We start from the raw sequence: 144,179 nt of genomic DNA, 5'->3' as shown, positions 1-144,179 counted from the left end.
CTTTCATTATTTGAGGCACTAACGATGCCATGATGTCAGTTGAGTGCATTAATTATACCCCTATATATCCATAAAAAATATGCTTATTAACGTACATTTTCTTGATGAGGAATGGTTTTTAAAACTTGACAAAACAAGTCTAGCTCCTATCCTATGTTATATTTTCAAGTGGTAGTCTTATCCATAGAAATGGAAGCTGACGAATACAAATCAATTTGATACAGTCAGTATAATTAATTATATCAGTATGCTTACCGTCCAACTACCATGAGTTCTGCCTCGCTTGCTCTTGGTCGCAGACGTCGCCAAATATCAATGGTGAAAATGGTACTACTACTGTTGAATATCGACGTCAGTGAGCTCATCAATGCGGAGAGCATTACTGCTAACATTAGGCCGCGTAAACCTGTATAAACCACACACATATACCAACCATTCAGTATTTGTATTTTATTTTATTTATTAGACACAGCAGCCAAATTTGTCCGATCTTTGGATCGACCGTCGATGCTGCTTCGATGCCTGTTATTAATGAACTAACGACTAATTAATCAGATTTAATGGTAGAAGTTTATTGGTCAATATATTACATACCAATATTGAATGTTACCATAATTAACAACAGTCAATTAATTGATATTCATTATAAGGATTGACCAAACATCGCCGGTAGATCTAACGAATGTGCCTCGGATTTCTCTTTTTCTTAAATCGATGATACAAAATAATTATTTTAACAAGAGGCGAGTATCGCGTTCTTTGTCTTAGTTTTTGTTGTTCAAATCTTAACCCCTGAGAACTACTGCCTATTTTACAACGATTCTAACTGGCCAATTACCATGATTACGTGATATATTAACCTGAGTGACCAATTAAAATACAGCTTCTAAAAAGCTCAATCCTCAAAAACAAAACAAAACAGTGCATCTAGCCGGATTCGAACCAACGACCTTCGTAATACGAGCACGCCGCTCTATAGCCAACTGAGCCACAGAGACACGCAATAAATATGCAGTGCTGACGGCTTCAAATAGGATCGCGGTGAATGTCAGTCGAACGTAATACCTTGTTTGTCCACTTTGAAGTACTAAGCACATTTGGTAAGTTTTTAGCAGTCGCCATCGGACAAGTATAAAATGTAGGGCCCTACTACGCACATTTTGCGTAAGCGTATCGTGCGTCGCGTATTAAGATCCTCATGCATTCGTGTGCGCCTAGCAGTCGTTAATTCCTTTTGACATTATGGCGCGCCGAAACTGCGTAATTTACTGCGTACTTTGCGGCTCAGTTGGCTGGAGGGTTGTTTATTTGTTTTAACTTTACTTACCCAATGGCATGATTTCTAAAACAAGTTTAGGAAATGCTACGTTAGAGCAGCCCACAGGACTTCCACACACTTCTTTGCAAGACTCTTGAGTAGCACAGGCGACTTCGTCAGGGAATAACACACGACTAATCATTCCAGGAAATACCATCATGAACATGGGTAAAATCTTGAGCACTCCTGCGAAAACAGTTGCTCCTTTGGCATGTGCCATAGACTTAGCTGCTAATGCCCTTTGAACTATGACCTGTGAAAATCAATAATGTTTTTCTCTCTCAATCTGATCCTCTCTTCAACTTCACTATGTTGTGCACATTTTTATAATTATAAGAACATTAATAGGGTTTGTTATTAACTCCTCAACAAAAGTTTGTAAAGAATTTTCAAGAATATATAACACCTTAAAATCTAAAATGTTATTTTAAAATCTTTCAGATTGGCATTTTTTCTTTTCATCAGTCTTTTTGGACAGTATCTCAGATGATTTGTGACATGTTCATGTCGTGTTGCATATCAATGGATAACTACCTTATTCCCCTTTACAATGACACCACATTTAAAACAATCACCCTTTTCACGCCTGAGTACACATCTTGTGAAAGTAGATTGTAGTGGGGTCTCAAACAGAATGTGCAAAATTGACCATTATTCTATGCAGCAAGCTGCAATCCCATATCGTCAAAATCTGGGACATAAAGCAATCCTCCAAGATGACAACGCTCGCCCCACATAGCCTGGATAGTCAATGACTACATACAGAATATGGGAGTAGAGAGAATGGAATGACCTGCCATCAGTCCAGACCTCAACTCGATTGATCACTTGTGGGACCAGCTTGGTCATGTTGTGCGAACCAGAGTAGCCAATACAACCACATTGGATGACCTGCGACGAATCCTGGTTGAAGAATGGAATGCCATTCCACAGCAACGTGTGACCAGGCTGGTGAGCAGCATGAGGAGGAAATGCCTGGCTGTTGTGGTTTGTCCACCCACTACTGAGGTTAGTGACTAATGTTGTTTGAGCACCGAAATAATGGTCAATTTGGCACATTCTGTTTACGACCCACTACATTCACAAGACGAGTACTCAGCCGTGATTGTTTCAAATGTGGTGTCATTGTAAAAGGGAATTAAGTATAGCTAGCTATCCATCGATATGCAACACGATATATTGAATATGTCACAAATAATCTGAGATATTGACGCTTGACAAAAACAACTTCCCAAACTTTTGTTGAGGAGTTTAATAACAATGAACATAATAATAATGAACATGGACGAAAAAGATATTTCAAGTTACCTGGTCTGTGCACCAGTACCACGTGGCAGAAATAGTAATACCAAACACCATCCCTGGCCAAGGTAGGTCAGAGGTCACGGGGTCACGGAAGATATGGAATGCGTCAGAACGTGGATATCCACATGTTGTGTTGGGGTCATTCAAAGTAGTGTTAGGGATAGCCTGGAAGTACTTGATGTGGAGCTCGTCCATAGGAATGCGGATGAAGCTGAGCACCATGAGTACAAAAGCGCCGATTATCATTATTAATGTTTGGAGGGCGTCTGTGTAAATTACGGCTGCCAAACCACCTATAAGAAAATAAACAAAAACACTACATTGGTCTATATTCCAGAAAAACATACCAACCCCGTAGAAGATAATCTTTCAGACGACAAGACAGAATCTTATACCAATTGTGTACCCTTTGTATAATCTGACATTTAAACAGTTTCTTACAACCTTTTCTAAGCTTTTGTGAATAACGTTTTGTTTGCTGATGGGTACTGACATGCGTGACCCTCGCCGATGAAAATGACAGCCAAAGCCCCATCGGGCAATGTAAGATGGTACAATTTCTTAATGGAATTATGGGTTGTTGTTGTTGTAAGTTGTGTCGTCGTCGTCGTTGATGTTGTTGTTGAAATTCTTGATGTTATTTTTGTTGTTGCTATTGTTGTTGTTCAGTTTTTCCTTACCAGCAATAGTATAGATGGCAGTGATCACAAGCAGCCCTACAATGGCAACGTATAGGTTCCAACCTAAAGCTTGTTGAATGAACAGCGCTCCGGCAAACATGTCCACCTATGATACGAAATATAAAATGAGACATCAAATTAAATTTATCATAACTCAAAATCATTTCACGCGTTGCAGTTTTATAAGTGTATGATATATGTACAAGTTTAATTGAAGGTAGTATTTTACCACTGTCTTTATTTCTTCAAGATCGAACCCTCATTTATATTTTAGTAAGTACGTATCGATGAAGTGAAGGACTTTATCTTTTACTTGATTCAAATCGTGCACCGGCGCGGTACATAGTTCGTTTGCTGAACGCTGTGTTGCAATATATTCGTATAGTCATATATAATTGTCTTTTAAAGAAAATGGGCAAAGATCGGTGAAGTGTGATTCGAACCGTCGGCATCTGGATTGCGAGTCTAGTACTTCACCGTCTAAACTATTCAGCTATGATGGTCGTCATCAATATCTTTGCTTGTGAACTTTCCTGCCGTATAGGCTATCCGGAGATCATACCCATATTTGTGTAAAATATATAATGTCAAATGTATATCACTATAGTCAGTTAACTCTGAAGTACAAAGTACCGACGCGGACGCAAACATTGTGCCGACTTTGAAGGTACGCATGCCTGCAGCAGAGACGCAGCAATGCGCACTGTTTACGCGCTGTATACGCGCGCATAGACACTTTGTACTTCAGAGTGGACAAACTGTAATACTTACAGATATTTTAGTTAAAACTGATAGAATAAGAGCAAGACACGCCAAGTAAACACGGACTCTCTGACCACCAAATCTCTTACGCATATACTCCGGCATCGTATAAACCTGCAATCAAATAATTGATGAAGTAAGATATTTTGTGGAGCACCGTACGTACGATGGAAAAACGACTTTATATGCATTGTTGCATTATTACAATTGCATGCGATAACTGCAATTAGAGAATAAAGGTATTGTTTTTAGCCTTTGGAGTGCATAATCGTCTCATATAACACGGGCGACACCATTATTTTAAGTAAAACAACGAGGCGAAGCCCGGGGGCGAAGCCGAGTTGTTTTACGCCAAAATAATGATGTCGCCCGTGTTATATGAGACGATAGATGCACGACAGCGGCTAAAAAATACCTTTATTCTCATTCTTAAACACTTCAATTCAAATAAAAAATACCATACAGATTTTAATCAAATTAAATCTACATTTTGCAAGGAATTACCTAGGGCTTAAAATCGATCAGTCTCGTTGTTGCCTCCGATTGGTCCAAATAGCGAGTACGCGTATCGCGTTGATGCACACGCGCTAAGCTGGGTTAGAACCAATAAGATTGCGGGAACGTTCTCAAGTGTTTAAGAATGATCAATTCGTAAACACTTGAGAAGGTTCCTGCAATCCCATTGGTTCTTACCCGTGTGATATGACACGATATCACACGGGTCAGCGAGTGTACATCAACGCGATACGCGTGCTCGCTTTTTGAACCAATCGGGAGGCGCATAGCAACAACGGGACTGATCGATTTTAAGCCCTAGGTAGTTCCTTGTAAAATGTAGAATTTAATTTGATTACAATTGGTAATACTTATGATATTTCTATTTGAATTGAAGTGTTTAAGAATGAGAATAAAGGTATTGTTTTTAACCGCTGTCGTGCATCTATCGTCTCATATAACACGGGCGACATCATTATTTTTGGCGTAAAACAACTCGGCTTCGCCTCGTTGTTTTACTTAAAATAATGATGTCGCCCGTGTTATATGAGACGATAGATGCACTCCAGTGGCTAAAACCAATACCTTTATTCTCTAATTATTAAAATAGAGACAAAAGATTGAAATTAAGACTGATATTTTGGAATGTTGCATGATTTTGAATAGTCTTGTGCCAAGTCTGTGAATTTAGTGGCAGTTTATTATTGTAAGAAAACTTGCAAAATAAGGTTATTGACCCTTGGGCTTTTTTCCACAAACGGATTGGATATTTTGTCTTCTATTCTCAGTTATAATTCAAACTAAATTAAGGATTTGCATTGTGCTGCACGTTGTATCTGGCAAACCAAGATAATTGCTTTCTTAATTCGAAAAATATAGTCTTTATTATTCTGGAATTGGGAGTGTAATCTAACAAATATAATGGGCTATTCCAGTTAAAATCCACACACGTCACACCCCCTATAGAAGACAGGGAGTTGGAATTTCAAATGGGATTACTTGAATGGATGACTCCATTTGAAATTCACACTCCCTATGTGCAAGATTAAGGTTATGTCCTCCATAGGGGTGTGTGAATATTAAATAGAATGACCCAGACTTACCCCAGAGGCAATGTATACCGGTAGAAACACCCATCCTAACAGAGGAAGCACAAACTGGGCCTGCAATGCAAAACAACAATTATTTGTTTATAAATATCACAAGAAAAGGTTTGCTGATTAAATGGCAAAAATATTAAACCCAGCAAACATAAAACGTTTAAATGTCGGATTATATATTGTATTAAATGTTTAATAACATTCAGAAAATATGTTTAGGCTAAACACTTGATGCGAAGCATTCTTAATATAATGCAGTGTTGACAAAACATGCTGTAAAATGTTTGCCAACAAATATTTTGAATCAACATTTTGACGACATTTTTTAAATGTTCTTGTAGTTCGATACATGGGATCCGTGGGGCCATCCGCATAATTTGACATAATATTTGAAAACTGTGGAATAAAAATAAACTTTTTGCCCCCTATACGATATGGGATAATTTGGGGATCCTTTTGAGGGTCACGGTCTCAGAATATTGCTTGGCAGCGGACAGCAGATTCGAGTTCAGAATATACCCAACTTAACCAAAATAAGCCACCCATGTTGAAAATCTTCCTAAAGCCATTGTTCATATATTTTGACTTACATTGAATTCAAACGAGCCTACAGCGATTCCAGAAGCAGCCCCAGTCCCGGCCAACCCGATGAAATGACCACTACCAATGTTACTGGCGAATAAGGAAGCTCCCACAGGCCACCACAACAGGTTCTTACCAGCGAGGAAATAACCTTTTAATGTTGCTCTGCTAGATTGGAAGGATGCCTGCAAAAGGAGGAGACAAAACAATAGAAAATTCAACTTTTTGTTACGGACTACGAAATAAAATAAAACGAGTAGGCCTATAGGCTATTATGTGTACATCCACTAAATCAAAAGGATGCACTTGTCGCCTGCTACATGTGTCTCTTTTCACATAAAAGCTAGGAATAAATACCAAGCTATCTCAAGTGGAGGTCACTTCAAATTATCCCCAAGTCACATGGTTTAGGAATGTTCTCTGTATTCCTAATCATTCCATGTGATTTGGGAATAATTTGAAGTGACCTCCACTTGAGATGAGTCTGGTATTTAATCCTGGCTATTATGTAAAAAGAGACACATGTAGCAACCGACAAGTGCATCGTTTTGATATGGATGTACACATATAGTGTTTCTACAATCTGTTTTTTGGCCCTAATAATGATAAAAGGGTGGATCTTATAATTACTTCACCGGGTTACTTCAACAACATTTTACTCCCTTTTGCCAAAGCCTTCCTCAACATTTTTTCAATGACCATCACCTGGCAAAAGGATGTACTTAATTGTAAAGGCAACAAGAGTGATAAGCCCAGTGCCGGCACCATGATTTATTTTTTCGGGGGCATGGGGGGGGGGTAACATTTGGGGCACATATCATAAACACAACCAACATTATGATTATTTAAAGCCATACATTTTGTGTGTACAACATTTGTAGGCTACAATATGCTGCTTACTGACGCCTTATTTACCACATAACTCTCAAAACCCTTAGACATCACAATATTGTATGTGCTTGCATATGGCAGTTTTTATTTGTTTACATAATATTATATTGAATCATTCTCATCGTTGATTGGTCAATCCCCTAACACACCCATCTTTCAATGTATTTAACAAGCAAATAAATATAACAAAAGAGAACTTAGAGAATTAAGGTCTATATACAAATAGTAAATGACGTAATAACAACCATAAAGTACATAAATATAAAATTGTATTTGACAAAAAGGTCACAAATATAGACCAACCAGTCAGCCACCTGGACAACCGATTCTTTAGAAATGCTTAGTCGCGCTAAAAGTCGATCGATACATGTTAAAATCAGCACAATTCAGAGATACACCTTTTGCTATGAAATTAATTTTCTCGGTCAAATATAAAGCAAAAATTTTTTTCTACAGTAATGTCAGTTAAAAACTTGGTGCTTGGATATACATTTTTTTTAAATCCCGGTGTTAAAATTAAGCATCAAATTGTGTCTTTTAGTGTGATATTTTTGATTTTTATAGGCCTTGAGTTCGCCCGCGAGCTTTTTACGGAATTCATGTTTTAGCGTCTCAAACTAATATAGTTTGCTAAAGAAAGATATTTCCCACCTCTGTAAGGCACATCGTGTGGGTGTATGTTATAGTTTTGTCAGAATTTCCGTTTTTATTTTACCCTTTTTCCCTTCATGCTCCGAAAATGTCAAACTCAGTACTTTTATCTCGAGAGCAACCAGCAGAAATAGTCGATATTTCTTTTGTTGTTATCCAGGTCAATTTTCCATTGAAAGTAAATATTGCCCGACCAGCGATTTGGTAGCCCAAATCCCCAATTGGGTGTTCTGGTTAAACATGATCAGTAGGAGCGCTATAGGCCTGGGAATTTCTTTGCTATATTGAAGTTCTGGCAACACTGTAGCCATGCCGGTATTCCTATTAAACCCAGGGATATCGATCCACAATGCTAGTATTAGCCTTAGATTTCACGCGTTGATTTTGAAAATTTTTCAGCCGACAGTAAAAAATGGTGAAATCAAAACGGAAATTCTGACAAAACTATGATATATCGCTCACGGTGATGTGCGTTAGAAAGTTGGGAAAAATCCTTCATTAGCGAACTATATTACTTAGAGAAGCTAATAGGTTGATCCAAAAAAAGGCTCGCGGGCAGATTTTAAGCCTATAAAAATCGAAAATCTTACACTAAATGACTAAATTTCACGCCTAAGTTTAACACTAGGATTTGAAAAAAAATAGAGTATCAAGCACTACAAATTTTCCTGACATTTACTGAAAAAATGAAAATGATTGCTTTTCATTTGGCCGAGAAAATTAATTTTACATTGAAAAGGTGTAACTCAAAATTAAGCTCATTTCAACATCAAATTCGATCGTTTGTATTGCCTCATTAAATGACTGAGTGAGCCTTGCATAACAAAAGAATCGGTTGTCCAGGTTGCTGAGTGCAACTCTCCTGCATAGGCCAACGTCCACCGAGTTACTATTTATATAAACTCGATAGACCAACGAAAATATCAAACTTATGCTTGTATAAATTTGATGAAGGAGTTTTGAGTAAAAGTTGATTACATAGCTCTCTAAGTAGGCCCTAATTTAGACCGGCTAAATCTAAAAAAGCGGTGAATAAGCGTTATTTTGAGTCGAAATGACCACAGAAATGACCCCATAGACATGATAGAGTTATATATACAGTTATTGACACCAGGGTTCTTGCTGTGTACCGTACCCCCAGATACCCCTCCACTATAGCCTATGCCACACCCTCTCCCATGACGATATCCATCCTAAGTTTAAATTCGCATCATGTATACATAGGGATATATACCGGTAGCATGCAGTAATGAAAATAATTATAGTTTAAGGGGTACTACACCCTGTGGTAAATTTAGTGACTATTTTTGCATTTTCTCAAAAATAATAACACACTGGTAATAAAGTTACGTATATTATTGGGGCATGGAATCCAATTACTACACTGAAATTTCAGTGACTCAAGACAAGCGGTTCAGTATATATGATAGGAAATGAGGTACATCCTAGCGGTACCTTGTTTCTTATCATAAATAACAAACCGCTTATCTTGGGTCACTGAAATTCCAATGTAGTAATTGCATTCCTTGCCCCTATAATATACATAACTTTTGTTACCAATGTGTTATTAGTTTTGAGAAAATGCAAAAATAGACACAAATTTATCAAGGGGTGTAGTACCCCCTTAATGACAATGTTAGTATTACAGTAAGTTTTCCAAAACCTGGTTACACTATAATAAAATTAATGTATCATGCATGCCGCTGCAGGAGCTTCAGCCAAAACACACAATTTTAGGCCGCAAATGACCCCGGATGTTTGACCTCGAGTGTCTCAGTGGTGTACTTTTTGCTTAGAACGTAACCCCGAAAACTGGTTTATATATATTGTTAACAGATTAGGTCTTTAAGTTGAATATAATCGTTATTATTGATTGCTTTATTCCCAGACTATTTTAGGTGTCAGCTTTATCAATGGTTGCAAAAGAATGTCGATAATTTTTAGAAGGATTTCACGCCATGTTTTGGGAATAGAAGCAGTGGCATTTGGATCGATAAAAACTTGTATTATGAAACTCTTTTCTGGCAGATACAGAATCTACCCGAGAACGGATTTCTCGTCTTCTTTATTTTAATGAACAAGTACAAACATAGCATTGTGAAGTAACACATTAAACTCTGGAAAAAAATGAAAGGTTTACTGTTAAAAAAAACAAGAAAAGAACAGAAAAACATATGCCTATAAGAAACACTGATGTATCACATGTCACAGAAGGGGCGGGAAAGGTGTTATGCAAATTAGAATTATGCGACATGTGTTATGCAACTAATTAACCTGGGCTAATTAATCTCATATAATTTCAATTAACAGTGATACGTCTGTGGAACAGCTTGCGTCAATGGGTTCTAATTAATAAAGATTTAATTAGCATAAATTAAATGCACTCCTACGTCTCTGATGTCGCAGAATACTATCAAAATTACTAGTACTCTATCTGTTTTAAATTCAGTTACACCTCGTGCCTCGTGCATATTTTCTAAGATTAGGCCTTTGTTCACTGGTAAAACAGACACGTTGTATTTTGTTTTCAAATAAAAATGCTAAATAATCCTACTTATTATACAATACATCCAAAGGTCGATGGAAATTAATTAGCTGTCATTGGAGCTGGAATAGATAGCCTATTTTATCAAATTTAAAACTTACAAAACAGAGCATTTCATTGATAAGATACTTTGTACCTTGAAATTAGGCAAATTGAGAGCTTTAGATGTTCGTGCTTCACCTTCACTCTCAAACTCATGATGAATCTCAATAATGCTGCAATTGTTGAAAGTGATTTAAGCTATAGACAACCAGTAAGCCAAAAGGGTTAAATAAAGTTTATTAATATGTTTGGAATCGCAAGAGAGCTGCGCATCCTTGTATCATGTATTCATGATAACATATAACAATGCATTTTCATTATTATTTATCACGTTTTTTCCCATTTGTGTGGGTACAACTTATTAACACAAGGACAATATTTTAAAGCAATTTTTAAAATCCTAGAACATGTTTCCGATATACCATGTATACTGATACCATCTATATTTGAAATCACTGTGGGCATGGTAGGCCTACACCACTTTTTACAAAAATGTTTGAGTTCAAGCAGTAAACTATGTACGACGGAGGCACGATATGCGGGACTAAATTCCTATCCCTACATTTGCCCCATGCACGATTTGCCCTCGGTCTGTACTAGTTCTCTTCAATATATTAGGCTAATGTTAACATAATAGTACTTTTTATTCACTTGTACAAATTTACACGACTGTCTGTATGCATGGCATGCATTTCTGTTGATATTATGAAATGACGTCGTAACACGGAAATACAACGCCCAAGACAAGCCCCCTTGAACCAACCAATCAGATGACGTGATTAATGTCAACATTTAGAGCAATAGTAGTATTGTCATTCAGTGTTTGTAAGTCTACTTGGATAGTAATATACCTGACAACGCCCACGACAAGCCTCTTAAATATACGGATTCCGGAAGAGAACAGAGGGAGTAAAACATCAACACAATCATAAGGCCCTTCGCACTTGATTATTAGTTTCCTGTTTACCGCCCGCGTCCAAAATTGAAAATCTCAAAATAATTAATTATTTTATTTTTATTTCTAATTTTCTCCTTTAAAATAACTTTCAACTACTTCTACTTGCCATTTTCTGACTTTAATAATATCGACAATAATGATGAATGAACAAAGAGAACAACTCCACCTTCACTTATTTATAAAATCAAATATTGTTGTGAAATAATTAAATGCCCGCTCTAGTCAAAACGAGTCAATAGTTGCTTGGAATAGTTCAAACTAAATAAAGAAAATAAAAAATAATTAATAATTAATAATTAAAAGTCACCCCGTCCCTCTTTCAAAATCTTCAACAGGAAACTATATAATCAAGTGCGAAGGGCCTAATACATGAATATTTTATGTCTTTTTACTATACCTGTTTATAGTTCAATATTTTTATTTATGTGTAGGGTGATCAGTGGCGGCACCATATGCCTAATAGGTTAGGTGGTATTTAGGGTTAGCATGGTTAGGGCAAGGTATGATTAGTTGGTTTCGGACAAATGACTAATAATTAACGGGCTAATGTTTGACAATGTTTCGCATATGTATGTAAATCATAACAAACAATAGTTGACTAAACATACAGAGCTTGCAAGAAATCTTAAGGAACAAAAGTGAAAATGTAAACATTATGGAGTGCGTGTTACCGATGGTGAATTATTCATACAGCCTAATTTTAAAATGATAGGCCCCTAATTTATCTATCCTATCACATAATCGTGAAAAAAAATTAGTCCGAAAACCCACTAATAGACCTTGCCCTAACCCTAAATTCCACCCTAACCTATTTTGGTATAAAAGCCCCGATGCTAGTTGCAACCCTAAACATCATAACCGTTTAACTCTGACCGTAACTCTGGCATAACACTATCCCTAACATAACTCTAACCATAAATTATAATCTTAACTGACTTGGATCCTTTTTGGACTAATGACCTTTCGAACTTAAAGGGCTGTTCGATGTTCCCAACGAATCAATGTGCCAACAAATTAAATGTCAAAATATATTCCTATATAGCAATTATATTTAAAAAAATCTCTTTCCAGATGTAGATTTGTGTGACATAAAATTTAACTAAATTATATACCTGTGTAAAAGTGTGTATGCTCCGTCGTATGCTTAAATTTGTAATATGTTAACGTGGTTTCATTTATACAAGAAGACCTGCTAAAAAGAAACTTGGTGACCCGTAAAGTATAATAATAAAGAATTATATAATAAAAGGATACTGAACAAATTGACATTATTCAGCATTATTCAGTTAAAAGTTCCATTTAGTGATAATTGTATAGTGTCTGTTCAGTTCACATAGTTCACTCTTCGTTGGTTACCAGGTTGGTACTAAAATGATAGCATGATTTAGGCAAAAAAGGACATGGTTATATTTGCCCTTTTCCGATCGACCCGAAAAATCGTGAATCTATGGCCACGTGTTTTTTGTTTTTTGGAGGCTCTTTTTCTGGGTTTTTTTTAAATTTAATTCAAATTTTCCTATTTCTGTATTAAATTTGCAAAATGTTTTTCCCTGTTTTGTAATTCGTATACTGCAGAAGTTTGATATAATTAGTCCAAGAACGAGACTGACAAATCGTAGCAGGCAAGGTAATTCCTTTCTCTGATATTCGCTTTTCCTGCAATGTTTACAAAAATGCAGAAACCAGATAGGCCTAATGAGCTATTTCAGTTGAAATCCACACCCCTGTGGAAGATTGGGAAATTGGTCTGAGTTAATCATTTTGAAACCCATACTCCCCTGTATTATGATGGCTTTATCTATATCTTCTACAACTGGAGAATATTTGAAATGGACGTTATACCCAATTGTCTATTCTATTTGAAACTCATACTCCCTCTGTGGAAGGCTTTAGCTAGATCTTCCATAGGGGTAGAGTGGATTTCACATTTAATTTATAACCTGCAGTAGCTTATTATTTATTATTGACAGTACACACAAACAATTTTTACATAACGCTATGATAGAAAAGAACCTCATAATAATTAAGTACAATTTACCTCAGATTATTTACCAAATTAGTTAGAATTTTAATCAAATTAATTACATAGTTCTGGGCTAAATGTACTTAATTTAAGAGATAAATGTTATCATGCTTATTTGTACTGTGCGTAGCGGTAGCTAGCCTATACCACTACCACTGTCTGCATTTGTTGGCCTGTAAAAGTGGTATGATTATTTGAAGCAGAATGCATGGAATTAAAGTGCTGCAACTGCATAATGTTAGTAGAAAAATCCCCTGCACTATATACATTACAAAACAATATTTTCTGGTGCATGCATAAACAAACTTTCAAAATGATACAAAATATCACTGCATGATCGTGACACCAATGCCCCTTGTAGCTTTATTATTTAAAGAAGAAGTGTAAATCATAATAGATCCCAATAAAATACATAATTATTATTGTAAGCACAGCAGGAGGGCAAAAAAGGTGTGTAAACTATGGTCAAATGCGATGCCAATATATCAAAAAGCTTAAACTGTGAAAGTTCTCTCCAAACAATATGGAAAAAAATATGTGGGAAAAGAAAAAAGCTGAAAAACAGACCCATGAATTAGGCTCGGCAAGATGATAGGGCGTTGATTTGTTGTAAAACTTAATGCACGTTAGAATTCAGAAAGATGCGCGAAGCGCAAACCTTACGGCGTGGGGTGGTTGCACGACATCTAAATTTAGAGTAGTGCAAACAATCATGACATGACATTGCATTTGATTCCATTATATTTTCCGCATTGAAAATGGTGATCTGTAGTTATCTGTCTGATTCTGACCCATTTTTATCATGTTTAATTCACCCATTCTGACCTTTAAAATAATTTTATCACCAAACGAAGAGTCATAAATCATTACATGTATACCTACGAAAATATATTTGAAAGAGAAGCAGGGAAATTGAACGATACGTAGGCCTATATGGTATCACCAGGTGGGTGACAAGGCACCTATAATTAAATATGATTATCAGAAGTCGTGGGGGAAAATAATTATTTATATGGCAAATTATACTCCGATTCAGGATTGTTGAATACGCATTGCCGATTTGCCTATACCACATACCATGGGAGCGATCGTTTGTTTTATGATCTATGATTTTACCCAACAAATTTCTCTCTTTCCAATCACTTCAATTGGATGTATATACTTTGTATTATAGATTTAAAGTCCTATACAGACAGAGGCACTTTACTAAGAGAAACAGTTTATATAATTATTCACTCTTTTTACGTGTTGGCTTTGAGAGTAAACCCATTGAAACACATGGTAAGTGATCATTGCATGTTTACGGTTGATTGCACACAACATATCTAAAATAATTACTTACCCAAAGTCCCACGGCAATAACGAATCCAAAATATACGACAATCACCACTATATCCCATGCATTCAACGAAGCCATGTTTGAAGATGTTACTATGTAGGCCAACTTGAACTCATCCAATCACAAAATGCTCCTCTTTTAGATGTGCTGTATATGAGACACTAAGCTCCACCAAAGATCCAAAAAGCTCCAGATAGTCAAAAGCGGAAAGCGGTATTAAACTTGATAAATTCGACACCAATTCACTACGCATGCATGCACTATCGTGTCTTGTATAACTGTTAACAGTTAGCATTGATCTGTTGTAGTATTGATCATTAATCGATAATATGAACGAGCCTCCGTCACAGCCTTCGCCAAGCCCCTAAATAAATCGCCATGCATGCATAAATAAGTGGTTATTACGTAACGATGTAGTCAATTGGCAATAGTATTAGTAAAAGGCGGGATTGAAACAGATTTGCATACGTAAACAAGTGGAATTCTGTCCAAATATCATCGATATACCATGGAATGAATGAATCTTTTCAATCTTCGTTCATATTGAGGTGAAGGCCATGCACAGGAAATGCATGAACAAACACTAAAAATAACTAAAGCATGCACCCCCTTAGTGCATGGTACTTGGGTTTTTTTTTCATGAACATGAAAAATTGTACAAAAACACTTTTAGTTTTATATGGTTTTTTGGAATTTCAACCATTTCTTAAGGGATCTAGAATGAGCGTTTATTGCGTTTCGACAGTATTTTTGTGGGACATGAGAGCACCTCAGACCTATCGAATTGCATTCTGAATACGAAGCATGTCTTTCTGATATCAAATTATTTTCATTTTTTGAAAATCACAATATAATACAAATTTTATGACAAATTATAAAAATTTGATATTTTTCAGATTTTTGATATATAACAGTCCTCGAAGTAAATTATATAAATCTAATGATATATTCTTAAAGTGTATGTAGCAGGGAGGAAAAGCCGACGGTCAATTGAAAATTTTGACCTTTCATATTGAAGATATGGATTTTTTTCCCAAAAAGACCTATTTTTTTTGTGTGTTTGGGGAAAAATCCATATCTTCAATACGAAAGGTCAAAATTTTCAATTGATCGTCGGCTTTTCATCCCACCTACATACACTTTAAGTATAAATCATCAGATTTATAAAGTTTACTTCAAGTACTGTTAAATATCAAAATATCAATTTTAATGATTTGCCATAAAATGTGTATTAAATTGCGAATTTCAAAAATGAAAATTATTTGATATCAGAATGACATTCTTCGTATTCAGAATGCAATTCGATATGTCTGATGTGCTCTGATGTCCCAAAATAAATACTGTCCAAACGTTCATACCCCAGCCCTTAATGCCTAAATAAATTTGTGGTCAATACAGCTGCACAATTGGAAACCTACTGGTATCCCTCCTGTCCATAGAGCCATTCAACTTTGACATGTTTGACGCACTATTATCATTAAACTTTATACGCACGCAGCGAAATTTCATATTTGCTTGGTTTAGGTTCATAGTTTTAAGAGCTTTTAAATTTCTCTCTACAACTCCTAATAGATATATATTTCATTATAAAAAACTACAGGAAATGCTTTCAACATTCCATATATGTTCACACAAAAATACCAAACTGGCAAATTTTTGTCATGGATTGAGATAAAAGAGTCACAAAAACTACAATATTTTAAAACTGGTGCGATGCCATGATCAGGAAATTGCATACGATGGGAAACATTGCTTAATATTCTCCTAGGCCTATTAAAAAATCAAGATTTTTTGTTGGTATAAGACAAAAACCTGCCGAGATGAAAAGGGTATTTTGAAAAACGGAAGAATACCAGCTAAAAGCTGAATTTATACGTAATTCCATCGCCGAGCGATTGCGATGCACCGCTTTTGGAAAGCGAAGGACAAACGCCGAATTTTGAGATGCAAAACTTGAATGGCAATTTCTATGCAGTATGTTCAGGATTCATATCGCTGATTCGAGAATCTAACATGCCATGCAGTAAGCATGTAAGACCAAAGACTGGAACTGCATAAGTGACATGCAACTACATATATAGCCAATATTTTAGTAAGCAAAATATGTTTTTATTCAGGTATCAACAACTTACACATCACCTTTGTAATCATGATAATATAGGGCTGTGTATATCATTTCTGTAAAACAATTCATACCCACTTCAAAAATATTATAATCTATTTCCAGATCTCTGGAAGCATAGAGTACGTACCTGCTCCGGGTGCCAAGTGGGTAAGTGCAATAGCTGCCATGTGTAGCTGCTCTATGTATGAGTACAATAATAATGTATGTAATTTGCCAAATGTTCACAAGGCAGCTATTGCACTTACCCACTTCTGGTACTGAGCAGTCGATAATATAGTCCCTGTTTCTAAAATAAATGGATTGTCCCAAAACATAATAAGATACCCATCATGCACCAGCATAAGTACAAAAAATAGAATAGATAGAGGTAATAATCAGAAAGACCACAAAATTTCAACCCATAAATGATAAAATTGCTAAATAGTTCGCAATTGCAGTTGTCACTTCATTGCAAATAAATTCAAACAAAAAAAGTCTATTATTATCAACGTTCCGGTAATAAAATATTATTATACAAATAATGCCCTGCATGATTACTTGTTTTCGCCGATTAATAATTATAGGGGCTGTGCAATGATTATGAGCCACGAGGAGGTGTAAAATTTCCAAACGGCGTGACGTAAATGGCTTCCCCCCTCACTTCGCCTGCCAATGATACCGCTCCCTTTTCGGAAAAATATTTGACCCTCTGCATATGCCAAATTTTCGTGTTTCCAATTTCCAAACCTAAAGTGGTCTAGATAGCATTGTGATCATGACGGCGTAGCGAGCAGAAAAAAAATGCGTATTTATTTAAACGTTTCTGTAGGCCGGACTACTGTTTTCCTAAGCCTTTTTAGAGCGTGTTATTTAAAATAGGCCCGTAATAATCGCCAACCCCCTCCCAACCTTCGACCTGTCAATTAGCGGCGCCCCCCCCCCCCTTTTTTTTTTTTTTTTGACTTGGCCTAAATATTCTTGCCCCTATTTTACATCCCCCGGCTATGATGATCATTGCACAGCCCCTTTTATATACATAGACTATATGTATAACTTAAAGTAAAGTTATACCGTAAAACCTCGTTTATAAGCATATATAGTGTGTTTTTGATGAAAGCTATATCAAAACGAGTTAGCCGTAAATATGCCAATAGAATATATTGGTCTTACAATGGAAATTGTTTGTATATGTTGTATTGGTAATTAATGTACTAAAATTCCATAATATTATACTGTTGTCGATGGATGGCGGCTGGATTAATTTAGCTTTCATCAAAAACACTCTATATGCTTGTAGACGAGGTTTTACGGTATCACACATAGGCAAAGTTCTAATCAGTTTCTGATCAGATTGTAATGAATAGCGACCTTATGGCGGGTACGTAAATAGGATAGTGGTGCCGTTTCAAATTTAGCTTTGAAATGAAATTTAGACACAGAAAAAGTAATAAAACATTAAAATCATAAACTAATAAAAATCCCTTTAAAAAGGAATGCGTCTGGTCCAAAGAGAAGATTGGGTGCGTTGTGGGCATGGAAACAGACTTGAAGAATCAGGAATCAAATACTAGTATAATATGTACTCTCATGGCGTTTTATTATTCGACATATAAAAATAATTGTAGTTAGTGGTAATTAAATATAAAAATGATAAGAAAGTTTTGATATCTTGACAATTATAGTGGTATTAGAGATATAAGATGCACTTGAGTTATGTCTGAACAATTATAAAAAAAAGACTTAAGTGAATGTGCAAATTGTATTTGTCTAACTGATTGTATACTGTTTGAATAGTTTAGTAGGCCTAAACTGTTTGAATAGTAATATAGCAGCGACAGGTGTTTTCTCTAATTTGATAGATACTTTTGACACCATTGACCCCATATGACCTTTGACCAAGGATGACCTCTGATTGATGACCTCTGACCTTGGATGACAATTAATTAATTCATTAATTAATTAAATTAATTAATTAATTAATTAATTAATTAATTAATTCATTCATTAATTAAATTCATTAATTAATTAATTAATTAATTAATTAATTAATTAATTCATTAATTAATTAATTAATTAATTAATTAATTAATTTTTTTTTAATTTATCAGTTTTCAGTTAAAACTGAAAACTCTTTCTGTCACCATTTATTAAGTTATTAAGGGTTAACATATTTTTAAACCAATCCCTGTCACAAAATATGGCCAAAAAATTGTTGTGTACTTGAGGGCAACACAACAAGATATTTTTTTGGCCTAGTTTCATATCGCCAGTCTATTAAATGGTGGGATGGAGAAAGTTCACTGACATCGACCTAGGCCAGGTACGCATGCTGCCCGTCTCTGTCTCAGACACTGTATGTATATCTTCAGCTGAGTTATAACAGATAACTTCTAGAATGTGTCACTGGAACTCACTGGGGATTTAGTTCAGACACTATATCAGCGTCAGGTCCCGTGGGACCAGACGCGAAAACTAAACTTTTTTTTTAAAGGGCCGACCCTGATTTTAGCCAATTTTGGATAGGTCGATGGAGGGCAAACAACCATATTTTTTTTTGGCCTTATACCGGGGGAGGGGTGTAAGGGAATGTACCGTGCAAAATATCTCCAGCTGACTTTCTGTACCTTTGGTGTTTTTGCAACCAACTGCTACTCTTAGGAATATCTTCAAATTAATTATTTTAGAAAAAAACCGCCTTTGGAGTTAAAACCAAACTATTCAAGCGCTGAATGAACTCTGATTTTGATAATTTCAGGACCGACATGAGAAATGTATCTGCGCGATTCTTAGTACTTGATGGAATATAATAGTGAATAATCATATTCGAGGGTCGATCACTATGTAATGAAGATTGACTTGTAACCCCGTGGCATTTCTATAATCACATTTACATGTACCTTTCTGTTCCAAACAACACATGTAAAAATTATATCACACACTTGATTACGTAACAGCATTAGCATAAAATCAATGGTCTACAGTCACTGGCTATATCATGATGCAGTCATGTCTACAGTAGAATTCACCTCGACCTTTGCAGGACTTAACCCCATTAAAAGCTATTAAACCAAGATAACACTCATTGAAACAGCTCAACTGATTAAATCGGATCTTCTCTGGTTGTGCACAAGTGTCTGTTTTCATGTGCGATATCGCAATAAAGCTGGTATTATAGCTTCAGTTGGGTAACCGATTATAAAGGAAACGAAAGGAAACAATGGTATGTGTACCTTTGTTCACGAAATGAGACAATGGCGTGCGTTTTGTAAACCAGCATTCTTGAAAATGAGCAACATAATGATTGTTGACTTAACACGGTTTGGAAATAATTTCTTCATATTTTTGGTGTTATTTGTTGTTTACATATCCTTCCTAAATCACAAAAGTACGACCCTCTCCAAACACCTAAATTAGCTAAAAATTTAGGACATGTTACAAAACTATATTGTCTAGAATTTTAGAAGAGTACTTTTAATATTGGCCGGTTATTTTTCACACAGCGACGTTAACTAGGCAATGTACTATTACCTATAACATTAACTAAAACACCAAAGTACGAATATTTCCAAACATCTAAATTAGCTAAAAATTTAGGACATGTTAAAAACTATATTTTCTAGAACTTTAGAAGAGTACTTTTTGTATTGGCCGGATATTTTTCACACAGAGACGTTAACTAGTCATATCCCCATACTTTTAACGTAGGGCTATTTGTTGAGGTCACGCGTCAATGGGAAAGAGTACTGTGTATTGTGCATAGGAAAACGGACAGTAACTGCAGTATGTGAGCAGTTTTTGTTACGGGAAATAAGAGGCTGAAATGAGGTAGGCATTGAACATTTTAGATTTTCTAGGGAATTAAAGTATGGAGGGTGCTGCCTTTTGTAGTAGAACACAAACTTCCAGTTCATAAAACCATCTTTGTCGGGCTGAAGCATAAGAAGCATACTTGTATATTTCTGACAAGTATTTTAATAATAAAAGAATTTAAAATCTTTTATTATTTGACATTTGATCCCTTATTCAATGTACCATTTTTGTAGAGAACCCTTGTAAAATTGAAGAGATACCTTGTAACCCCTGTGAAGAGGAATCTATTCATTTTGATAAGCTTGTTTTAAGAGTGTATAGTTTATTGATTTTATGCATTCTGTTACGTAATCAAGTATATGATATAATTTACACATGTGGTTTGGAAGACAAAGGTATAGACGAATCCAATTTCACGCATACTTCAGTGGCAGCCATAGCTGGGTCCCCGCTGAGTATATCTCACCTGAAATGTGAAATGATGCGTCCTTGACGGGAATTTTAATCTGCATTCCATCACCCGTGTTACACGTAGACAAAAGAATGATGAAAATTTACAACACAATACAATAATAACATCGATTTTTAAGCGGCTTTAATCGGTGCGCCGGGGACCCAATAATGGCCGAAATTCCAACCAAATAATCAATATGGGGTCAAAGGTTAACTTTCATTACATACTGACCGACCCTTGTACTACACATATCAGGTATTGTATTAAATGGGTACAAAAATATATCTTTATTGGTATTATAAACTGCTAACAATAAGTATCGTTTCGAAGAAAACGAACACTCATTAGGGCCATAGATCACTGCATGGATAAAGAAATCTGTTCATGCGCATTTTGATACCTTTCTTGGAACGGACAATGTGACTTAATTCATTCAATTTGAAGTTAATTTTCAAAAACTACAAACTTTCAAAAACTACACCAGTGAACACATTTCAAATTGAGCGCTGAAAGTGCTTTGCAAACAAATAGCTCAAGTTGCCAATTTAATATCTTACCATCTATCAGGTAAATGTCCATATCTCGCGGAAATCATATCAAAATGACTCCCATACATAGAGCTTAGCCTATTCAAGAAATGGTCTATTTGTTTATGTTACGATACTTTTTGTGAGCAGTTTATAACCCGAAGTATTTGGATACAACATGCAATACGTAGGCTCCGTCATGTAGGCTGAAACCTTAAACTTTATGCCAATTCATCTTTTCAGTAAATCTCATAATCCTTTGCGTTTGGACCCCTGATGTTGTGACGTCGCGCCTGATTGCGCACATTCGCTAATATACTGCGCCCTTCACAGCATTGAAATGCGCACCAATGATATGTACATATTGTACACATCGGTGAGCACGTGACGTCAGATGACGACATCAGCGGACCAAACGCAAAGGCTTATGAAAATGTGAATCCTTCTTGACAACTTTTATAGTTCACGAAGGATTGCATGTCTGACTCTGAGATGACCATGCAGTTTGCCTATTTGCCGGAACAGTATGTGGACCAAATGGGGTCATTCACATGAGACTTTGTTTAGTCCTGCTTTCCAGGAAGTGACAATCGTCTGAGGTGATTAGTTGTCAAATGTTGACAGTGTGTAGGTATCATATAGGATTATTTCTTATCAGACTGTGGCTGAGTGAGTTCCCAGCAAACACAAAACGATTAAAACATATTACATTTTGGGTTTTAGTTTTGGTATTAATGTTCTATTAACATTAAATTTCGGGTTTTCAAGGTCATGGAAACGTTTTAAAATGTTTTATATGAAAACACACTGCGACAACATTTTAAACATGTTGTTAAAATGTTATTGTAAAATTATTTTGGAAACAGTTTTAGTCAATAGTTTGTCAACACTATGACTATATGAATAACATTATATGTTAGAATATTTTGCAGTTAAGTTTTCAAGAAATGTTTTTGAATGTTATGAAAACGTTTTATACCATTTATATACAGTTGATCATCATTCAAACGTTTTCTGGTAACATTTTCTAACCTTTTGCGAATAATGTCAAACATATTTTGTGTTTGCTGTATTACCGACTTTATCAACAAAAACGTTGATGAAATATATTATTGTTAGTATTCAATTTTTAGATTTGAATTTTGAATATATCATATTGACCCTTTGCAAGGTCACCTCAAAACGAGGTTCTACCCTCAAAACGAGGTTCTATACCCGGGGGTGTGTGTGTACACCTTTCAAACACATAATTTATTTCTTGCGCATGCGTTTGTCATGTTTGTAGGGAGAACCTCGTTTTGGTAGCAATATTGAGGATCCACGCAAATGGTCAACAGGTACACATGGTACAGGAAGCAATATGTTTTGAGATACAGTTATGTTTTCACTAACTTTATTGCTACAAGATTAAACAATATATATAAAGAAGAAAATAATCGCTGAGAAAAGATATTATAGGCCTATATAATTCAAACATTTGACATCAACTCAAAATATAGTTCTGCGTAAAAATCATATCAACATCATCAAGGTTTATCATATATCTTGTACATATGCAAGAGTACAAGTGAACAGAAGTTAGTGACCCGATCACGCAAAGTGAGGAAAATTGGCTATTCCACTTGATATCCATACACCCCATATGGAAGACATGATCGTATTAATCTCTCACACAGGTAGTATATAGATTTCAAATGGAGTCAACCCTTTAGGTAACCCCATTTGAAATTCACACTCCCTGTGTGGGAGATTAAGGTATTGTCTAAATTTGGGTGTATGGATTTTAACTGGAATAGTCTATTGCTCTCAGTTTGCTTGATCCGCATGTCGTTTTTATCTACGAGATTAACCAAGAAATATAGAGAAGTATACAAAGCTTAATGCAGCATTTCAACTCATCACAACTTAGCTGAGGTAACTCATGTTTACGTTTGTGAAGGTTGTCATTCATCCAGGTATAATCAAAAATAAAATTAGATTAAACATTGTTAAATTAAGACTGTTCAACTGGACTCATGGTTTTTTGAGAGGCAACAGTTTCACACCTTATCCATAGGTGCATCTTCAGGCCGTCTGTTGGTCTGTCGGCAATTGGTCACTGACTACTGGCGAGATGGTGTTGCCAGAGGTTGTAGCTTTAGAGCCAAACTTCTTCGGAATGTTCTTAATAACGGAATTGTAGGCCCCCGCCAAGTTGTGACGCAGGCCGCCTCCCCTGTTGAGTGAAGGCTGTTGAGTGGGGGCCTACCATTCCGTTATTAAGAACATTCCGAAGAAGTTTGGCTCTGGCAACACCATCTCGCCAGTAGTCAGTGACCAATTGCCGACAGACCAACAGACGGCCTGAAGATGCACCTATGGATAAGGTGTGAAACTGTTGCCTCTCAAAAAACCATGAGTCCAGTTGAACAGTCTTAATTTAATCTAATTTTATAACTCATGTTTAGTTGATCAACTCAATTTATAGCTGCATGATAAGTGAGTTAAGTAACTCAATTTCTTGTTGAGCAGAGTGGATGAACTCAATTAATAGTGAGTTGATCAACTCAATCTATATAGTTGAGTTGATCAACTCTGTTATAAATTGAGTTGAGCTCAACACAGTTGATCGAGTTGATTGACTCAATTTATAGTTGAGTTGATAAATTCAATCTAATCTACAGGATATAGTTGAGTTAATCAGCTCAGTATATAATTGAGTTGAGTCGAGTATCTATCTAAGAATAATCAGTTTTTATAGTGTATACCTTAAGTAATTATACTGCAAAACTAATGTAAAATTTATATTTTAGGGAAACCCATGGAAGAAACAAATATATCTTTAACATTTTAACTTAAATCAATATGGTTGTGAGTAACAAAATGAGCGTCGCTCTAATAATGTGTACTTTTTGCAACTTACATCATTCTTTTATAAAAGTATATATGGTACAAAAATAATCACGGCAATGTATTTTCCCGTTTATGAGTTAATTATACAGAAACTCAAAGTATAGTGGTATTGTCACATTCGTTTTCACATAGATGAATACAGTATATTGATACGTCAGTTTGTAAAATTCATTATTCAATCAAATTCATTAAAACCGTGACTACGATTATTCTTTTACCTATTTTACCCAATCTGAAAACAGGGATATATACGGTCAAAAAGTTTTAAATAATGTCCATGCATGTGTAAATTGATTCATCGTCAACTATTAAGTCCCCTTTATTGGGGGGGGGGGGGCGCCTGTTACTTAGTCCGAATGGTCATTATAGTCTAGTAAGGGTAAAAAGGGTGTTAGTGCATTTAAGGGTCAGGATTAGGTTTAGAGTTATGGTTATGATTAGGGCCAGTGTTCGCCTTAGGTTTAATAGGTTAGGGTGAGGTCTTAGGTTGTAGATTAGGGTTATACCAACCCTTAGGGTTAGGGTAAAGATTAGGGTTCATAACGGCCCTTATTTTTCTTTTTTGTTTCGGACTAATGACCATTCGAGTAACGAGCTGTACCACAATTACTTGAACTTGGGAAACAGCGATTTATGTTTTATTTGATTTTTTTGTATTGTATTCGCCTGTTTAGTGTTTGGTGAATGGCAAAACAAACACTCAGAAATAATAATTATTGAAGAGATTAAAATCAAAGAGAACCGATCCAGCTTATTTTGTCATGCGCCCGGTAAACTTCTTAACCCACCCTCGAAGAATTATGGACACTTTTGGGCTTCATAACTGCTAAATTGTTGGTCTAAATAATATAAAAGTATACATTTTTAGAATGGCAAAGACGTGATGGTTTCATCTGCGATGTCAAATTTGCCAAAAATGCTCATTTTGGGAGAAAATTAAAAAAACACGTTTCTTGCCCAAATTATTTCGGTCGACGTAACAAAAAAAATTCTTGGGGCAATGTTTTTTATTGATTTTTTAAAACTAGATAAATATATCTATAGGAACCGTTTTTTTTTTTGTTTTTTTTTTACCAACTTTCAGAAATTGGTACCAAAAATGGTTAAAAGGTACTTAATTTTCAACAAAAAAATAGCGTTCTGAGTCAGTTCTCTTGGGATATAATCTCCTTAATAATTTTAATATAGATATATAAAACTATCTCCAAATCTCAACAATGAGAGTTGCATTGGTTGGCTTGTTGCAGAGACTTGTTGCAGAGGCTGTAACCTTGGTTACGGTAAATTATTGAGATATTTAGATCTTATGTTTATTTATGTTTTTCATGGTTGCACCTTTCTTTCCAGACTTAACTTAACACATTACAGGGTAAACACATGAGAGTTTTCACTCCAGTGACGTAGATTTCTTTTTGACAGGGGGTGCTGGTGTAATGAATGAAGCGTATTTTGCCCACACTCTAAGAAATAAAGGTTTTAAAAAGGTTCTAAAGTTATCCTCTCAGGAGAACTCTTAGAGGTTCTCTAGCGAACCAAGAATGGTTCCAAAACCATCGAAAATGACCCCAAAATGTGATACAGAACCGTTTCGGTTGTTTAGAGAACCTGTAAGGGTTCTCCAAAATTCAAACTTTTTTAGGTTCAAGGGGGAAGGTTCTCCTGAGAGGACAAAAAAGGTTCTATCTAGAACCTTTATTTCTCACCTATTATCTCACGACAGAATAACTTTCTTGGCAAAAATACGCACAAAAATATTCCCAGTTCGAGGCTAATATGGTGAAATATATACGCTAATTGAGTCAAAAACACACGCATTTGCGTCAGAGGATGATTTAAGCACTTCCCAGCACTCCGCTGGGGTCAACTTGCGGTTAGCAGCTGTGTGAGTGAACATGACACCACTGCCCGGGACCACTGCATAAACGTGTATGGTTAAATTTGAATTTGGACCGATATATTTACAATAAAAACACATTCAAAATGTCGGTCGATTTCACATTTTATGTTATCTACAGAAGGTGTGAATTATCCTTCATGCATACATCACTTTAGATCTGAAATCGACTAAGTAATAATGACACACGGGCAATTATTCTAAAACAACATCTTTTGCACAGACTTCAATGGGATTTGAGAAGTTAAGTGGCAGTTGAAACTCGCGTGATAACACTTTTACAGTGCATGATGGGGCTTCCTTAAATCATCCTCTGCATTTGCGTAATGTTGGGGGATGATTGCATGGACCAGCCCCCTGTCAAATATCCCCGATCTACGCATATATATCTCGCTCTGAACCTTTAGATATACACATTGATATCACTCGAATAAAACATCATAGGCCTACCATCAGTCAAATTCACACATTGCGTAGTTAATTTAAGTAATTATTTCATTAAAAACACCTCTAAAATATTTAAACCGTGTCTCTAAAATCTGAATCGTAGACCTATATGTTAAATTATTCAAGTGTTATAAACGTGATAGTGTTTAAGAAAAAGATTTTTGTTTTTTCTCTAAATTAGTAAGAATATGCTCTCTGAGTATTCAATATATCAAACTAAAGCGATATTTTCTCATTTGATTTTCCCGCCCAAATGTGTCAGCATGTTAACGATACATTAACCAAAGAAAGCCCAAAAGAATATACTAACACACATGACAATAACTGCCGATACGTTAAGAATAATCATCTGTGGCTTCGTCTCTTTAATGTCAGTAACCTTCTTCAAATATTCTTCTTTTTCTTCTTGCGTCATTTCCGGTGCATCTGATTTGCCCGTCCCGCAGAACCAGTCGAAGACCTTTCGTCCATAGGAAACTTTCACTTCTGAAAAACCAACAATATTATTAATCCTTTAAAATCTACAAAAATCGAATGTGAATGACAATTTTAATGTTGATAGTTATAAGACCCTCTCTGGGACTTTCATGATGTAGTCATGTCTACAGTAGAATTCACCGCGACCTTTGCAGGACTTAAATCCCATTAAAAGATATTAAACCAAGATAACACTCATTGAAAACAGCTCAACTGATTAAATCAGATCTTCTCTGGTTGTGCACATGTGTCTGTTGTATATGTGCGGTATCGCAATGAGCTGGTACTATAGCTTCAGTTGGGTAACCGATTATAAAGGAAACGCAAGGAAACAATGGTATGTGGACCTTTGTTCACGAAATGAGACAATGGTCTGCTTTTTGTTAACCAGCATTCTTGAAAATGAGCAACATAAAGATTGTTGACTTAACACGGTTTGGAAATAATTTCTTCATATTTTTTGGTGTTATCTGTCGTTTTACATATCCTTCCTAAAACACCAAAGTACGAATATTTCCAAACATCTAAATTAGCTAAAACTTTAGGACATGTTACAAAACTATATTTTCTAGAATTTTAGAAGAGTACTTTTAATATTGGCCGGTTATTTTTCACACAGCGACGTTAACTAGGCAATGTACGTACTATTACCTATAACATACACTAAAACACCAAAGTACGCATATTTCCAAACATCTAAATTAGCTAAAAATTTAGGACATGTTACAAAACTATATTTTCTAGAATTTTAGAAGAGTACTTTTAATATTGGCCGGTTATTTTTCACACAGCGACGTTAACTAGGCAATGTACTATTACCTATAACATACACTAAAACACCAAAGTACGCATATTTCCAAACATCTAAATTAGCTAAAAATTTAGGACATGTTACAAAACTATATTTTCTAGAATTTTTGTAATATTGGCCGGTTATTTTTCACACAGCGAAGTTAACTAGGTAAATCCCCATACTTCTAACGTACGCTATTTGTAGAGGTCACGCGTCAATGTTAAGAGCACTGTGTATTGTGTATAGGAAAACGGGCAGTAACTGCAGTATGTTCCTATTTGTTTGGAATCTGTTCCAGTCCATCCGACATACATTGTTCATTATAAGCGTGGCTTGGTATCGGGTGAGATATACGAATTACCTCTATTGAGAAACTCATACATGGTGATGCCAATTCTCTTTTCGAAGAAATTCTATAATGTTTTCTGTAAAGTAACTGAACACAATTGTAGGATTTCCGCCCTTTATAAGGAACATTTTCGGAGAGGAAGAGAATTCTCACCTAAGGCAAGCCCAAGGCTTCGATCGAACTCTCGCCGAAGGTATTCTACCGGTCGGCAGCTCAACGCCTTAACCGCTCAGCCATCTCGCCCGCTGATTCCCAAACGTAAAACACGACTTGTAATAAATACCAAAGACCTATATTTCACTTGCGCAAGTGCACTGATACATGATATATCTTGCTAGTCGGTAATTATCCAATGAAAAACAAGAAACTACTTTGAACATGTTTTAATTTTTACCCAGAGCAGCCAGCGCACATAAACGTTGGAAAAAATCGTCCGCTCTTCCAGTGTGCCTCTGTGGATCAATTGGCAGCACGGTTGTTTGATGGGATCATTTATTAGTTTTCCAAACAAAACATCATGTATCAACCAAATTTTAGGCTTAAACAGCTAAATATGATATCCTGCTAATGTATACAGATGCTTTTGAGTCATTCTCAACTTTAATTTCCCCTCTTTTACAAAAATTATTCACTTTTATAGCATTTTTATAGCTTTTTCGGATATAAAATGTATCTATTAATGACAAAATTGGTGGCGCTATTTAGTTACTGGAAATTACTCTTTCAAGCTTTTATTGCAAATAATTCCTTTTAATGTTTGATAAAATATGTTTATAAAATTTCCTTGTTGCTTGTTTCACCTATTCCAACTGTTTTAAGGTTATTAATTATTTTAAACTGTCTGACTGTTGTGATTTGGTAGTTCACAGCATCTTACGAATGGTAGTGAGCTTTGGCAAAATTGCATTGCTCAATTCATAGCGAGCGTGTAGAAGAATTATAATATCACAGATATAATTTTATAGGTGCTGCGGTTCTTGAGTTACGTTGTGAAGAGGGCTGAAACAACAACACCTTTGTAAAACGTACATAACTAATTAACAACAATAAATTAAGCGAGTTTGCAGAGTATACGATTTGAATACGAATGAACTTTTGCAAAACATCAAGGTGATAATTTTCAATAATATATTGATCTAGATAATGAAAATCGATTTTTAGGTTGCTTCGACCAACAATACCTCGTCTACCCTTAATGGCAGTATTTATCACCTACCCCTTGGAAATAAAGAAATATGATTTAGGATAATAGCGCCATCTATAGTTTGCATTTAGTCAATAATGAAGCCGATTCTATTATACATCAAACAACCGTGGCAGAGCGTCGTACTAGTAAATATGAAGGTCGCCGGTTTGAATCCGGCCAGACGCACTGGTTTTTTTTCAACGTTTATGTGAACTGAGTATATAATTTTCAAGAAACTACTTTATTGCTTGGATGATGAACATTAAGCATACACACCTTCAGTGTCTCCTCCTTGTTCAGCCTTCTTAGGTCCGTTGACTTCTGTCATTTCCATCTCTGACACAGAAATATCTTCGCGTTCTTTAGTACTATGACGTGTCATAAAGGTGAGGCGGTACAACTGTATGCAAATTATCAAATAAGGTGTTAATACTTATTATTGATTTACAGAATCTCTCATGCGGGGGTCCCACAAGGGTCTGTGCTGGGTCCTCTCTTGTTTTATCTTTTTTGTTTTAGATCTTCCAAATTCTGTTCAGTCTCCTCTTCCACATATGCATATTATCATGTGGTTATCCAGGAGGAATGTTGCTGGTTGACAGGTCTCATCATATGTCATTCTTAATGTGCCTATTGATGTAGTCCAGAGTTATAAATACCTTGATGTTAATTTCTTCTAATATGAAATGGGGTGGTCATGCATGTCAAGTATGGAGCTTCAAGACTCTTTGGTTTTATTAGGCGTCTGGTCCGTTGTAATGATCCAGATATTCTCGTCAGATTATTTTCCACCTTGTGTAGACCTATATATATTGGAATAGGGAATACCAGGGTGGCCCTTACCAAACTGGTCGTTTAAATTGAGTAGGGCTGAAGAGGATTAAGCTTAAAATTGCTAAGAGATCTAAAAGCTATCTTTTGATTGGTTACCCAGATGATTATATCATATCGTTATGAACACGGCAGAGTGCCGAATACGCAAAATTGCCGTTCTGAGTAAACGGAGTTTGAAAATCTTGGTACCATTCCATTGATCATTATAAGAATTGAGAACATTCTTGGGCACTCATTTGAAATGTATATTATAGAAGTGAATGTACACGAATTATTGGCAATACTTGCATGTTCTGAAATAATCGATATATCCCTCAAAACGCGTTTTAACAGCTATACGGCTTTATGCTGTATCCAAAATGTCTCTACCACTGAGCGGAGAGAGGTCGAATACGCATTCAACTACGTGTAAACCATAGTCACGTATTCTTGATTTGGGGCTTTTGTGTAGAAATTACTGGTTGTTCTAAGGCTACGTAAACTTAAGTTGCTATATAAGTTATAAATAGTCATCCCTCTAATATTTAGCAAAAACTCGAGGATTTTAAAGCAAAAATAACAATATTGGCCTATATTTTGCGTATGATTTTCCGGGATTTTCCAATTTCACGGGCGCGACATCATGTAGGGAATGTTTGTACTTATTTTTTTTTATATCACTGGATAGAAGATACCTACAGCTATACGTTGGTATCAAATATATTAGTATAGGACATGTAATATAGAAAATTCGGGGTTTCCCGCTATATAATACTATAGGTCAACATGATTTGTACAGCTAAGTATATACGATTCGTCTCTCTGCCGAATTCATTTATCGCACTTAGGCGCGATTCGTCCAAATCAAAATTTCAATAACTATGTCGGTGAGTAAGATTTACCACTAATTTTTGGTGCAAATAAAAGATAATCTGAAACATAATAATAAGCATACAAAACCTCGATTTGCTCAAAATTCGCGATTCGTCACTCTGCCGAATTCATAACGAATTATAATTGACCAAGCACTGCATGGCTCTTTAACAAGCAAATAATCAAACTTACATGTTTCTTATTAATAGGTTCGGTTAGAAGACTGACAGCGATGACGACGAGTAGCGCAATTGCAAACAACATGATACCGAAGTACAGGTAGTGCATACTGAGGACTTTCTTGATGCCTTCTGATCGTGTGTCTTCTTCACCACAGAGAGGGTTGGGGAATGCGAAGTCTAAGATCATGCGGATCATACCAACTACAAGACCAGCCATTAGTCCAGCGAAGGCACCCTGATATTGTAGAAGAAATGATAAGTAATGTTCATCATGATGAGATTATATTTTACAAGATAAAAAGTTATGGATGTAGGAAATGTAACAATAGGAAACATTATGTATATTACAACGCATGTAAATCCAATTATAAGAACAGTATACGTGGTGTACCTCAAGGGTAGATTTTAGGCCCATTATTAGTCGTACTGTGCGGCAATGTCATCATGAATACTAAGGCCTACATCTGTAAAAAATAACAGTGAAATTTACAGTAAAATACTGTAAAAAAGGCTAATTATTTACAGTATTTGGCTGTAATTTATAAAAACAGGCAAATACTGTATTTTTTAGTTTAAATTATCTAGGCCTATCAAAGTTGAAATTAAAATTGGAGTTATAATTCAACGTTTAAGCAATATCAATATCATCACTACACTGTAAGAATGGTCACTTATACGATTAAGTACTAAATATCACGTGACTAAATTTTACAGTAAAAGTGTGAGCAGCCAATCTGCCAACCAAAACCTGTAAAATTTACAGTATCCTGTAAAAAAGATGAATTTTACAGGTTTCAACTGTATTTTCTATGGGAAGGGTGGACTTTTGAAGTCAGTCAGCATTTTTTATCCTAAACACATTCTCAAGCTCCAAAATAACTCGCCAAATATACCTATTTTACAGCATTTTGAGTGTGTTCATTTTTACAGGATACTGTAAATTTTACAGGGTTTTGTTGGCAGATTGGCTGCACACACTTTTACTGTAAAATTTACAAGATTTTTTTTACAGTGTGTACATCTGTGAGAGCAACAACAAAACTCAGGCCTACTATACTAGCTGGGAGGTGCAATGAAGTTGAATGTACAATTATGTGGCCCCGTGCATGCATCTGATATTCCACACAGACACTAAACTGAGAAAAATCAATTTTAAGTTTTTACTCAGTGCGAGAAAAATAATACTGGTGCCGTCTCACAAATAAAAAGCTTGGTTATCCAGGCTGTTGGGTTTAGCAAAAGATAGATATAGTGTTACTCTACATGTCCATGATTATAACTCAAAAATTGTGAAATTGTCGGATAATTATCAGGTTCATTGCATGGGGCCACAGAATTGTACATGTAGGCTACATGGATTTATCACATTGAATGATGCCCGGTGATTTAACAAACTTCCAACCCCCTCCCCTTAGAATTTTTATCCTTCATAAAAAAAACGCCCGTGTTTACGCCCAAAAGACCTAAGCTAATCGTAGATGCCTTTGCTCGATTTTAGTGATGACATTTTTACCCCAGTACTTTACCCCGGGGTAGTACAGGCCATCAATGATGACCATATAGAGGTTTCTACAGTAAAATCATGATTTTCATTTCGCTCTTGAAAAATTATTACAAGAGCTACTGACATTTGACTTGTTAGTTAGGTTGGTGAAAATCGCGTGTTCGTAGAATTTTTAGCCGAAAATCAAATTTGCCTAATATACTTTTGTATAGTCGAAACATTATGGCGTCATAGCGACATTATGTGGGGACTGTTTGTACTTATTTATGTATCACTGGATAGAGGAGACCCATAGCTATACAATGGTATACCAAATATGACGTTTATAAGTGAACATTAGGGGAAATATCACCAGTGGCGTAGCCAGGGGAGGCCCTCCCCAATGAGAAAACTTGCCCCCCCGACATGCTGGCATCCCTGATATGTCAGGTTTTGAGCCCTTTTGTTTGTTATTTTATAGTCCATTTTTGGCCATTTCCGTCAAAGTTTTCCCCTTAAAAGTTGTCTTGCCCCCCCCCACCCTTTGCCCACCCTCTGAAAAAAAAACTGGCTACGCCACTGACACCCCTCTTCCTCTCTTCGTAGTCCGTGCTACAAAATATGGCTCAGTACTTCTAAGGTTAATCAATGTTATGTCACCGAAAGGAATAATAATAATAATTGAAGAAAACTATATATAACACATCACAAAGCACTGCTATTCATTCTCATTTTATTCTTGTTGTTAATAGTGAATTATTTCATGCCTTGTGGCACATTCAGTTCAAGTTCACTGTCACAGATCATCCGATCTTGTTGGTAATAAAATTATCACGAATCGAATGCATGATAATACACACCCATTGTCGATATACCATGCACTCGATTCATTAGGGATTCTTTGACAAAATGGGCTCCGAAAACAAAAAAACATTATTTGAATAAATGTACAGCGCCAACTTGTTAGATTTAGGCCTACAGTCTGCAGGGCCGGATTTACCTTTTTGGGGCCCTGGGCCAGGCCAAAATTCGGAGGTACCAAACTCACCGTGAGGAAACAATGTGCACTGAAGTGGCCAAGTTCTGGTGTACAAATAGGGGACCTATACTATAAGATTGGTTTTTTTGTTAGGACGCATGCAAAAAATTTCAGACAATTTTAGCCCCAAATGAAGGTGAATTTTGCTATGCAAAGGGCAAATGCGCGCAAAGCGCGAAAAATTTTGCAATTTTAGCATATTGTGGTCCAAAACATCGTGTTTTCAGGCTAAAAAGAAACATGCATAGCCACATTGGGGGCCCTGGGCCCGGGCCCATCTGGCCCAATTGGTAAATCCGGCCCTGACAGTCTGTCATGTTTGTGGCGAGTGAAGACTGACACATGTTCACATTTTGAGATCGTGCACCCTGAGACACGGACGTGGGGTTCTGATTGGCTGATTCAATCGTCTGACAATCATTTATTTTTTGATGTGTTCTCAAAATTAGGCAAGTGGATGTTTAAGGGTTTTGCTACAAAGCTCTTCATACCTGTGAATTTGAATTCTTCTTCTACACGCTCGCTATGAATTGATCATTACAATTTTTGCCCAAGCACCATTCGCAAGATGCTGTGAACTACCAAATCGCAACGCAAGATTTACGTGACATATGGGTGTCTATAATTATAATAAACTAATAATAATGCATTTTGTATAGTAGTGAACCTGAACATGATGAATTGGGCATCATTCGTGAACCAACCAAACTTTGTAAAACAATAATGCAGATTCTGAAGTATTTATAAGATCATGTGATTGTATGCACCGACATCCAGAGTTTGGTAAGTCTACATTAGTACCAGAATTGTAGCGTGCATAGTTGGGATCACTGTGCTGATCATTACAAATTTGAACAGCATATCTTGAAGGTTTGAGGTGTGTTCACGAGAGTATGGGTATATAGGTGGTGTGTCCGTGTGTGGTAGGTGGATGGGGGTGATGTGAACATATCTGTAATTGGATGCAAAGCGGTGCATAATAGACAGGCTTATAAGATCGCAGACTGCGACATGTCAAATATCGCCAAAGATGCCAAAAGGTACACCCCCGGGGGGCAATTCAATATGAAATGGATATAGGTGTAGGGCTGGCACTTTCGCACTAAGGGGCATTCAGTGAGAGCAAAATTTAAAAAATATGGGGTCATTGGGTGAGAGCATGATTTTTGGCATTCGGTGAGAGCAAAATGTAAAAAATAGGGGGTCATTGGGTGAGAACATGACCTTTTTTTAAATGGAATCTTTGGGTGAGAGCCGAAACAGCGCCACAAAAACCTCGAAAATCGAATTTCTAGCTCTAAATGGCTTCAAATTTCTTTGTTTTTTCAAAATAAGTAACAAAATCAGTGATAAATGAAAGTTGCTGTTCAAATTGAACTTGTAAGGGTCTTTGGGTGACAGATCAAATGGAAAAATAGGGGTCTTTGGGTGACAGAGCATGTGTTCGTAAAAAAATATGGGGTCTTTGGGTGACAGCGATGCTGAAAAAGGGGTCTTAACAGCCCTACATACGCGTCACCTCCAAAGTTGGAGCCCCGGGGTACACCCCTATCAACGTTTTGATTCGGGATATGAAATGCATGTGTTCGACGAATCTTTAGCCCCCCCCCCCCCTAACATCACTTTAAATCATAAAATAAAGCCAGTCCTTCGAGTCTTCAGTGCTCTGCGTGCTGAACATAGCCTTCATTAATGTCCTAGTTCCGTGAGATATTTTCTCATAATATCAAGCGGTATCTCTAGAACCACCTCAAGAACCATCATGACAATCGTCTGCAGTCACCCGCGTGTAGAGTGTAATATAATTGGCACAAGTTCATTACTTTTCAATAAACGTTTCACCTTTTCCCAACTTATCCTATATTATTTCTACATCATGCCATGTATTTGAGAACTTTTGAATAAACCATGCATGAGTAGCCGCATTATTCCTGCTTGTTTGACACCATTATGCGTTCACAATTCAATAACGGTTTGTTTCATAGTTTTCATGTATTTCTATGCCAACCGTACGACCCACGCGGGGCACACGTGTCTGTGCCAACGTCCTTTGCATTTAATTTGACAGTCAAAGTCAGACTTTTTGTTCACGGAGTGAACATTTCCCCCACTTGAACCCATATCTCATATAAACAGTTTATCCCTTACATATACTTGAATAGTCTTGAATAGCTATTATAGCGGGAATGAAATAGCTCTTTTCGTTATTTGACCTCATTTTATGGCTCAAAATTAAAAGGGGTAAAATGTGACGAAACTACAAGCTTACAGGGCCATTCATGTTCAAAATAGACGGTTAGCAGATTGAAAAACAGTATACAGTGGGACATTTTCCCCAACGGTTGAGAATAATGCATGTAATTTTGCTCTGACACCACATAACACTTTTTAGAATTGTTTGTGAAGATTTCATGATTACCGGTATTCCTAATGGCGACACCAAATATGGCTATCGCATCCGACTACCCCTCACTGGCAATAATACTTTTTTTTTTTTTTTTTTTTTTTTCTTTTTTTTTTACGTATGCCACCTACCATGCCTACCGGGGTTTTTACAATAGGTCCCTCGATGGTGGGGTATGACTGTTGGCATTTTCAAGAAGCTGAAGAATATAATTATGGTGTATGGGTTTATACAACAGGAATATACTAGCAGCCCATTTCCTACCTTTTCATTGGTTCTTGGCCAAGCCACAGCCAGAATGAATACAGCACATATCGGCGGCGATAGATAACTGGTAATAGATTGAATATAGTCAAACAGACGACCTCCCTGTGCTGCTTGAATAATAGGAATCCACAATATACTGATGCCAACCATTACCATAATGAAAATTCTAAAAATGAAAATATTAAATCAAGAGGGTAATATTTTTATCTTTGGGTTCGTGGAGTCTCCATCATGACAAAATAATAATGTTCTTATTAATATTAATTCTCAGTGCACTTTACAATGTTGAGGTTAAATTATGTCAATTTGATACTACCGTAAACACTCGAGTATAAGCCTAACCCAAATAAGGAAATGGTTATATGATTTTGAATATAGGGAAGATATGGTATCCAATTGGGTACGATAATGTTTAAATTGGAGACCTAGCAAACGAAAAGGGTTCGACGTCAAGGTAAACCATGTCCAAAGTGTACATCATATATTCTGAGCAGTTTCAACTTATTTGTGACATACATACAATAGGCTATCATTTACTGAAAACACCAAAGGTCTAGCATACTTGGTTCTAAAGTTATGAAGTTTTTTGATATCTATTTTCTTATGTATTTTGTTGTTTTTACTTCATATATTTTTACCTTTATCTCAGTTTCAAATTTGCCGCCTTTGGCCCCAATGGACCAGATCATGTCACATTTTGAGTTCGTTGGTTTGCTGGGTCTCGAATTAACAATTTAAAAAATGATCGTTAAAAAAGGTGCACTAATATCTTTATAGTATAGCGTATTAATGGTAAATTTAGGTTGTGAAAGATATTCCGAAGTTATTGTAACACGACATTGATCAACCCATTCAAATAACTAAGCCCTGAGGTAAAAGCATGCATGTACCTTCTATTTTCATCACTATTTACATCCTTTTGCCCAAATGGTTGAGGCTAACGTTTCAAGTTGATTCACACAGAATAGGCTGTATCTTACAAAGAGATTAAGTCTTTTCGCTGTAAGTTTTGAGATATTTTCTCAAAATATCATGAGCAATCTTAAGAACCACTGAACCAATACTAGGCTTGTTTGTACTCATTTTAATGCATTTTTCATGCTGATCCCAAATATGGTCATGAAAATTTACATTTCTGAAATTTTTGAATTTTGAATTTTTTTAAAAACTTTTCGTCTGCATTTGTGGATGGCACATACATTGGAAAAACGAATTATCTTCCTCATAACATCATAAAAGATACATCCTTCTATCAAGTGAGGGTCATTGAAAAGGCTTGACCAAAGGCAAAAGAAAGTAACATGTTAGTTAAGTAAATACAAGATACACCCTTTTAGGTAGTTTTGTCCGTTACCTGCCAACTATCATGAGTTCTCCCTCAGTCGCGAATGGCCTGATACGTCTCCAAATATCGATGGTGAATATAGTACTACTGCTGTTGAATATGGACGTTAAAGAGCTCATCAAAGCTGACATCATTACAGCCAGCATCAACCCACGAAGCCCTGTGGAACAGATAAAAAAGAGAAATCATTTTCATGGACCAACGGAGATCTTTTAGGCACCACGTAGGCCTACAGTTTGATCCCATGGCGCTATCGGTACGCCGATAGGTATACCGATAACTCTTTCTATCGTATCCTTGCACATTTGCATAGTGATGTGTTTTGTTTTTAATTTAAATAAAGAACAACAGCACTATAATTATGTAAATATTATTATTATGCTTAATTCAATTTATTACATTATCACGTTTCCTATCGAGGTACCTATAATGCTATATGACAAATAGAATGTAACCAGGAGGAGCTAGCTCGAGGGGGGTGGGGTGGGGCAAGCTGTCCCCAGACATGTTCCAGGGAGAAAATGGGAACGGCAAAGAGTAAATTGACTACAAATGGGATCAAAATTGACAAATGGGGACGCAAATTTGGCTTTGCCCCCTCACACAACAATGGCTACGCCACTTAGCTTTCTTCAACATTGTCAGTGACCCTCACATGGTAAACGGATGTAACTTGAAAAGACAGTAAGAGAACGATACTTTCTTTTGTCAATGGTTGTACCATACAGTTAACCAATTGCAAAAGACCGTAACTTTGCTTTAATCGATTTATGTTATGGCCTTTTCCCACATGAGTCAAATAGGACAGCTCACCATGGTAAACGAAAGTAATCGTGACAAAAGAAAATACGACTTTTTACTATACAGACCACAAAGTAATTAAGGTACCAGTTACGTTCTCCCCTGTATCCTAAACAAAGTATGTCAAAATTAAAACAAGCAGGTACCACCGTACCTGCTGTACTCTTTCGCTATGAATGAAGACCTCGTTTGTTGAAATTAGTTGAGAATTAAAGAAACGTTGATCTAAAACCTATTGAATGAAAGAAATCAAAAATTGAACTTCAGTAGAAAGCAACGCGCCAATTTTAACATGTTTAATGTGCTAATTCAATGGAAAACACAACACTAGTTTTCTTCTTGTTCGAGAAAGCTTTGTGTACAAATCAATTAGTCCTTGCAATGGAGCAAACTGCAACTTTTGAATTTGCATCTTCCTTGGGTTTTTGGATCATCGTGGTTTTATTTCTTGAACGATTTAAACGAATGAGGTCTTAAATCCGAGATCAAAGCTGCAGCTATTTCCTGGTTGTTGTAATTATGACATTATCTGTATTAGTGTAGGATATGCAGAGGTAAAGGGGTACTCAGTACAAATGACAATACGGGGACGTGCCGCAAACATGGGTAGCATTTTCAGCCTTCTGGTATATCAATGACCCCTTTTTCAAAGCCTATTTTGGTATATGAATGGGTCCTTTTTTCAAAAATTTCTCAATTTTTTCGGAAAACAGCCCAATTTTCCCTTAATCTAGCCAAAATTTTCAAAATTTTTCAAAAATTTTGGGAAAATTTGTAAAAACTAAGACAATTTTGGGTAAATTCGGCCAAAAATTTTGACTTTTGGTATATCAATGGGTCCAAATTTCTTGAAAATTTGGTATATTTATGGGTCTACTTCCAAAATCTCAGCGGCACGTCCCTACCAAAACCAAACTTGAGTACCCCCGGGGTACTTTACTTATTTTGTTGTCTAGTATATTAGGGCCGACAAACCAACCTATAGGCATGACCTCCAACACCAGCTTCGGGAAAGCCACGTTAGAACATCCAACAGCACTGGAGCATACCTCCATGCAGGTTTCCTTTGTCGCACACGCCACATCATCGGGGAATAACACTCGACTTATCATCCCAGGCAATACAATGATAAACATCGGTAAAGTTTTGAGAATACTGGCGAAGACACACCCTCCTTTGGCGTGAGCTATTGACTTGGCTGCTAGAGCTCTTTGGACGATTACCTGTTTCATAATTAAAGAAAATCATGAGTTTAAGGTGGGATATCTTGGTATCATGTTACATTCTAAGTCTTGTCAACATTGGCGCCTATTATCTTATTGAAAACAGGACATTACTCGACTCAAATATCTGACTTGAGCATTTTGTTTAAGCCCGGTCACATCACGACGCAAGCGTGATAAAAGTTGTTTTCTGTAAAGTCTCGGATATGTGTTAGACCAATAACCTATAAAAATAACCGTGTCTCTTCTCCGGGTGACCATTTAAACATAAACAAACTTGAGACATTATTAATGAATTAAACATCAACACTTCCCTATTTTTCGCTCACCCGCAACGCTTTCAATAGCTCGAATAGCATCTTCAGTAGATGGTGAAACTTGTGACAGTTTCTTAAAGTGGGCCAAAGACAGAACCTTGTGGAACACCACGCTTACTTTTAAGTATCACGTTAATCAAATTTGTCATTTTAGAATCAAATTTTTAGTTTCCTTCCTATCAATGGGATGACCACGTCATACCCACATGTATACTTTGTCCTCATCATACTAGCCTGAGGCAGTATTTGAGTGTATGTTTGCTGCGCACAATAACTTCGGGTTTCTAAGACGTGTCTTTTGTCATCAATTGGGAGACATGTCTGACTGGAAGACGTGCCTTTGTGTCTTAGATCATGTTTTTATTGGTTCTATTTTCTTTTATATCTATTGTTCAAGACACGTCTATTGCCAAGACATATCTTACATATGACGCCAAGACACCATTTTTACAGTGTATATAATTATTTCAAAACCGACACATTTGTGCTATTTCCTCCGTCAGGGAGATTCCTAGCGGCTATTCTATCAGACTCAGTATAGCGTGACAGATCAACACTTTACTCGCCGTACTAATAATCAGCCTCTTTCGAAAGAAACATTTATGTACATTTTGTCACTTTTGAAATGCTCTCTTTTTTTTTATTAAAGTTGGTATGACTAGGGAAAATAAACTCGCATTGTGCCGAATGAGGTACCAAAATATGCAGAACAAAAATATCCATCTATTGATTTTTTTTTCATTTGGTAAATTAATATTAGTATCTTTAAAATACTGCTTTTGTTTTAAGTGTTCGGATACTTTTTGTGCACAGTAGCCTATAAAATTTATAATGTAATCCTGTATAGTCGTGTAATGAATAGACCTGTATGTACAATCATGTACATATACTTCCTGGGAATTGGGAATTAAGAGGTAAACTCCATGAGGTACAGTTAAGCATTAGATCTCAAGTTATGTATCTATGTCATTTATGTCAAGAATTTTTCGAGACTCCCTTTCCGTATACTTCATCATGTTCATACGATATGGAATAACAGCGTGTTTTTGACATGAGATGATGTTCCCTGGGCTGTGGAGGACAGGACGAACAGCTTCCTAATTTGATTATTAATGTGATATTTCCTACATGAATAAACACCCTGAGCACTACCTGCCGATCTAACATTGCCTTTGATTGGCCACTTACATGATGTCTTCATTTTAATCACCAATCAGAATGGACTTTTGCAAATAATCCACCCTATTATTATTATTTTATTTTTTTTGCGTGGTGAAATTATTCTAACAATGTTGCTGATTGGTCCAATTGATAATGATAACTTCTTTTTGACCAATAGGAAGGTACTTCTCATGGGTTGACGTACCTGATCTGTACACCAATACCAAATAGATGATATTGTTATCCCAAACACCATGCCTGGCCACGGTAGATCTGATTCGGTAGGATGTCTAAAGATATGGAATGCATCGTTACGCGGGTAACCACAGGTCAGGTTTGGATCCATCAAAGTCGTGTTAGGAATAGCTTGGAAATACTTCACCTCCAAGTCAGCGTAAGGAACTCTGATAAAACCTGTGATGGAAAATAAGACACCACAACCAGTTAGGTCCTATAGCTGTACATCGGTGTCCCGATATGTACCGATGGCAATGTAGGCCCTACCCAATTAAATCTGATAGTAAGGGGGCACGCAGGATCACTCAAAAGTTGATTTTCCATGCCATTTTTTTTTCAGTCCGCCATAACAACTTGCTAACAAGTTGTTATGGCGGACCGAAAAAAAAATGGCATGGAAAATCAATTTTGGCGCTTTTCTCAAAATTGCTTATTTTTGAATAATCTGCCGTGCTAGTTGGATTCCTTGCATCATTTCAGGTAGCTAACGAGGTAGAATTCCACGATCTGAGAGTAAAAAGGAGAGCACACAAATAGGCCAAATCATTGATTTGAGAGTCTCTCAGATGCGCTAAAACGTCGATCTGAGAGTCTCTCAAATGGGCTAAATCATCGATTTGAGAGTCTCTCAAATGGGCTAAATCATCGATATGAGAGTATCGCAGATTCAATGGGTTATTGATTTTAGAGGAGGAAGTACACGAACGGATCGTTGCTCCCGGATATGGCCCCATCAATGGTCTGTATTAAAGCATATCGCGACTATATAAAACATTCAATTCAACTAAATAATTAGGTGCAAAGTTTTCAGAACATTTTTCAGTTCAACTTTAAAATGTGTTCTCAAGTTGTTCAATAAGACTTCTGTTGTAGTCGTTTAAAATTTCGCACGTGTGATTTGACCAAGCTTTCCTTGTGTTTACGATAGGCTTTATCATAAAAATGATACCCGCCCCGATGATACCACGTAAAATAAAAAAAAATGAAATACTGATATCATTGACGGCGTGCCGCATTTATTAAAAAATAATGATATTTTTAAAGCTATTATATAGCATAAATATTATTGCATCTAATTTCAAACATTGAATCATGTGTTGGAAGCATTGTATAGGCATATAATAGCGTGCAAAAAACAAACAAACAAAAAACAAAACAAAACGATGCACGGCTTCAAGTTCAGATCATCAATAATTGTATCACTATTTTTTCATAGACTTCCGTTGCAGTCGTTTTGGAATTCATGTGGTTTTTCGGTCTTTCGTCATTCCACTCTTGATGAAAATAGACCTCGAAATATTTGAATTCTGAATTTGAGAAATTTAAGAAAGGAGTTTATACAAACAAAATAATGCATCAGATCGTGCCTCTGTCCTTAATACCGAGTTGCCTAATTTGTTCATAGACTTCCGTTGCAGTCGTTTTGGAATTCGCATGTAGTTTGCAGACCGAATCAAGTTGGTATACTGGTCACTTTTGAGAAAACAAAATGGACATGATGGACGAGCAAACAATCTTTGTCAAATGAGCTAGATATTTTTCTCTTTGCACTAAATTGAATAGACACAAAGAATATCGGATCTCTTTATTTGTTTCTGTATTCGTTTCTTTCTTTTTCAGAATGTCATATTCATATTCATATTCAATTTATTTCCATCAAAAATCACAAACATAATAATAACACCAACGACTTAAGGATAAAAACAAGATGGAGGAGGTGCAATGACTAAAAGCAAAAGCCTGAGAAAATGTTGCACCACCTGACAATTAAATTAAAACACTCATTGCAATGACAAATTGCAAATATTTTAGTCCATATTGTTATGAATTAAAGTTTTAACTTCAACACTACACTATTTTTCGCTCACCTATAGCTCATGACACTAGCGTCTTCAGCAGATGGTGATGCTGTGATGATATATCTTGATATCAACTGAGATATCATCACATCACCATCTGCTGAAGACGCTATAGTCGGACTAGTGAAAACGTTCCCGTGGCGAAAATAAGTGTAGTGTTGAAGTTAAAACTTTAATTCATTTTATCTACCACTAGGCCTACGTATGATTCAGTACCAAAATAAATATAGGCCTACATCTGGCGCAACGCTTGTAGGCCTAGTTGCCTTTACTGTCATGTTACCGTATATGTTTTTCAAAGGACAAAGCAAAAAAAAAGAAGCAAATCGACTTGGACCTTTCCGACAATTACCATGATAATTAAGTCAGTATAATTATGCATGTCCATTAATGGCGTAGATGAGGTTCATGCAGTCTAGGTAAAGTCAGAGTCTCCCACGTCAGGTTCTATGCTTCATGTCCATGATCCGGGATTGGAGCATTATGCGCACCCCTAAAGACCCCCTGTTTTTGGTGTGTTTTTGTGTGTGTGTTTTTTGTTTTTGGCCCGTTTACCCCACCGTATGAGACCTCATATTACTAGTGCCCTCCCCGACACTATTTTTTAGGCAAATGCTCCTAATACATGAGATTCATGCAGTCTAGACCATATTTTCACAACCAGTGTCATTCCTCATGCATATTTTTTGCACCCAATACCCTACTGTTACAACACTCTGCTCCAAAAGACCCAATATTTAGCACCTGACCCTACTGAACCCATTTTAGGATCTTCCGTCGAAAGACGTATAGGCCTACCCTTACATCTGCCCCGAAAGACTCGATTTGTTGCCCCCCGAAAATCGAATAGCCTTATTTTTGGTAATTTGTGTTTGTTCGATATTATCCAATGGATAGTAAAACTTTTGCAAAGCAGGATACACAATAAAAGAGCAAAAAACGCACATGTCACTAAAAAGACCAATATGCAGCATGCAGCATGTCAAGATAGGCATATAATCCCCGGGGGTAACATTTTCTTCGGAAGAGGGGGTCCAAATTTACAAAAAGTCGGCGTCAATAAAATTGCCCCCCCTATTTTTGCAACAAAACTCATATAACGACCCTTCCCCCAACTCTCTGTATATAATTGGGACCCCACCCCCTTCCGAAGAAAATGATGATAGCCCCCTTATGTGTCACAGGTGATCTGCGCATTAGTCAGACATCTTGGTCGTTTGACCATGGTCATAGGGTGAACTGAAACAAATTGACTCTGAACTACTCATTATATTCAGCTGAACATTGGAGTGGGAGAATCTCAGACTATTTTTCTAACATAGCTCCATAGACCTCCAGTCCTTTATATGCATGCGCTATGCATTATGCATATGATGCGCAATAATGAAGTCCCAAAGTTTCTTATTTGCCCACCAAAGACCATTTTGGTGTAAAGTCTTCACTGACTGCATTTTTTCTCTAAATTCCTACTATCGGAAAGGCCTACTATTTGCTGGATTTACCCTCCCCCCCCAAAAAAAAAAATCTTTTACAAATAAGACCAAACATTTCATAGAGGGATTTTCAACTAAGCATTCCCCCACAAGACCCCTATTTTCGCGCCTAGAGGACTTTCCATCATGGTTCATAGCCACTACCACCACTCTAATGACCATTCTGTAATGAACAGGGAGCAATCCTGCTTCGAGTATCTCCAACAGATTAATGATGCTTCTAAATATGATAAATCAAATGATTGAAAACATTTTGTGCAACTCGTTCTTTTCCTGTCCACACGCATAACCTTCTATATCTAGGTATATCAAACACCCAGATTTGGAAGCATAGTATAAAGAAAGTGGATCGGTTTTATGTGCATGGTCAGGCTGTATAGACCCGGGGGGGCACTCCAACTTTGGAGGTGACGCGTATGTAGGGCTGTTAAGACCCCCTTTTTCAGCATCGCTGTCACCCAAAGACCCCATATTTTTTACGAACACATATGCTCTGTCACCCGAAGAGCCCCTATTTTTCCATTTGATCTGTCACCCACAGACCCTTACAAGTTCAATTTGAACAGCACCTTTCATTTTTCACTAATTTTGTTACTTATTTTGAAAAAACAATGAAATTTGAAGCCATTTAGAACTAGAAATTCGATTTTCGAGGTTTTTGTGGCGCTGTTTCGGCTCTCACCCAAAGATTCCATTTAAAAAAAAGGTCATGTTCTCACCCAATGACCCCATATTTTTTACATTTTGCTCTCACCGAATGCCAAAAATCATGCTCTCACCCAATGACCCCATATTTTTTACATTTTGCTCTCACCGAATGCCCCTTAGTGCGAAAGTGCCAGCCCTACACCTATATCCATTTCATATTGAAGTGCCCCCCGGGGCTGTAGACAGTAATAGCATCCATTTCTCTGATAAAGTAAGATGACTTTCTTTTTCAAATTAAAACATAAAATATATTTCTTTCTCTCTTTCATTTTGTCTTTCAGTGACTTTCTTTTAATTTTATTCCACATTTTTTAACAAAACATTACTTTGTCTTTTTAGCGTGTTTTTTTCCCTTTTTTTCTAAACACTATCCCTCAATATACTCAAACATGTTCAGCATTCAAACATGTTTAAAAATTGATTGCAATAATGTGTTTAGCGATATATAGGCCTATATACATTTCATTTTAAACTTCATATAACTCGTTATTTTTCCTGCTCACGCGCGCACATCTAAGGTCTTCCATATCTGGGTATATCAAATACCCAGATTTGGAAGCATAGAAGTGGATCGTGTTTTTTTTTATCTTTGCAATCAAATTTGTGCCCATTTGTTTGCACTACATTATGTAACTTGACTATAATGCTTTCAAAATCAAAAAGAAAAAATTGAAATATCTCATTTACTTTTTAATTATGAATTTTAATTAATTCCGGCAAAATGCCATGTTTGAGCATTTCCGAAACTACAACTTTGGTTAATTACAATGATTTTTTTCAAACATAGTGACCCCAAAACAGTTCCTTTTGGTTATAATAGTTAAAGAACATTCGAGGCTAGTATTATACATCAACAATTATTTTCCTAAAATTTTATATTCATTTTAAGTACAGATTTCCGGAAATCCCCCGGATTTCCCAAACGGGAAATATATGATATCACCAGAAGGGAAGGTGGTATGAAGATCAAACAACCACCAAAATGTGTATTTTTGCCCACACTATAATGTCATGCCAATAACTTAATTTCAGCCAACGGTGGATGTAAGGGCTTTTGCAACAGAGCTCTTCGTTTAATGAATTAACTATAGTATTTGGCAATATATGGCCAACCCTGAGTTATAATTATTATCATATATTTCCTATCTCTATTGAAATGTTTATTTTGCCAATTTTTATATAGAGTGTATGCAATAAACCAGCCGGAACGGTATAACAATTGAGATGGCAGCCATGTTGGAGGACAGTTCTAAAATAGCTTAAGATGACAGAGGGACAGGTCTCTAGATCGATTCCACATCCATTCATACCTATCACCTATCATGCGATTTGCCCCGTGGCACCTTATGGAGGACAGAATTTTATTTAAATGAGGATGACTCTGTCATGAGTGACGTCGTATTGCATACCCTCTATTAAACTAAATTATATATACATCACTTTCATTATTCATTATCACTTTCAAAATGCAAGTTGATTTAAAGAAATGCATCATGCCATCATGGTACTAGTTTTGTGATAATTATTATATGGTGTGGGCAAAATAATTTACTGGGTGGGCACTTTTGGGCAATGGGCAAGTTGAATTTACTGGGTGGGCAAAATAATTTACTGGGTGGGCAAATGCAAAAGCCCACACAGTTAACATATTATTTACCTCCTTGGTTTAATTTAAACTTCATAATAAATAACTTATTTTTCCTATTCACGCGTGCTCATAGGTCTTCCATATCTGGGTATATCAAATACTCAGATTTGGAAGCATAGAAGTGAGTCGGTTTTATGCGTGTGCATGGTCAGGCTGTAGACTGTAATAATAGCATCCATTTATTAGATAATTTAAAAAGATCTTTGTAAAGGGGATGACTTTCTTTTCAAATTGAAAATAAAATATATTTCTTTCTTATTTGTTTTCTCTCTTTCAGTGACTTTCTTTTAATATTGTAATATTTTTATTTATAGTGAAATAATGTTTTGACTTTTATTGTGTAAACTCTTGTCACAAACACATCTCACAGATTAAGGAAATATAAATTTAATTAAATCTGTTTTGGATGAGTGGCATTTTTTTAATGTGTTGAAATTATTTGATATGAAATTATGAAAATCTGTTAAAAACACGAACAAATTAACTATACGGTATTTCTAAAATATAAAGTATTGCCATACTTTCTTCTTTTGCCCGAATTCCTTCTTTTATAAAGTAAAACCGTCCACACTTTTAGTTTTCTTCAGCCCATTTAGGGACTTTTTAAATCTAAATTTACACATTATTTCAGGCATTTTTTCCACAAACTACCTGGTTTAATTTTAAGCTTCATAATAAATACTCGTTATTTTTCCTATTCACGCGCGCACATACCGGTAGGTCTTCCATATCTAGGTATATCAAATACCCAGATTTGGAAGCATAGAAAGTGGGTCGGTTTTTGCCGTGTGCCTAGTATCCATTTCATAGATAATTATTAAAGATCTTTGTAAAGAGGATGACTTTCTGCGTCAAAATTAAAAATAAAATATATTTCTTTCTTATTTGTTTTCTCTCTTTCAGTGACTTTTTAATATTGTAATATTTTTATTTGGTATTATAGTGAAATAATGTTTTGACTTTTACTGTGTAAACTCTTGTCACAAACACATCTCATAGATTAAGGAAATATACATTTAATTAAATCTGTTTTGGATGAGTGGCATTTTTTTAAATGTGTTGAAATTATTTGATATGAAATTATGAAAATCTGTCAGAAACACGAACAAATTAACTATACGGTATTTCTAAAATATAAATTATTGCCATACTAGTAATTTAAATGTAAGTATTTCCCAGTAATTTCAAATATCAGAGATGCCACCTTTTCTTCTTTTGCCCGAATTCCTTCTTTTATAAAGTCAAACTTTCCACACTTTTAGGTATCTTCAGCCCATTTGGGGACTTTTTAAATCTAAATTTACACATTATTTCAGACATTTTTTCCACAAACTCCCTGGTTAATTTTAAGCTTCATATAAATAACTCGTTATTTTTCCTATTCACGCGCGCACATAGGTATATCAAATACCCAGATTTGGAAGCATAGAAAGTGGGTCGGTTTTTGCCGTGTGCCTAGTATCCATTTCATAGATAATTATTAAAGATCTTTGTAAAGGGATGACTTTCTGCATCAAAATTAAAAATAAAATATATTTCTTTCTTATTTTGTTTTCTCTCTTTCAGTGACTTTCTTTCAATCTAATTCCACAAACCATTGCTTTGTCTATTTTAGCTTGCATTGTGGATGTTTTTGTATAATAGGCCAATATATCAAACAGCTTTGAACTGATTTTCTGTTTTTTCTTCCTTTCTTTTCATATAAAATCGGGCTAATTATCTGTTTGAAGGCAGAAAGAATAGGAAAACCATGTTTGTTTCTTTCTTCATTCATTCGAAGGGCTATAAAAATTATCCCTCATACTCAAACATGTTCCACATTTAAACATGTTTACAAAGTGATGACAATAGTGCGATATATAGGGGCATTGATTTCGTTTTTAACTATAGCTTTTAGCCTTTTATACATGCACATCATATTTCTATACTTCTAGCAAACACCACACCTACAATGTAAATCCAAACGTTTAGGGTTTAAACACTTATTTAAACACCCCAGATATGTAGGTGTAACACCTTTTAAACACAAATGTGTTTATTTCCTCCGGGGTGTGTTTACAACCTACACACTCTGCGCAATGGATAAACATATTTAGTGTTGCAGGATTAAACATGTTTGATATAATAAACACCATACTCAGACACAAATAGACACTAAACCAAACATTCTGTTTAAGTGGTCAACACTTTGTTTATTGATATAAACACACATTGCATTTATTAATTAAACACATGCAAGTGTTTATCAGGCTGTAACAATTTTTAAACACAGCAAGGTATTTACTTTACCAATACTAAACACAATGTTTAAAATACAGTTGAAATTAAACACATGTACAAAGTACATACATTGGTATATACTCTAAACACTTCAATAACTTCAATTTAGCTATTTCAGTGTCAACAACATTCATTGTAAAAAAATGTTAAGGACTTAAACACTTATTTGAACACATTATTTCTTTCTATATGACTTATTAAACATTTTAATACATAAATATGTTTATTGATGGATGACATTTAAACACGAATGTTTAGCAATTTACACATTGTTTACCTTCTAAACATGTTACAGAGTGATAAATGATTATTGCTAAACAGTTTTTATAATGTTTTGGCAAGTCTACCTCTCAGAAATACCATAATTGCCAAAACTTCTTAATTATTCATACAAGCTATAGTAAATATATAAACATCTCAAAAAAGTAACTAACCCCCCTTTAAATAATGGCCTATATGAATAATTTTCTCAAAAATGGGCAACTGTATTACAAATCTGTAAAATGCATTTATTTCTGCGCATTTTGACACCTCATGTAGCAGTTATCTAAATATTGATGTCACAGCGTACATTTAAATCAATGTAACCCAAGATATGATTGAAAGTTGCAGTAAATTCTATTGATTTGTATTCAGTATAATGGAAGGAAATCTGTGTAATGATATCTGAGTGTTTTTGCATTGTTGTAAGTGCAATTTTCAAATCTGGACCTCACTACATTAAATTGACTGGTGTTTTGTTTTCTGGGCTATCGTATCAAATGAGGTGTCAAAATGCGCAGAAATAAATTCTGCTTCCAACATATTTTACAGATTTGTAATACAATAGCCCGCTTTTGAATAATGGCCATTATTTAAGGGGGGGTAGTTACTTTCTTTGAGATGTTTACAATTGTTAATGTAAATGGAGAAGTAATCCAAAAAATACTAGGGGGGGGGGGTAAAAACATTGATTTTGAGACCATAAAAAAATCAGGCTTTTTATAGTTTATATACCAGTATAGTATATTATTTTCAGAAACACTGGAAACTCAACATTTGTTTTGGTACACTTTTTGAAATGTAGACAATATATCTTGCATGAACAGTTAAGTTACAAAAAAAACACCACCCAGTATTTCTTAAGGTTAACACAGCCTAAATCAGTACATGTATGTGTGCCCAACTTCAAAGATTACAACACACAATGTTTTGACATTTTAAAGTCCAAATAATTATTTAATTATTCCCTTATCCTGGACAGTTGTAATGTTTCTTTTCGCATCTTCCTGGTTCATCTATAGTGTTTTTATCATATGCCCTAAACATATATTTGAACCATGCATGTTATTCCTGGTTTATTCTCAGCGTATTCCAGCTTTAAAGACATTAATATTAAAGCCATGTGTGATTTGCTCTATAGCAACGCCCTCAATTTTTTTGAATTTCTACCTTTTGCACCATTGTAATGGCAAAATCATGCACTTATTTTATATAATTTGAAAGTGAACTGTTAGTGGAGTATGACTATTTTTTATTTTGTTTTATTTTACAAATTCAGCTAAAATACATCAAAAAGCAAAGTAATTATACAATTTTACATAAGGAAACAAAAATTAAATAGACCCAATGGGCTAGCCTGGAAGAGTCAGAAGCATCAAGACACTGTCACCAAGAGGTGTGACTCCTCCAACCCATTGGGGCAATTACATAAGATATATGTGACCCATCACATCGAAACAGACCACCTTGCGACAGAAATGAAAATGGAGATTTAAACACTAGGATAAACTGCTGCTTTTTAGCTTGAAAATGACACCTTCCTTGTTGAAATCAGATACAGTAAAAATGTTTTATGAGGCAAAACAAGCTATGAATTCTTTTTATTTTCTTTATATTTTTCCATCTTCTTTCATTGTTATCTGCCAATGAAGCTAGCCAAGTGGTCTGTTTCGATGTAATGGGTCACATATACTATTGCACTATTTAAACACAATATGTGTACATCCGCATCACAGGATGCATCCGTCAGCCACCACACATGCCCCCCATTCCAGTCAGGAACAAACACTAGACCCATGTTGTGCGGAGGCCACTCCAAACCATCCCCAAGCCACATGGCCTAGGAATACAGAGAACATTCCCAAACCAGGTGGCCTGGGGACTAACCAAAGAGAACTGCACCTGGGACGAGGTGGCATCTACCCCAGCCAACACATGAGAAGAGACACATGCAACAGCTGACAAGCGCACCCTCCCGATATGGATGTACACATGACTGCTCAGTGACCTCTACCTGTCAGACATGTGAAAATTTACAACCCTCCCCCTAGCACACACGAACACCAACACACCCTGTAACACAAATATTGGTGTATACAGAGTATTGGATATTCACACACCTCATTTAGCAGTTTTGTATCTAATCAGGTATAATTCTAGTTGATATATTCAACCTTTTAAAAATGAAAAATGTCTGGGCAATACAGTGCTAACCCACATTCACACAGAAATGTACTGACATATTTGAGTAGATTCAAAATAACACAACATTCAGGTTGTTCATGTATACATCAGCCAAATAAGATATGCAAGTTGAAACCAGACGATGGTGGCCGACAGTCATTTAATGCAGCAACAGCCAATAGCATAAACAATATGACGGCAACACTGCCTGAACGTTGGACGCCCGTGCCGAGGTGCGTTTTTAGCTCTATTGGCCCTGTTACAGAAAAAAATGCACAAAATATATTTTCCAGTGCAATGTATACATTTTCACATGAAAATAAATAATTTTGGATTCAAAATGAATGAAAAAATTACCATTGCCACTTCTTACAACTTCAGCTTTATTTATGAAGCTGATTTTCATCTGGAAAGGTATATTCAACAAAACAGGACTGTGTTCAAGTATATATATATGTAGCTCTTAATATGAAAAGAATTTGATTTTTTGGTTCATTTTAACTTTTTTATAATTTACTTATTTTACCATTTTTTACCGGTAATTTAACGCCATTTTTTAATTTACCAGTAAATTAACAACACTGCTTACAATGAGATTCACTGTCAAACCTCAATAGATTTAGACTGATAAAATAGTGCTTGATAACATACATACACTTTTGGAATTATTTGAGACATTTTTGTGATTACGTGTTAAACCAATGATGACGTCAAAATTCAGTCAACAAATGCACACAAGGCTATTCAAGTTCAATGTTGATTTTTTCAGAGGGTTATCACTCCCCTGTCCCCAGCAGTACACAACAGGTTGCAGGTACTTCTCGTACTTAGTAGACCTCTTGCCTACATACAGCTCAGGTGTAAGAAGTGTTTGGACAAGCCCTAATACTTGAGAGTAAATTTGCAGGTACTCAAATTGAAACACATAATACAAGATATCAAATTGATAATTTAAATATAGTCAACTGGACTTACTATTTTTTGTCTAGATTTCCAGTTAACTAGATTTAAATTATCAATTTGATATTTACAAGGCATTTTTACATTTACAAGGCAATCAGTTGGAGAGAGGCACCTGCAGAGCTATCCGTACACTGTATGTTCACACCATCTCCTACAATGTAGTTGGTTTCGTTGAATATTACAAGATGAGGCAGCTCGCCACTCTTCAATGCAGCGTTGATATTTGACACATTCTGTCATAAAAACACAAAAGGAATCATTTTAATTCATTTGTAGCCTAAATATTTTGCAAAACCAGGTTATATGAATTAAATAAATCTCTTTTATTATCTTGCAACATTATATTTTAAATACATTGACTTTTAAGACTTCAGAGCAAATGATATTAACTTGTATAGTGGAAGGATAGAGTGGGCAAAGAAAAGGGAAAGCAGAGAAGAGGGAAGAGTAGAGTAGGACACCTGATTCACAGTTTGGTCCATGTCTAAGTGATCACTTTCTGATTTGACACGTGCATAGATAGTTTTTGTTTTGTTTGTTTTATTTCTTCTTTTGCCTGGATTACTCATTCAGTGGATGTTTTAAGGTATCCTCTGTCCTTCCATGAGGCCCATGGGTCACATTGAAATAGTAACACTTTATTGGAGAATTTTATAGTAACACTTTTGTGAAGAAATATTGCATAGCAAATAACTAGCTAAAAAAACCCTCAATATGGTGTTCATTTTAGGGATTTTGCCCATTGTATACTATTGTTTATATATAAAAAAAATCTTGGACAAGCAGTAGTTAGCATCTTGTGTGATTGTCAGAAGTTTGGGGTGCTCTGCGTGGATTCAACTTGTAAGATGCGACGCATACATGCGCATTTATTGTGCATATTTTACAGTGTATTTTGTGTGTATCACACAAAATTGCATTTAACTGTACATGCACTGTTTGAGATGTTCCCAAGTGTACTAACCTCTTTGATGATGATAATAGACTTTGTCTTGTCTCCCTTTCCCCAATCCAATGTAATGCGGAATGCTTCTCCATAGCTTGTATGGCACTGATCATCTGTCAATTTAAAAAAAAAGAAATTTAGAATGTTTGCCTTTACCCTAAGTCTGCTTAAATTTATAGATATGAATACAATCATCAACCAATTCAAGACGTGGGTGCAAATGCTCAATTTTGTTGCTAAATTGAGTTAGGCATGGTTTTATATAGACTATATGGCATGCATCTCTACGGCCCTAGATTAGTTACCGGTACATGAAAACACAACAAATCAACAGTAAATATATGTCTAAATTGATATCCAAAAAGTTCCCACGTTTTACTTGGCACATTTAGCAGTTATTTAGGGTTAAATTGAAAGAATTTGAAAGGGCCATAGATCAAAAACTATAGGTCACAGCCATTCACCATCATTAACTTTTTTGTTCAGAATAACTAGGTTGATATAATGACATATTTTTTAAATCAATAAAATATATATTTATTTTTTTAACAAGTATACTTTACAAGTGACTAATAATAATATTATTATTATTATTATTATTTATTTTTTTAAATGGAAAAAAATCACAAAAAAACACATTTTTAACCCCAAATAACTCCTAAATGTGCCAAGTAAAACGTGGGAACTTTTTGGATATTAATTCAGACATATATTTACTCTTGATTTTTTTTATGTTTTCAAGTAGTGCCCAAGAGGGGACTACGGAAGTGAAAGATAAATGCTCATACCTCATAATCTAATAAGGTTGGTGAGCTATAATACACGCATTGTGAATTGGCCCTTATAGAATGAAATAGCAATTTTCTTTGTTTTACCTCATTTATTTGACTCGAAACTTAAAGGGGACAATGTGATTAGTGAAAACTAACATTTAAATATGAATCTAATAAGCTTTATGCAAATCAAACATTGTTGCTTTAACTTCACCCACATGCAGACTTTAACAGCCCTTTTTTTTTTTTTTTCTGAATGAATAATTAATTCATCATAAATGTGACTTGTTTTCTGGTATTTTTAATGACAAAGCCAGCTCAAGCAGTACTTGTGTCCTTCAGTTTGTTCGTTCGTTCGTACATTCGCACTTGCACTGGAAGGTAACCCTTTAGCGTTTGTGCAGGGTCTCCCTAAAATGTCTTGTGCATTTGGAATTTACACACATTACCGGTACCTAGTGAATTAAATCCAAATATTTGTGGATTAATTGAAAAATTAACATAACATCATGTTTAGTTCTGTATTACTTATTGACTGTGTAAAAGGTTTTTTCCAAAATATTGTACAATTACGAAAATATGGCTTTAAGGGCAGAGTAATGGAAGAGAATATATGCCCCTTTTCCAACTTCATTATTTCCAAAGTTTAAGTCCAAAGTATATAAAACTTTTTGGAATGGAAACAAGTTGGGGACTACATAGGCTGCATATTTACTGAGAAAATAAAAAAGATGAACCCTAAAATGTTGCGCGCATGTAACATCTCCACCTATTTACTGGCCCTACTTGAAACACATGGTACATGCAAAATTACAATTTTAACTTTTCAGCAAATTTAATTCAGAAATAGATCAGCTGAGAAACAATGAAAAGGTCAACTAAAAAGCCTGCATGCTGGAAGCCACTAAAAAACTGAATATGACAAAATGTATTTTAGAAATAATTAACATGTATTAAATGTACACATTTTAAAAAGTGTTTATTACATTATCAGTTCAGAATATTTCAGATTATAAATTTGATGTCTGTTCTGATAATATTATGTATACATGTAAGTTTGATGCCTACATTATACAGTAGAACTGTAATTTTAGAGGCATACCGCATTTGTGATTTGTCTTGATTTTTAATGGGGCAACATAACATTGTTAAAAATCAAAGTGTTTCCTGCTACATAATCGGTTGTCTGTGATTTTCAAACCTTTTTGAATATAATTACACTTGTATTTCCACTTCTTTTATTATCCTGTCCGAATGACTTGTATACAACACATGGGAAGGTGATTTACATCTAACAATGTCATTCAGGCAGGATAATAAATGAAGAAACTGAAAAAAACAACCACCCGAAATACTGGTATGTATTTACCATGGTCACACAAACATGTAAATATAGCTCCTTGGTTGCCTCACGTTGGACTCTTGAAGAGAACCTTCTGTGCTGAGAAGGTGTACATACATGTAAGTAGGCCCTTCATACATGTAGTAGTGTTTTGACTGCTGCTGTAGATCACAGTAGACGCATCATATAAAGGTAAAAGGACTTATCACTGGACCAGCAAGTCTGCAAAAGACAACATAACGAGAATAAATTAGTACTGTATTATGGTATTAGTACTTCTTGCCAAGTAAACTGCTGTGTAACACCACTGAACAATGAATAATATAAATAAACCTATTTAAACAAACACCCACTTGTTGCCGTCACGATCGGCTGCGGTGTGAGTGGTGTCATGCTTCAGTGAATCCGACTCAATTTTGAATGCAATGATCTCTACTCTCTAGCCTCAAATGTGAACCTAATCGGTGAGCAAATTTGTGACTTGAATTCTACATGTACATGTAGAGCAAGTTCAGAATGGCAAATTTCAGAAGAAATCATCATTTAATTAAATAATGAATTTTTTTTTGTACACAGAAATATCACATTGATCATGACTATAAAACCGGGAGCCTGTAAAAAGGAAGTAAAGCTCACGCATGTTCTTTGTCAGGGTTCTTTGTGTAGTGTGATACTGATACTTCAATGTAAATGACAAATTATAATACTTGTTTTAAGCTGCCTGCAAAAGTATTAAAGTAGCTGCATCCATAGACCATAGCAAACAATTAGCATGATTGGTGAATGAATCTGTGACAGTCAGGCGGTGGTGATCATATATTATTTAAAATAAAGTATAACGAGCTTTGGGCGAGTTTTACAAATTACAATACCGGTACTTATTTATTCTCTTGGTCGGTATGACGTCACTCACGATCATACATTATGTTTTTGGTTTTTTTATACAATAAATACTCGTACCTCTTGTCTTGGTGAAACAATTGAAAAAGTTCTGTTTTCTTATCAGAGGAATAAACTTACAAAAGCAAATTGGTGTTTTCTAGAGAAAATTGGCTGGAGACTTTCATTTCTGGAAACTGGTAAAGCTCTATTTTAAATCAGATAACAACTTTCACTGATATTCAAAAGTATCTCATTTTGGAAAATGGATCTCATATTTGTAATCATCTCAAATTGAATAGATTTGAGAAGCAATTTAAGATCCAATATGAGATCCAATTTGAGTGACAAATTGAGATATAATCCACCCAATTAGGTTTTAGTGGGTGCTACGATGCTAACTATTATAGTTGATGAAGTATGGTACTGTATGGAACCAGTGTCTAGACTTCTCATGGTCAAGTATGGGTTTAATTGCTGTTCATGGTCTTGTAAGTATACACAAGGTGACCATAAGGTAAAGTTGATATAAAAATGTTTTTCTTGTTCCTTTCCAAAACAAAAAAATCAAGAGAATGTTTTTCAAATTATTTTAAACATCAGAATATCTGACAAACTTAAAATCTCAATACTCATAAAATTGCCCCGAAAAATCGCAAACCCAATCACTAACAAAGGACTTATAAATTCCAGGAGGATATTTGGTTTCAGGTTGTTTGCTACAAAAAAATGAAACAATAGCTATAATGTGGAAATAATTCCTGCATTGAAAACTGAAGCAAACCCCCGATATTTATTTGAAGTATGTATCAATATATGAGATGTTTCATAGTAGGCCCTATAATCGACCTTGTCTTCTTGGCAAAGAAACCTGATCTGCAAGCACAAAATTCTCAATAATTCAGCTATTAAATTGGAGTAATTTGGCCTTGCTCTGTCAAAAATACAATTTTGGTGATCCCCAACTTCTTTGACCATGAAATGACAAACATTTGGTAGTACCAATGTATTAAGCACCAATTGGGTGATTATGGATCTCATATTGGTACTCAAATTCATTCTCAAATTGGGTCTCAATTATATCCAATTTGAGATGATTTTCAAAATGAGATCATTTTCCAAAATGAGATAGTTCTGCACAACAGTGTTTATGGAGCTCAACTAGGAGCTCAATTTATAATGTCCAGCATTGAAAAAAACCAACATGATATTTTCAAGAAACGAGGAGCTTGATAGATAGTTTTCAGGAGGAACTCTCCGAGGAGTTCCAGAGCTACATATAGAGCTCCTTACAAATGGAAGGTCTGCTGGAACTGAAAGGCCCTACAAACCTATAGCGATTTCGCGAGGGGATCCCTTTTGACAGGTCTACGTGAGTGAGAAATTATGGGTATTGTGTGCACTGGATGGAACGGAGAACAACCCCGACCGAGTGATCAGTTTTCCAGGGAGAATCATCATAGTATCATAAGTATGATACCATACAATGATGATTAGGCCCTTCACACTAAATTCTTAGTTTACTGTTAACCGCCCGCATCCAAAATTGAAAATTGCAAAATATTTAATTATTTTATTTTTATTTTGGATTTTCTCCTTTAAATAACTTTTAATGACTTTTACTTGCTACTTTCTAACATGAATCATATCAACAATAAGGCGCTTCGCACTTGATTATTAGTTTCCTGTTTAAGATTTTGAAAAAGGGACAAGGTGACTTTTAATTATTAATTATCTTTTATTTTCTTTATTTAGTTTGAACAATTACATGCAACTATTGACTTGTTTTGACTAGAGCGGGCATTTAATTATTTCACAACAATATTTGATTTTATAAATAAGTGAAGGTGGAGTTGTACCGTACTCTTTGTTCATTCATCATTAGGGACCGTTCATAAATACTTTGGTGGGGGGGGGCTGGGCACTTGGAAATTTTTGGAGTCAAACTTTTTTGACCCCCCCTCCAGAGAACCTAAAACTTTTTTGACCCCCCTCTATAGACATACAAAACTTTTTTGACCCCCCCCCCTTTCCAAGCCAAAACAGTCTGGGGGAGGGGGGCTACTCCATTTGTGCAAACTTCGTCACAATTATAGGCCTACATGTTTGTTCATACATTTATTTATATAGGTCTGTTTCCTAAAAACATGAAAGTTGAATGTGTTTTTCACATGCTGTGACTTGTATGAAGTTTAATTTCAATTTTATATGCATTCTAATTTTTGGAAAATACATATGTTTCATTCTTATAACCAATGATTAAATAAATAACAGTAACACAAAAAAGGGAAATTGACAGTGGCGTAGCTAAGGCTTGTGGCACCCAGGGCTAAGGATAGGTGTCACTCCGATTCTTGAAATAATTATTGTGCGCGGAGCACAAATAGGGCATAGCGCTAATTAATTTTGGTTATATTGAAGTGGATATCGGTCTTAAATTGACCTTTCAAATGACTTTGTCCCGAAATTTTGACTTTCATCGCTTAGAGGGCCGCAGAATCTATGCTGAATTGGTCAATTCGGCGCCCCCTAAGAGTGGCGCCCAGGGCACATGCCCCCACCTTCCCCCCGTCGCTATGCCACTGGAAATTGAGAGCAACATCTGGGCACATACTCAAGATTTTTAATACTTTTAAATCTTAAAACACTAGTTTATCAGGGGCGTAGCCAGCTTTCTTTGTCAGGGGTGCAAAATATTAATTTCGGGAAAAAAAAAAAAATGCTGGTTCCATCATTTTGACCCGGTATTATCAGTGGGATATACATACATTATACCCTTTTCTTATAGCAAATTGTAGAATACATGTAAAGTCTTTGAGATTCCAAAAAGGATGGGATACTGGTAATGAGCGCGCATATTTTACACTATTTTGGGCCATAATCGAGGTAAAAAATGGCTTTACTGGCACATATGCGCGCGTAGCGCGAAAATTTTTTGCATGCTCTTGTTCTTTTGGCATTTTCTAGTTTAAAACTTTTTTGACCCCCCTCCTTTAGTAACCAAAACTTTTTGGTCCCCCCTTTGTGCAACTCAAAACTTTTTGTGTCCCCCCACACTTTGCCCAGTCCCCCCACCAAAGTATTTATGAACGGTCCCTTATAGTTGATATTATTAAAGTCAGAAAATGACAAGTAGAAGTAGTTGAAAGTTATTTTAAAGGAGAAAATAGAAATAAAAATAAAATAATCAGGGTTCGATTTAACTTGTGTCGTGGAGCAAAATGCACCTCGTTTGGGACAACCTGCTACACAAATTTCAGCTTGTATAGCAATTTTTTACAATGTAAACATATGCTAAAATTATAAGAACATCACCTAAATAAGATTTTCGCTAAAAAATTGCTACGCACATTTTTCAAAGTAAATCGAACCCTGAAAATAATTATAATTATTTTGAGATTTTCAATTTTGGACGCGGGCGGTAAACAGGAAACTAATAATCAAGTGCGAAGGGCCTAATGATGAATAAACAAAAAGTATAACTGCACCTGAGAGGGTGGAGAAGGAGGCGGAAGCGGAGGTGTAAAAGTAACCATTCATGTACGTACAGTAATTAAATAAAACCAGTTTGACAGTTGGTTGTGGTATAAAGAAAATAATAGATAATTAATAATTAAAAGTCACCTTGTCCTATTTTTAAAATCTTGAACAGTAAACTCGGAATCAATTGTGAAGGGCCTAATGATTGAAAGGCATCGATCATGATTCATGAAGTGTTAAATTGAATGAAGTTGACAAAATTTGTAAAATTTAAAGAAGTTGATATTTAAAGGAGTATTTCGTGATCCTAGCATCCTCTTTTTATGACATTTTTCAGTACATATCCACGAAAAAAGCATATTCCCAAAATTTCAGTTGATTCCGATTTTGCGTAAACTTGCGAGTTATGCATGATTAGGCCTATGTCATGTGTATTACACTGCTCCATTCTGGTGCACCAGAACGAAATTCGAACTTCGCGATATCTTTGCTAAACGAATTAATCTGCAAGAAATATTTTGTACGTATTAAAACATTATGTAGCCAGGGTATTCCAATGATATAAAAATCTCAACTTTTTTTGAGAAAAGTGGGGGGATGATCATGTGGCTGTGTGTGATCACGAAATGCCCTAATTGTTCGATAAGGGATAACATCTTTACTGTTTGGATTCACTTTGCATAATTATAAATTAGATCATAAAAATATCGGAACTTACATTGTACGTCGTCGTCATGGTCGTTGGTTCTCATCGGCAGAGTGACGTGAGTCGGTCATTCATGTCATTCAGCATGTTCAGTAAGCTTACGACGCCTTTGCTTTGGTTGTTGAAACACGGAACTTGCTATAATACCGCATTCTTTTTCTTCCCTTTTGACAATAGTACTACACCGTCCGTGATCATGATACAATTTAATTTTACCTGTTGACTTCGACTTGAGGTATAATTATTTATAAATTGATATGATATTTTTTAAATTTGAACTTTAAAAATACGAAAATCGTCTCGTCGTTTTCATGCAGCTCGTAGGAATAATGAATTGTCACCGGATATGGTGATGAGGGCGCTATCACTCTCATTTGGCAGAATTCTTCGATTTGAGAGTACTCTCAAATGAGCTATTTCATGGATTTGAGAGCTCTCATATTGGACAATTCTTCGATCTGTGAGTACTCTCAAATGAGGGTTTTCCTGGATTTGAGAGACTCTCAAACTGGACATTTCATCGATTTGAGTGCTCTCAAAGCAACTCTCAGATCGAGGAAATCCTTTGCTCACATAACTCATCATTTCCTTTCTGAAAATGTATACTTTTATGTACTTATCACCATTACTTTTTAAGATACAATACAAAACAATGTTTAAAATTTCCCACTTTGAGTGATCCTGCGTGCCACCGTAAAAAGTGATAAGCTATATTGCGCGTAATAATGTGTATTTCCATAGTGCTTTTGTAGTTTAGGGATTGAACCAAAACTCGACCGGCGGTTGACCGCCTTTGTAAAGTGCTATCGTAGTTTTACATTAAATAATATTGCACTATGGAAATGTAGATGGTGCGATATGCAGACCAATCGGTACTTATAGGGCTACCGATATCGCCAGAGGAAAAAACGAGACGTGTTAGAAATAACCAAAATAAGAATTAAATCAATGAAGAGCAAAATTATATTATAATTTGACAGAAATCGTATATTAAGGCTTTCAGTAGGCTTATGGCAAAGCTCTTTTCGATGCCATGGTACCTGACAGAATTTGATTGGTTGATTTTGTTGTGTTGGCCGCAAATGACAGGTGTTTTTCGCAAAATTTCTCCTGAAAAGGTCTAGAATTACACGTTTTACGCACCAGCATGGCATATCATTGCACACTTTATCAATAAGAAATAAAACACTATATCGTTACTATACCCACTATACCCACCCCTTAGTCAGTACGCTGCAAATAATTATTAGTCAACTGTTGAGTAAAAAGGAACAGAGCAACATAGAATTGAACTCGTGTTGATTAACCTCTACATTGAGTAAAAATTGAATCAATATAAGTTCCATTTGCCTCGTTTTGTTGCTCTATTCCCACAACATGGCGTATTTGTACTATTTTAGAGTGTAATGATTAAACAAAAATATTAGAAAACATGAGGTCTCACTATAATACTATACTTTGTTGAACCCACCTAGATTTTCACACGTCAAACTTGTGCCATGTATTCTATAGCTAGCATTAATCATGTAAAGTGTGTCAAATAAACTTGGTCATCTGTAAAAGTCAGAGGTACCTCGGAAAATGCACGCTTACCCTATACCATTGTATACATGTGATACATGAAGTTTGAAGCATGTTTTATTTATTTATTTGTTTCTCCGATTTATCCATGCGTTATATCCCAATCAAAATGGCACAGTACATTATACAGGGTGAGTCAAAAAAAGTGTAAGGCGAGTAGGATAGCAGGAGCTCAAATTTTTCTGTTTTTATATGCAGTGCACAAACATGACAAAATAATTAAGATACCAGTTATGTTCACCCCAGTACATCCTAAACAAAGACAAATATGTCAAAATTAAAACAAGCAACCAATATTTGTACTCTTTAGCCCTGGTTTAAGACCTCAGTGGTTGAAGTTGGATGAGAATTAAAGAAACGGTGATCTAAAACCTATGGAAGGAACAAAACCAAAGTTGCACTTTCATGTTCTAATCAATGGAAGTTTTTCGCGCTAATTAAATGAAAGTACGGCGCGGGTTCTCTTTTTGTAGAACACTTTGTGCAGGCCTACAAATAATAGGGCATGTAATGGAGCAAACTGCAACTCTTGAATTTGCATCTTCCTTGGGTTTTTGGATCATCGTGTCTTTAATTCTTAAACGATATCAACGAATAAGGTCTTAAATTCGAGCTAAATGATGCAGCTATTGTCTGCTGGTTCCAATTACGACATTATCTGTCTTTGTTTAGGATATAGTCGAAGAGTTGAATTGCAAAACTGTTTACATCCATTTTTGACTTTTGTTCGATTTAATTCATTTTGGTTTTGAACAAAGTGTTGATGGAAAGAAACTAAAAGAATAAGTTTGGTACAAATTTTTTGTGTTTTTTTTGCTTTCTTATTTATTTTATTATTACTTTTATATCATGCCTTTTATGGATGTAAGCAGTTTTGCAATGAAACTCGTCGTCGTCGTCGTGGTCCTATGGGTCATGACTGACCCTTTGTGACCCTGTTGATGATGGTATTCCAGCAGCTTCTGTCTTGAGCCAGACGGTGGGCTGCGACGAGAGAAAGGCCTGTTAATTGTTTAATTCCATCAGTCCATCTAAGCTTCTGTCTACCTCTTCTACGACTGCCTTCTATGTGACCTTGCATAATTATCTTCTCAATGCTGTCACCATCTCTTCTAGAAATGTGGCCAAAATACGCCAGTTTAAAACGATCTATTTTCTGGGACACGGAAGCATGGTCTCCAATTTGGTTTCTTACAAATTCGTTGGTCTTATGTTCTTTCCAAGATATTCTCAGCATCTTCCGCCAGCACCACATTTCAAACGCCATGATCTTTTTCTTATCTGTCATTCCAACCGCCCACGTTTCACAGCCATACAAGGCAATCGGGAAAACCAGAGCATCCATATAATGAAACTCATTTACCCTAATTCTAAAAAACATCTTTAAAATCAGAGTTGAGCCTATCTGTTGGTATGGTATTATGTATCTTGATTAATGCTTTCAAAATCAAAAAGAAAAATTTAAATATCTCATTCACATTTTTAATTATGATTTTTTAATTAAATTCGTCAAAATGCCATTTTCGGCCATTTTTTGAGTATTTCCGAAGTAAAATCTTTTGTTAATCAAAATTAATTTTTTCAAACATGGTGACTCAAAAACAGTTAATTTTCGTTTTGAAAGTTAAAGAGCATTGAATGCTACCGTAAAACATCAAAAAAGAAAAAAAAATGTTTTTCGGAGATTTTATAGCCGTTATAAGTCCAAATTTCCGGAAATTCCCGAATATTTCCGAAAGGGAAAATTTACGATATCTCAGGAACGGAAGATGGTATGAAAGTCAAACAAGCACCAAAATGTGTATTTTTATCGGCACTATAACTTAACATCAAAAACACAATTTTGAAAAAATGGTCCTTAAGCAGTTTTGCAATTCAGGGCCTCTTGTATCATCTGTTGATCCTTTATGTGTTATACCTCGTCCGTTGGAGCATGTACTGCGATTTTTATTCTCACAGAAAATGCCAAGTCATGACTGAATTAAACGGTGCGAAAATATTATTCAGTTTGAGTGTGAAATGTTCACATCGTGTAAACAACTTTGATTGGCATAAATGTGTGCTAAATAAAGCAAGGAACCTAAAATGAAATTTTGGGATTTAGGGCATTAATGCTCTTATTAATAAACCACGCAATTAAATCACAAAACAAGGAGATAACAATTTTAAACATGACAACATCTGACATTTAACTTAAAGGTATAGGACCAAAAAAGTCTGTTAAGCTGAAATTGTACTCCATCGCTAGCGATAGCGATTAGTTTTTAGCCAATGAAGTAGGGCGCTTTTTGTTGCGTTGGGAAGAGCGCGCTACTTTATTGGTCAAATACCAATCGCTCGTCGCTCAGCGACGGAGTATAACTTCAGCTTTATTCTGTGCAGTGTTGTAGACAGAGGGAATCTTGCCAACTCTAGCCCCCCACATGCATTTGTACCATTACCTAATTATTCTGTCGCCAAAAGGTACTTGATTCACTGCCACAGATAAAGCACAAAATTGGACTAAAATTGCGAGGAAACGTGAACTTGAATTGATTGCATTTGATACGTAATACTTTGTTTTAAGCAAATGCACTTCAGTGTACAGTATATGCATGAACAGCTGCGCTCCTCATTATAACATATTGATGATGCTTTCTCCTGGGTTCAACACGTATGGTATAAGTAACCCAGGTAGGCCTATCTATCTACCATGCTCAAACAAAATGCTCATGCCTAAATATATTTTTTTTTTTTTTTAAACTATAATTGTATTTATACAGCCGTTGACTGTGTCAACGTTATGTTTCGGATCTTAGCCTACATGTTTTGATTCTGTGATCTGTCAATCACGGCTGATTAAACTCTATCAAGGCAGATATTTTTCGCAGGCCGTGATGTGGGAGAAGCAATTTTTGACAAGCCGAAAGAGAGGTAATTTTTGATGCGCCTTTGGAAATTTACTCCCTTCTCGGCTAATAATGCGGGGGAGCAAACTTTGGCACGTCGTTTGGAAATTCTACCCTTCCCAGTCGCCTTTATAGGGTTAATCACACAGATATCGGGACAAAAATCACGGGATTTTCTTTACTTTTTGACGATACTTACTGAGAATCATAAGGATGAAAGCACCGATGATCATAATAGCAGTCTGCAACGCGTCGGTGTAGATGACAGCCGCTAGCCCACCTGTAAGAAATGAATCAGTTACAAGAATAATTGATTACAACTCTCATCTTGTGTACATGTTTACCATCTTCACACATACAGGTGTCGACTGCACACAAGTTCCATATTTTCTTTACAAATTTAAAAATGTCAGAATTGTACATTTTCATGACCATATTTGGAATCAGAATGAAAAATGAATCAAAATGAGTACAAACAAGCCCAGTATTGGCTTAGTGGTTGTTGAGATGATAATTGATATTTTGACAAAATATTTCATGTTGAAACCTTTAGATAGCACGCAAAGCATGAATGGATTAATCGATAAATGTGCTGTGTTGTGCGTGGAATTCAACTTGCCAATTTCGAGGTAGAATGGTGAATTGGTTTTGGTATATGGCTGTGAACAATGTCACAATACAGCAATTAGAATAATGATGCGGTTGAATAACATATTTATCGCAAGCAATCAGTGGCGGCAACGGGATTTTTTTTCGGGGAGCATGGACCGGGGCGAAAAGTGACTTTCAGGGGGAGGGGGCAAAATTGCCGCAAAAATGGGAAATTTACGTAATTTGTGGGCTTTTGCCTCAAAAGTTAACGTCAGCCATGACAAAAGGAAGCAATTTGCTAATGATGTGAACAGAAGATAGACCCTTTAAACATATTATGTGGCCGCCTGCCCAGTAGCGTAGCCAGGGGTGGGGCTGTGCACCCTGTGAGAGGTCAATTTTAGACATTGTTTGGTTGAAGTTATTTTAGTCCATTTTTGACAATTTATGTCAGAGTTTGTCCCCCCCCCCCTGCCTTCGAAAGTTTCCCTGCCTCCCTTTTCCCACTCTGAAAAGTTCCTGGCTACGTTACTATCACACTTCCCCTCCCACTCCTCCTCCCACCATCCGCACACCATACTACACCAATGGACCTGTGAGAGATTACAACCACCAAAGAAGTTTTGTGCGGAAGTCCAGAACAAGGAAAGCGTACGTTACTAGCGGTAGTTGCTTGCTTACTCCGATTGCACATAGATCAATATACATACACGTAAGTCATTCCATCCGGTTGGTACGATGTGCTTCATGCAGGCAGTAGCCAGGATTAATTTTGGGGTGCGACGGGCTCGAGAGTGGACCTTTTCGGAATTTTCCCTTCAAAAAAGGGCTAATTTCAACGTTTATACCGAAAAAACTGAGCTTTTGGGAATCTTCCCTTCAAAACCAAGTAAACCACTACATTTGATTCAGTTATTTTAAGTAACATTCGCCTTTGGGTGAAGTAGAGTAGACGCAAGGTTTGTACGTAAGAAAAACTGGGGTCAATTTTCAACGACCCTACAGATTAGTAAAACACAAACATACGGAGGTTTATCTTCAAGCCCATTACTGTGATTACCTCTGCAATCAAACAGGAGCAAAGGGCTATTTCAATTCAAATCCATACACCCCAATGTGGAAGAATGACCTTAATCTCCCAAACAGGGAATGTGAATTTCAAATGGGGCTATTACCTGAATGGGTGATTCTATTTGAATTCATTCTCCCTGTCAGTGGCTTGTGTATAGGTATCGTCTGGGGGCATGGGGCACGAGTTGCCGCACGACCCCCCCCCCTCCGCCAACTGCTAAAGATTTTTACCGTCTGTTGCAGTCACCCTCACAAGTTCCTCCCGAGCATGATTAGATGCATTTCCAGATTTCCTCAGAATGGGTATATATTTCCCCGACCGACCGTGTCAATTTTCCCCGACTAGGTGCATATTTTCTCCCGACTGACGGAAAAAAAGGTGATGGGTAAGTCCCCCCCCCCCCCAACACACACACACCCCCACCCCCACAATTCGCACACTACTGCTCTGTGTGTGGCAGATTAAGGTCGGGTCTTCCATAGGGGTACATGGATTTCAAAAGGAATAGCCCAAAATTACTACATAGAATACTTTGTTCAACAGCTCAATTTCTCATGTTACACGTATGATAATATAATAAACATGACGAGAGTGATCGCTATCGGGAACGCATTTAAGGCGAGTTGGAGCTCACTATAACGGGAACGCATTTAAGACGAGTCGGAGTTCGCTATAACAGGAACGCATTTAAGGCGAGGCGGACCTCGCTATAAGGGGAAAGCATTTAAGGCGAGTTGGAGCTCGCTATAACGGGAACGCAGTCGAAGCTCTCTATGATGGGAACGCATTTAAGGCAAGTCGGTACTCGCTATAACGGGAACGCATTAAAGGCAAGTCGGCAGTGAGCGTGATCTCCCAAAAAATACAAATTGTTTCACAGAAAAACGTTTAAATGTCGGGTTATATAAAGGGTAAGGGTATAAAGCAAAAGGGCATAAATAATTTTTTAATAATTTCTGAAAAAAAAGCTTGACAAATATTTAGCTAGATTTGTTATAGTAGTGTTTTTGTTTTGGTTTTTGTTTTTGTTTTTTGGTTTTTTGGTTTTTTTTGTTCAAAAATGTTCATGACCTTTATATTACCCGACATTTAAATGTTATATTAAAACGTTTTCACCAAAACCAAGCTACAATATTTTACTGGCATGGCATCTAAATGATCTAGCGATCCTAAAAAGACCTTTTGCATGACTGTTCTTTAATGCTAAGACACGGTAACAAGTCCTTTTACGTTTGTCCTTTTTTCTCCGAAGAAGTACTTTCGTGTGTCATATTATTAAGAAGTCCTTTTTGCTCTTCAGAAGTCCTTTTTGTGCTTGTAATAAAACATAAAATATTAGGGAAATAGGTAAGAGGGCAATACTATAAACTTGTTCATGTTTTTGTTCAGAGACTTTAATGTCATGATCAAGTGTTTAATTTAAAGTTTACCCTCGCAGCCTTCATTGTATAAAGGTATAGTTTCTGTTCTTGATCAATCACGTCTATTTTACACCTCACTTCACTCCTTCAGACAACACAGAATATGTGTTACATTGCCAAAGAGAACTAATGAAAAGAGCCAAACAATCGTACCATTTAATTGTGTGTGTTGCTTTGACGTTTCTGCAATCGTATGTTCGATTGGAAAATTGGGGCTATTCCAGTTGAAATCTATACACCCCCTATAGAAGACATGACCTTAATCTTGCAGTCAAGGAGTGTGAATTTTGAATGGGGCAACCTGAATGACTCCATTTGAAATCTATACTCCCTGTGTGGGAGGTTAAGGTATAATGTCTTCCACAGGGGTATGGATTTCAACCGGATTATCCCATCCATAAACTGCCGCAAACCGTAACGTTTGGGTGAACTAGGCCTACATTATATCATGTCAGAAAAAGACATCACAATTAAAGTATTTGTCTGCATGGCAGGTGATTCCTTTCCTTTACATTAATCTACGAGTAAGAGGGTTAAACAACCAATGCCCAAAAAGCTGCATATATATTTTATATATTCTGCTCAGTGCCAGAAGTGGGTAAGTACAATACCCTCTTCTGGCACTGAGCAGTCGATGTTGTTTTTATTTCTCCAGAACAACTTTATTTCAACTTTATTTTAATTTCAACCTTTTTAAACCCTTTAAACCTACCTGCCACAGTGTATATTGCTGTTATAAATAAGAGTGATACGATCGCCACATATAGATTCCATCCTAGAGCTTGCTGTATGAACAGAGCACCGGCATACATGTCAACCTATAACAAATAATACAGTAATTACAACCATGAAAAACTTTAAAAAAAATATTATCCGATATAGTTTTGGTTTGTTTCGTTATTTCCGTTATTATGGGCTTTTTCAGTTTAGTTATGACTATGGGGTACTATGGGTTACGCTTATAACTTCATCCACGGGAGTGTCAACTGCTGACGACAACAAGTGTTTTTTTTTAAGAAATCACAAATTACAGAATTGTAACTTTTTGTGACCATATTTGGAATCAGCATGAAAAATGCATTAAAATAAGCACAAACAAGCCTAGTATCGTTTCAGTGGTAAAAGATACCTCAAAACTTGGACTTTGTATATTAAAGCCGCCAAAATCATGGTCAAGCAGATAAAATCGGTGTCGCCATTGCCCAAAGAAGAAACAAAGAACAACAGGATGCTGCAGCATAATTTCTAGAACTTTAGTAAAAGTGGTATGCATCGAATGAAACAATCAATATTAAAGAGTGCACTCTTTAATATTGATTGTTTCATTCGATGCATACCACTTTTACTAAAGTTCTAGAAATTATGCTGCAGCATCCTGTTGTTCTTTGTTTCTTCTTTGGGCAATGGCGACACCGATTTTATCTGCTTGACCATGATTTTGGCGGCTTTTTCAGTTTAGTTCTTTCTGTTCACGCTTTTAAGCAATAGTGCGTGTGTAGGCCTAATATGAAACAAAATAATAGTTTGTTTCATTTAGACATACACTCATCATGTCTCTTTTACAAATTAATGGATGCTGCAGCTTGTTGTCGTCGTTGTTGGTTTTTTTTTTTTTTGGGGGGGGGGGGGTTTCCGTTGGGTAATGGTGAACGATTGACGTGCTTGACCATGTTGACGCACTGGAGGCACGTTATGAATTTATCTTTTAAGGCGACGAAAATTAACCATTTTGGCATTCATTTGTACATGAAAAAAATTTCCTCAATTTCTTAAAACCTGGTCGGTCGAGCCCGTAGAACAGGGTTTGTTCGTCGCCTGATATTAAAATGTGGAAATCTTACTGATATTTTTGTGAGTACAGACAACAGCAAGGCTAGACACGCCAAGTAGACACGAACTCGTTGACCGCCGAATCGCTTGCGAAGATATTCTGGCATAGTATAAACCTGTAAATAAATAAATAAATAAATAAATAAATAAATAAATAAATAAATAAATAAATAAATAAATAAATAAATAAATAAATAAATAAATAAATAAATAAATAAATAAATAAATAAATAAATAAATAAATAAATAAATAAATAAATAAATAAATAAATAAGAAATAAAGAAATGAGGAAAGGGAGGAGAAAAGAGAGCGGCGTGGTCCAATGGTTCAAGACCGACCCCGGTTCGACTCCCCGGTGGAAGCAAATTCATATTGAATTACCCACTGTCGTCATTATTGCATTTGAATTGAGTGGCAAATGCAGTGGATAACAAATGCCTCGCTGCCAGTCCCAATCAGGGCAACGCATGGTTGATCGTACACCCTACTGAAGCCCATCATTCCCATGGGCAGCATGGGAGAACAGTGTTTCAACGCTAAATGATTTGTCCAGGTTAAATAAGACGCAAAAAAATGAGGAAGAAATGAAGAATATAAAGAATAAAAGAAAGAAAGGAACGTCAAATTAGTGTTTGTTAATTACCTTTTCAGTAACTTCATGATCTTATTATGATACATCAACACAATTAATGATTAATGAAATGCGCAATCGAGCCTCAACATATTACCGTAAAACCCCGTCTACAAGGATATACCTAAGAAACGCCCTCAATAAAATTGGTTGCTTGTTGTATTTGGAGTTTGAGCAAATATATACTGGCACTGGGTGGCTATGCATTCCATCTAAGTATGTTGTAACACCAATCAATTGTATTGACATAATAACGACTGTTTCGTATATCAGGATCGTATAGCTCAATTGATAGAGCGTCAGACTTTGGAACTGAAGACATGTTGATGAGAGCATGGTCCGGGCACCGGTTCCGTTTTTCATTCTCGTTTAATTTTAACTTTTGACATGTTCTTTTTATCTTTCTTCAAATCTACCTTTCTACTTTTAATTTGAGGTGTTTTTTTTTTAAATATTTTTTTTATAGTTTTTTTTAGTAATTTTGTGGTTTTATAGAAACTAGTAAAAGCATTTATTCTAAATAATAGCGAAACCCACGGTTAGACAGATGTGTTGTAACTACTTGTCTGTCCTCGTCTTTGCAATAAAAACCTATGTTGCACCTTTGTGCCATCCCAATTCTTGAGGTAGGGTGCGTTTTTGGCTTAAGCACGATTTTGTTTCTACTTGAAATGAAATCAAAATAAATATTGTTCTGTTGCCACAATTGCAGTTTTTTTAATTAAAAAAAAATAGATGAGGAATAATAATTATTCCATATTTGAATCTATTGTCCCATCAAGAATAGAGTGTCTTCAAAAACTTCAATCAATTCATCTGACAAAGGAAACTATTCTGGTCATTCAATTTTGTTTCGCTTGCACCTGTTATATCACAGGCGTTGGTAGAGACGGCACACTTCTCTTGTCTTCACCGAAGTAGTGATGTAAACACTAACATGATTAATTACCATAGCTAGCAATGGACATACACTATTTTTTGTTCCACTTGAACCCATACTATAGGCTATTCGCTGTCGATGTGACGTAATTAATCGGATTAACTACCATAGCAATTGATGAATACAATTTCGAATATATAGCCCTGCACTTCATCGTTCACGTGGCACCTATGCATTAAACCATAGTTGTCAAAGAAATGCTAATCACTCGCCATGTAAGATTAGTATTTATGAAAAGAGTGGTATTCAATCTATGTTTGGTGACATACGCGGGTGATTAGTGCAATCTGCTTGATGGTAGTTATTGCGATTATTACGTCACTTCGACAGCGAATTGTAGTATAGACGAATCCAACAAGCCAAGTGATGGTCAGAATTTATTCGGCCATTATACGCTGGTGAAGTTGCGTAATTAATCGGATTAATTACCATAGCAATAGGTGAAAACAATTTTGAACATATCGCGCTGCGCTACAAGCAGGTTACACTCATCACCTGTACTGTGTATGTCTGCAATCATAGATTGAATACAATACTGGTCTTTTCAAAGATCTTACAGGTGCAGCATGATATGGTTCAATGAAGAGGTACCGCCTGAACGTATCAGTGTATAACGCGGTATATTCAAAATTGTTTTCACCTATTGCTATGGTAGTTAATCCGATTATTACGTAACTTCGCCAGCGTATTGAAATAAAACAGGAGGATGTGAGTTCATAAGGGCAATGTCGGGGATAGGTCACAATCGATGTGGAGAGATGAGAGGTCCGACCAACAGCCATAGCGATTCAACTAATTCCAGCGGACGGTCTGTGGCTAGTAAGGAATCGTCTTTGACCACATGCGCAGATCTGTCTCGTCAGGAAGATATTTAATATCCCGAATTTATAATAGGCCTATGCCTACCAGTTCCATCGTATAACCGATCTGCTAGAGAATATTTGTTACCATGTTTAATAAATTCGTATTTATCGTATAATAAAATGTAGCCAAATGTATATTATGTGTCACACGGTTTTCTGCTGAACCACTAGCAGGCTATGTTACCACATCTATGACAATGACAAAGGTGAATTTTGATGATTTTTACGATCGTCCGGATGAGCAAATCACTGAATGGGTCTTTAGTTCCCTCCTCTCCTTATCCTGCCAATATTATATGAATCAAAGAAAAATAAAGAAAAAATAAAATTAAACAAGAAAAAAAGACAAAGAAAAGAAACAATAAAAGAAAAACAATAGAATAAATTAAACTAAATATGAAAAAAAAAATGATCACGAAAGGAGTCTTTAGAAAATGCAAGAAAATATAAATGAAAAGTTTGAACAATATTTTGTTTATAAAAGTTTGTGTGATCGTGATGAGGCTCGAACTCACCATCTTCCGATCTAAAGAACCAAAGTCTTATGCCTTGCCAAGTGAGCTATGCTCGTGAGATGCGAAATAAAGATAAAATAATACATTGTATACCTGCTTGTGTCGGTAAATGATTTGCTCAAATTCCATAATGATATAATATTGTGGAGGGCGCTAGCGTGAAATATGCTATCATCACAGTCGCTTCTATTCCTTATAGACGGGTTTCTACGGTATATCATTAATTGTACAGCATCATCGATACCAATTTACCGAATGAAACCAAAGATACTCTATTATGTCCAATATCTAGATAATTATGTGTAGGATGGTGGTACGCAGGTGTGGGTACATTAAATGTCATTGCGAACATTGAGACTGCATGGTGTTAATTAGAAACATTTATTAGGAATTGGTATCACAGTAATGTTATCATATAAGCTTCATTAATAAAAAAACACTGTATGATAATTTTAATATGAAAGAGGCTGTACATGTATAAAGCTATATGTGACGTGTCATGTCAAAAGGAGACACTTTTGGGCAGGTTATCAATTTTGATGTTTTTACATATCTTAAATAGGTAGATATTTTGCTCCACAACGCTGTTTTCCCCAATGAAATAGGACATTCCTAAGCGAAGATATTGAGGTCGTAAGTTATGGTATTATAAAATTGGAAATTGAGATATCGGCCTTTAAAAATATTATTGACAATGTTGAGAGTAAGAATTACCTTGGAAAATGTATCAAAAAATACAAGACGCCAGTTATATTTCGGTCTGAAACTATCAGACAATATTTTTAACATTAATAACATCACAAATTCGCAACAAACCCAAATTGTGAAAAAATCACCCCCGGATAGATTTTTGGCTATTTCTCCATTTACGATCCTGCCCAAAAGTGTCTCCTTTTGACATGACACGTCACATGTATATAAGCCCACATTTGTTCAAAAAAGGTCAGTCCGACTATTTCCGGCCCGACATCACATGTTTTTTGGCATATCACATTGCTAATCACCGCAAGTAAAATTACAGTAAACATAATTATTACATAAAGTCACTGCCTTCTTACTTGAAAGACAGAATACTAGTAATTGTGATCATTTGGCCACATACATGACATAAAAAAACTAAACGCGTTTCACGCCCCCCCCCCCTCACTCTCTGTATGTCATGTATGTGGTGAGTTCGTAAAAAAAATATTTTTCAATTTTCATTCAATTGAAATTTTTATTACTTTTATCAACTCTTTTATCAACAAGTTTATTATATTCCACATGAATCACTTTTAAACTCTTAAGAGTTATAACCCTCATAATCTTAATATAAAGAGCCTCGTCGTTTTCCTCGAAGATTATGAAAACTGCTCAAAGTCAAAGTCAAAATTAAAACAACAAAAAATCACTCCATCCTCATATTTCCAAAAACGTGGGGACGTCGCGTCGAATATATAATTCTAAAAATGCTGCATCTTATTATATACCAGATACTACACTTTGATTTGGGAGGCAAATCGGTCTGCTACTAAAGTAAAAGGCTGTATTTGATAGCATCAAGCATAATATATAAATGCATTTTATGGGTTTTCCTCCTCATTCGGGCTCGTCATAGATTGTCTTTGCGTAGGACTCAGCGTGATGTGATGTGCCACTGGATTGTAACGTTGTGTTAGCGCTCTTACAATATACGTGACATTTTGCACCTTAATGTAACGTCGTGACCCACAAATCACACTGCGATATAAACATGGATTCTATGATATAATTCCGTGATATTTTATTACACCATAATATTGTATCATGTTTTCAATTTTAACTGAAAGACCCATTCAGAGACAGCGCAAGTGTAAAATAAAAGTAAAATTATTTAAATTGCTTAAAAGTCATTCAAATTGTCATTTGGTATTTTTGAAATGACAAATTTGGCAAAAAATGAAGAAAACAGCAGTACTGACGAAGTTGAAGCCCCATTCAAATACATGTAGCTAATTTGGATATCTAAATTACAGATTCGTGTAAAATGTCTTATTTTGTCTTAAATGCATGGCTTTCAGCTGAACCACTCGCAGGCTATATGACAAAGGTACCAAAATCGGAATTTTGATGATTTTTTACGATCGTCCGGATGAGCAAATCACTGAATGGGCTTTTAATGTTTCGATACCTTTCTCGACTACAATCCGCGAAATTAATAGTTGGCACACTTGCACTAAATAATTGAAATGCGTGCCCTATCAAAATTGGAGAGGCGAGTGAATCATGTATGCAGTGTGAAGTACAGATTACCCCCTATATCTCACCCTTCCCCACTCCCCATCTTTCAATGTTGGAGGGTCTCACGGGCCAGTTGACAACATGGCTTGGTCCAACATTGAATTGGGGGAGCGGGGGCAGAGATATACCAAAAGACAGGCAAAGTGTGCCAACCTTTTTTTCGTGGATTGTGGTGACTGCAGTCGCAATAAAACAACTGCTGATATTATTTATCAGAAATAGAGTCAAGAGCACGCGAATATATACATTACATGATCCTCTCTTATCATGTTTAATGTTATGACAACATTACTACGACAAAATCGATTGCCTCATCTAAAATCATATTTATAGCTATAATCATGATTATTTAAATAATAGCATGTTTTTCAAGTCAAGTTTGAAGTTTAATGTTACAGTAAAATGTAATGTCTCGGCAAGTGTATGAGTATAGCCAATACAAAACTGTTTAACTAGTAACCTTACCTCTACTGTACACCTTTTTTAACTATGTAGCAAACACCTGATTCCGTCCGCAACTTGTAGTCCACGACCACAATATTATTTAGTGTCTTGAGGGTTCTTCTAACAAAAATAACTACACCCCTTTGAGTTTGTTTCTATATATTTCAAAAAGCATTTTTCGATTGAAAATATTTTTGACACGCATTTTCTACAGACTCATAGCCGATTCATACTCATTGGTTCTAATCACACAGGTGTTCTAATGCATGAGTAATCACACGTACATGAATGGGCAGATTGCTGATTTCAAAAGTCGCAAAAATGAGTATGGAGGATGGTCAAGCAGAATTTGATATCATGCCCGTCTGTCTGATTAGAATAGGGCAATTGCAATCGGGCACTTGCATTATAATTAATCACCCAGTATCAGGAAAACTTGCATTACAATCGGGCAACCATGCATTATTAGCAAGTATATCTTTGGATAAATCAAGCACCCGGCATCAGCAAAACAAAAAGTGCATTACAATCGGGCAATCAATAGCAAGTATACATTTGGTATAATGAAGCACCCGGTATCAGGAAAACGTGCATTATAATCGAGTACTTGATATTAACTTGTTGCAACTTTTGAATTAGTGAACGTTTCCTTTAACGTGTGCGCATTCAAGCATGAAGTCACCTACATGTATATGAAATCGGTGTCTTTGGTGCTATATGAGTATGATGCATGCCATAAAATCTTTTCAATTGAAGAAATACTTGATGAAATATAGAAACAAATCTACATGGGTACTTATTTTTGTTTTACTCTTTATATTGGAACTCCATTTTTATATACAGTTGCAAGTCTTTACACAGATTTACCGGTCTTGCGGCTTTTATGTTTAAGCATTGTGACCCTAGACCACAATTTGCGGACGAAATGCGATATTTGGCATTGATGTAATATGTAATCTTACCCCAGACGCAATGTAAACAGGTACAAATATCCATCCCAAGAGAAGCAGTATAAACATTGCCTGCGAAGAAATCAAATGTACAAAAGTCAATATCATTACGACGCACAACAAAGTCATTTGGTTACACTTTTTACACATCAAGTGTTTGGATTATGATACCGATACCGGGACTCAGGCTCATAATTAAAGTTACGGTATGTACCGGTCAAGGGGATTCTCACTGGTTGAACTTGAATGTTTGTTTTGTTATGTTTTTTCGTACATCATATTTGCAACACGTGTGGTAAAATCAATTGATTTTCCAAAAACATTTTTTTCAGGTGAATTTTTCTATATTCCGTGTTAAATTATGAAAAACATTTAAAAAAATCGAAATTAACCAAAATGATGTACGAAAACAATTTCGCGTGGACGCGCACGGTTTTGGGACTAGACCTTTTCAGCGATGGGCGGGTTTCGTTGGAGATCAATCCGGCCTTGAACAAATTTGTATAAAGGAACACAACATTAAATAATAACATGATTCAAAAACATTTTTGAAAACTTATTGCAAAACAATTGAACATAATTATAATGATAATAAGTGTTTGATTAAATATTTTGTAAAAATGTTTTAAACGTTTGTCCATATTGACCAAAACCAAAATATGTTTATATTAACACATTTATAATGCTAAAAAATAATAAATATTGTGCTTGCTGTAATGTTTGCCTGTGGTTTTCTCAAAGAGGCCTCAGCACAACATATAGTTTTAACATCCAGCATTGTCCGGAAGATGAAGATATAAATAGAGATATAGCAAAGATACTTAGAGAGAAATTCGATTTGGTTGTTACGTGACCGAATAAAATAAATCGTAGTTATTTACAATGAGACGCGACCGAATAAAATAAGTCATTTTTTGCACATATCAATTTCATTCAATATCAATATACAACTCATTCTTTTCATGTTGTTGATCGCATTACATATTCTGTGTGTAAAATCATGCACAAGTTCAACATGACTAGTAGTTTTATCCTCGAGTGCATTAACACGAACTTCAATTTGTTATGAATAAAAATACAAATCAAAGCAATCAAAGATACTCAATACACATTGTGTATCTTTGGTGCCACTGACAAGACGCAAAATAATTACATCAAAAGACGTCAGAATGACATCAGAATCTTGCAAATGCGTGTTATTCATATTTTCCGGACGTTTTCCACGTTTAAAAGGCCCTAGCTCAAATTAGAGTTAAGTGTGTAACTGAAGATTTAGCACACTATAAACATAAATGTTTCCGTTCGTTACTCATGAGACTAATATAATAAGATCGCGTGTTATGTGTGACGTTCTTATCATAACACACAGCCATAGACTATCATTCATAGCATTGGTATGGTACGTACTCCTCAATCCTCAATTTAAGATTTACTCATTTTGACGTCATTCCAGCGGGGATTCCAGTGCACTTAATTTACTGGTTTCATACTGTCATGTCGCTTGGCGCTGAGCGGCGTGACGCACGCGCATTGCAGACAAACGGACACAATCAAGGCTTGTCATTGGATGATACGTTGCCGCAGCGGCAAGCGTAATGACAGTCTGATGACAGGAGCATTATACTATAACTGTAATTGTCGAATAAGCTGTTAGCATGCTCAGGCTCTTAGAAAGAGCATACTACACTGTATACAACACAGGGTAAGAAATCAAACAGTAATCACCAAACATTGCGTAAATTCACCTTTAGTTAAAAGCAACATTTGGTAATTTACACGACTTATTAAGTAAAAGTGCCATTTTACACAACCAATTGCCGGGTACAAACCAGAACAATGAGTGAATGTTCTTAGTAATCCAGCAGTTTTAAACAGAGTTTTCGAATTAAATCAAATACTGGAAGAGACAGACCCTCCCCCCTCTGTACCTAGTGGTACCAGCATTTTACGGGCTTCCCAAAATCCACAAACCTGACCTTGTCAGGCCCATAGTGAGTAGCATAGGTCCGTAACTTACAATCTCGCCAAACACGCTGCCAAAATACTTGGCCCTTTAGTTGGTCGGTCACCTCATCACCACGCAAGACTTTGTCAATCAAATTAAAGATCTCAAGTTATGCGAAGGTGAAAATACATCCTACGATGTAACTGGTCTTTTCACATGTTTACCACCTGACTTTGCCCTCAAAGTTGTGAAAGAGTGTTTGGAGAGTGATAATACACTAAGTGAAAGGACAAACTTGAAGGATGAACAAATCGTTGAACTGGTTGAAATTTGTTTGAACACAACCTACTTTTCTTCAAACAACATGGCTGTGCCATGGGCTCCCCAGTTTCACTCAACATGACCAATAGCTGTCAATTTGCGTATGGAAGGCTGCGAACAATAGGCATTGAAGTCGTACCAGGGTACAAAACCGAGTTTTTGGTTGCGTTTTGTCGACGACACATTCGTCGCACTCAGCCGTAGCGAGCTTGACGGGTTCTTCGAACACATCAATAGCGTGGACGACAACATAAAATTCACTCAAGGACTGTGCAAAGACAATACCCTTGCGTTTCTCGATTGTTTGATATCTGTACAAAGTGATGGTAGGCCTACTCTGACATCTAAGGTGTACAGGAAACTCACACATACTGACCATTATCTTCAATTCGTTTCCCATCATCCACTCGTACACAAGTTAGGAGTAATTCGAACTCTCCAATATAGAGCAGATACGATAATTAGTGAGTCCAAACAAGTTCCTGAGGAAAAGGACCATATCAAGACAACCCTTAATAACGGTGCCCGGTGGGGTCACTCAACTTGCAATACTGACCGCACGATCGTTACCAAAATCAAGGAAAAAGGGGTCATTTTAGGGCATGTCCGCGGAAAATTGAAAAAGGGGTTCTTATTATTTTCTCCTGATCCCGTGGCCAGATAAAAAATCACAGGAATAAATTTGGTTTCCTACTTTGTACTCATCCCGTGATCAATCTTGTTCTTGGTTCTGATTTATATGCAAGGGGTACTACTTGAATTCTGTGATGCCCTTGTTAATTACTGAAAAAAAAACATTCATAGGCCTAAAAATCCCTTCCTTGAAATGTTGAAATAGGGTCAAAATTGCAAATGTGTCCTCGGAATCTAAAAAATAGGGGTGTTTCAGAGTGCCATTTTGTCCTTGTTTTGGAGTAAAAAAGGGGGTAAAATTTCATGATTTGTCCTTGAAATCGACTGCAAAAGGGGGTAATTTATACTTGTGGTAACGGTCCTATGCGTCCCCCCTGCCAGGGAGTGACCCCACCGGGTAACGGTGGTTATCCGGACTAAGTAAGGAGCCAAGTAAAGAGCCAATAAGGAGCCAAGGACAGGAGGCGAGAGTGGTCAAACTAACAGAGCCCGTGTTACTACTATACATTTCGGGAATCTCGTCCTTCAAACCGGTTAACACGATTCGCGGGAAACTAATAATTAAAATATTACACCTGGCAACCATGCAGATTGGGCCTTCTGGTCCTAAACCCTCTAAATGGTACCCATATCAGTTGGGTAAAATGACACTTTGGCCAGCGGAGTTTTTTCACCCAGTGTTCTTACAATGTAGTAATCGAAGTCACGTGATGGGTATAAAATGATATCGACGTCGATATTCAAGCGAGAGACAGTGCAGTCTCGTCTAACATGTCTAAAAGATTCATTTATGAAAAGCAGACATGTGAGATAGGTGCTAATTTAAATTAGTGCGTTTCAAATTAAATCCGATATCTGCGTGACTTAAAATAGATTTGGGGAACAATCTCTATTTTACACATTAGAGTTTCTATGTCATTCTTGACAATTACATTGATATGAGTCAGAAATAATCCGAATTCTTTAGAGAAGTGCATTTCGGAGCTTTCCAAATGGACTTGTATATATAATTGTAGCAGTATAATTTAGCGGTCGGTCGGTCCTTCATGTAAAATGTCGCGTGAATGTGTCCCAGTAAAAATGACCGGGTGATTTTATGTTGTCCCAACTTCAGACTGAATTTTAAAAGTCAAGTGTTTTTCTGCCCAATTGGGTGATTTGCGTTCTGAATTGGGCGCGTTTTAGGAAGTTTAAAAATTGGGCTACTTGAGACTAATTTACCGCGGCTTGCGTGACGAGCTAATGTGCCGCGCCTTGGAGCTGAAAACTTTTGGCAACACTGACTTCAGTATACATACCCCGGATACATACACTGTCAAAAACAATAATAAGGGAAGTAAGATAAACCCAATGCTAATTCAAGTGCAGATAGTATCACTATACCGTAAAAACTCGATAGTTCGCATATGTGCTTAATATCGAGCGCTTTTGAAAACATGAAATTGTACCAACTGAGCTAATGGGGTTGAGACACACACTATGTGTATCGATGATTTGCTCAAAACCCTTTACACTTTTGTGGATGGGGCTCTTCATGTTTGCATGTTTTAAAATCGCTTGATAGTAAGCACATATGCTAACTATCGAGTGTTTACGGTAGTAAAGTAAGCAATAAGCATAGGCAATCAATACTCCCAACCATACCCTGCAACATCAGACTTGATAATCAGCTATATAATCAGAGGTCCATGGTCAGATAATTTATCCACCCACTGATTGTTTTTTGAAAATCTTACTTTCGTCTCGTCTTTACTATGTTTTATCATGGTTTTATCAAACTAATAATGCGTTATGAGGGCACGGTGGCTCAGTGGTTACGGCCTTGGACTCATAATCTGAGAGCTTGCTTGATGTGCATGGGTTCGAGTCCCCGTCCCACCACCGTGTTGCGCCCTTGGGCAAGGCCCTTTGCCTCGCTTGCCTCACCCCACCCAGGTGCAATGGGAATCTGTTAGGGGTTGTCACAGTCGTTGTACTGATGAACCCTGCGCCAATTCTCGCTATTCGCAATAAGGGCGCCGCCAGCGGTTTTGCGATGTAATCGTGATGTATCATGGGAAAAGGTCGACATCCAAGTCCGCGCAATACGAATATTACCATGCTATTACATAGGAACACGTGACAATATTTTTTAGTTTGTCAAAATAAAAGGTGTTACACGCGAATCGATACTCAATAATACTTAATAATGTGATTTGAAATGTGCAGAATTAATTTTTCTCTATCGGATTTGCGTGTAATGACCTTTCCCATGATACATCACGATTTTCCCATGATACATCACGATTACATCGCAAACCGCTGGCGGCGCCCTTATTGCGAATAGCGAGAATTGTAGGCTGCAAACGTGGTTCCGACATATTCTAATGACGGCGGAATAAATGTAAAGCGCTTTGAGGCTGTTTACGGCATAAAGCGCTATATAAATATCTACATTTATTTATTTATTTATTTATAATGCATATAGAATCAATTTGTCATAATAAGTCGAAGCTTTTTATATGTTACATAGCCTACGAGACGTGATCAACAATATCTACGACTGGAAGTATGGACCATTGATTGAAAACGTTCATGTTCCTCCCTATGTCACTCAGTAATTGTGTGCGCACTTCCCCGACATCATTCTACGATGTACAAGAACAAACAGAAAGCCGTGTTTACTATTGAACGCGTTTTCCTGAAAAAGGGTTCCCATTAAATATTGGTTGTAACTTGTTCGTCGATAGAATAACCTTTTCATTTCTGAAATGTCAGCAAATCCATTGATTCTGTTCAATATGCAATCCCGACTTTATTATTACAAATCAGCGAATATTTGTGGGCTACTTTGTCTATGGTTATGTGATCAAATATCCAATGTTAAAATATGTATCATGTATATATCTGCATTATAGTAAAAATAAAAACTGATATCCGGAAAATGTAGTTTTGTGAAACAGCATCTTTTCTCTGTCATAAATTTTTTTTCATTTTCTTTATTCTTTCCCAACTTAAAAGAACCATTTTCACTAAGAAAGTAGCATTTAAAAATTATATCCTCAATATGAAAGCTCACCGTTTTCAATTGATCATCGGCTTTTTATCCCAGCTAAATACACATTTTAATGTACTTAAAAGTACATATCATTAGCTTTATTAAGTTTACATCGAGAACTGTTACAAATCACGAATTTCAAAAAATCTCAGGTCCCACAAAAATACTGTGACAACGTTGCTATCCGATTCCTTAACCCACATTTTGACCTGACAAAAATTGTTTACTTCAAAAATATGTACTTCAATCGGTTTAATAAATCACATTGTCAAAACAAAACGGGAAGATAGAAGATATAACCAGGCCCGTACGCAGGATTTTTTTTTTTGGGGGGGTGCTGATTTTGAAAAAGTGGACTTTTTTCCAAGGGGGGGGGCGATTTTGTTAAAAGTGGACTTTTTTCCCCAAATTTGGACCTTTTTGATCAAAAAACGTAAAAACCTGATTTTTTTGCTCGCTACGCTTGGGACTTTTTGTATACTTTTGCAAATTTGGGGAGGTGCGGTCGCACCCCCACCCCCCCCTGCGTACGGGCCTGGATATAACCCAATGCTAATAAAGTACAGATAATATCACTGTAGAAGAATAAGCGTAGACAGTCAATACTTCTAACCGTATGCCTTGAAACATCACTCTATCTTGACTGACAATCAGCTAATAATTCCACCTTTTGATTGCTTTTTGAAAATCTTACTTTCGTCTGGTCTTTACCCAGAGAGGGTCTTTACTTGACCCATAGACGAATCAGCCCATAAATAAATATTCGCTGATTTGTAATAATATTAATTGGGATTGTATATTGAACAGATTTACTGAAATTTCAGAAATGAAAGGGTTATTCTATCCCCGCATTCTCACATCGCCCGTTCTATCAACGAACAAGTAACCACCAATATTTAGTGGGAACGCTATTTCAGGAAAACGCGTCAAATATAACACGGCTTTTTGTTTGTTCATGCACATCGAGGAATGATGTCGGGCAATATAGAGTGCGTAGGAGGAACATGATCATTTTCGATCAAAATTTGTGAGTTCGTCCATACTTTCAGCACCTCCAGTCGTAGAAATTGTAGCCTTGATCAAGGCTTCCTCCTTGCTTTTTCTCAATTGTTGATCGTGTCCCGGGTGTCCCGTAGGCTATATAAACAGTAAAATGTAACTCGGTTTAATGATTCTAAGATGCATTTAGAATGCATTATTATAGTTAGATAAAAATAATACGATGCAATTAAACATCCGATGTTAAAATATCCGGAAAATATAGTTTTGAGAAACAGCCTCTTTTCTGTCGATGTCGTAAATTTCTTTATATTTTAAAACTTAAATGGGCTATTTTTTCACAAAGACATGTAAGAAAGCATCATATCAATTTCAGACTTGTTTCAAATGAAAGGGCTATAATTGAGGGCTAGATTAAAATGATACACTGATCCAAATATCTGTATTTTTGACAAAAAAGTTTAACACAAAAAAATGCCAAAATATGGTCGATCAGTCACATAATTATGTTCGTAAACGTTAATAATGTTCATTTAAACATGTGTATATACCAAATGTGTCATTTTGTCACTCGTGTGACGATTTTGAATCTAAGGCACTAAACTGAACAATAATTTTATGATCCAACAAATGCTGATGCATTTTAACCAGAGATGTAGGGTACATCTCCTCTAGTTATACCAAACACATTAAGGGAAGGGGTATGAACGTTTGGACAGTATTTATTTTGGGACATTAGAGCGCATCAGACATATCGAATTGCATGAAATACGAAGAATGTCCTTCTGATATCAAATAATTTTGATTTTTTGAAATTCGCAATTTAACATTTTATGGCAAATCATTAAAAATTGATATTTTTGATATTTAACAGTATTCGAAGTAAACTTTATAAATCTGATGATTTATACTTAAAGTGTATATATGTATATAGGTGGGATGAAAAGGCGACGATCAATTGAAAATTTTGACCTTTCGTATTGAATATATGGATTTTTTTCCAAAAACACACACACAAAAAAGGTCTTTTTGGGGAAAAAATCCATATCTTCAATATGAAAAGTCAATATGTTCAATTGACCGTCGCTTTTCCTCAACTACATACACTTTAAGAATATATCATTAGATTTATATAATTTACTTCGAGGACTGTTATATATCAAAATTTGAAAAATATCAAATTTTTATAATTTGTCATAAAATTTGTATTATATTGTGATTTTCAAAAAATGAAAATTATTTGATATCAGAAAGACATGCTTTGTATTCAGAATGCAATTCGATAGGTCTGAGGTGCTCTCATGTTTCACAAAAAATACTGTCGAAACGCTCATTCTAGATCCCTTAATTGCACACAAAAAAGTCGGGGAAAAATTGATTGCGACAGATCCACTGACTGTATTCGCGCATTGATCTGCAGTCGCTGTATAAATGAATGCTACAGGTATATCAAAAGATACCGGTGCAAACAGACCTGAGAATTTGCACTCAGACGTGTTCGTTAACGCAATTTGTATCTATTTCACGCAACAGCTAAGGGCACAAACCAAAAGGTCAATGACGTTGCATAAATGAAATGGCTTTCGTCATAGGAGGATGACCCCCTCCACTCCGGGCTCCCTCGAACATAACTGGGACATGTTGAAAATCAACTTTAACCGATAGTTTAACGATTTTTTTACAAACGGACATTTAGCAACGATTTTAAACTGTCTCGGTTGCGATTTGGTTCACATCATCTTGCGAATGGTAGTGAATGCTTTGGTAAAAATTACATTGATCATATCATAGTGAGTGTGTAGAAAAATTCAAATATCACAGATTTTTAGGTTCTGTGGTTCTTGAGTTATGTTGTAAAGAAAGCTGAAACAACAACACTTTTGTAATACGTACATAACTCATTAACAACAATAAATCAAGCAAGTTTTCAAAGTATATGATTTGTAGAATGAACTTTTGCAAAACATCAAAGTGTAAGTTTTTTCAAATATATATTGGATAAGATAATGAAAATCGAATTGGCTGTTTTGACCAACAATACCGTGTCTAAACGAAATGACATTCGTTTATAGGACGTCATCGAACATTTAGTTTGTTCCCTATAGCTGCGACGTTCACATTGTTGTGTCTGTCTTGGGCGAGATATCAATGTTTCTCGGAATACTGCAGGATGACACTTCATTTTGTATTTTTCTAGGGGAAGGTCCATAGCTGCCAGGCATCATATGTTTAGATATTCTCATGTCAATAGGCCAACAAAAATTGTTACTGTTCAAAAGACAACAAAATGCCGACTAACCACGTTTTATAGCAAACGTTTAAATGTTGGGTATAACAAATAACATTACAAAAAAAAAAACGTTTTTGAAAAATTGATGCAACACATTCTAAGCAGAATGTTATATAGGCTAAATGTGAAAAAAGTATTTTGCAACAGTGTTTCACAAAATATCTTACAATAACGTTTTAAAACGGTTTCATAACCCAACATTTAAATGTTATTAAAAGAACACTTTGAACAAGTTCATTTGAAATGTTGGATTCAACTGTAAACATTGTTCATTTTGAACCATTCCAGTGAAAAATGATGTTGACTACTCAAATTTTAGTGACGTTTCACCACTACACTAGTGGTTTCATCAGACTGGCAACTCATCACATCTGACTGCTTCCTTTTAATAGGCAACAGGAACCGTTGAGGGCGTGATGAGTTGGTCTTATTTAGTGTTGCGCCCCCTTTACAGCCGTTTCAAGAACATTTCTGTCTTTGCTGGGCACGTGACAAAAGTGGAAGTTTTTTTTAAAAGTTTTTGACATCCTCAAAAGCGTTTTAAACTGTTTGTTCACACTTCTAATTACAGTTTTAAAACATGATTACACGAATGAAGTAATACAGTGGAGAAATATCTCAATTCATCTCTATTTATGCTTTTTATTAAGCTAATTAGTTGACCTATAATGTGTTACGTTTTGGTTAGGCTTCGACTTTTTTTATGCGACCGACTCTCCCAGACATGAGAGTAAAGTCGAATGCCGGATTTCATATGCGTTGCGTTCTTTTCAACTTGAACTCGGTGTGCAATATGCGACCCCCGCGACCCCTCAAGAAGTGCATTATGGGAAGTAAGAAATAAAGAAGGTTTATGTTTTGCAGTTTTTATTTTGATGGTAGAAATATTTAACACCAATACAAACATATACTTACATTGAATTCAAATGAGCCAACGGCTAACCCGGAAGCAGCACCAGTCCCAGCAAGGCCAATGAAATGACCACTGCCAATGTTACTGGCGAATAGGGAAGCTCCTACTGGCCACCACAAGATGTTCTTTCCCGCTAAAAAGTAGCCTTTTAACGTGGCACGACTGGATTGAAAGGAAGCCTGCAAAAGGAATAGATGTGAGAATTTAATTTCTTTACAATTTTGGAAAATTAAAAATTTCAGAACTAAAATTACTAGCATTCCAAGTACTTATCAATGTAAAATTATGAAACATGAACTTCATCCATGGCGTAGTCTTTTTAAAGACATTTCTTGTTATGACCATATTTGGAATCAGCATGAAAAATACATTAAAATGAGTATTAGTATTGGCTCAATGGTTCTTAGCTCTTGATATTTTAACATGTTTTAGAAAATAATTTCGGAACTTGGACTTTCTATGGTTGAAGCCTATGGCTAGCACGCAGAATATTACAATGGTCTGCATCGTGCCAAGCATAATAGGGGGCCTCATAGGCTGGACATAATATGGATGTGTTTTCGGTCACAATCTTGCTGGGTTTGTCTGATCCCGATAAGGTTCAAAATATTCTTGCAAAATAACATTTTCCCGACTAGTTTAGCTGGAAGGAGGGCCAAGCGTGCACCCTCGGAATATACCGTACTTCAAATCAACGTCAGAAAACATGCGTAGAAAAGGCTAAGCTATGGTAACAAATTTTATAAAGTGTCCTTAGCGGTCTACAGGGGTTATATTTCATACAACAGGATTGAAATTTCAAAATTTCTCAGATTTGGTCAAACATCATGCCAAAGTATTCCTCTGGTCATAATGATTCAGAAAAAGTATGGTTTGACCTACCTGCGACTTACCGTTCTTGAGTTAAAAGCAGAAAGGTCAAAATCGGGAGGGAGGTCAGTTTTTTTTTTGGGGGGGGGGCACATGGGGTCAAAAACTAAAAGTGCTCTGATTTCAATGAAAATTGTCTCAAATTATTCGTCATGTAAAATGAACTCAAATAAGGAATAGTTTGCACTATTTAGAATGCTTTTTATTGCCAAAATCTAGCATTAAATGTCAACCCCATTGCACTGAGCAAAGATAGGGGGCCTACTTTTAAAATGCGCCTATAGGATTGACCATGACCTATATTGTGATCGGGGGGGATTATGATGTTTCCTAATAAGTCTGGAAATTTCAATTATTTAATTGAAATTTCTAGTTTAGGTATAACGAAGCACCCTTGAGGTGAGAACTTTCCCATGAGTTCATTTTACATTTTTAGACGTATACCAAGATCTTATTTTACGTTAAGCCAAATTCGACCAGACCTTTAAAAAGTGTGCACTGTGCATATATGGTCGAATCCAACCAAAAGTGTCCACGGGCCAAAAATAAAAGTCCGAAATAAAAATGTCTCCACAATTTTTTCCTTTTGCCCATTGATTGATGACATATTGGCCTTACAGGAACCAAAAGTGCCATTACTAATCTTGAAAAATAAATCCAGGACGTGTGATAGTAAATGTGATATCAAAACCCAATGTTACCTACGAATACCACTAGGATGCTTTCACTATCGCAATACTAATGAACCTAAAACAAATGGAATATTCCCATTAACGCTTTTTCGTGTAATGTAGACCACAGGGTGTCAGGAAAATGCTAGCTCAACCAGAAAATATTTGTTTTATTTTTATAACGCGATCAATATGATCTTAGTCAATTTATGCTAGTTTATTTTTGAAAATGAAGTTTAGGTCAGTTTCTGTATTTTATTTATCAAATGAGTATGACTCAATTTACACATTGTATAAGAACGAGTAGGATATATGTTTTCAAGAATATTAGGAATTATAAGCATACACCTAACGCTTTATACAATGAAAAGGTGAACAAACCCGGGTATTCGTAGGTAACATGAGCGATTTAACAATATCTATATTGAGTTTAGAGGTTTAAAGTTTGCTATTATGGTAATGAATTAATAATAAATGGTAGTTTTTAGATCTCTTTCAGATGGTACGTCCAAATGAATAAATGCTATTACCTTAGATCAAAATTTTTTGATGCTTTTAGCAAGATTTTGACCACTTCATTTTGATATACAAGTAGTTAATCAGCAATTTTACATAATAAATAATTGTTGAATGAATCCGTATATGGGTAATAATAGTGTCCTGGGGTACCGCTTAAAGTTTTTGACAATTAATTTCCATTGGTAGCGACACTTCATTACACATGTCATGTATTATGCTGTATTCGTAAGTAACATTTCAGTATTTGTAGGTTAGAATTAGACTTTTGGTGGATATCCCAATCAAAACTTCATTTTATAAAGCACTTTGAATGTATCATTTTCTTTATGTGTGTTTATTGATACTTTGGACCCTATCATGTATTAATAATGTCGGTTCACATCGGTTGAAAGAGTATTGAAGTAAGAAACAATGCACACAACTCGCTTAAAACCGTTATTGCAGACTTGTGAAGTCCATCTTGGAGTCAGTTACGTCTTGTGGCCTTTCGTTTGAGGGCAACTACAATTAGCTTTATACCAGGGTCCATCATTATGTTGTCTAGATCATGAGACAATGAGAACAGTCGTTTTTCCATGGTATTCGTAGGTAACCTTAGCGAAAACGTCAAAAGTTACCTTCGAATAAATCAATTTGGACACAAATTACTCAGACACCAGAAGGTCGGTAAACATTTAAAATGAAGCACACATGACAGTTGACAAATCCAAGTATTTATCCCTTCTAATCTTCTTTGAATCTGATTTTTCTTTCAAATGAGCAGACCGTCGTCTATTTCAGTACATATTTTTCAACAATTAAGCCGTATTCAGTTTTGCATGGTGGGCATGTATGTGAATTCGCAACTTTCATTGACATATGATTTGATAGCAAACATACAGGCCTTCGTTATGTACCAATATGGGCATTGGCATGAATGGCGGTGTTTCACAATACTGTCATGATGTCAAATTGTATTCGTAGGTAACATTCGGTTACCGAAATTTACCTACGAATACTTGCTTTTATTGTTGACATCTCAGAAATATTTAAACGCAGGCTATTGAAACTTGGTAGAAATAAAGAGTGTATTACCCTGCACCTATTGCTTATCTATTGTTTACTATTCTCTCACTTTGTGGAAATGACACAGCTTTTAACATGTATTCGGAGGTAATGCATATTTTTTACCAAACCTACCTTTGTACCATTTAGAATTTCTGGCAGCTAAACACAATAATAAAGATGCCCGAATGCAATGCATTTCAGTATTGGATATATCAAAGCTTGTATCAATTGCGCATTTATTAGTGATTTCCATTTTTAAAGATATATCTAGTGCTATGAAAAATTGTATTCGTAGGTAATGTAAAAAATACCACTAAAAAATGATCACAAAAAATTCATAATTATGTACAAATATGTGAAAAATTGAACGGGCAATCTTTGAATACACGCCTTCAGGAAATCAATTTAGATTCAATCCAATGACTTCTTTTCGTAACTGATTTAGACGTTTTTAAAATACTTTAAGAAATATTTTGAAAAAATGGGTAAAAATAGCATGTTTTGGGGTCTCTGTGTCTAAGTTTTTCACAGAAGGGGTCTTATTATATATGGCGCGAAGCGTATGATCAAGGCGAATAAACACAATACAAAAATGAATGCCAATTGATTATTACTTTTAAATTATGGCCCTGAACATGCCGTGTACACTTTTCGTTGGATTCGACCATATGCATATTGACATCTGTTTCAGATATTTTGAAATTAATCAACTTAATGCACATTCCGTCCAGAATGCAAATATAACTTTCACCATACTATTTTCTTCAAGTGTTTGCCCTGCCTTGAATCAAATTAATTTAATACACTGGATTACCTATTCAATCACCGTATAAAAGATCGATATCTATATCCAATGAAATTTATCGTTACTACCGGTGAGAGAACGTACATCGAATCCCATTGGCCAAAAATACATTCTCCTATCGCCATAGTAAATCAATGGTAATTAAATTCAAGTTCCAATTCTTAACGCTCACTTGCATTGCAATCTGAGTCTTCTGTATGTGCAAGACGACCGACATAGGCCTACAGGGTGCCCCAAAATGATCTTAACGCGCATGGCTAATAGAAGAATACATATATGTATGGAGGGTTTTAAAAGTGTGTCGTAAAGAGGAATAATCAAGTTTTAAAACATTTTGTATCATCACTGCAATCGGTAATCTAGAACAAAAGTTATTATGCTTCATCAACAACGGTGTCAAAATTCGACCTGGAGGATGGGGAGATATACAGGCTGTATCGAAATGATTAGTACCCATCAGTTTCCAGTGATGTGTATATGACTGCCACATCAAAATGCAATACAGGATCAACCCAATTTCTTGATTAATGTGATAAACGGTCATATACGACGTAATTATAAATTATGGGTACCAATCATTTTGATACAGCCTGTATAATGGGTCAATAACATCACAATTTGACTTTTTTTTTCAATTTTGACCAACATTTTCATTTTGGATATTTTAAGGTATATTTTTAAAACGAAAAAAAATCCAAAATTTGAGAAAACGGTTCCTAGTTTTGTGTCTCTATATATTAGTATGCAATTTTCGTCAATTTCGATGCTTAGGTGGTAAGTTGTTATAGTGGACAAAAAAATGAAAACTTGGCGCTTTTCTCAAAAACTACACATTTTTTCCAATAATCTTCCGTGCAAGTTGGATTCCTTGGTTCATTTCCTTTCTGAAAATGTATACTTTTATCACCATTAGGCCCTACTTTTAAAGATACAATACAAAACAATGTCTAAAATGGCCCGCTTTGAGTGACTCTGCGTGCGTGCTACATAATATTAAAATTGAACATAATTAGTCAAATATTTCTGAGGTAAATTTTACTTAATTATTACGAGGTTCTACACTTGCATAACGTTATGTAAAAATGTCTGTGTGTATCAAAAAAAGGTTTCAAAACCTTTAAGAAATTAAAAATTTGCTTGCTATAGAAAAAGAACCTCGTCTCTATTTGGTCGTTCCTCGATTGTTGCCTATTATTTACATCAAATACAAAATCATTCTGCTATGAACCCTATTGGCATACATATTGTATTTGCCCTATGTCAATACATACATGTGTGATAAAATAGAGAAGAAAAGGCGAGGTTTGATCGTAGAAAACAAGAAATATATTAAGACGATGGAATTGGCACAATGTATACACTGTTGAATTACCGAGTTAAGGCGACTTTATTCGTGAGATTTAAGCAAGATCATTATATATACACATATTAAGTAAACATCGATTGACATGTTTCAAGCAAAAGAGAGAAAACAATGTTCATATGACTCGTACGCGTGAAGTTAAATGTAGTAGGCCTAATTTGCTACGATCATAGCAACCTAATATTGATAGAAATTAAGATTTGGTAATTTTTGGAACAAAATACATGATTGAGATAATAGGCTGAACGTTGCAAATGGGCTTAAACATTACATTCCTTGAGTAGGCTACATTAATGTGATATTTACTCCGCACTAAATAGTCGTGCGATAGACTCTTTTCACTCCCATAGGCCTACCTGTGTAGAAACTACCTTTTAGCACGTGGAATATAAGGGACAGGTTTTAGCATATCAATGTAGTTGATACCTGGTTTCTCATGATCCATGCACACACATATCACTGCCATCGCAATTAGGCTATTCCAGAAAATTGATGCGCACCCCCTTTAAAGGAGTTCGGATTTCCATGCAGACTTTTTGTCCAGTCGTTTCAGACTTTCAGAAGAGGACTAACGTGGAATAATCAACAGAAAGAATTTAAATTCAGGGTACCTGAAGCGGTCTTTTTGTTGACGTTAATTGTTTGTTTTCTTTTTTTTTTTTTTTTTTTTTTGTTTGTTTGCTTGTTTGTTTGTGTATTTTATTTGTGTTTTTTTGTCCGATGAGGTGTTTAATAAGTTGCAAACTTTCATCTTCCTGTTATCAACCCTTTAATGCTCTATAAGCTTCAACATAAAAAGTCCAAGTTTTGAGATATTTTCGAAATGAAACTTGTCGCTTGTACTGTCGACACCCGCGTGGGGAGTTACGATTGTACAAAACTGACTATATTGTTAGTGCATGCATTATACCAGCCTTATTAACCCAGTGCTCTTCCAATGAGAATGTCAAATATGCAGTTGCAATTTAGGTAATACCTTTCTCGGGAAAAAACAACACTCTGTACACATACGAAAACTATACTTTTGTTGAGCTTTTCTTCTTTTGTTTTTGCTTTAATTTTTATTTTTGAATCCTCAAGTACATCAGCCTTGTTGAACTTGAGTTGAGTGTATTTATATCCACCAAGAATGTCCAAGATATTTTATGTTTCCCCCTTTCACTGTAAACTTTATCAACATAGGCCTACTATTATCTTTTATAAAAATCGGATATAATTAAATATCAAATCATTTCGTTAACATATATGTAAAAGACTTAGTAAGAACTCTGTGCAGATATGACCAGTATCTCTCTATACAGGTGGACTTTAGACTCCACATCTATAAGGTAGTATAAAATCACAGAAGTGTAAGCATCTTCTGTCTTGAGGCATACACAAACGTGTGTGTAATGTGATTTTAATAACACATTTATGATGCTTTATCATTACGAATGTCATTAAGAAGCGATATATCATATCTTTAAGAAACAAAAAGTGGGCGTGGCGCTTTAATCATGTTTTAATGCCCTCTATATAGCACTATAGGCTATCATGGGAGATATACAACCTATATTGCTAAATGATTAAACTATGCACTGTTCGTAAAAAGGGTTCTTGGCTGTCCTGTATGTAGAACCCTCAAGAGAAAATGGTTCTTGAAAATTTAAAGAGCCTCAGAATGGTTCTTTCCGGCCTTTCCAACATTAACACCCTTTTCAGGTCCATGGTTCTTTCTAACCTCTCCAGAACCCTTTTCCGTTCTTTGTGGAACCATTTAAGGTTACACATACAGGGAAGCTCAAGAACCATTTTAGGTTCAACTTTTGGAACAAATTGGGCTACATGGAACAAATCGTCTAACAAATTTCAGTTTGATTTTTGTTTAAAGTTTGAATCCACGACATTATTAACACCCCACCTACCTACCTGTTATGTGCTACTCTATGTGTGTTGTGTCAATAACATCCAACACTCAGTCACGTATCTTTGGAACGTGACACCTTACTACACATTTTTATACATAACATTCAACAACCTTTGTACATTATAGAAATGACCAATTCATATCAATTACAAAAAGGATGAAAACGGTTGTCAAATTCAAAGCGTGGTATGACTTTAAGTTTGGAGCGCATTAGGGCATATTCCTATTTTGAGTGTTGAAACTTATCATGCAAAGATCATGGGCGGAATTGTATTTCTGTATAAAGAAATGAAAACTCATCTTTGTTTTGTCTCATCTGTCTTAAGCAGAGTTAAGAGCTATGAAACCAAGTAAATGATCATAAGACCTACTCCTGCTGAAACGACATGTCAGTAGCCTATACCGTCTTCTACATATACAGGTTGATTCAAAAAGAAGTAAACTCGTGGCACTTGTGTACGAAATCTAGAAAGAATACGCTGTATTTATGAAAATATCATTGACAAATTGCAAAAAGCAGATTCTGGACGTCTAACATGTCTAAATTAAAAAAAAAAAAAAAGAATGTTTGTATTTGCTTACACCAGACCCTATTATATAGTTATACTTGTTTGAATATAAAAAAAACAACCATTTTTGTAGCTGCACACGGTTTACTTGTCATGCGTGTGATAAGATTTCTAGATTTATACACAAGTGCCACAAACATGAGTTTACTTCTTTTTGAATCAGCCTGTATATTTGTACAAATGCAACCCACATGATATAGCTCTAGTTAATCGGTCAAAGCTGGTCAAGGCAGTCAGTGGGATTTCTGTAATTTGTCATCATTATTTCGGCTTTATATGACAGTTGTTACTAATATTATTTCGTTTTTCAAGTTTTGGCAAAGATTAGTGACATTTTGACTGGAATCCGATCCTATACTATAGCTTTAAAGTGTTACTCTCAACAAAAATTATAAATTAAAATGTATTTTACATGCTTTCATTGCTTGCACTGAATGATGACACTACGATTTTACTTCAGAAGACTGATCGAAATCCTAGTTTACCCACTAAAGCCAGTGGGATGTGAGTTGTGAAGAAATTTTGCGTTCCCACTCGCGTCCGCTCAAAATGTTCGGACTCCCCCCATTGTTTTCCTAATTATCTGTATGTAAAACTTAACGTTTATACCCCTCATAGAAAAAGATTAATTCAGACCCCCCCCCCTACCCAAAATAATAACGGTCCCTAAAGGCATGCACTAGCTGCTCTAAATAATGAGACATTTATACACATGGCAAGGGAGAAATAATTGACTTTGACCTTTTAAACTATAGCCCTAATTTTCTTCGCAATAACTCAACTATAAAGTTGTCATTGGCTGTTTCCGATACGAATAAAGACTAAGCTTAAGAGGAAGTCATTTCTAAATGATGCAGCACTAAATTTGTCGAAATAAATAAATAAAACAACATATTTTACAGTACCATGTGTGATGAATTTGATTCCAAAACTGGTTAAATGCAAAAGGGCCTATTTTGAGTAAATTTTTCTCTTGATCTTTGTAACCATTTCAACATTAAAATATATAAAACACATCTAAAAACCTAAATTAATTGCACACAAAAACATTTAGAAACACACGGTTATATGAACAGACACCTGCTGCTAAACATATATAGTTTTAAATAAAATGTCTGAAATGGCAGATTTAATGAATCCTAACACTAGGGAGAGGGGGGAAGTGGGTAATAGACAATAATTTGAACATACCAGGTGCTAAATAAGATTGTGAATATTTGAAAAATGATAATGGGGGGGGGGGTAGAAATTATTTACAACTGACCAGCACTAGCTGCTAACAATGCTAATAAAATCTGACTTTATATTTTTAAATGACAGATAAAACTACTTTTTTTCTGGGAACATGTCGAATTGCATTCTGAATACGAGGGATGTCCTTCTGATATCAAATAAATACAATTTCCCATGCAAAAAGACCTAAAAACTTTAGGTCTTTTGGGGAAACTAAATTTATGTGTACCTACAATTTTTAAATTATGGTCGGCATTTACTCCCACTATACATACAAGTACAGATCATTACATTAATTAAGTTTACTTCGAGGACTGTTAAATATCAAAAAACCAATATCAAATTTTAATAATTTTACCATAATTCGATTTACCTGATGTGCTCTCATGTCCCAGAAAAAAATACTGTGCAAACGTTGCTATCCAAGCCCTTAAAGCCATTAATAGCCTATTTCAATCCTATAGACTGATACCTTTCGCTCCATTACAGTGTTTATGACTGTAGGCAATTCTCTTTTCACTCGTTTTTTTTTCGCTGTAGAGGGTAGATTCGACAAACAGCCTCCTTGCCCAATTAGCAAACACGCAAATATATTATAAATGTGTTTTGGTTTTAATGTCGGGTTATAATGGTCATAAAAACGTTTTTAATGAAAAAACACTGCAACAACATTTTTGAAAATGTCACCATATTTTGTAAAATTATTTTGGGAAATTCTTTTTCAATATATCTAGTCTTTTATAGCTTTTAATTAAAAGCAAGTACCTATAACCCGACATTTTTTTCTGTAAAACATTTTGTTTTTGCTGGGCCATTAACGCAGCAGGTGCAAAATAATCACTATTTTCATTAATGCAGTAATTTTAGCAGATTCCTGTTTAAATAATCTATATTAACAGTTGACCTATTTTTAAAAGTTATGATGAATATTCGAAGTGTAATAATATAGTACATACCCATATTCCAACAAGCATAACAAAAACGAAATATACCACAATAACAACGATATCCCAGGCATTCAGTGTTGCAGCCATTTTGGTATCGGTCTTACAATCTCAGTCAGCAGCAAATATGTGAATGAATGTCTTACAGAGAACCTAAATTCCATTCACTGTTGACAGAATCTCTGAAGTTAAGCAAGCAAATGAGAAAGCCCGCGCGAATATGACCTCACAGGTACGAATGCCAATATCACTGAGTTGCTACTTTTAGCGGGTTGAGTATATCCACGGAGGTAAAACGGAGGCAGTTTGGAGGCTCGACTGTCACGTCATAAACTGGTTTCAGTGAAATAAAATAGCATCCACTTGAACTGTGAAATAAATATCATTCATGCACCATGTGCATATCAACATGTGTAATGGTTTACTATAATTAATGCAGATCACGGCAGATGCAGCAGACACAACATATGCATAACACAGAATATAAATTGATTTTATATGAAATCAAGAGATATGTTAAGTTCACGGGTTATTTTATGTCCGGAAAATATGAAACCCGGATATGAAATTGGCGCAAAAGTCACTCAGGCCACAAGATGTACGACCACGCGTCGTTGATAGTATTATAGTAGCAACGGCATGTGTATTAAGCTTTCTGAGCTTTAACCTTAACATGCTTAATGCACAGGGTGGTCAAAATATGTCACTATTATCAATCGCTCTCATGAAAATACTTTGAACGATCATAAGGGGTGGTGCAATAATTATGTGTACCCCCGGGGAGGGGGGGGTGAATTCTCAAAATGGTCTGCCAAAATCGCTTGCCCCCCCCCTCTGGCCGTGCCAAAAATCTTTGCCCCCCCCCTTTCGACGTGCCAAAAACCTTCGCCCCCTTTTGATGTGCCAAAAATCTTTGCCCCCCCCTACACATGCAAGATTTTGGGGAACCCGAATTTAAAACGTTAAATTGTCTTATCATATAGTGCGAGCGCAGCGAGCAGGAAATTTTGCATATTTGAACGTGTTCCTAACGTTTTCCTACGCCTTTTTAGGGCGTAATATAGAAACGGTGCCCAAAATATCTGTGCCAAAAATCGCTTGACCCCCCCTTTTGACCTTTTTGACCCCCGGGGGTACACATAATTATTGCACCACCCCTAAGTAGGTCTATTCTAAAATGGAATTATAAAAAGCAGAACGAACTGTCGATTTGGGGACAAACAAATTATTTGTCACTTGTCGTTGTCGTTGTCGTTTTTGTTTTCCAACTTGGAGTAGGGCCTAGGTACGCTTGCGCTGATTTTTTTTTGTCTTTGTTTTTTTGTGTGTGTGTAAAAGTGGACCTTAAGCAGCTTAAGAATGTGCCCTTTTTTAACACGTAGGCCTACCCTACCAAAAAGTGCACCTTTTTGTTAATTTTTACTTTTATACCTTTTTTCACTTTTTTCTTCATTTTTTTTTAATTGAGTAATTTTTATGCGTTAGGCCTAGGCCTATATATGTTGTAAAATGCATGGTATTTCAGAATTGAACATTTTCATGGCCATTATTTAGAATCTGCAGGAAAATTGCATTGATGAGTATGGTTCAGTGGTTCCTGAGATAGATCTTAATATTTTGAGAAATTAAATAACGCAGAACTATAAATGTTTTTAAAGCCTATTTAATTGGCCAGTAGACTACAGTTGCAATATTAGTACTAATTTTTTGAGAAAAAACTAAAAACGCCAAGCTTACTATGGCCAGTAGACTGCAGTGACACCCTGTATGTGGCTATAAGCCTACTATGGCCAGTAGACTGCAGTGACACCCTGATGTATGTGGCTATAAGCCTACTATGGCCAATAGACTGCAGTGACACCCTGTATGTGGCTAAATGCCTTGAGGGCGGCCGTGAACTTCACTAATGGACTTAGCAGCTCCGGTTACCAACTTCACTTTCATTTGACCTCGAAGTGAGCAAAACACATTAAATGCCACTTGCAGGCCGCCCTTTTTTGGCTTTCTGTTTTTTAAGAGAACAAACCAAAAGTTTTATAACACCCTAAACCAAAAGTGCACATTTTCATGGATGCTGACGATCGACGGTGACACCCCCCCCCCCTCTACATCCTCCATCCCCTCCTTATTTGAAACATAAAGTGTGAAATGTTATAAATTCTGACCAGAAAGATCAACTTTGACCGATATTTTAGCATTCTTTTTACAAACGTAAACTTTTTCATCTCTGCCCTTAATATGCACCTCCGTTTATAGAACGACATTGAAATTTTGGTTTGTTCCCTTAGGACGAAAACATCCAAAGGTTATTTCCTTCGGAAAATGTCAAATGTATCATAGCTCTCAGTATGGTCAAGTCACCACACGCGTGACACAAACTTGATGGGGTGTGTGTGTGTCACAACAAACGTCACCCACACCCAACCACCCCGCATCACAACCATCCCAGCAAACACAAACATGTTTCTAAAACGTCTTATAAACGCGTATAATTTGATTTTGGTTCAAAAATACATTTAAACATGTCGGGCTATATAAATCATGAAATGTCAAAGATATTTTCAAAACCTTTTATACGGAAAAAAAATAACAACAACAACAAAAACATTACAATAACATTTTGAATATGTGGCCAAAACGTTAGGCCCCTATTGCAAAATATTTTTGGGCAAACATTTTTGGACAAGATTTGTGCTCTATTCGTCACTTTTATTTTGTTTACACTTTCGCTGGGATCACTGAAAGGGCCTTTAATAGAAGCTGTATGCTGTAACCGGGGGGCTATAAGTGAATCTCAATTATGACCGATTTGGTATGCAATCATCTGTATAACAAAACTGTAAAATAAAATGTGTTGCCCTTCTTCCTCATTATAAAGTTTTAGGCCTACTCACAAAAGACCTATTCAGTGGTGTTGTAGCAAATCACATTCTTTATATAATGGCAGACATTATAAAAATCTCGGCATTGGAATACATGCATAAAATTAATTCGTAATCGTTAAATATGATACTTATTTACTATACGAAACATATGTTAGCTACAAGTAGGCCAACGGATGCGTTTGTCCATTGTTTTCCGAAAGCTTTAAATTTACAAAACTTCAATGAATAATAATGTTCACTTCATTCAACACATTATATTTATAGCTATTTGTGAGTACAAATGTTATATTTTAATGATTTTTGTCAAGTTTTGATCAAACAATACCATATTTACATGGAAATTATTTTTTGAGAAATAGCGGCGTGAAAAGTAGGCCTTATCAATAATTACTAGATAATTTGAACCACAAAAGTTATCAATAACTTTCTGTAACCTATGATTTTTGACGTATGATGTACCTCTTGAAATTCATGACTGAGTAATAGTATAGCCATAAACTGTATGTTTTAGTGAACTTGGGCATTGTGGCCAAAAGTTGATCCCTTTTCATCATTTTTAGCCATTTCTTAATCACGACAGTTTGTATTGCACCTCGTTTATTATTGACACTCAAAGCTTCTTCAATTTTAAAATATTAAAAGAATTCAGATGTAAGTTTCCACGCCATCGATAATTTAGTAGCATTTTTTTTTGTCATTTATTAGTATAGGCCCAAAATAGTATATTTTGAAACTAATAAAATAAATACGCGTGTGTTTAGTATACCTAAATTTTATATTAAAAGTGGACATTATCTGATATTTAAAAGCTGTTGAAACTTTTTTTTTTTTTTTTGGAAAAAATACAAAAATCTATTTTTATGGAAATGTTACATACATTTAGACAAACAAAAAGTTTAGGTTGTAAATTGGGAATGTAAATTACAAAATGATGTTAACTGAATGGATGACTCCATTTGAACAAGAAATCGTCACCCTTGTGTAGAAGATTAAGGTCACGTTTTGGATGTACACGGTTTTGATCTAGGCCTAAAATAGTATCCTGTTTTACAAAATGAAACATGTATACCTAAATCCCAAGCCTTTACTGCCTACTTAGTTCAATCTTGCAATTTAATGTGCAATATTTTGCAATTTGAGGGGATAATGGGCCCAAAACGCACAATTTATGTTTTCTTATAGATGCAGTCACAAAATACTAAGACTTGGCACAAGTCTAGGCATTCCAAATTTTGAATATTGGCTGAGAGTTAGCCGGTATTTTTTTTTATTTTATGTTATTTTTGATAAGTGCTTATGTAAAAAATGTATAAAAACCTGAAATAAGTCTTTGTAAAAGGCGTTGGGCTTGATTGTCACAGCATACGAAAAACGCTAAAACCCCTTTTGCTTTGGCCCTTATTTCCAAAAATTGATCTTTTTTTTAAATTTCAATTTCATTACCAGTTATAACTAACTAAAGGATTTGATTTAGCTATATATGTTTCATTTCCCAAAACAGGATAATGATTTGTTTTTCCCAAAGAATGAGCGCTGTATTTGTCTGGAATAGGGCGTATGTTCATGATATAGCGCATGCGATAGATGTAATGTTTTATTCCTATCTACTGAAGAACAGTAATAATGTTCCAATTTATTACGAGCATTAGCTGAAAACACGAGTTTTAAGAAAGTTCTTGCTGCTATATACTGAAGACAATGTTATGTAATTTATTATTACTACTGGTATCTACTGAAAACAGCAGCTATATATTAAATTTATTTATTGCTATATACTGAAGACAGCATTTGTGCAATTTATTATTGCTATCTACTAAAGAAAGCATTTATGTAATTCAATATTGCTATCTACTAAAGACAGCATTTATCTAATTCATTATTGCTATCTACTAGAAACAGCATAATGTGTAATTCATTCTTGCTATCTACTAAATGCAGCATTTATGTAATTTATTATTGCTATCTACTTAAAAAAGCATTTATGTAATTCGTTATTGCTATCTACTAATAGACAGCATTTATATAATTCATTATTGTTATCTACTAAAGACAGCATTTATGTAATTTATTATTGCTATCTACTAAAGACAGCAATTATGTAATTCATTATTGCTATCTACTAGAGACAGCATAATGTGCAATTCATTGTTGCTATCTACTAAAGACAGCATTTATGTAATTTATTATTGCTATCTACTAAAGACAGCATTTATGTAATTTATTATTGCTATCTACTAAAGACAGCAATTATGTAATTCATTATTGCTATCTACTAGAGACAGCATAATGTGTAATTCATTGTTGCTATCTACTAAAGACAGCATTTATTTAATTCATTATTGCTATCTACTAAAGACAGCATTTATGTAATTCATTATTGCTATCTACTAAAGACAGCATTTATGTAATTCATTATTGCTATCTACTAAAGACAGCATTTATGTAATTCAATATTGCTATCTACTAAAGACAGCATTTATCTAATTCATTATTGCTATCCACTAGAAACAGCATAATGTGTAATTCATTCTTGCTATCTACTAAATGCAGCATTTATGTAATTTATTATTGCTATCTACTTAAAAAAGCATTTATGTAATTCGTTATTGCTATCTACTAATAGACAGCATTTATATAATTCATTATTGTTATCTACTAAAGACAGCATTTATGTAATTTATTATTGCTATCTACTAAAGACAGCAATTATGTAATTCATTATTGCTATCTACTAGAGACAGCATAATGTGCAATTCATTGTTGCTATCTACTAAAGACAGCATTTATGTAATTTATTATTGCTATCTACTAAAGACAGTATTTATGTAATTTATTATTGCTATCTACTAAAGACAGCAATTATGTAATTCATTATTGCTATCTACTAGAGACAGCATAATGTGTAATTCATTGTTGCTATCTACTAAAGACAGCATTTATGTAATTCATTATTGCTATCTACTAAAGACAGCATTTATGTAATTCATTATTGCTATCTACTAAAGACAGCATTTATGTAATTCATTATTGCTATCTACTAAAGACAGCATTTATGTAATTCATTATTGCTATCTACTAAAGACAGCATTTATATAATTTATTATTGCTATCTACTAAAAACAGCAATTATGTAATTCATTATTGCTATCTACTAGAGACAGCATAATGTGTAATTCATTGTTGCTATCTACTAAAGACAACATTTATTTAATTCATTATTGCTATCTACTAAAGACAGCATTTATGTAATTCATTATTGCTATCTACTAAAAGACAGCATTTATGTAATTCATTATTGCTATCTACTAAAGACAGCATTTATGTAATTCATTATTGCTATCTACTAAAGACAGCAATTATGTAATTCATTATTCCTATCTACTAGAGAAAGCATAATGTGTAATTCATTATTGCTATCTACTAAAGACAGCATTTATTTAATTCATTATTGCTATCTACTAAAGACAGCATTTATGTAATTCATTATTGCTATCTACTAAAGACAGCATTTATGTAATTCATTATTGCTATCTACTAAAGACAGCATTTATGTAATTCATTATTGCTATCTACTAAAGACAGCATTTATTATTGCTATCTCCTGCGTACAGCATGTATGTAATTTATTACGAAAGACAGCTATTATAACATGTATTACTACAAGACAACGATTAAGGCATTTGTTATTACACTCTACTGAAAACACCAATTGTGTAATTTATTATTGCTATCTACTGAAGATAGTAATAATACATCCATAATTATTAATTTATTGTCAATATCAACTGAATACAGTAATTATGTAATTATGTTATTATTGCTATCTACCGATCTACCGAGGACATCTACTGAAGACTATCTACTGAAGACAGCAATTTATTATTACTATCTACTGAAGACAGTAATTTATTATTACTATCTACTGAAGACAACAATTTCTTATTACTATCTACTGAAGACAGTAATTTATTATTACTATCTACTGAAGACAGTAATTTATTATTACTATCTGCTGAAGACAGTAATTTATTATTACTATCTGCTGAAGACAGTAATTTATTATTACTATTTGCTGAAGACAGTAATTTATTATTACTAGGGCCTATTACTATCTACTGAAGACAGTAATTTATTATTACTATCTACTGAAGATAGCATTTATTATTACTATCTGCTGAAGACAGTAATTTATTATTACTATCTGCTGAAGACAGTAACTTATTATTACTATCTACTGAAGACAGCAATTTATTATTACTATCTACTGAATACAGCATTTATTATTACTATCTGCTGAAGACAGTAATTTATTATTACTATCTACTGAAGAGAGTAATTTATTATTACTATCTACTAAAGACATCATTTATTATTACTATCTGCTGAAGACAGTAATTTATTATTACTATCTACTGAAGACAGTAATTTATTATTACTATCTACTGAAGACAGTAATTTATTAGGCCTATTATTATCTACTGAAGACAGTAATTATGCACTCATGTAATTTAGGGTCTGAATTTATTCTGGGCCACTTTGGAGTCAGTGGGCTCCGACTTCCCTTAAATATGATTCTCAGTAATAAGTCTTTCATTGATATTTCAAATTGTACAAATTGTTTAAGGGATGGGATATGGACGTTTGGACAGTATTTATTGTGGGACATGAGAGCACATCAGACATATCGAATTGCATTCTGAATACTAAGAATGTCCTTCTGATATCAAATAATTTTGATTTTTTTTTTAATTCGCGATATAATACGCATTTTATGGCAAATGATTAAAAATGATATTTTTGATATTTAACAGTTCTCGAAGTAAACTTTATTAATCTAATGATAATGTACTTAAAGTGTATGTAGCTGGGAAGAAAAGCTATGAAAATTATGACCTCTCGTATTGAAGATATGGAGTTTTTTCCCGAAAACACCAAAAAAAATTAGGTCTTTTTGGGAAAAATATATATCAATAATATGAAAGTTCAAAATTTTCAATTGATCGTCGGCTTTTCATCACAGCTACATACGCTTTCAGTACATAGGCCCTATCATTAGATTTATAAAGTTTACTTCGAGGACTATTAAATATTAAAAATTAAAAAATATCAAATTTTAATAATTTGTCAAAAAATTTGTATTATATCGCGAATTTCAAAAAATCAAAATGATTTGATATCAGAAGGACATTCCTCGTATTCAGAATGCAATTCGACAGGTTTGGTGTACTGTCAGCTCCCAAAAAATGCGTGAAAACGTCGCTAAACGTTAATATCCCATTCACAAGCGGCGTTTGGCGCTTTTCGGAGGGTTATTATTGCAACCATGTAGGCCCTCATTGTTGAGGGAGGATTATTTATTCGGAACTTTTATTTCCGCTAACTCTGTTGGGTGGCGCTATTGACGTAAAAGCTAATGGGTCTTTGCAACCACAGTCGTATTAATACTAATACTCTGTAGGCCCTAATGACAAGTTTCTAAAAGTGTTGTTTGAATAAAATAAAATAAAATAAAATAACACTACTCTTCAATATTCTAATTTGGATTGTTATAGGTCTGTCACACTACGACGGACTGGATCAACGTACATCACCGAATACAAAAATATTTTATTCGGTGGAAAAATCACCAGTCCGGCAGAAGATTCGGTGGGATTTTGGGTCCGATTCCCGTTCGTCGCTCTATGCGCTGTGGCCGCTAATAATCCTGCAGGCGTCTTATATCCGATCGTTCAACGTCCGACAAATGCCCGGATTTGGGGGTCCGATTCCCGTTCGTTTCTCTATGCGTTGTGGCCGCTAATAATCCTGCAGGCATCTTATTTTCGATCGTTCAACGTCCGACAAATGACCGGATTTGGGGGTCAACGTCCGACAAATGTCCGGATTTGGGGTCCGATTCCCGTTCGTCTCTCTAAGCGTTGTGGCCGCTAATAATCCTGCAGGCGTTTTATGACCGGCGAATCCGTCGCATGTGGCACCAACAGGGACGTCCACCCTATCAGAAAAGTGGGGGAGGAGAGTGTGTTTGAGAGGGTTTTGACCCCTTAGAGGCAGTGACGTAGCAAGCACCTTTTCAGAGGGTGAACAAAGTGGGGAAAGACAACTTTTAAGGGGGGTAAATTTTGACGAAAATGGTCAAATATTGGCTAATAAGTACAAAAGGGCTACAAATCTGATATATCAGGGCAACCAGCGTCCGGGGGCAATAGAGATGAGAAACATTTGGACAATGAAGGCCCAATTGAAGTCATTTGTCATTTTTTGGATCAATTTTAGCACTATTATTGGATACTATTTTAGTTTGAAACAGCCGCAAATTGGTGAAACGAAAGCCTAATTGAAGCCATTAAAAATTTTCACCATTATTGTATAATATAAACAATTGTTTTAAAAATAACACGTGGATGTCCATAGCAGAAGCAAAAGGAAGACTTGTCCATTTTTGAAAATGAAGGTCCAATTGAAGCCATTTGCATGGGGACTGTAGGGCCTATTTACATTATTAGGCCTAGGCCTATTGTGTATAAATTTAGTTGTAAAAATGGAAAATTTGGAAAATTGTTTTTAGTGCATCATTTTTACACTATTATTGCCTTAAACAAAAAACAAAGAAGGCCCGATTTGAATTTGCAAAATTTAAAATGTTCCACTGATATCCACAGACACTTAGATATATAAGACTTCAGACTCGTAATTTCAGGTAAAGCATGCATGGATTGATATGTTTAAGTCAGGAATAGACCTATAAGTCCGTCTTAAATACTGACTTTGGTGACAAAATATCGCGGGCCCTGCATATGGACTGGCCGGCAGTAATTTTCACAGGCTTTTGGGCCAAGGAACCACATTTAAGCACTGTCTATAATAATTACAGGCCTATAGGCCTACTTAGGCTTACTAGTACTACTATCCTGGGCCTACTCAATAACGTATACAATTTAACCTTTTCCATGTTTTCTCTTCTTTTTTCTTTCTTGTCAATCACTAAAACTGGTAGGAATTTGATATTGCGTCCTCTACCCTTCAGAAAGTGCCCCTCCCTCAATACTACTTATATGCATAGGCCTACTAAATTACGTGCAATTTAACTTTTTCTCTTCTCTTCTCTCTTCAATTTTTCTCACTTTCTTTCCTTTTTTCTCCTTTCCCCCTTTTTTCTACTTGTCAGTCACTAAAGTACTGGGGGAAATATGATATTGCGTCACACACCCTTCAGAAAGTCCCCTCCCCCATGATCGATGCACATGTTCACCATAGGCCTACATCCGGCACAAGCGCCTGCGAAACCTTGCAAACACCCGCGGTATATAAACGAAAGAATAACGAACAAACCCAGGGTATATATACAGAACAGTACAAAACTTGAAACGTATTGTCGACGGACTAAACAAACATCACCTAACACGAAACGCATTTGGCGGATAATAACAAGACATATGAAGAACATAAAACGAACATTGACGAACACTAACGGATTTGCTAAAATACCATCCGTTTCTTATACGGAATACCGATCCGGTGTAGTGTGACACTAAGACGGTCTACGTCAACGTACATCACCGAATGCAAAAATATGCTATCCGGTGGTGAAGGCCTCACAGGAACGTATTTGCAACGAACACGGGCCGAGTGCAACGAACAAAGAACGAACATGAACGAAAGGGGAGCGAACAAACTCCGGCAAAATGCAGCACCATACGAACACACATCGGATAAATACCGAACATGTGTAGGGGAGAGCGGGGAGTGTTCGCCCTATTTTTTTCTGACCAGCCTAGCGATGTCAATTTTAAGGTTAGGGATGACCTGATTAGCCCATGTGAAAGCCCTATGTCTTAGCTATATACGGCTACAATCCCAGACCTATAGGCCTTACAATAGCAACAGGATAGAGCAAACAAAAAAGTTTTGCAAAGTGGCGAACTTGCCCCATATTGGGGCAGGTTCGCCCATATGGTGGGGTAAGTTCACCCTAATCACAAAAAAGGTTTAAACATTGCATAACAATAACATATTCAATGCAAACATTTAGCAAGAGTATACAGGGCATTCATTCTCTTCTGGGGAGTCACTAAATTTGTTGCAGGGGTCGGGTCAGGGTAAAATGTAGGGGTCCAAAGTGAGCTTAAACGTATCATGTTTACAACTTCGGGGAGAAATGGATTAGGACATAAACTGTGGTATGAGTAATACCGATATCACATAACTTTTTAAAAACGTGTTTTTCAGTAGTTTTACCTTGTTTAATGGTTTAATTATCAATATTTTGCATAATACGCTGATGGGGCAGGTTCGCCCTCCAGTTTGGGGGAAGTCCGCCCGGGGAAGATATAGGGCGAACATGCCCCATCCTCAAAAGGGCGAACGAGCCCCTTGTGCACATTTTTGTATTTTCTTCAGGGTATGCAAAACACAAATCGAATAAGGAGATTATAACTGCATTAACTCTTTGACAAATCCCATATGTTCCCAATACAGATTTCCATTAAAACCATCTGTATTTATGTATCAATGATAATACAACATTATGAATGCAAGAAAAAATTACGTTTTGGTGTAATTTTTTTTTTTTGTTTTTCAGTTCGATGAACACATCCCTATATGTCGCGTAGCTAATATGAGAAGTTTATAACAACCTATGTCACCTAATTTTGCCATCACCAAATTCCCTGATAGCCGTAGTGCTGAGAAACAAGGGGTGGGCGAACCTGCCCCTAGGGCGAACACTCCCCGCTCTCCCCTATTCGGTACACTCCGTTTCAAGTTTTGTGCATGCACAAACTTGCCGACGGACTTAACGAACATCACCTAACACGAAACGCATTTGGCGGATGATAGCAGGACATAAAAAGAACATAAAACGATCATTGACGAACAACAACGGATTTACTAAAATGCCATCCGTTTCTTGTACGGAAGACCTATTCGGTGTAGTGTGACAGACCTATGCGTTATGGCTCTGTCACACTTCGACGGACTGGGTCAACGTAATACAAAAATATTTTATCCAGTGGCGAAATCACCAGTCCGGCAGAAGATTCGGTTCCATTCGTTTCTCTATGCGTTGTGGCCGGTAATAATCCTGCAGGCGTCTTATGTCCGATCGTTCAACGTCCGACAAATGACCGGCGAATCCGTCCCATGTGCCGCCAGCAGGGACGTCGATCCTATTAGAAGTGAGGGGGGGAGGGGTGTCTGAGAGGGGGATGTGGCCCCCTCAGATGTGAAAATGAAGGCCCGATTAAAATAATTTGCGGACCATTTTGACACTGTTGTTGGGTACAATTTTAGTATGAAAAAACCAAAAATTGGTAAATGAAGGCATAATTAAAGCCATTGAAAAGTTTTCACTATTGTATAAATGATTGTTTTAAACATAAAGTGTTGGATGTCCACAGCAGAAGCGAAAAAGACGACTTGTTTATGTTGACGCGTGGTCAAAATGACTGCCCATTTGATTATCCCGTTCGATTTTCGGCATTCTGAGGTGGTATGTGGATAAAATTAAGGATGACCATTTTTGTGTGATTTAGGAAATAGATGGATCAGTTTTTTTGGGTTTTTTTTCAGAGTGAGATTCTATCATTCTAGCCAGCTGCAATTTATTGTCTTACACGGTACCCCGTGACCCAGAGGATGATTTAAGGAAGCCCCATCATGCACTGTAAAAGTGTTATCACTAGAGTTTCGACTGCCACTTTACTTTTCAAATCCCATTGAACTCTGTGCAAAAGATGTTGTTTTAGAATTGCCCGTGTGTCATTATTACTTGGTCGATTTCAGATCTAAAGTGATGTATGCATGAAGGATAATTCACACCTTCTGTAGATAACATAAAATGTGAAATCGACCAACTTGTTGAAGGTGCTTTTACTGTAAATATATCTGTCCAAATTCAAATTTAACCATGCACGTGTGTATGCAGTGGGCGGGCAGTGGTGTCATGTTCACTCACACAGCTGTGCTAACCGCAAGACTTGCTGGGAAGTGCTTAAATCATCCTCTGCCTGTGACCCCAACTCGGTGAATTTTGTAAGATTTGGTGCAATTTTCTTTGTATAATATTTCCAGGTCAAGAAATGTACTTAGGCCCTACCATTACCAATTATATGAAATAAATGTATTGACATATTTGGCAAATTGTGAATAAAAAAAGGTGATCACTTCGGACCTTCATAACGATCACTTCGTTTAATATGCCCTACATTAGGCTAAAGCAATGCACAGGGCCTAAAAGAATTGTTTGATTGGCGTAACCCGACGTACCCTAAAATTAGGCCCGACCCTAACTTTTTTTTTGCCAAAACAAAATAATTTTAAAAAATTTAAAAATAAAAGAAGAAAAGAAGTTCCAAAGCCTTATCAAACGAATTTTACAGCTTAAAAAGTAAAAAAAAAATCCTGACCTATCTACCCTAAGATTTATTTTTATGTTACGCCAATCAAACTATTTTTTTAGACTCTACTAACGTTGACAAATCTTATGCACATACATGTATTGACGCATGTTATTACTATCCATGCCCGGAATGCCCCGGCCGGATAGTACGTACATTGTTAATGAACTCAATGGAAGCATTATTAACATATTATTTGCTCAAAAAATGTTGACACAAACCCAATGACGATATGTATTGACTGGCAACAACTGGCAAGTATAATCAGTTATTGAAATAATTCGCTTTTTTATAACTTAAAGGCCCAAAAGTGATCCCCTGCCGCGAACGTATAAAAAAAGTAAAAATGTGTATAAATTGCTTAATAGCAGTGGTGGCGCCAGGGGGCATGGGACTCCCAGTCAGAACTCTTGCCCCCTTCCCTCGTTTCCCCCAGTAAAAAACCCTAATTACAAAATTTCCACTTTTTAATTTTTGTTGATTTCCCCACTATGATCACATAGCGAGCGTGTAGAAGAATTCAAATATCACAGATAGGCCTATACTTTTTTAGTTCCTGTGGTTCTTGAGTTATGTTGTAAAGAGGGCTGAAACAACATCACTTTTGTAAAACGTATACATATAACTCATTAACAACAATAAATTAAGCAAGTTTTCAAAGTATATGATTTGTAGAATGAACTTTTGCAAAACACTAAAGTGTTATATTTCAATAATATTTTGATTCAGATAATGAAAATCGATTTTTTTTTGGCTGCTCTGACCAACAATACATCGTATACCCTTAAAATGTAGCTATGCACTCCCAAAACTGAATTAATTAAAAGTAATCTATGTATACTTCTTAATTATCCATGCAAGGTAGTTGTAATATTTTCAAAGTTTCGAAGATTCACTAGAAAAGTTCAAAAGATTCAAACGTGGCACCTGAACCCATTGAAAATGTTGCTTTTATCATGTTTGCTGGAATTGCTGCTATAAGGCTGAGTTCACATAGAAGTATACGGTATACGGTATTCGCTATACGAAATACGCTCATTCGATCAGGCTGAGTTCATATAGGAGTATACTATGTGAACTCAGCCTGATCGAATTAATGAGCGTATTTCGTATAGCGAATAGCGAGTATGTCAGTTTACCCATTTTCTTCGTCTTATCAAATGCTTGTAACTTTACTTCTTGAGGTCTCATTGCATTCAATGAGGTGTCATAATGTGCAGAATTAGATAGTGTATCTATTAAAAAAATGAATTTACCCACATATGGTTTAGGTTTTTAAAATTTGGACGGTATACGCTGCACTAAAATCGAACACGCGCGATTTCCACTATACTATACTAAACGCAGGTATACGGCCTTTTCGAATAGCTCCTTATGTGACCCGGTACTATGAAATTACCTTGCTCGATTTAATCTATACGCGTGCACCTGCAAAACGTGCATCGTATACCCGAATATTATACTTCTATGCGATCGTAGCCTTATGTGACCCGGTACTATGAAATTGCCTTGCTCGATTTGAGCTATACGCGTGCACCTGCAAAACGTGCACCGTATACCCGGGCCGTATACCCGAATAGTATACTTCTATGTGATCGCAGCCTAATGCCTGGTTGTCGCCAGTGACGTATGCCGGCCGCATACATATAGGGCACTGTGATGTCATTTATGTTTGTCCGACAGACAGAAAATGATACAAACTAGGTAATATATTTGTAAAACGACAGAATCTGTACACTCGGAATCTGTACTAAAGGTTTTGGTATAATAATAACAAAATGAAGGATCATTGATTGGATTGGATTGGATCAGGGTTTTGACAACCCTGAAAGCCTCTATTGAAGCTTATTTCCACTGGGGTACCATCTGAAGACCGGGACGGTTTAGGAACAGTCAGGGGTTACACCCTACTCTTTTCGAAATTGGCTGCGAGATACATGTACAGGTATGGCCGTCTGTGCACAGGACCGACGGCTTAACGTCCCCTCCGAAGGACGAAGTACTTTCTTGATTCATTTACCCAGGTCTAAATGAACCATGGGGAGAGCGGAAGTCTGAATTTAATCTGCAGTGGTTGCCAACTAATTTCAGACAGTCCCCCCTTGAAGTCGATATCCCAGCAAATCTCCACCGCGCCGGGAATTGAACCCGGGACCTCATGCACTAAAGGCAATTAAGTACCCCTAGCCACTATAGGCCCGCTCTCCCTTATCATTGAGTATAACATGTTGAAAAAAGGGTTCATTGCATAATAAATGACATGCCTGATACTTTTGCCAATTGAGGATGCAATATACCCGATGGTAGTTTTATTTAATGGATTTTGATGATAAAGTTCAAGAAAAAGAGAAGTCCTTGGGTATCCGTGCCTAAAAAAAAAGGGGGGGGGTCATCGGGTATGACTTTAAAAAGAGAGGTATAATTCGACTTCAAAAAGGGGTGCAATGACAAACCCATACCCGTCACTTCTGAAGTTGACCCCCCCCGGCTGCATGTGGACTATGAAGTACAGTACCCCTTTCATATTAGGTGCGGTGGAAGTGACTCGGCATTTTCTGAGACTAAAATAAAATACCTATTTAGTTCATAATTTTGTGGAAAGGACTATTTGGCCTACTCCACCCCTATCAATGACTGCCCGACTGAAACGAACGGCCTATCGACGAATAAATGCGTGGGTGGGTGCACTGCAAGAATTGATCAATTGAAAAGAATCCCGCAATTAATTTGGCCTGCATACTTGCTATGGTTCATGGGAAAATCAAGCAGCATGAAATCAAAGTATATTTTACTGCAAGTCTGTAAATGTGAGAAAAATTCGAAAAGAAAACTGAATTTTTTTCTTTAAAACAACGTTAAAAATCAGTTCTTTTTTGAAAACAAAATTCAAAGAGGGTCCACCTTTTTCGGGAAAAATGTTGAAATTAGCCATTTTTTGAAGGAAATATTCACAAAATTTTCACTTTTCTCGGGGAAAATGTTGAAATCAGTCCCTTTTGAACATGTTGAATGCAACAAACGGATTACTTTTTAGGCACAGGTACGTCACTTTCATTATAACACGGCAACCATGGTATTTCCTGGGGGCACCAAATCGACCAATTTATTTATAAGGCCATACGTAAAAAAAAAGCTGCAACTTTTCGTTGTATTTTGTACGGATTTGGACAATTACTTGCCCAATTTACTGGAATCGGGTCGTACGCTTTTATATTGCTTGTAAACAAAGATAATGTATAATGAGGAAAAGAATCTTGTTTACAGTTTTTGTATACCCAGAATGGACAGAGTCCTATAGTATTATCAGCCTCGGTAACTGAGTAATGATTAATCGTCTTGGACTATGATACCAAATGCAAAGACGGTATGAACCCCGTGTGGTGTTTAATTAAAGAGAAAAAAGAATAAGATAAACATATTTTCCCACTTCTCATAAAACCCGGGTATAACTTGATGATCTTCTGGCTAGTCAGGAAGAATTTTTAATATCTCGCATGTACAGGCAGAAAAAGAAGCTAAAAGAATTAAGGTACCAGTTATTTTCACCCCCGTTGTATCCTAAACAAAAACAGATACCGGTATGTCATAATTAGAACCAGCAGCCAATAGCCGCATCTTTTAGCTCAAACCTTTTTTTTTTAATCGGCCAAGAAATAACTTTACAAGTGATCCAAAATCCCAAAGAAGATGTAAATTCAAAAGTTGCAAGGCAGTATCGATGCTTATCGATTTATGATCTGCAGCAAAATTATAGTTTAAGCCAATTCACGTTCCAGAAGTTTAGCCCGCTAATTTTAGTTCGCCTTCCTTTTATACTAACAGACTAGGCGGCTTACGATTTTCCCATGGTTCCAAGTATTTATTACGCATCCAAAATAAAACAACGAATTCTTCTTCCGCCGATCTCGATGCGACCAAATATGGTAAACGTCACACAAGTACTCCATTATTCACGCTACATACCAATATTATTGTGCTGACAAGTTCAGAACCAGTCAAACTGTTTGCCAAGCATGCACCAACAATGGTCTTCGATAAGCATGGTAAGGTAAACTAACTGTTTTATTATTATATTAAAGCTACCTGACGTAAATTGTTCCATACGCTAGGATCCACAACATTCTCATCTATCAGGGCACTGTTCTAACCCCAATACACTTACACATTCATTTAAAATGACCTTTGAAAATTGTGGTACAAAAACTCATACCCTGCAACTTGTAGTCAAATTTTGCACTATGATTGTTTAATTGAGGTTATTGAAATATGTAATTGGATTGTGATTAACGCAGACGTCATCAAATCAGACAAGTACTATAATACATGCTCATCCATTAGGACACAGTTCGTTAGCCCAATATGCGTGTACATTCATACAATGACCTTTAAATATTTGGGTACAAAAACTCATACTCCGCGACTTGAGGTCAGCATTATTAGTAGGCCCTACTTTATTCTTAAAGAAGGGTTATTGAATTTTGCATTGGAAGCGAGACCATTGTTGGCTAATGACTACTGGTATTGTACTTGATTATTGATGGCAATGTCAAGTTTGGATCCAGTCAAGTGTTTCGCGAATTTGGCAAGCAAGAATAGTTTACAATAAAACGGTCCACAATGTTCAATAGTTTTCACCAAAACAATAATATTAAGTCACTGGGTTCAAGTGCTAACTGTGACGTTAGTACATGTCAGTTAGAAATAATCATCATTACGATGCAATTTTTAATTGTTTTGAAGAAACGTGTGAAAGTGTTCAAAATGTATATAAAGAGAACACAACGTTTAGTTGACCATTCTCAATTTCTCACCGGTATACTTGTACCAGTACTTACGATATCTTGGTGAAAGAGTAAGTTCTACATTGACAATTGCGGTCATAATACATGATGGCTTCGACGACGAACACTAAAATGGTAAGTTTTTTTCTATTTTTTTTTCGGCTACAGCCAGTCAACGCCAAATATTGCTCACTCTAAAGGCTACTAAATTAAAGGGATGCCAACCGAACATGTATATGAGAAGAGGTCCGATTTTAGATGCTGGAGAAATTAAACCCGGGCCAACTGGCCGCAGTGGTGAGAAGCGAGTGAGAAGACCACTGCACTAACCCGTCCTCCCAAAATAATTGCACACCCTGCCCTCTCTATAAAGCCATGTACGACCTTCGTCAAATTTAAATTGTTTTATTAATATTATTACCAAAAATGCTTGAGGTCTTATGAGAAGTTGCATGCTGATGGTCATGAAAATGTACATATTTTCTAAAATTTTAAAATTTGAAACTTGTCGTCTGCAGTCGACACCCGCGTGAATACTCTAATCAAAGCCATATTGCTATTTCTTGTTTCCCAGGAAAATGGCAATCGAGTACCATAAACTCACTTGAACATGAGCAGTGAGCACATGGATAGTCTAATGCTGGTTTCATACTGTCATGTCGCTTGCCGCTGAGCGACGTGACCCACGCGCATTGCAGACACCCCGACAGAATCAAGACTTGTTATTGGTTGATTCGTCATGCTGCTTGCCGCAGCGGCAGGAATACAAGGGCATTACAATTAGGCCGGTCTGTTTTTCCCCTAGGCCACCCAATTCCCCCAACAGTAAAATATTCATATTGATCTTGTGTATTGCCTTCTGGTAAGACATATAGATGACTGAACTTATATTGTCTTAAACAGAGTCTTGAAGACATATCTTCTTAACCTATGTCTTGAAGACATATGATCTTCTTACTTTGTGTCTTGAAGACATGTCTGTTTGCAAAACACTTTTGTCAAAAGTTTGCCAAACAAGACACCATGTTTTTTACATATAATATTATGATGCATTGACATTATTGTGACTTGTATATTAATTTCAGATGAATGATGATCTCGAGAGCGGGTTCAGATTCCCTTCAACAATCTCCAAACCACCTCCTACACATGACACCAAAGTGCCACTATCGACAACGCCCGATGATATCAAAAAGCCTACCACCTGTTGCGGCCATAGCGGGAAGAAACTAATTGCAATATCTGCGCTGGTCCTATCAGCTTTACTAGTAGGGATGATTGTCGCAACAGTGGTGATATTTTCTTTGGGAATGCATCGTAAGTACATTGTTTTACGTCGTTGTATGTTATCAGTGAGGGCTATACTACTTTCGTTAAATTATACTACGTATTTATTTCTGTTTCTGCATTTCTGCTTCACATTTAACCAATGAAGAGAAAGAATATACCTGCATAGCACATTTAAACCTTCTAAATATACAAGATTCCTATTTGGGCCCATGTGAGTACTGGTACTATTGTGGGTACTTAATGTAGTGTGCACCAGTCAGGTACCTTGGCGACGGTGTACCTATACAGGCAACCGCATAATAAGAATGTTGTAGTGTATAGGCATAAATATATCTCCTTTTTATAGATCCGTAATTAAATGGATCGAGCCAATCGAGCGCCGATATGACAAGCTAACAGCTGCAGCTCCTTTTACGCCTGGGTGGAGTGAGACCAGCGAGATAAAGTGTCTTTCCAAAGGACATAACACGTTGGCCAGCCCTGACAAGGCTCCAACCCATAAGCCACAACTAAACTCCCTAACCGTAAGGCTACCGTGTGCTCTTATCGCTTCCATAAGATTGGTTCATTGATTAATCCCCCCTTTCTTCTCAGATGACCGCGAGATTCTTGTGGATGAAGGAAGACATAATACCACGGGTAGACATCATCATCATCATCAGAACCATACGCGACCCACAAACACCACAGGAGATGACGACGATGCACCAGAAACTAAAAATTGGTGGGATTGGTTTTGGGGAGGTAAGTTCCGTCAATTTCATTCCATATTTAACATAAACCAAAAATCGTAAAACATTTATATTGTCAAAATTCTGGTAATTTTGACTATAATTTGTCGAAATTCCAAAATTTTGATTTCATGTGTCACATTTCGGAATCTCAAATTTAGAAATTCTATCAAAGGAAACTGTTAACAAAATTTCGAATTTTTGACAATCAACAACATTCCAGAAATGGAAATTTGATTTTCTACACATCGAAGTACGTTCATTACCTATGGAATGAACTCATTGGGCCCTTAGCTCCATATGAATTTATACACCAATCTGAAAAAAAAAAAAGATTCAACATGAATCTTCCACAGAAAGTTTCAAATCGAGTAGGTTAATTCCATTTAAAATTCATACTCCCCCTGTGGAAGATATTTCCTATATTTCAAACAGAGGGAGTGTGGACTTCAAAAGGAGTAATCCATTTCTTTATTTAGTTACTTATGTTATTATCTTGTTTTGACAGCCTCATCATGGGAGTCATCATCAAGCTATTCATCGTCATGGGAGTCATCATCATCATGGGAGTCATCATCATGGGAGTCATCATCATATTGGTATTGGCCATCATCATGGGATTCGTCATCATACGATTACCCGTTTTCTTCTGATGACTCATCCTCCTCTTGGTACTATTATTGGCCATCTTCGTCTTCATCTAACCCAGATCAACCGCCATCTAACCCAGGTCAACCACCATCTAACCCAGATCAACCACCATCTAACCCAGGTCAACCACCATCTAACCCAGATCAACCACCATCTAACCCAGATCAACCACCATCTAACCCAGATCAACCAGGTAGTGATAGTAAGTATATACTTTTAGCATTATGTGATTCATATTAAAGTACTTGCTTATTTCAATATGCTAAAAAACAACTTCGCAAAAAAAAAATGTTCTCTTTATTTTTATATAAATAAAACAAGAAAAAAAATGTCATTTTAAAATTAAAAAAATGTATGTTATTATTCAAAAAATTCTACAAAATCACAATTGGGAGGTATGCATTAATTTAGAATGCATTTCGTGTTTTTATCAAATTTGTACACTTGGAACATCAGATGTATCCGCAACGTACAGGGGCGTAGCAAAGAGCATCAGGGGCCCATGGACAAGGAGCAGTACGGGCCCTTTTAACCAGAGCAGTATATAGCCTACCTTATTGGGGCCCTGGACCAGGCCAACATTTGGAGGCCCCGAACTCACGTGCCGAGGACGGTATGTCTTCGTCAGTGGCCAAGTTTTGGTTTAACTAATGGGGGACCAAGCGGGACTAACATATATATATTTTGTTCGATTCAATTTCAGACTATTTTGGCCCCTGATCAACATAAATTTTGGCATCTGAATGCGCGCGAAGCGCATAAAATTTTACAATTTTGCCCAATTTTGACCAAAAAACATGCTGTTATTGGGGTTAAAAGAAAGATGCATAGGACAATTTTGGGGCCCCCAAAATTGCCTTGGACCCGCTCCCATCTGGCCCAATGATATAAAAATCCGGCCCTGCTCTCCATTATTAGCCCTTATTTAATTTTCGCTTTTGTGCTCGGGGCCCCTGAACTCTCCGGGCCCATGGACTTCGTCCAACCTGCCCCCCCGCTTGCTACGCGCCTGGCCACGTACGACAAACGTAATAACGAGTCGATTTTTTTTATACCTGCTAGCTGTAACAAAACTATTATTACACACTTATTTTAGTAGATGTGTTCAACCGCACTGCAAAGATTATATTCGTCAAAAATGCGGTCTGATTTGGCAAATTAAAATAAGTCATTGTAAATGAAATTTGTTTATTAAAAATTAGTCATTCAATTCGTCTTTTAATTTATCATAGACTAAAAGTGACACATTAACTACATATGTGTCATTCATTAATTTGTCACTTAACAAATTATTCATTAATTCGTCATTAAAAACAAATATTTATAAGTCGTGAAAAATAATTGTAATGATAAAATTAATTTTAAATGCTACCCACGAGCTTGCTCCTGCGTGTTGCCCACAACTTTATTTTAGGTTTTTATTGATGCCCCAACATCCCAAGCACCTTTTCAGCATTTGTATCTTTAATGATAAATATTTCATTTAATAGGCCTACACTGACTAATTTTAATTTGTCAAATTACACCACTTTTTGACGAATTAATCTTTTGCGTTGTAAACAAAATCGCGCTTCTAATTCAAACCAATTTACTAATAAACTGGCCCAAAACCGTACCTAAAATTTATCTCTGACAACTTCTACAGGTTTAACATGGGAAGGACTGCAATCAATATGCGGGCGACGCCCTGCTGCAGCTAGCCAAGACAGTGATGACAGGATTGTCAATGGTGTTGAAGTAGCAGATGTGTACAAGTGGTACTGGGCAGGTTACTTAGCTGACCTAGACCTGCAAGGAACGCCTGACAGTTACACATTCTTTTGCGGTGCTACGCTTATAAGTCCTCAGTGGGCAGTAACGGCAGCACATTGTGCGTAAGTATCACTTCTATTCGGTCCGGGCGTAGAGCCTCGGCGGGGCCCGTGGACTAGGAGCAGTGCGGGGCCCTGTTGTGATTTGGTAGTTCATAGTATCTTGCGAATGGTAGTGAGCTTTGGCAAAAATTAATCATTTCATAGCGAGTGCTTAGAAGAATTCAAATATCACAGATATACTTTTGTAGGTCCTGAGATTGTTGAGTTATGTTGTGAAGAGGGCTGAAACAACAACACTTTTGTAAAACGTTAACATCAATAAATCAAGCAAGTTTTCAAAGTATACGATTTGTAGAATGAACTTTTGCAAAACATCAAAGTGTTATTTTTCAATAATATATTGATTTAGATAATAAAAATCGATTTTTTTGGCTGCTTCGACCAACAATACATCGTGCACCCTTAACATCTCCTTTATCAGCCCTTATTTCATTTTCGCTTTTGCTCGAATCCGCCCGCTTCCAGTACGCCCATGGCCCTGTTCGATCTATCGTAGGCTACTCGCAATTTGCGGATTCGCGACTGCGAGTCAGAGTTGTAGACTCGAGTCGTGTGACTTGGACTCGCGTTCGACTCGAGTTGGACTTGACTTGAACAAATTGACTTGTTACCATCTCTGCTGCGATCTGCGAGCCGCGAGGTGAACCCAATTCAAATATCAACCAAAGGCGCAAGCCAATCAACATGATCAAGTGTTTAATTCTTCTCTCCTCTTTGCCAACTTTTGTTTTATCATTTTCTTTTATTAAATCTTTTCCTCTCATCTTAATTGGATGCAACAACATCACCCGCCTTCAGAGACTGCAGAACAGAGCTGCTCGCATAATCTTCCAAGTTGCTCGCCGTCATTTTACAACTCCTCTTCTCGCTAGTCTTCATTGGCTTTCCCAGTTAAAGATAGAATCGCCTTCAAGATCAGGTCGCTTAATGATCAGGCTCCTTCATACCTCACAGACTGCATTACCATTTACCAATCAGCTAGACCAGGTCTACGCTCTGCTACAGACACTATTCGTCTTGTCATCCCTTGGAATCACCGGGTGGTTGGTGGTGGGGCTTCAGCATTGCTGGTCCCAAACTTTGGAACAACTTGCCATCATCCATACGGTCATGTCCCACTGTCAGCAGTTTCAAGAGCCATCTAAAGACTCATTTGTTCACCTCATAAAGATTTGTTGTTGTTGTTGTTTTCCTCTTCTGTGTAAAGTGCTATGTTCATATTCTTTGAATTTTTAATAGCGCTATATAAGTGCTGTTATTATTATTATTATTATTATTATTATTATTATTATTATTATTATTATTATTATTATTATCTCCGCGATCTGGCTCGCCTCCTTAATTCTTCTCCTCCTCCAATTGAACCACATTTTCTGGTTCAAGTTCTTCTACGTCTTGTCTCATTGTTCTTAATATAGATTACCATTAAACATGACTATACATTATTTTTGCTTAATAACAACCTCTCTGTGTGTTCATGTTGTATTTCCACAGACCCGGCATTTCTGCCGGCACAACCAGTATCGTTTTTGGGCAATTAGATCAAGACACACAACACAGCTCAGCACGAGTACAAAGAGTTATATCCCAAACCGTTGTACACCCAAATTACAACAATCAAACCATCAATAATGACATTGCCTTGTTGAAGTTGAGCAGCCCCGTGGATATATCGGGCCAGCTGAAGCCTGTGTGTATTTTCAATATCGAAGACCCTAACGGGCTTAATGAACACCAAACCTTTGGATCTACAGATACGTGCCATGTGGTCGGATGGGGTGGTACCTATTCTGGAGGTAAGTTCATGAAAGCAGTCAGAAAACCTACAGCACACAACATTAAATGGGGTACCGGTCTGTGGTCTTTAAGCCCCTTCCCCTTCCAGAGGCGTAGGCCCCCAACCGACTGGGGGAAGGAAATTGCCCCGCCCCCTGGCTCGAAATACCGGGGCAAAATGGACCGAAAATAATGTAATGTGCATCTTCCTCTAGCGCGGTGCCACAATGATTGTCCTAATTACTATATGTGACCTATTTTATCGTTAAATCGGCAATTTTTCACGTGCTTCGCGCACATTTGTCCCGATAGAGTCATTGTATTAATAGCGGATCAGCGGGACGATTTTGACATTTATTCCACTTGGTTCTGTGGCCCTGGTAGGCCCCTGCCCCATTCCCAACATAAGTCTCATCGTCAAAAGAGGTCAGATTGCGCATGTACATAATTATGATACTTTATAAAATTCGGATAACTTTAAACATGTTAAAATAGGTCGAAATTACAATTGCCCAAGCTGTGCTCATCAAATATGAGTGGTCCGAGTCACCTTTTAGGCATGTTAGGGATTTGATGGGCTGTGTTTAGGAATTTAACACATGCATATGATGTCTTTGAATGTGACATTGGTGTTAAGGAAACAGACATGTTAAACGTGGACAAGAAAAGTGTTTAATTCCTAAACACCCAATTTGCAGCGTACTCAAATTAAAGATCAAGAACGGCGCATACTGCAGTTACTGACCGTTTTCCTATACACAATACACAGTGCTCTTACCATTGACGCGTAACCTCTACAAATAGCGTATGTTAGAAGTATGGATAATTACCTAGTTAATGTCGCTGTGTGAAAAATAACCGGCCAATATTAAAAGTACTCTTCTAAAATTCTATAATATATAGTTTTGTAACATGTCCTAAATTTTAGCTAATTTAGGTGTTTGGAAATATTCGCACTTTGGTGTTTTAGGAAGGATATGTAAACGACAGATAACACCAAAAAATATGAAGAAATTATTTCCAAACCGTGTTAAGTCTGCAAACCACCATGCTTCTCATTTTCAAGAACGATGGTTAACAATAAGCAGAGTATTGTCTCATTTCGTAAACAAAAGCCCACACAGAATTGTTCTCTAGCGTTCGCTTTATAATCGTTCACCCAACTGAAATTATAATACCATCTCATTGCTCATTGTATACAGGTAAAACAGACACATGTGTGTGTGTGGATTTAACCAGAGAAGATCTGATGTAACATAGTTGAGCTGTTTTCAATGAGTGTTATCTTGGTTTAATAGCTTTTAATGGGGTTTAAGTCCTGCAAAGGTCGTGGTGAATTCTACCGTAGACATGACTGCATCATGGATGAGTTTTCAGACTAGATTAGGATATGTATCAAATAAAAAGGGGGCTATTGCTGACGAATTAGATATTACTAGTAAATTTTAGTGTATTCTAATATTCTTATTAATCCACCGTATGATTTCAGGGCCTACATCAGTCACCCTCCAGGAGGTGAAATCTCCATTAATTGATTACCAAACATGCCGAAATGCGTATGGACAGAATGGTATTACAAACGAAATGATATGCACTAGTACATCAAGTTCTTCAGGATCATGCCAGGTAAGAAACTCTTATTTGTGCGTCATTGTATTTCAAGAAAGCTTGTTCGCGTGACATCAATTTAACGTGAACAATGAACTCCGGCCCCTCTGGTTTAACATTATTAACGATGTAATGACGTCAAATTTGCGTCATACGTGACCAGTTGGGGTGCGACGCACCACCCCACGAAATCAACAAAAGTCCACTTTTAGGGGATACGCCTGATTAAAATTTAGTCCGATTAAGTCAAACTCCATTTACATGATTTAGGGGTTAACATGGTTAAGGATTCACGTTTTGCAAATTTCGACCCGCAAAAAATCCTGGCTATGCCCGTGCGAGCCCGGTCTATATGTGTTGACACAATTCAACGTTTTTCCTCAAATATTAACATAACGTAAGAAATGCATGGCATTTAAATGGCTGTTTTCATTATGCCTATGTGTTGTAATTTGATTCCGAAGTTTTGAAGCCGTTAAATTGTACTCTGTTTCAATATTAGAAGCAAAAACTTGTTTCCAAACGGCCCACATAATTATTTTTTGGTTTAACTTCAGAACATCTAAATGGAACCTATTTCAGGTCTACAATTTAGCTGGGATTATGACAAAAACAATTGCGAACTTTCGTCTGATGCTATCTTTATAATAGGATAGTGTGTGTGGGACTGTCAATCTGGTCACGCCTATATAATTGAAGAAATTTACACCTTTTTAATTTCGTTTATGTCTTTCTTTATATTCTCTTTGCATTTTTTTTTAAATACATATTTCCCAACTTTGTGTATTCCACAGGGTGATAGTGGTGGACCTATGATGTGTCACAGTGGTGACGAAGTATGGAAATTGGTGGGCATTACAAGTTGGGGAATTGGCTGTGCAGATCCGAATAATCCTGATGTTATGGCGCGAGTCTCTCAATTTTACTCGTGGATTCGCTCAAACATTGAAAACCAGTTGTAAAAAGCGGAAAAGAGTTGACAAACGGACAATGCATAGCTAAGAAAGGAAAACAAAAAAAAAAAAACCATTATCTTAAGTTCAGCTGTGTTTCCATTTTGAGCAGCCGTCGATAAATTATAAATATTTTTTTTGCTTTGAATATGATATATCATATGGAGTAAAGTGTATAGCAATATGATATATAGGTAATTTGAAAATTGTTTTTAACTTCACTTCTCCCACCTAAAACGTGAAAAATGAAAAGGTTTCTTTATGTTATATATAGGGCCTATATATATGTGCTTATTCCGATTCAAACTGTTGAGTTTTGAACCATTTTCACCATACATTAGTAAACTTAAATCATATATATCCATTATTCTAAGAAATCGACTACCACATAGCATGCGTAGTCTAACTTAACAAAAAATAAACTGACATTTTTTAAGGCTATTTATTATAATTTAGATAATAATAATTGATAACATCGAACGGTTCGGTCAACTCCAATCGATCAGGAACAAAATATGTTTATAGACGAATCCAACGAGCCAATTCATGGTCAGGATATGGTCGGCCATATTTGGGTACCCGCATGCACCAAACAGGTGTTGTGAGTACCCAATTGGGTGGATTAAACCCGCTTAAAATTCGATGTTAGATTCTTTTGTGTTGTAAACTGTCATCATTCTTTTGTCTACGTGTTGCACGGGTGATATAATGCAGTTTATAATACCCGTCAAGGCCGCATCATCCCACATTTTAGGTGGGATAGTTGGGTACCCGTCGCGGCTAATGGCTGCCATTGAGGAGCAGGAATGCGTGAAATTGGATTCGTCTATACGATCGTACCATGCTGCTCGGTGGGCTCGCATTATATGATGAGACAATAAGGTTTTAAATTTGAGTTCCCCCTAAATCTTACGTGTAAAGGAGTGGGGGGTGGGCAATGATTTTTTGGTACATCAAAAGAAGGAAGGGACAAAAGAAGGTGTGCTAATGGGCTATTCTAATTGCAATTCAGGGAGACATGACCTTAATCTTCCACACAGGAGGGAGTGTGAATTTCAAATGGGGTTACCTGAATGGGTGACTCCGCTTGAAATCTACCATATAGCGGGTGTAATGATTTCAACTGGAATAGCCCAATGCGAGAGGGCAGGACCCTGTCTTAATAATAGAGAGCTGGACTCTTAACAAAACTAAAGGGGCTGGCCCTCTATTTATATTAAATTATTATTTATAAATCAATGTATTATTCAAAAGGGCTGGACCCTCTTATAGAGGTATTTAAAATGTATGGTGTGTGTAACACTAAAATGTGTTTATTTTAATAAACAAAGCAATAATCGAGTTCTGTTTCCTTGTTTGTTTCACTAATTTCAGCCAACTTCAGCCAATTTACCTTGAAACAATAGTACCCAGCAAACACAACAATGTTCTTAAAGCATTTATAATACCATAAAAATGTCGGATTATATAAAGGTCATGAATACGTATTTAAACGTAAGGATGAAATATTTTGGGCAGACGTTTTTGCAAAATATTTTGTTAACAGTTAAATAACATTTCAATGTTTTTCATCACGTTTTCAAAAATGTTTCCTGAATGTTATAAAACGTGTTTATATCCTTTATATAACTCGTCATTTAAACCTTTTCTATATTAAAAACGTTGTGTGTTTGCTGTGATCCCCCTTTTTATCCGTATCTTTCCAACTTGTAGTGCAAGAAATAGACGAAATATATAAGGTAGTTTAAATCCGCAACATCATTTCCCAGCGTGCATTATAAGTCTGAATTTTGACATTGGTAGGGTATTCTAAAGTTTAGCCAAAAATGTGTCATTGTACTCATCCAAAATAAGCATAGAAAAAGACACTGATGCACATAACGCAAATGGCGCCCAAATTCAATATCACTTTCTCCCTTTTAGTTTCCTTGATATCAGTCATCGTCAACAGTTGTTCATAACGTTCTTGTTTACTCATTTCTGGAGCATTCTGTCCGCCTGTCCCACAGAACCAATCTAACACTTTGCGACCTCTGGACACTGTGTGTTGCTCTGTGTAGAGAGTAAAATAAAAAATAAAGTTTAAATAGCAATAGAAAAGTCTCAACATCAGAAACATAACTCGGCAATAGCAGAGCATGTACCAGCCCCAAATCACTTAATTGGGTGGGAGGTGGCTCAGATCATGATAGACCAAGAAGGAGGCAATCTGGTAGGGAGCAATATATCATGAACAAAGATGAGGGGGCTTACAAACTAGACAAGATCTGCGTTCAACTCATACGCAACCAGGAAGTTTGGAAACGTCATCAAGATCAAACAGTGTTGCTGTTTCATCAAACATCTAGAAACTCCACAACAGAGTGATCAAGATTCCTGATTACAATTGAAATATTTCTGAGTAGGCCTAAGTACCAGAATACTTCCTTCCTTCCTTCCTTCCTTCCTTCCTTCCTTCCTTAAAGTGCTGACTTCTGCAAGTGAAGAACTACGCACTGCGGTTGCGAGCGCGCTCCAATAGATGAGACGCAGCCCAAAATATAAGTGCAAATTGTATTTACAGTGGAGAGTGCTGGAAGAAAAATAACTGTGAAGGAGGCTGACTACATCATCACCCCCATTGCCGACTTGGTGAAGGCATCCAGCATGTCCAGTGATGGAAAACTTGGACCTGAAAAAGAACCTGTTCTACTTTAATGAACTATGAACGATCCTGATGAATTTGTTTCAAGAGTATTATACAAAAGTCCCAGCAAACACAAAACGTTTTTGACATCATTCGCAAAAGGTTATAAAAGATTATCAGAAAACGTTGAAATACCGGTTAATATAAAGGACATAATTATATAGGGCATAAGACGTTTTCATAACATTAAAAAACATTTGTTATTACCTACTGCAAATATTTTAACAAAATATTTGGCAAAAAAATGTTTGTAAAAAATTGTTTTCAACAACATTTCAAAAAACATTTTAAAATATTGTCGTAGTGTGTTTTCATACAAAACATTGACGTCAGAAGACTCAACGCATCTATAAGGTGAATGAAAACGCGCTTACTATCCTATTTTTGTATTCTATGGGGGATTAAAAGTCATAATTATGACTTCAATTTACATTGACCTATTTTGCTCTGTTACCATGGTTACCTAAGTATCGAAACATCCAAAATGGCGCAATCATATCCTTATTTGAAATGTTTTATCAAAACAATGTGTTACATAAGAAATCAAGAGGGGCACCTTACCGTGTTCATGATCCTTTGTCTTGTTTTCTTCCGTTTCTTCATCGACATACGACATCGATAGATCATCACGTGATCTCTTCAGATGTCGCGTGAACCAGGTTAGGCGAATGAGCTACAAAATTCAGGCAAATACTCAAATTAGGTCTCCCGTGTTTGGGCGAGATACGATACACATCAGAGCGATGAAACAAAACAAAATTACAATAATAAAAAGAACAAGTGTGTTGTAAAGAGCCTTACAGGATAGCTGCATTGTGCATCAATGAGTGGGCCGGGCTGGGGTGTAGCCAACCAGAGGAGAGCCCCCCCCACACACACACACACCGATTTTTCTTCACAGAGAAATGTAACGTTAATGTGAGTGAATCCCGAAGATGAAAACGAAGAGCAGAAGTCCACATCTGCAATAGCTACCAGGCAGTGGCGTAGTGTGAGTCATCTCGAGGGGTGGAGATGGGTCTATGAATGGGGGAACCGGGCCTGATGGGGGGGGGGGCACCAGGGCCGGATTTACCTTTCTGGGGGCCCTGGGCCGAAATTTGGAGGCCCCCAACTCACCGTGAGGAAGGCATGTGCGCTTAAGTGGCCAAGTTCTGGTTTAGGTATAGATTGATGGTGTCGACGGGAGCATTATGATTTAAAGAGAGGGATTTAGCTAGGACATTTGCGCGTGAAGCGCGCGAAATTATTCCCAAATTCAGACTATTTTAGCCCAAAATAAAGATAAATGTTGCTATATAAGTGGCCAGTGCGCGCGAAGCGCGCTAAAATTTGCAATTTTACCCTATTTGGGCCCAAATCATGATGTTTTGGGGCTAAAAAGGAAGATGCACAGGGCAATTTTGGGGGCCCAAAAAATGTGGGGGCCCTGGGCACGGGCCCATCTGTCCCAATGGAAAATCCGGCCCTGGGGGGCACAAGCCGTTATTCGGATTTTCCTGTGGGATTTTCTAAATTTTCAATCCCGTACGACGTTACGCCACTGCTGCCAGATTCGTACAAAATACACATGATATAGAATAGAGAAATCGCCAAATGTCTGTAGGGCTGCTATTGCAGAAAAAACTTACATATTTGTTGCCTAGAGGCGCTGTAACCAGGCTAACAATGACTGTCACAATAAGTGTCAAGCCAAACAGCATAATACCAAAGTAGAGGTAATGAACACTTAGAAGCTTCTGTACTGCTATAGGTCTTGTGTCATTATCACCACAATATGGTGCAGGATAGACGAAGTCCAGAATCATCCGAATTGCACCTGCTAGCAGACCAACCATAAGCCCCGCGAAAGCTCCCTAAAATAATACATGGAGAAGTGAACAAATTACACATGTTACATGGCAATTCCATTTGAAATTCATACACCCTATATGGAAGACGTGACCTTAATCTCCCATATAGGGAGTGTAGATATCAAATGAAGTCATCCATTCAGGCAACCTCATTTGAAATTCACACGCCCTGTATGAAAGATCAAGGTCATTTCTTCTAAAGAGTGCGAGAGATCGGCATGATGTGGTTACGATCCAGCATCCCTGTTTTTTGATAATCCATATATGGAATGCAGATGAATGCAGATATATTCTGTCATATCACTATAGATTAATAAACACATAGATTGGAATGTTCCATTCCTGTGCCCACTAAGCGTACTTGAATTCAGCTGACACCGGTACAGCGTGCGCGTTCGGACCCGGCGACATCCCTCATCTGAGCGTACACGGGGCGCTCAAATTGACAGTGCTTATTTGCAAACTTCCTTTTGCGCTCGCTTGTAGCTCGCTAACGCACCATCAATTATCTTCGACCATAGACAACATGCATACCTTCCTCGGTAGCTCTCGGTATGCATCACTACTTATACGGCTAATTGCCTCCAAAGAAGGTCACTCTCTGGAAAGCTGGACTGATGGACAAGGTCCAGTGATGTATAAGCGATTGCCAATGTGGGTCACATGTCCCTTGACGGTATGAAAATCTAATCAACTGGTCATCGCCGAGACATGGAAATAAAAGTTTGTGCACTAAAGCTGTTAACATGGTTAACCCTCTCCAGACGGGTGTCGATTGCAGACGACTGCAGGCGACTCATGGAGGAATCTTTATAAACTAATTTCCGAAGATTTCCGATCAGCCGCTGAAAAGATCTATGGCCGCGAGTGGTAGCATTTTGCAATATTTATAGCGAGTAAAAAATTTTTGTCCTGACGTCCTGGCCTATAGTTTTGCTGATTCCGAAAAAGTTTGCGCATTGGTTTAGGCATTATGATACAAAGACATAAATAGAGCAAAATACACTACCACGCTTGACTTGACTTGACTTGATGGATACGCAAGTAACTGAGAGTGTCTTCACTCTCGGCGAGTCAGTGACGTTGTGCGTTGTCAGTTGTGGCAACTTTTCCGCGCTTGCTATGTGGCATATCAACCTTGTAACTCTCTTATACCAAATGGTTTGGTGGCATAGAGACAAATAAAACTTGTAAACTTGTAAACCTAGTGCGTATGTACGCAAGTTGTTTGCTCGCAATTTGAAGATGCACCCAATGAAATGCGTATTGATGTAACTGAAAAAAAATTAATACTTAATGACATAATAATTATATTATAGTTACATTTTCGTTGGTCCTATGGTACGTGACAGCCAGGATGAATACAGCACATATCGGCGGCGATAGATAGCTGGTAATAGATTGAATATAATCAAACAGACGGCCTCCCTGTGCTGCTTGAATAATAGGAATCCACAGTATACTGATGCCAACCATTATTAGCACGAAGATCCTAGAAAGAAAATGGATATGGCAAGTGAGATAGCAGGAGCTATATTTGTTTCACTTTATATTTATACATTTATCTTATGACTGAAACGTACTAACCATCGTTTAAAAAAAGTTAGGTCAGTACATTTAGTTAATTGCTCAAACCAGGAAAGGGAATAAGTTACAGTATCAATCGCAATAACAAACATATTTTGAATGCCCTCATTTTTCATTTGATTAAAAGAAGGATAGCAATATATGCAAATAATTATTTAGGATACGATATAAAGATTCATCGGTACCTATCATCGGGGCACCGATAGCGCCATGGGACCAAATTAGACGGGGTGCCTTCCTAGCTTTCTCTAAATTTGGCCGGTGAAATTATATTGTAATATTAAATATTTAGAGTATTGTCAGATTGTCTTGTCAGATATTGTGCAAAATGCAGGTGTACATTTGTAGTAAATTTGTGGCCTTGGAGGAGAGAAAACAACTAATTGTGGGAGATTCCCGCAGATTCAAACAGCATGTGACCGGTTCGCAATATTTTTTCCGTAGTTAACATTTGAATAGGACAAACTTATAATACATAATGTATAGTGTTACATGTATTATGAAGCTAGATTCCACCAAAGTGCCATTATTATTATTTCTTCTTACTTAATTTTAATTTATTAGATTTAAAATTCTACCAAGGATTTACAGGGGTTCGAACCAACAACCTATGGATCCATACTAGTCAAAATAATTCACGACGGGACCGGCATCTATAAAGCACCACGTTCAGTTAGGCCCTATAGCGCTATCGGTGCCCCGATATATGTAACGATGGTTCTTTCTAATCATGGGCCATCAATACGTATCGCTCATTTGCATAGTGTTATCCTTTCTTATTCAAATAAAAACCAGTAGCACTTTTCAATTCAGCATCGACGTGGTTAGGTAATTCCCTTTGTTACCGGATCACGCTATTTTGGTGTGCCTTCGAGTGCCATATACTTTGTGTGATGATCGTGGTTCATTACGCAAGCGCGTGATCTCGTTGACATATGGTAACATAATACGTAACTTCGCTGGCGAATTATCACTAATTATGCTCAGTACCGTTTAATAACCCTGTGTGTAATAACTGTGTGTTGCTCTGTGTAGACAACATATTTCATGCATTACAATTTTCTTTAAAACTCAAAATTCACATTGTACATTTTCATGAGTACAAACAGACCTAGTATTTGGCTCAGTGGTTCTTGAGACAGAAACTATTTCAAAACTTTGACCATTTACATGATTTATGTTTAAGCCTGTGGGCTAACACGCAAGGCCAAAATACTTACCTACCGACCACCATCAACTCTGTTTCGGTCGCATGTTTCCTTATACGTGGGTATATGTCAATGGTGAAGATCGTACTACTGCTGTTAAAAATTGACGTTAAAGAACTCATGAGTGCAGCTAGCATTACTGCTAACATGAGACCACGAAGACCTGTCGGAGAAAATGACAGAATGAAGGTCAGAATTTCGGCGATAATCTGATAATCGATTATCGCAAATATTCTTCTGGACAGATTGGGATGAATCAAAGTCGCAAACTTTTGTAATTTACACAGAAGTTGATTTGCAAGAATCAATGATTCCCGGAAATTTAATCTGCAAGAATCAAGATTGATTGATAAAATTCAATTCTGACCCTGGATAGAGGTATTTGGATAAGGGGGAGGGGGTCCACACAAATGACCAAACAGGTATGCTCCCCCGGCCTGTACATGTATTTAGACCAGGCAGCGCCGAAAGACCCCTGACTTTTATCAAAACAAGTTTTGAAAGACCCTTGGATTTGTCTAATTTCAGCTTTCCCCCTTTAATTGCTCATTCCTCACATTTCTGGAGTTTCCAGACGAATTGCAACTATAATAACATGATATTAGGCTCCACGTTTAGAAAGAATCATAGATACCTATCGGGATAGCGGCATATAATATAACCTTCTAGGTATGAACCCAAATTCGATCTTTCGATTGACCATCGATGCTTTGTCGATACTTATTATTAATATTTTATGAAATTATTAACTACTAGTATTATTAATTTAATCTTTGTATGCAAGTATTGTCAAATACAATTATTTTAACATTAATTTTGATTAGTTGATAGGTAATACCAAGCATCGAAGCATCATCGCCGCTAGATCCTAAGACCCAACACATTTGGATGCAGTGCCTTAGAAAAGGTGATTCTTTATCGTTACTCACCAATTGGCATAATATTCAGAACTAAGTTAGGAAATGCAAGATTAGAGCAACCAGTGGAGCTACCACACACGGCTTGACAGGCTTCAGGGGATGCACAGGCAACCTCATCAGGGAATAATACTCGGCTGACCATCCCGGGGAATACGATGATGAACATGGGCAATATTTTCAGGAGTGCGGCGAAGATACAACCTCCCTTTGCGTGAGCTAAAGATTTGGCTGCCAAAGTTCTTTGTACGATAACCTATAAATAGAATATGTGTGGATTAGAGCAAGAAGGCCCGCAATAGCGGCCCTGTATACATTTGGCAATTTCTACATTTCTATTTTGTACACATATGACACCTGGCAGCTATTGCAGATGGGGTTTTTCTTGCACGAGCCCCTAGAAATATCAGGTTAATATAATGTACATATGTATATACATAAAAATTCAAAGAACAGACCTTCCAGTTACTCTGAGTTTCATGCCTAAAAGGCAATCGTCAGACGACACGATGAAATGCTTTGGGTGGACTACCATCATAAAACAATACCTGGAAGCGGCACTAGAAATTAGCATGAGGCCGCATTCATATGTAAATAGCGTATTGTTATTTAAATTTGTGCCCAGACGTATTGAGGGCGACAGTCATGTTATCCAGACAGAGAATGTCTTGATGCGCCATGCTGAGTGAATGTGTATAAATCCCCTTTCTGTATAGGTAATAAGCTAGTATATTTCGTGTTCCAGTTTGTTGTAACAAAAAAATAAGTATTATATTAAATATATTAAGTGTATAAACTTTGAAATTGACGTGAATTTGAAGTGCAGAGCTCCAAATCTAGCTAAATCGTGTCGTGTGAAATTATGCTGTGTGACCCCCTCTGCGTGGTAGAATTATATTCATAAAAAGTTGAATTTAACATATAATATGGGCAGCCAACCACGATTTATCAGCATTTAAAAGATATATTAATTAACAAAGATAAATAATCAATAATACAAATGACAATTTAACTTGTAAACAAGTCTGAAATCTTAAAATGTTGCCACGTGATTTCCCGAACACATGATATGTCAACATGTGACCATTATTCTGATTTACCTTAAGTATTTGGAGTATGGTGCACGGCTTGCAGGCAACTGTGTATTTCTTTACCTCCGTATAAAATCAATAATTCATGCTGGGAGCCAAGTAACATTCTGTCTGCTTAGTGCAGATTGGTATTTTATTTTACTTGAGAGCATAATAGAAATACATAAAGACGAATAAGGCGCCACGATGGAAAGCTATGGAAGGTCAGGTCGGGTATCAAAGGTTATTTTAACTTCAAATACTACTTGTGTTTCACACCTTGCCTCTGTCACGTATTTCCTTCATATTATTGACCTCAAGTCCTAATTTTGACTTTGCTATTGCAAAATGTCATTTCATATCAAATTAGTAGACTTTCTTTGAAAAAAACATATCACTGGTGCCTGATGGGAATACCCGTCCGCCATTTCATTAAACTGGATCGTTTTCGCCTAGTTTGTGCCCAGATGTATTGGGGGCGTGCTATACTCTCTTGAACAGGCAAAGTTCGCAAAACTAACAACGTTGTTATTTGCCAATATCAATTAACATGATCCAAGGGGTCGAACATGAATTATTCATAACGGATCGATAACTGGCCTCACTTTCTAGCTAGTAAACCAGCGGAATTTTTCATAGGTTTTGCGTTGCTAATAGAACAACCGTGAAGTTAGTGTCACCCCCTTGCTACCATCTCTTAGGAATGTGAAAGAATATACATTCCATGGTGTCAACACAGCCAAAGTCTATTCAGAGTCAGTCTATCTATCGGAGATAGTCAGAAAGTGCTCAACTGCAAAACAGGAGCGTAATAACAACATTTTACTCAAGTTAGACTATCTTTTGAATAAAATGCTCAATCCCAAAAGGGAGAGCGTATAAAAATTCAAAGAACAGACCTTCCAGAATAGGTAGTCGTTACTCTGAGTTTCATGCCTATAAGGCAATCGTCAGACGACACGATGAAATGCTTTGTCTTTCTTTCTTTCTTTGGGTTTAATGGCGCCTTCAGCTACTATGGCTATTTGCGCCAGTTACATAATCTCCAGCATCCAGTACCTTCAAACAAAATCATAACAAAAAACAAGCTAGCACATGGAGCTAGTGAGTTAGGATTTATACAAATTACAGCATTGTCTTCACACGATGAAATGCTTTGGGTGGACTACCATCTCTTAGGAATGTGAAAGAATATACATTCCATGGTGTCAACACAGCCAAAGTCTATTCAGAGTCAGTCTATCTATCGGAGATAGTCAGAAAGTGCTCAACTGCAAAACAGGAGCGTAATAACAACATTTTACTCAAGTTAGACTATCTTTTGAATAAAGTGCTCAATCCCAAAAGGGAGAGCGTATAAAAAATCATATAATAATAATAATGTATATACATATACATTATTAATGTAATTGACATCTTATGTTGACATTATTGTCAAAATATAAAAACTGCATTCAATATCACTCATGCTACATGCAAGCATTAGCAGCCGATTAGGGTGGATGCGGAAAAAGGACTCTCTCTTTCTCTCTCTTTTTTTCTTTTTTTGCAAAAGGTTGCCCCCACACAAAAATTAGTGTGAAAAGTTGAAAAAGTCCCCGTCGAATAAGAATAAGAGTTTGTGTGCCCAGCTACGCGCCTGCAGCAAAAACAGAATAGATAATGACCGGCCAACAGCAGATCCTTGTGGAACGCCCAGTCAGGGGCATACAAAGGAAGACGATTAGAGCACTAGTTTATTCGCCCAACACGAGTATTTTGTACATTTGATTCACAGGGCCAGGATTACAGGGCCAACATTCAGCATCCCCATACCTGATCAGTACACCAATACCAAATGGATGAGATCGATATACCAAACACCATCCCTGGCCACGGTAAATCAGACGTCTTAGGATCTCTGAATATGTTGAAAGCATCCTCTCTTGGGTAACCGCATCCAGTGGTCGGATCCTTCAGTGTTTGGTTCGACACGGCTTGGAAGTACTTCACGTGCAGCTCGTTGTATGGGACCTCCTGGAAACCTTCAAATTAGGTTATTCCATTTAAATTCACACTATAAGTTATTCCAGATTTTGGAAATATCTTCCACAAGGAAGTATGAATTAATTACAAATGAAATGGACACATTAGGCATCAGCTCCATTTGAATTCCATCCTCTGGGAAAGATTCAATCTGAATCTTCCACAGAGGGAGGATGAATTTCAAATAAAGTTGTGTGCTAATTCCATTTTAAAAATTTACTGTAGAAGATATCGCAAAAATCTTCCACAGCCCAAATGGAACAGCCCATTATGCCACACCGTGAGAGGTGTTAACAATATTGAACAGGTTGATTCGCGCTATTTATCTCCCGGCCCGGAGACGCGCGTGAAGTTTAAGCTCAGCTATAACACGTATATAAAGGTTAATATGCTTTAGACCACAATGTTAGCACATACTACAGTCATGGACAAAAGTTTGGAATATTTTATTTTGGTATCAAATGCAGTTTTTAATCATATTAGGAACAGGTTTATTGTTCTGGAGTAGTGCTCAGTTGAATTTAATTGAAAGGTACAAAATGTCCTTTGATGTTTCCATCACACAGTTTGTCAATTAAACAAAGAATTACCCGAGGAAGCGAATTACAATGAAAGGATCACACAATTGCAACACTTTTTTGGCGGTCTCTTTGTATCACAAAATGAGATTAAAGACACTAGCAAACTTTATTGTTTAAACAAACACTTAAACTCTCACTGTGACATGTTCAGATAAGTCTCATGCTTGAGAAAACCCAACTCAATATTTGGCGTGTCCACCCCTTGCCAGCTCAAGGTCACGTACGCGACGTGGCATTCTCTCGACCAGGTTTGCCAAGGTTCCTTGTGGAAATATCTCGCCAGAAGGCAATAAGGACGTGTTTAAGTTCCTGCATGGTGATTGGTTGTTGTTCATGTTACGTATAGCCTGCGGGATACTTCTACCCATAAGGTCTCTATAGAGTACATATCCAGACTCAAAGCCGGTCAGTCCAGGTGTTCTCCATTCTCATTTTCAAGGAATTCCCTCACGTGTCGGGCTCTGTCTTCGGACCTTGAATCGGCCATATTGCCTGTAGATGATGGTCCGGGCCTCGTCACTGAAGATCACAATACGCCAGTGGCCTACTGTCAAATCCCTGTGTCTCTGTGACCAACGCATGCGCGCATGCCGATGTCTTTGCAGAAGTACCGGATTTCTTATTGGTCATCTTGCGCGAAAACCTGCGCTAACCAATATTGTTCACAAGTTTCCTGGTAACAGGCACGTTTATGGACCTCAGCCATTCTGTTCGTAGCTGAGATGCAGGTTTGTGCGCCCATTGCGGCAAAGTCTCGAGAGAGATTGATCTTTCGTGGCGGTTGTCTGTCGGGGCCGACCTGGCCTTGGTCTAGGTGTAGTAGTTCCGGTCTCTCGACTTATCTTCAAAATTTTAGAAACTGCACCTTGTGTAATTCCTAAAGCGGCACCAATGTCCTTCTATTTGTAGCCGCATACGTAAGTCAATGACGCGGGCGTATAAATATGCGCTCAACTCGAACCCCATGATCAGAAAAAGCTGGTTTCTTCAGACGATAATGCAAAAGCCAATGTAACCTTATGACTCATATCCCTGAAATAACTGCGAAAAGAATGGCCGATGGCTCATTGGTGAGGTATAAGAAGCCATTGTGTTACATTACGTAATGTGTGATATGGAATGGTACCTAAGACCTTGCCAGACATCCGTGATCCATTTTGCATGGCTGACGGGTCATTACTGGTAAGAAATCTGCACTGAAAAACAAAGCTAGATGTAAAAAAATAAAAATATTCCAAACTTTTGTCCATGACTGTACTATACTAACAAAGGTGCACACAGTTGAACTTGGATGATTTTTACGTTTTCCGAAAGAACAAATCGCTGAATGGGCTTTTAAAATTCGCATCATAATACTGTTACGTCATTATCTTTTAATTATGCATACCTTAAAATATAAAGATAAAGCTAAAGAATAATGCTGACCACTTACTCAAAACCATTAACACAAATGCACCGATTAACATGATCACCGTTTGAAGAGTATCCGTATAAATAACAGCAGCCAAACCACCTAAAACAATGACAAATTATTACATGGATATAAATGGAGGAGATATTTTACTGGTCGATCACGATAGGATTTCGGTTCTATAAAACTTAGAAACTTTTCTGACGACCGTTTTGATCATGTTTGAGCCCTCTCTAGCTAGCTAACTAGCTAGTATTTGATTCAACAAGCTACTTGTGGGGGGTCCAACCTTCATGTTATTATTTTGTGTAAGTGATTCCTAACCCTAAAGCCTGTTCACAACCCTAATCCTAACCCTCAAACCAATCAATGGCAGTACCTTAGTGTTTCAAGCCTATAAGCCTGCATGCATGATTGCCTGCTGAATTCGACTACCTGCTTCGACCGGAGATTCAACCCATGCAGTCCTATTGTGTGGCTGTGTCAACGTGCCTAAGACTGAAATCCTATCTTATTCGACCAGTAATGAAATAAGTATTATTCATAAGCACAAAACAAAAGCATTTCAGCAAGACAAGAGGTAGGCCTAATAGCATACAGAGGGCGAGCAATTATGCTATTCCTGTTGAAATCCATACACCACCATGGTACACATGACCTTAATCTCCTACATAAGGGGTGTAGATTTCAAATGGACTCACTCATTCAGGAAACCCCGTTTGAAATTCACACACCTCGTATTAGTCATGTCTTCCGTATAATAGGGCCGGGTGTATGGACCAACCTTTTTCTGTTTTAATTGTGAGGGTTCTCTCTAGACCCTCCCTCGGGTCCATGGAGAACGACTGGTAATGTAGATTACATAGCATTAAAAATCAACCCAATACTCGGGTCCATGGAGAACGACTGGTAATGTAGATTACATAGCATTAAAAATCAACCCAATACATGGACCCTCCCAGTCTGTAAGCAATTTGACTTCCAGTTCCCACAAAATGCTGGGAGTTCACTTTTACGGATTTGGAGTCACGCAATCTTTCTATATACCACGTCCATGTTTTCACTACATTAACGTTTGTGTAAGCGACTAAACAACGATATTGTATCCGACCAATCAACGCAGCTTGGCAGCGCGGGGATATTTGAAAAGGCTTCCCTAGTTAAATAATGTGCAAACATTTGCAAACCGCACGCGATAATATACGAAATATGGACAATAGGCCTAAGTCCTAGTCGAGTGGTTGCCTTTTATTATTGCGCGTACCATGGGTCTATCAGACGCGTGCCACTTTAAGGAGCTCAATACCTCTCAGTTGTTGACAAGTGTCCCATCCGATCTTGCGTCACATCCCGCGGCATAGCTTTGTGCTACCATATTTGAATTGAAACTGGGGCGGGGCTTTCGTAATTGACATCAGAATCACCGTGCTTCGTTGAACGAATATTTGGAAGTGAGATCTCTAACAGATTGGACCAGTCTCGGAATCAGCGCTCAATGGACTTTCGCGTTCACTTATAATACGAGTATATTTCTATATTGCTGCATGGTTGACTGTGGTGGGTGTAATTAGTGGCGTCGATTTGTGGATGAAGAGGAATGGGTTTTTGGCATTGAAGAAAATAAGGGGGGGAGTTGGCATTTTTTTTTCATAGGGCATTACGTAATTATTTATTGTTATTAGCGCTCAATGGACTTTCGCGTTCACTTATAATACGAGTATATTTCTATATTGCTGCATGGTTGACTGTGGTGGGTGTAATTAGTGGCGTCGATTTGTGGATGAAGAGGAATGGGTTTTTGGCATTGAAGAAAATAAGGGGGGGGGGAGTTGGCATTTTTTTTCATAGGGCACTACGTAATTATTTATTGTTACATTATCCAGAGATGGAACCGAACCGAGACTGGGGGCCAGTCTAGGTTCTCTCATGAGGATACTTTAGAACCCTTTTTGGAACCTTTTATGGGAAAACCAGAAAAAGGGCCGCGCTTTTTCTCTGTTTTTCTTCATTGTAGCCTTATCTTTCCACCTTTAGTAAGTAAACTAAAAACTGCAGCGTTCTTTTTAATATTAGGGCCTATACATATTGTGATTCCTGAGTTAAGAGCCAATAATAATTATATCAAACTAAAGTTTTGGATGTTTTCTCCCTCCCGATAAAAACCATACCATTGGGGAACATAATACCCCTTAATCACATCAAGCCTTGGGGTCTTTTTTATCGAACCACAGGCGGTGGAAGTGGGGACGGGAGGGGCACGTCCCCTGAATTTTTTCAGGGGCGGAACCCTAAAATATTCTAAAAGAAGAAAAAATAAAGCTATAATTGCCCTGGGCATCTTACTCTTTAGCCCGAACACACAGTGTTTTGGACCAAATTAGGGCAAAATTACATACTTTTGAGCGCTAAAACGCGCATTGACCAACCAAATAGCAAAATTCACCTTCATTTTGTGCTAAACTAGTCTGAAATGGAATTGTTTTCGCGCGCTTCGCTGTCAAATGTTCCAGTAATACTGGTCCAAATATTATGCTCGCCCCTAAATTTTAATGCTTCCGTCGCCACTGACCCGTACCATTCATCTTGTGTGCCAGCTTAACTTCAATATTTCAGTGCAAATACCGCTTGTTAACCCCTTACCTGCTACGGTGTATATTGCTGTTATGGCCAAAAGGGCGACTATGGCCACGTATAAATTCCAGCCCAGGGCTAATTCAATAAAAAGAGCACCTGAATATATATCAACCTGTCAAAAGGAAAAAGAAGTGATTCAAAAGTTCAATTTACAAGATGCCGTCCGGTGGCCAGCTTGGATGCAAATTACAAGAGTTGCCCAAATTTGCGATTTCAAAAGAAAGCCCAAGAAACTTTGGTAAAGTTGTAAAAACTTTGGCAATTTACCTTAAGTTATGCAAATTTGGACTTTTGGTATAGTATGTGTAAGGGATAAGGGACCGTTCACAAACACTTGTAAGGGGGGGCTGATGCAAAAAGGGGGGGCCCTGAAATTTTTTGACCCTCGTAAGGGGGGCCTTAAAAAATGACCACGATTTTTCCTGGGAATATGCTTTTCTATGGGGTTGACCGATAATTTTCATGTCGAAAAAGGGGGCCTTGAAATTTTCGAGGTCTGTAAAGGGGGGGGGCGAAAAATTTTCGCGAAAATTTTTTTGCATCAGGCCCCCCCTTACAAGTGTTTGTGAACGGTCCCTAAATGGGTTAAAATTTCTTGGGAAATTGGTATATGGATGGGTCCACTTTCAAATTCTCAGCAGCACATCCCTACCCAAACCAAACTATATTTTGTCAACAGTTGAAAAACATCATGAACATTCTGTTAGAATATTTTGCATCACGTTTTCAAAAACGTTTTATGAATGTTATGGAAACGTTTTTATACCCTTTTATAACCTGATATTTTTAAATATCGGGTTAAAAACGTTTAAAAACATTTTCTGTAAAACGTTATGGTTGTTTGCTGGGAACCTTACCAATGCTTACAAAATTATCGTTCTTATGATACTTACGGATATTTTTGTGAGGACAGACAGAACGAGTGCCAAGCAAGCCAAATAGACACGTACTCGCTGACCACCAAATCGCTTACGCAGATATTCAGGCATAGTATAAACCTGTGCATGCAAAATATGAAATATCGCTCCGAAAATCATTCAATGGTTGCTTCTACTTTCTTCTTCCTCTTATTCGTCTTTTTCTTCTTCCTCGTCCTCTTGTATTCCTTGTTATTCATTTTCTTCTTCTTCTTTATCTCCTTCTTTCTCTATTTTCCCTCCTCTTCGTCTTCTCTGTTCTTCCTTTTCTTTCTACTCCTTCTTCTTCCTCGACTTCCTCTTTCTCCTTTTTCGTTTCTTCTTCTTCTTCGTCTTCTTCTTCTCTCTTACCTTCCTTTTCCTCTTCGTCTACTTTCTTCTTCCCTTCCTCTCCCCCTCGCCTTATTTCTTCCCTTTTATTCTTCTCCAGCCCCTCCTCATTCATGTTATTACTTGGTATTTTTCACACTCCTCTACCTCCCCTCTTTTCTTCTTACTCCTCCTCCCCATTAGGTTCTTTTATTCCTCTTATACCTTTTTCTCCGCCATCTCCCACTCCTTCTCCTTATTCCTCTTCTACTCCACCTTCTCCTTTTGCCTGTTCCTCATTCTACCAATTATCTTCATACAATATGTTAAAAAGACAGACGATATTCGCTGATAACCTCCTCATTTTTACTTAACTAATTTGCTTCTTCCATACTCACCCCAGCGGACATGTAAATCGGAATAAACACCCACCCCAAAAGCAACAGTATAAACATGGCCTGAAAGAAAGGAAACAGTTTTTTAGCCAATGAGGTAGAGCGCTTTTTGTTGCGTTCGGGAAAGCTCGCTACATCATTGGTCAAAAGCCAATCGCTCGTCACTGAGCGATGGAGTATAAAATAAGATGCAATACTAGACATGCAAGACTATAGACGAATCCATCCAACGAGCCAAGTCTGATGGTCAGGATTTGGTCGGCCATTATTGGGTCCCCGGTGCACCAAGCTGGTGTTGTGACTGCCCAACTGGGTGGATTAAAGCCGCTTAAAAATCGATGTTATATTGTATTGTGTTGTAAACTTTCATCATTCTTTTGTCTAAGTGTAACACGGGTGATGGAATGCAGTTTAAATTCCCGCCAAGGAGACATCATTTCACATTTTAGGTAAGATATACTCAGCGGGGACCCAGCCATGGCTGCCAATGAGGTGTAGGAATGCATGAAATTGGATTTGTCTGTAGGGTTTGGCGTTAAAATTCTGTCATTTGATTAGTTAGTTGTAATAAAATCCGTCTGGATGTTAATTGGAATTATATGACCCCTACGAAATCGCGCACTGTGATTTGTTGAAACGCATCACGTGAAAGACCAATAATTAACATTACAATTTACCGTTTCGTAATGGGCCCGAAACCCTAAATCATCATTGCAATATTAAAGTATTTTCAATTCGCACATCTTCACTGTGTTTCGATGATACGTCATTAAGGAGTCCGCAATCACAAAGGCAAAGGGATCATTCCTAAAATGTCTTTTGAGATGTTCATAACGAGGATGAGAAACTAAAAACGACCACTGTATATGCCGAATAATGAATACATTGTTGTTCTGGGCGTAATGCGTAAAATCTAAGGCACTATGTTTCATTAGTTTGGTCCCATAGCGCGATCGATGCCCGATAGGTGCCAATAGCTCTAATTCCTATCACAGCCGAAACATTTATATGGTGGTATCAGTTTTTATTCAAATAAAATACGATAGCACTGAAGTTACGCTCGATACAATTTATTACATTTCCAGGGTACGATAGAAGGGCCATCGGTTCCTCTTGGAGGACCGACAGCGCTACGATATATCGATATGATAAAACGGGTCATCGGTACATATCGGGGCACCGATAGCGCTACGATATATCGATATGATAAAACGGGTCATCGGTACATATCGGGGCACCGATAGCGCTACGATATATCGATATGATACAACGGGTCATCGGTACCTATCGGTGCACCGACAGCGCTACGATATATCGATATGACAAAACGGGTCATCGGTACCTATCGGGCCACCGATAACGCTACGATATATCGATATGATAAAACGGTTCATCGGTACATATCGGGGCACCAACAGCGCTACGATATATCGATATGATAAAACGGGTCATCGGTACCTATCGGTGCACCGACAGCGCTACGATATATCGATATGATAAAACGGGTCATCGGTACATATCTACTACTGATCATCATGATAACTAACGTACTTACATTGAATTCAAATGATCCCACAGCGAGTCCAGACGCTGCACCTGTTCCTGCTAGTCCTATAAAATGTCCACTACCAATATTACTGGAGAACAGAGACGCTCCTATGGGAAGCCATATCATGTTCTTACCCGCTAAGAAGTATCCTTTTAAAGTACTTCTGCTGGATTGGAAAGATGCCTGTTAATTCAGAGAAATAGGTAAAATTACCTGACTTTAAACCAAATTTGACAATATTATACCAACTTTGATGAATTTTCTGTTGATTTTTGGAAAAAAGTTGGAACTTTTGCTAAAATAAAACCCTGATCTAAACTTAAATGGCTGAAATTGTACCCCGAATCTGCCGCACATTCCGTACCACCATTTCCACTACATTTATTTATTTATTTATTCATTCATTCATTCATTCATTCATTCATTCATTCATTCATTCATTCATTCATTCATTCATTCATTTATTCATTTATTCATTTATTCATTTATTCGTTTATTCGTTTATTCGTTTATTCGTTTATTCGTTCGTTCGTTGATTGATTGATTTATCTATTTATTATTGATTGATTGACTTTTCGATTTTTTTTCATTATATGAATGATATATTTTATTTGCTACTAATTTCCTATGTACACATACAATACAGTCAGTCGGTTAGGCCTAGTGTTTACTGTATGCCTATACACGATTTGCACGATGCGTTATTTGTTTGTGATGATATCGATGGGTAAAGTCACAGATTGGAATCT

At 36.6% G+C, this 144,179-nt stretch overlaps 4 protein-coding genes across 5 annotated transcripts in view; 1 reads left to right on the top strand and 3 right to left on the bottom strand.

Annotated features, from left to right (window-relative positions):
* The window catches only part of LOC140146846 (sodium/glucose cotransporter 4-like), a 23,635-nt gene extending 8,482 nt beyond the window's left edge, over window positions 1-15,153 (bottom strand). The window contains exons 1-8 of the mRNA XM_072168731.1: window positions 14,695-15,153; window positions 6,251-6,427; window positions 5,664-5,723; window positions 4,075-4,179; window positions 3,304-3,409; window positions 2,627-2,916; window positions 1,328-1,571; window positions 256-406 (exon numbers count right to left, since the gene is read on the bottom strand). Coding sequence (XP_072024832.1) covers window positions 256-406; window positions 1,328-1,571; window positions 2,627-2,916; window positions 3,304-3,409; window positions 4,075-4,179; window positions 5,664-5,723; window positions 6,251-6,427; window positions 14,695-14,769 — 1,208 coding nt within the window. The 5' untranslated portion in view covers window positions 14,770-15,153. The remainder of the gene's footprint in view (window positions 1-255; window positions 407-1,327; window positions 1,572-2,626; window positions 2,917-3,303; window positions 3,410-4,074; window positions 4,180-5,663; window positions 5,724-6,250; window positions 6,428-14,694) is intronic.
* Window positions 15,154-26,575: 11,422 nt separating this feature from the next.
* On the bottom strand, window positions 26,576-97,950 carry LOC140146845 (sodium/glucose cotransporter 4-like). Its single transcript, XM_072168730.1, has 13 exons — window positions 97,355-97,950; window positions 87,418-87,594; window positions 77,290-77,349; window positions 70,686-70,790; window positions 69,557-69,662; window positions 65,960-66,040; window positions 41,738-41,946; window positions 39,811-40,054; window positions 38,040-38,190; window positions 36,683-36,851; window positions 31,503-31,727; window positions 29,901-30,024; window positions 26,576-27,305 (listed from the first exon to the last, which is right to left on the bottom strand). Exons 1-13 carry the CDS (start codon window positions 97,430-97,432, stop codon window positions 27,097-27,099), a joined length of 1,938 nt encoding a protein of 645 aa, XP_072024831.1. The 5' UTR covers window positions 97,433-97,950; the 3' UTR covers window positions 26,576-27,096.
* Window positions 97,951-115,303: 17,353 nt separating this feature from the next.
* Window positions 115,304-124,957, top strand: LOC140146844 (uncharacterized). Of its 2 annotated transcripts, none has more exons than XM_072168729.1 (8): window positions 115,304-115,540; window positions 116,491-116,722; window positions 117,290-117,439; window positions 117,935-118,270; window positions 119,723-119,951; window positions 121,446-121,747; window positions 123,217-123,353; window positions 124,130-124,957. In XM_072168729.1, the coding sequence occupies exons 1-8, from the start codon at window positions 115,511-115,513 to the stop codon at window positions 124,295-124,297; spliced, it is 1,584 nt and encodes a 527-aa protein (XP_072024830.1). In that variant the 5' UTR covers window positions 115,304-115,510; the 3' UTR covers window positions 124,298-124,957. The 2 variants fall into 2 exon arrangements, with proteins under 2 accessions (XP_072024830.1, XP_072024829.1); XM_072168728.1 differs by having other exon boundaries at window positions 115,309-115,540; window positions 117,935-118,279.
* A 748-nt stretch (window positions 124,958-125,705) lies between these two features.
* On the bottom strand, window positions 125,706-143,571 carry LOC140146843 (sodium/glucose cotransporter 4-like). The gene is made up of 12 exons (XM_072168727.1): window positions 143,437-143,571; window positions 141,885-141,944; window positions 141,154-141,258; window positions 140,267-140,372; window positions 137,648-137,728; window positions 135,425-135,633; window positions 132,552-132,795; window positions 131,635-131,785; window positions 130,151-130,319; window positions 128,606-128,830; window positions 127,536-127,647; window positions 125,706-126,340 (listed from the first exon to the last, which is right to left on the bottom strand). Exons 1-12 carry the CDS (start codon window positions 143,554-143,556, stop codon window positions 126,129-126,131), a joined length of 1,794 nt encoding a protein of 597 aa, XP_072024828.1. The 5' UTR covers window positions 143,557-143,571; the 3' UTR covers window positions 125,706-126,128.
* Window positions 143,572-144,179: the final 608 nt, after the last annotated feature.

The sequence above is a fragment of the Amphiura filiformis genome, chromosome 2 (assembly GCF_039555335.1).
Source record: "Amphiura filiformis chromosome 2, Afil_fr2py, whole genome shotgun sequence".
In the NCBI taxonomy this organism is placed as follows: Eukaryota; Metazoa; Echinodermata; class Ophiuroidea; order Amphilepidida; family Amphiuridae; genus Amphiura; species Amphiura filiformis.
This window is presented reverse-complemented; position numbering and strand designations above follow the sequence as displayed.

What these genes read in the sequence shown, in the direction of transcription:
- LOC140146843 (XM_072168727.1), bottom strand. Translation starts at nt 143,556, where the DNA reads ATGATATGGCTTCCCATAGGAGCGTCTCTGTTCTCCAGTAATATTGGT. An exon ending in CTGTCCTCACAAAAATATCC is followed by an intron (nt 140,373 to 141,153) that starts GTAAGTATCATA and finishes TCCTTTTGACAG; the next exon opens with GTTGATATATATTCAGGTGC. An exon ending in ACCATAGGACCAACGAAAAT is followed by an intron (nt 128,831 to 130,150) that starts GTAACTATAATA and finishes GTATTATTTTAG; the next exon opens with GGAGCTTTCGCGGGGCTTAT.
- LOC140146844 (XM_072168728.1), top strand. Translation starts at nt 115,511, where the DNA reads ATGATGGCTTCGACGACGAACACTAAAATG. An exon ending in GGGTGGTACCTATTCTGGAG is followed by an intron (nt 121,748 to 123,216) that starts GTAAGTTCATGA and finishes GTATGATTTCAG; the next exon opens with GGCCTACATCAGTCACCCTC. An exon ending in GTTCTTCAGGATCATGCCAG is followed by an intron (nt 123,354 to 124,129) that starts GTAAGAAACTCT and finishes TGTATTCCACAG; the next exon opens with GGTGATAGTGGTGGACCTAT.
- LOC140146845 (XM_072168730.1), bottom strand. Translation starts at nt 97,432, where the DNA reads ATGGCTGCAACACTGAATGCCTGGGATATCGTTGTTATTGTGGTATAT. An exon ending in CTGTTTACATTGCGTCTGGG is followed by an intron (nt 70,791 to 77,289) that starts GTAAGATTACAT and finishes ATTTATTTACAG; the next exon opens with GTTTATACTATGCCAGAATA. An exon ending in AACCTATTAATAAGAAACAT is followed by an intron (nt 30,025 to 31,502) that starts GTAAGTTTGATT and finishes ATTTGCATACAG; the next exon opens with TTGTACCGCCTCACCTTTAT.